At 47.5% G+C, this 144,179-nt stretch overlaps 6 protein-coding genes across 7 annotated transcripts in view; 1 reads left to right on the forward strand and 5 right to left on the reverse strand.

Annotated features, from left to right (window-relative positions):
• Nucleotides 1–9,872: 9,872 nt before the first annotated feature.
• On the reverse strand, nucleotides 9,873–15,577 carry LOC120944923. The gene is made up of 2 exons (XM_040358691.1): nucleotides 14,925–15,577; nucleotides 9,873–10,219 (listed from the first exon to the last, which is right to left on the reverse strand). Exons 1-2 carry the CDS (start codon nucleotides 15,345–15,347, stop codon nucleotides 9,887–9,889), a joined length of 756 nt encoding a protein of 251 aa, XP_040214625.1. The 5' UTR covers nucleotides 15,348–15,577; the 3' UTR covers nucleotides 9,873–9,886.
• Nucleotides 15,578–46,401: 30,824 nt separating this feature from the next.
• LOC120944924 lies at nucleotides 46,402–50,123 on the reverse strand. The gene is made up of 2 exons (XM_040358692.1): nucleotides 49,538–50,123; nucleotides 46,402–48,571 (listed from the first exon to the last, which is right to left on the reverse strand). The coding sequence occupies exons 1-2, from the start codon at nucleotides 49,952–49,954 to the stop codon at nucleotides 48,281–48,283; spliced, it is 708 nt and encodes a 235-aa protein (XP_040214626.1). The 5' UTR covers nucleotides 49,955–50,123; the 3' UTR covers nucleotides 46,402–48,280.
• Nucleotides 50,124–70,849: 20,726 nt separating this feature from the next.
• On the reverse strand, nucleotides 70,850–72,547 carry LOC120944786 (guanine nucleotide exchange factor subunit RIC1-like). Of its 2 annotated transcripts, none has more exons than XM_040358573.1 (2): nucleotides 71,923–72,547; nucleotides 70,850–71,754 (listed from the first exon to the last, which is right to left on the reverse strand). In XM_040358573.1, exons 1-2 carry the CDS (start codon nucleotides 72,118–72,120, stop codon nucleotides 70,891–70,893), a joined length of 1,062 nt encoding a protein of 353 aa, XP_040214507.1. In that variant the 5' UTR covers nucleotides 72,121–72,547; the 3' UTR covers nucleotides 70,850–70,890. The 2 variants fall into 2 exon arrangements, with proteins under 2 accessions (XP_040214507.1, XP_040214508.1); XM_040358574.1 differs by having other exon boundaries at nucleotides 70,850–71,518; nucleotides 71,911–72,547.
• A 1,838-nt stretch (nucleotides 72,548–74,385) lies between these two features.
• Nucleotides 74,386–77,815, reverse strand: LOC120944788. The gene is made up of 2 exons (XM_040358575.1): nucleotides 77,264–77,815; nucleotides 74,386–74,961 (listed from the first exon to the last, which is right to left on the reverse strand). The coding sequence occupies exons 1-2, from the start codon at nucleotides 77,681–77,683 to the stop codon at nucleotides 74,671–74,673; spliced, it is 711 nt and encodes a 236-aa protein (XP_040214509.1). The 5' UTR covers nucleotides 77,684–77,815; the 3' UTR covers nucleotides 74,386–74,670.
• A 40,267-nt stretch (nucleotides 77,816–118,082) lies between these two features.
• Nucleotides 118,083–125,366, forward strand: JOSD2 (Josephin domain containing 2). Its single transcript, XM_040358693.1, has 4 exons — nucleotides 118,083–118,281; nucleotides 120,923–121,048; nucleotides 122,355–122,549; nucleotides 124,923–125,366. The coding sequence occupies exons 1-4, from the start codon at nucleotides 118,163–118,165 to the stop codon at nucleotides 125,029–125,031; spliced, it is 549 nt and encodes a 182-aa protein (XP_040214627.1). The 5' UTR covers nucleotides 118,083–118,162; the 3' UTR covers nucleotides 125,032–125,366.
• Nucleotides 125,367–127,097: 1,731 nt separating this feature from the next.
• The window catches only part of LOC120944926 (WAP four-disulfide core domain protein 2-like), an 18,175-nt gene continuing 1,093 nt past the window's right edge, over nucleotides 127,098–144,179 (reverse strand). The window contains exons 2-4 of the mRNA XM_040358694.1: nucleotides 132,310–132,453; nucleotides 130,434–130,579; nucleotides 127,098–127,289 (exon numbers count right to left, since the gene is read on the reverse strand). Of these exons, the coding sequence (XP_040214628.1) occupies nucleotides 127,284–127,289; nucleotides 130,434–130,579; nucleotides 132,310–132,453 (296 nt within the window). The 3' untranslated portion in view covers nucleotides 127,098–127,283. The remainder of the gene's footprint in view (nucleotides 127,290–130,433; nucleotides 130,580–132,309; nucleotides 132,454–144,179) is intronic.

Consider the following 144,179-nt stretch of genomic DNA (forward strand, 5'->3'; position numbering starts at 1 on the left):
GAAGAATGTCCCTTACATTGGTGATCAGTGGGAAGAATGTCCCTTACATTGGTGATCAGTGAGAAGAATGTTCCTTACATTGGTGATCAGTGAGAAGAATGTCCCTTACATTGGTGATCAGTGAGAAGAATGTCCCTTACATTGGTGATCAGTGGGAAGAATGTCCCTTACATTGGTGATCAGTGGGAAGAATGTTCCTTACATTGGTGATCAGTGGGAAGAATGTCCCTTACATTGGTGATCAGTGGGAAGAATGTCCCTTACATTGGTGATCAGTGGGAAGAATGTCCCTTACATTGGTGATCAGTGAGAAGAATGTCCCTTACATTGGTGATCAGTGGGAAGAATGTCCCTTACATTGGTGATCAGTGAGAAGAATGTCCCTTACATTGGTGATCAGTGGGAAGAATGTCCCTTACATTGGTGATCAGTGGGAAGAATGTCCCTTACATTGGTGATCAGTGAGAAGAATGTCCCTTACATTGGTGATCAGTGGGAAGAATGTTCCTTACATTGGTGATCAGTGAGAAGAATGTTCCTTACATTGGTGATCAGTGGGAAGAATGTCCCTTACATTGGTGATCAGTAGGAAGAATGTCCCTTACATTGGTGATCAGTGAGAAGAATGTTCCTTACATTGGTGATCAGTGAGAAGAATGTCCCTTACATTGGTGATCAGTGGGAAGAATGTTCCTTACATTGGTGATCAGTGAGAAGAATGTTCCTTACATTGGTGATCAGTGAGAAGAATGTCCCTTACATTGGTGATCAGTGAGAAGAATGTCCCTTACATTGGTGATCAGTGAGAAGAATGTCCCTTACATTGGTGATCAGTGGGAAGAATGTTCCTTACATTGGTGATCAGTGAGAAGAATGTCCCTTACATTGGTGATCGGTGGGAAGAATGTCCCTTACATTGGTGATCAGTGGGAAGAATGTTCCTTACATTGGTGATCAGTGAGAAGAATGTTCCTTACATTGGTGATCAGTGAGAAGAATGTCCCTTACATTGGTGATCAGTGAGAAGAATGTCCTATCATTGGTGATCAGTGGGAAGAATGTCCCTTACATTGGTGATCAGTGAGAAGAATGTCCCTTACATTGGTGATCAGTGAGAAGAATGTCCCTTACATTGGTGATCAGTGAGAAGAATGTCCCTTACATTGGTGATCAGTGGGAAGAATGTTCCTTACATTGGTGATCAGTGAGAAGAATGTCCCTTACATTGGTGATCAGTGAGAAGAATGTTCCTTACATTGGTGATCAGTGAGAAGAATGTTCCTTACATTGGAAAGAACACCCTCTTCCAGTGGTGATCAGAACATCACCCTGACAAATGATTATTGGTGTCATGCCACATGCTCTGCTAAGTGGCAATAGACCTGGAACTATTAGGGCACCATTAAATGGGAGTTCTGTTAGCCACGGCTCACTGATGGTTCTTCTGCCTTTCCAAGGTTGCAATCTCTGCTACAAGTTTCCGGGTCTACACCTGCAGGAAAGGGTTGAAGAAACAAGAGGGGCCGACCTCGTCATTTCAGTCTCCCTTCAGGTACGTGACAAAGGGAATGGGATTTAGCACAATGCTATCCCTGGAAAGCATGCTACGCCTCCTTGTATGCCCCTGGGAGCGCTGAGGTACTCACACTGTCCTTTGCTCCCTGCCGCACTGGGCAAGACTTCTTTTTAGGCCTCCAACTGATCAGGTCTTCCCATGCCAGCTAGGATGTCTTCTGCACCAGACGCAAAGGTAATGTAGATCCTTCTCATAGGCTTCTTCTCCATCCTTTGCTCAGCTCCTTCCTGTAGGCAGAGCCCCCAGGCCCGGGGGTTCCCCTCCCAGGCCACACGACAGCAACCTCATCACTCCATCTTCCACCCAATTCCCCTGCTGACCAGGCTCCGTGATATTTAAGAGCTGACCCAGCCACCCTGCCAGGCCCTCTGGCTGTGGATTGGCCAGATTCCCTCAAGTATGCAGATCAGGACCTGGCCTCTGCCCACTAACTTCCAGAAGCTTCTCCAAGCTTCTAGATCTATGGAGAGGAACCAGAGACCTGCCCTGTAGTGCCCTCCAGCCTGATCTGCAGTAACCTAATTACAGACTCAGGCCTCGTACAGACGACCGGATCTATCCGCTGGGATTTATCCGCGGATCAGTTCCAGCAGATAGATCCGGTCGTCTGTATGTCCGAGCGGACATTTCCCGGCGTATAAAAATCCAGCGACAGATTCCCAGCGGATATAAATTTCTTAGCATGCTACAAAATCTATCCGCTGGAATCCAGTCCAGCGGGCTGATCCGGTCGTCTGTACAGACTCACCGGATCAGTCCGTCCGCTCCTCGCATGCGTCGTAATGATTCGACGCATGCGTGGAAGTATTTACCTTGCAGCGTCGCGCACGTTGCCTCGTCATCGTCGTGGCGACGGCGCGACACATCACCGCGGATGTATTCCGCGCGGATTTCGATCTGATGGTGTGTACAGCCATCAGATCCAAATCCGCCAGAGGATTTATCCGCTGGAAACGGTCCGGCGGATATCCTCTCGTGTGTACAGGGCCTCACACAACTTCCATGAGTCAACAAAATAAATTTACCTACACTATTCGATGATTTTATATCTCTCAGGAGATTACATGGCATCTGTCAATGGTCTTAGGTTCCTGTGGGTCAGTTCTTGCTTTGAGGGATCTACTGTTAAGGAAGGGGTCTGTTTTTGCTGCCTGCTAGAGGATCTATATCAATGCTGGCTGTCAAAAGAGCTATTGTTGCTGGTGGGTATCTATTGTTCCTGGGGTGGATCAATGGTTGCTGGTGGGTATCTATTGTTCCTGGGGTGGATCGATGGTTGCTGGTGGGTATCTATTGTTCTTGGGGTGTATCAATGGTTGCTGGTGGGTATCTATTGTTCCTGGGGTGGATCAATGGTTGCTGGTGGGTATCTATTGTTCCTGGGGTGGATCAATGGTTGCTGGTGGGTAACTATTGTTCCTGGGGTGGATCGATGGTTGCTGGTGGGTATCTATTGTTCCTGGGGTGGATCGATGGTTGCTGGTGGGTATCTATTGTTCCTGAGGTGGATCGATGGTTGCTGGCGGGAATTTTGTTGCAGTGGGTCTATTATTGCTGGGGGATTCTATTGTTGCTAGAGGGATTTATTGTTACGGGGGACGGGTCTGTCCTTGCTTGGTGTGGATCTATTGTTGCTGAGTAGGGATATTATTGCTGGTTGTAGTGGAACTATTTTACTGTTTTTTCTTGTTATCTTTAACAAATTCCATACAAACGACTTACTTGGCTCAGTTTCCTGTTCTCAGCTGACAGGAGTGGCACCCGGTGGGGATGGATTCATTTTTTTAATATGATATTTAAATGATTTACAGTTGAGATAATTAAATGTTTGCTGAATAGACAGGAGAAGAGCCGCCAGAGATCTCTGAGCATTAATTAGAATTACATTGTATCCATGGCTGTCACCTCAGCGCTTCTACCTGCAGCCAGGTGAGCGGCTCCTTCACCTTCCTTTATGTTAGAATTGTATCAGCCGGCCGAAAAAATCTCCAAATCACCGGCAACCTTCTGTGTGTCTCTGAATTCCCCAGAGGGGCGAAACTCACCTTCTCTTCAGTCATGGAACCCCTAGAAAGTACGAAATATGTGGAGACGCGCCAGTCAAAAGTTGGGACCCCATCACATCCGAATACCCCCTTTTCACGTTAAGGTCCTCAGCCCCCCTCTTCACATTGGAGTCCTCAGCCCCCTCCCTCTTCACATTAGAGTCCTCAGCCCCCTCCCTCTTCACATTAGAGTCCTCAGCCCCCTCCCTCTTCACATTAGAGTGCTCAGCCGGGCCCCCTCCCTCTTCACATTGGAGTCCTCAGCCCCCTCCCTCTTCACATTGGAGTCCTCAGCCCCCTCCCTCTTCACATTGGAGTCCTCAGTCCCCTCCCTCTTCACATTGGAGTCCTCAGCCCCCTCCCTCTTCACATTAGAGTCCTCAGCCCCCTCCCTCTTCACATTAGAGTTCTCAGCCCCCTCCCTCTTCACATTAGAGTCCTCAGCCCCCTCCCTCTTCACATTGGAGTCCTCAGCCCCCTCCCTCTTCACATTGGAGTCCTCAGCCCCCTCCCTCTTCACATTGGAGTCCTCAGTCCCCTCCCTCTTCACATTGGAGTCCTCAGCCCCCTCCCTCTTCACATTGGAGTCCTCAGCCCCCTCCCTCTTCACATTGGAGTTCTCAGCCCCCTCCCTCTTTACATTAGAGTCCCCAGCCCCCTCCCTCTTCACATTGGAGTCCCCAGCCCCCTTCCTCTTCACATTAGAGTTCTCAGTCCTGTCCCTCTTCACATTGGAGTCCTCAGCCCCTTCCCTCTTCACATTGGAGTCCTCAGCCCCCTCCCTCTTCACATTAGAGTCCTCAGCCCCCTCCCTCTTCACATTAGAGTCCTCAGCCCCCTCCCTCTTCACATTGGAGTTCTCAGCCCCCTCCCTCTTCACATTGGAGTTCTCAGCCCCCTCCCTCTTCACATTGGAGTCCTCAGCCCCCTCCCTCTTTACATTAGAGTTCTCAGCCCCCTCCCTCTTTACATTAGAGTCCTCAGCTCTCCCCCTCTTCCCATTAGATTCCTCAGCCCCCTCTTCCCATTAGAGTCCTCAGCCCCCTCTTCCCATTAGATTCCTCAGCCCCCTCTTCCCATTAGAGTCCTCAGCCCCCTCTTCCCATTAGAGTCCTCAGCCCCCTCTTCCCATTAGAGTCCTCAGCCCCCTCTTCCCATTAGAGTCCTCAGCCCCCTCTTCCCATTAGAGTCCTCAGCCCCCTCTTCCCATTAGAGTCCTCAGCCCCCTCTTTACATTGGATTCCTCAGCCCCCTCTTCCCATTAGACTCCTCAGCCCCCTCTTCCCATTAGATTCCTCAGCCCCCTCTTCCCATTAGAGTCCTCAGCCCCCTCTTCCCATTAGAGTCCTCAGCCCCCTCTTTACATTGGATTCCTCAGCCCCCTCTTCCCATTACAGTCCTCAGCCCCCTCTTCCCATTAGAATCCTCAGCCCCCTCTTCCCATTAGATTCCTCAGCCCCCTCTTCCCATTACAGTCCTCAGCCTCAATGAGATCCTTTGATCTAAAACGTTTTGACCATTTGGACCTTTACCGATGAGGCCAAGTCCACTATAAGACAGTGAGACTCGTTCTCTTTCTTTTTGTTACTTCTTTGAACCTTGACTGAATCCTGATAAAAGCCTATCGGTGAAACGCGTTGATGCACAAGGGACTCACTGTACAAATTGTATCATTTTAAATGATTTTTTTATCAATTTTGGAAATTTTCCGATTATATCATGTACTTTTTTTTTAAATAAGTTGTTATTTTTCTAAACGTCCAAATTGTTTTCTGTGCCTCTAAAGTCCGGCCCAATGGCGACTCTTTGCGCACCGTTCTTCTTATTTCTCCACCATTGTCAATTGGTGTAAAGAGATAGCTGTACTTCCCCAAAAGAGCCTACAGTGTTCTCTGTACAGCACTATGGTATATGTCAGAGCTATATAAATGTATAATAATAATAGTGTGTGACTGCGGGGAGGGGACATTAGAGTGTAAGCTCCTCTGTACAGAGACTGATGTGACTGTGGGGGGGGGGGGAGGGGACATTAGAGTGTAAGCTCCTGTGGTACAGAGACTGATGTGACTGTGGGGGAGGGGACATTAGAGTGTAAGCTCCTCTGTACAGAGACTGATGTGACTGTGGGGGAGGGGACATTAGAGTGTAAGCTCCTCTGCTCCAGAGACTGATGTGACTGGCTCAGTGTTCTCTGTACAGCGCTGCGGTATATGTCAGAGCTATATAAATGTATAATAATAATAGTGTGTGACTGCGGGGAGGGGACATTAGAGTGTAAGCTCCTCTGGTACAGAGACTGATGTGACTGTGGGGGGGGGGGGGAGGGGACATTAGAGTGTAAGCTCCTCTGGTACAGAGACTGATGTGACTGGCTCAGTGTTCTCTGTACAGCACTGTGGTATATGTCAGCGCCATATAAATGTATAATAATAATAGTGTGTGTACAGAGATATTTTAATAAGTAAACTATACGAGATCTTTAATTTGTAGGGAATGTTTTGATGAATTTTCTTATTAACTTTCTTATATAATTACATTTTTGTAATTGGTCCATTATAAGATCACACATTTCGGCGGGCGTTTTTTCACACTTCTATTATTAATATTTCGGCAAATCCTGAGCGGGGGAGGGACCGGGTGATGAAGGCACTTCTCCTCCTCGGATTGGACGGTGAATTGTGGGTGACGGCCGCTCAGGATTTATGGGGTGAGTAGGAACTCGCTGTTAATTGTATGATTGACGCAGAAGTGATCACACCGAAATGTCATCTTCATTAATATTGGAGCTTCAATTATCTCTCTAATTATAGGATGTTCCTTTCCTTTCTGGAATGGGACCCGCTGTCCCTGCCAACTCCTGAATTCCCCCGGGGCCATCAATCAGAGGAAGATCGACGCCTTCCTCACATATCCATCAACAGAAGAAACTGTTTACAAATCACCACCGCTGCTTCCATTCAGCATTGCCGAGTATCCAGCAGTGGTAACATCAACTGTCTCATCTCATAGCTCTATAGAGTTACTATGAGAAAAATTCTGATAGCCGTGCACAATTCTCCCTCCGGCCTCCTCTCCTGAACTGAAATGGCTTACTCTGATTTCACTGCACACTGTGAGCGTCTCACAATGTGCATTAGAAGCTTTTTATCTCTCCCTCTCCCCCTCTCTCCTCTTCCATCTCCCCCCTCTCTCCTCTCCCCCTCTCTCTTCTCTCTCTCCCCATCTCCCCTCTCCCCCTTTCTCTCTCTCCCCCTCTCTCTCCCCATCTCTCCTTCTCTCTCTCTCCTTCTCTCCCCTCTTACTTCCTCCCCCTCTCTCTCTTCCCCCTCTCCCCCTTTCTCTCTCTCGCCCTCTCTCCCCATCTCTCCTTCTCCTCTCTCTCTCTATCCTTCTCCCCCTCCCTCTCCCCTTCTCTCCCTCCCCTCTCTCCCCCTCTCTCCTTCTCCCCTCTCTCTCTCTCCCCCTCCCTCTCTCTTTCTCTCACTCCTTCTCCCCCTCTCGCTCCCTCTCCCCCTCCCGCTCCCTCCCCCCTGTTACTTCCCTCTCCCCCTTCTCTCTCTCTCTCTTCCCCCTTTCTCCTTCTCATCTCTCCTTCTCCCCCTCTCTCATTCTCTCTACCTTCTCTTCTTCTCCCCCCTCTCTCTCTCCCCATCTCTCCTTCTCTGCCTCTCTCTCTCTCCTTCTCCCCCTCCCTCTCCCCCTCTCTCCTTCTTCTCTCTCTCTCCCTCTCCCCCTCGCTCTCCCCTGTTACTTCCTCCCCTTTCTCTCTCTCTCTCTCTCTCTCTCTCTCTCTCTTTCCTCTCTCTCCTCACCTCTCCTTCTCTCTCCCCCTCTCTCTCCCTTCTCTTCTTCTCCCCCCTCTCTCCTTCCCCCCTCTCTCTTTCTTTCTCTCTCTCTCTCTCCCCCTCCCCTCTCTCTCTCCCCCTCCCCCCTCTCTCTCCCCCCCTCCCCTCTCTCTCCCCCTCTTTTTCTCTCCCCTCTCTGTTCTTCTCCCCTTCTCCCTCTCCCCTTCTCTCCTTCCCCTCCCTCCCCTCTCTTCCAATCTCTCCTTCTCCCCCTCTCTTTCTCTCTCTCTCTCCCCTTCTCCACCTCTCTCTCCCACTCTCTCCTTCTTTCTTTCTTTCTTTCTTTCTCTCTCTCTCTCTCTGGAGCCCACTTCTTAGTGTGTGTTTCACATGCACGTTTTTTTATACACTTGATGTTTTTTCACCACCGCGGATTAAAAAAAAAGTCAAGATTTGGGGCATATGTGCATGCGCACCCCCCGATTGTACACAGCAGGAGCCTGTCAGCAAGCTTCGGCCAATGACGGTTGGGACCTACTGATCGGCCGTGTCCAATCACAGCCAAAACGCCTGAAAAGCGATTCAAAAGCGGTTAAAAGCACCCCAAAAATCGACTCTTAACAGCGCTAAAGTGATGCTAAAATGAGCAGCACTGTAGCGCTAACGCGACCGCGGCACCGGTGTGGAAGGGGTCTTAAGGTTTGGCTGAAGTTGGACTTTCCCTATATCTGTGCAGGCTCTCGAAGTATCACCACATTTCTACTTTTTGCTGAAAAGATCACAAAATATTCTGCCAGAAATTGTGAAAATTTTAACATTTTATTATTTTTACTTTACATTGTTTAAATATTTAGAATTGTATATAATAAATATTAAGTTATACATGGTATGATATTCTATTTTATAAATATATTTCATTGTAACAATTCCTCTTCATTATTATAAATATTATCATTCAAAATGCTACATTGTATTTGTAAACTGAAAAGATCTCTCTGTGTTATAAAGGGTCTCTCCCCCCAAGATTCATATTGCAGACCCCCGAATCTCGCACTTCTTGGCTCCACCCACTAGCATTACGTGGAAGACGGAACTTTGTAGCCAGTCACAAGGTGATAAGAGACAATAATTGCGCAGACACACAGATGTAGGTATCATTTCTGAGCAGGTGTCTCAGCCCAGGAGGTAGACGGTGACCCTGGATGATGCTTGAAAAGAATTGGTGCCGTCTGTCATGGACCTGTCTGGCTATTGTGTACATTGATTGCCCCCCTGGGGCTTCTGTCTCATTACACATAACAGTCCCTCCATTCAAGCTATCGGACCAATCCCTGCTGACTCATTTTCAAGTCCTCATTTGCATGGCTAAGGAGGACCTGAAGGAGGACTACATGTACTTTACAATTGACCAATAGGAAAGAGATTGTTGGGGGGCGGGATGTTCCAAATTCTGTTAAAAAGTGTGTTGTGTACTTCCAATAAAGGTCTTTCTGTTTGAACTTACATACAGCCTGCCTGGTGTTTGTTCTAATGGATTCCGAACGGCACACAGCTGTAGTTCTGATCCCGGAGCCTTGGATGACCGAACCATCAGACGTTGCGATCTGCAAGCTGACTCCATAGTAGCAGAGGAGTGTCGGGAGAGCGGAAGCGAGCGAGCAAGGGTCTCGTTACATTGGTGGCAGCAGTGGGATTGGTCCGATAGCTTGAATGGAGGGACTGTTATGTGTAATGAGACAGAAGCCCCAGGGGGCAATCAATGTACACAATAGCCAGACACAGATTAATGGAGCCGTCTGGAGCTTTAAGACAGGGAAGAAGACCCCCCCCCCACTGTGTAACAGCTTTCAAGGAGGAACACTTCTGCATTCCAAGGTCCATGACACTGTCCTTCTGGAGAGGCAAACATTCGAAGGTATTATCAGGGGGGGGCTCTGTGAGAGGTAAGAAATACCCGGAAATGTTACACTGATGATAAGTCCACTTTAAGGGGGGTGTTCATTGAAAGATTGCATAGCTGTTTATCCAATCATCCTGGAGCAACCTCGAATGTTCTCAGATTATATTCTCTGCAGATTGAATGTTATTGAGCAAAATAATATATATTATGAACAGGGAAAATACCAATTTATGACCACTAGATGGAGCTGAGGATCATACTTAGTTCCTTTGACACTCAGCTCCATCTAGTGGCCATGCTGCAGTATTTTCCCCACTCAAATCCTAATTTTTCAACAGTTAACATTCGATCCGCAGAGAATATAACCAGAGAACATTCAATTTGCAGTGTTGATGGAAGAATAACTATGTCATTTCTTTTTTTTTTCTAAATACACCCGCCAAGTGTTGTATTCTGAGCCTATTGCACTCATCAAGGAAAGTATATTTGATGACAGGTCCTCTTTCATGGGATCGTCTATAAGATGAAATTCCAGTATGAGGTCGCGCTTTCTTTTTTTTTTTGTGTTTTTTTTTCCACCCTATAGAATTCCACTTTCATTCCCGCTGGTCTCACTGTTCCAGTTTCCGGCTTCTGGCCCCTCTGCCTTGAGCTTAGCGACGATCACCTCCTCCTTGTCCACCATGTACTTGGGAATCCTCCGATCCAAATACTCGCCATTGTGCTCCAGAGCGTTCAGGAACTTCTCCTTCTCTTCCTTTTTCTCTTTCTCCGCTTCGTCTTCCACTAGAATACTCTCCACGTCCGCCAGCATCTGATAGGCCCGCCGGCTCTCCTCCAGACACATACAGGTGCACTTTGATGCGCAGTACCAGAGGATGACCAGCAGGGTAATAGTCAGCATTCCAGTTGTCTGCAGATGAGATAAGGAAAGGGTTAAAGTTCTGCTCTGTATATATATATATATATATATATATATATATATATATATATATATATATATATGGACCAACAAATCTATAAAGTACTGAATTATAGGGCTGCATAAGGGTGGCAATGCTTAGAGGGTCAGTGTTGGGATTACAGGGAAGGTTAGTGTTGGGGTTACAGGGAAGGTTAGTGTTAGGGTTACATGGAAGGTTAGTGTTGGGATTACAGGGAAGGTTAGTGTTGGGGTTACAGGGAGGGTTAGTGTTGGGATTACAGGGAGGATTAGTGTTGGGATTACAGGGAGGGTTAGTGTTGGGATTTCAGGGAGGGTTAGTGTGGGGATTACAGGGAGGGTTAGTGTTGGGATTACAGGGAGGGTTAGTGTTGGGATTTCAGGGAGGGTTAGTGTTGGGATTACAGGGAGGGTTAGTGTTGGGATTACAGGGAGGGTTAGTGTTGGGATTACAGGGAAGGTTAGTGTTGGGGTTACAGGGAAGGTTAGTGTTGGGGTTACAGGGAGGGTTAGTGTTGGGATTACAGGGAGGGTTAGTGTTGGGGTGACAGGGAGAGTTAGTGTTGGGATTACAGGGAAGGTTAGTGTTGGGGTTACAGGGAAGGTTAGTGTTGGGGTTACAGGGAGGGTTAGTGTTGGGATTACAGGGAGGATTAGTGCTGGGATTACAGGGAGGGTTAGTGTTGGGATTACAGGGAGGGTTAGTGTTGGGATTTCAGGGAGGGTTAGTGTTGGGATTACAGGGAAGGGTTAGTGTTGGGATTACAGGGAGGGTTAGTGTTGGGATTACAGAGAGGGTTAGTGTTGGGATTACAGGGGGGGTTAGTGTTGGGATTACAGGGAGGGTTAGTGTTGGGATTACAGGGAGGGTTAGTGTTGGGATTACAGAGAAGGTTAGTGTTGGGATTACAGGGAAGGTTAGTGTTGGGATTACAGGGAAGGTTAGTGTTGGGATTACAGGGAAGGTTAGTGTTGGGATTACAGGGAAGGTTAGTGTTGGGGTTACAGGGAGGGTTAGTGTTGGGGTTACAGGGAAGGTTAGTGTTGGGATTACAGGGAGGGTTAGTGTTGGGGTTACAGGGAGGGTTAGTGTTGGGGTTACAGGGAAGGTTAGTGTTGGGATTACAGGGAGGGTCAGTGTTGGGATTACAGGGAGGGTTAGTGTTGGGGTTACAGGGAGGGTTAGTGTAAACTCCTGCTTCCCAGACTACAGGACACCGGACTGGGGATAGAGGGAGAGTTTAGTGTTAGGGTCACACAGAGAATTCGTGTAAGGAGGACACCTTCAGGGAAGGCGGCGGTCAGTCTCATGATTTATAGCTGCACACTGTGAGTTCTATCAATAGTTCTTTCTCTATGTCCGATGATTGGAGAAGGAATCTGCGCATGCATTTCCCATGTATAAAACTTGTAGGATCCATCACCAGTCTGCAGTCATATTTTATTGATCTGACTCCGGATTCCTTCTTTCCACCGCTCATCACATGATAATAACATTTTTAATATAAAACCTTTTCGTTTTTATTACAGAGCTTGTTTCACACGTCCCAGAAGATTTCCCGCCCAGTCAGAGCGCGCAGCGTGGTTTGTGCATGCGCGGAACGTGCCTGGCTGTGAAGCCACACCCGGGAGCCCACAGTGACAATGCCGGCGCCGCACAGAGGAGGAGAGGGGCGGATCTGGTTACCCTGTCACCTGATTGGCTGAAGCGACAGGCGCTGTGATTGGACACCTATCAGGCGTCCAATCATAGCAGAGATGACAGGAAGAGGACTGGAGAAGACACGGAGGACAGTGCCATGACAGGTATGTGCCGGGTGGGGGGCACACTGGCACCATTTTATGGGGCAAACTGGCGGCAATTGATGGGGCACACTGGTGGCATTTGATGGGCAAACTGGCAGCAATTGATGGGGCACACTGCTGGCATTTGATGGGGCAAATTGGTGGCAATTGATGGGGCACACTGGCGGCAAGTGATGGGGCAAACTGGCGGCAATTGATGGGGCACACTGGCGGCAAGTGATGGGGCAAACTGGCGGCAATTGATGGGGCACACTGGCGGCAAGTGATGGGGCAAACTGGCGGCAATTGATGAGGCAAACTGGCGGCAATTGATGGGGCACACTGGCGGCAAGTGATGGGGCAAACTGGCGGCAATTGATGAGGCAAACTGGCGGCAATTGATGGGGCACACTGGCGGCAAGTGATGGGGCAAAATGGCGGCAATTGATGGGGCACACTGGCGGCAAGTGATGGGGCAAACTGGCGGCAATTGATGGGGCACACTGGTGGTAATTGATGGGGCACACTGGTGGTAATTGATGGGGCACACTGGCAGCAATTGATGGTTACAGTGGCTGCGTTTGATGGCACAGTGGTGGCGATTTATGGGTCCCCCTATTCTACAATGGGGAAAGTTCCCAGCAGTAGATGTTTCTCTTATCCCTTTATAATCTGATTTTCCTTTATGTGTCTCCTTTCCCACAATGGCGAGATTTTCCCACAATGGCGAGATTTTCCCAGAGAAGACGTGTCTTCTCTCATACAATGATATTCTCCCTGCAGGAGATGCCTCTCCTCTCCTATAATAGTAAAATTTCCCCACAGTAGATGTGTCTCTTCTCTGGCATTGGTGAGATTTCCCCCACAGTAGATGTGTCTCCTCTCTGGTTTTAACATTTCCTTTCTCTCTCTCCTCTATGATGGTAAAATTTCCCCACAAAATTGACATCTCCTCTCTTAAAATGGTAAGATTCTCCCACAAAGAATGTGCCTCCTATTTCTCTTTAATGAGATTTTGCCCCCATACAGTAGATGTGTCTCCTCTCCTGCAATAGTAATATTCCCACCAGGATATGTGTGTCCTCTTCTATAATGGTAAGATTTCCCCACAATAGATGTGGCTCCACTACTCACCATTGTGTATCCTCTCGTATATAAGTAAGATTTCCCCACACATGTCTCTCCTCTTCCCTTGTGACAAGATTTCCCCATAGTAGTTGTGCCTCCCCTTCATTTATAATAGGATTTATCCGCAGTAGGAATGTCTCCCCTCCTACAAATATGAGGTTTCTCCACATTACATATCTCTCCTCTCGGATGGTGCAATTTCTCCTACAATGGTAGGATTGGTAGGATTTTCCCACAATAGACGTGTTCTATAGTAGTGAGATTTTCCCAAACTAGATGTACAGGAAACTCCTACAATGGCGAGTATTTCCTACAGAAGATGTGTCTCCTCTCAAACAAGATTGTGATTTAGCCAAAGTAGATCTTTCACAGAATCCATGTCAATACTTCTAATGTTACTTATAGAATCCCTACAAGAACTTCCAATGGTACTCAGAATCCCTACCAAGACTTCTAATGGTACCCACAGAATCCCTGCCAGGACTTCCAATGGTACCCACAGAATCCCTGCCAAGACTTCCAATGGTACCCACAGAATCCCTGCCAAGACTTCCAATGGTACCCACAGAATCCCTGCCAAGACTTCCAATGGTACCCACAGAATCCCTGCCATGACTTCCAATGGTACCCACAGAATCCTTACCAATACTTCTAATGTTACTCATAGAATCCCTGCCAAGACTTCCAATGGTACCCACAGAATCCCTGCCAAGACTTCCAATAGTACCCACAGAATCCCTGCCAAGACTTCCAATGGCACCCACAGAATCCCTGCCAAGACTTCCAATGGTACCCACAGAATCCCTGCCAAGACTTCCAATGGTACCCACAGAATCCCTGCCAAGACTTCCAATGGCACCCACAGAATCCCTGCCAAGACTTCCAATGGTACCCACAGAATCCCTGCCAAGACTTCCAATAGTACCCACAGAATCCCTGCCAAGACTTCCAATAGTACCCACAGAATCCCTGCCAAGACTTCCAATGGCACCCACAGAATCCCTGCCAAGACTTCCAATGGTACCCACAGAATCCCTGCCAAGACTTCCAATGGTACCCAGAGAATCCCTGCCAAGACTTCCAATGGTACCCAGAGAATCCCTGCCAAGACTTCCAATGGTACCCACAGAATCCCTGCCAGTGCCAGGACTTCCAATGGTACCCACAGAATCCCTGCCAGGACTTCCAATGGTACCCACAGAATCCCTGCCAGGACTTCCAATGGCACCCACAGAAACCCTGCCAATACTTCTAATGATACTCACAGGTTCCCTACCAGGACTTCCAAAGGTACCTGCCAATACTTCTATTGATACTCATAGAATCCCTACCAGGACTTTCAGTGGTACTCACAGAATCCCTACCAGGACTTCCAATGGTACCCACAGAATCCCTGCCGAGACTTCCAATGGTACCCACAGAATCCCTACCAGGACTTCCAATGGTACCCACAGAAACTTTGCCAATACTTCTAATGATACTCATAGAATCCCTACCAGGACTTACAGTGGTACTCACAGAATTCTTGCCAGGATTTCCAATGATATCCACATAAATCCTGCCAATACTTCTAATGATACTCATAGAATCCCTAGGCAGGACTTCTAATAAGGGTCGTTGCAGTTCAGATAGACAGACAATCCCATTGGGATGTTTTTATCACTGGAATGTTACATCACATAAGGCGCTGGGTTCTAAAATGTATTTTCTTATCAATATTTTTCACTATTGTATTTTATGGTGTATTGAATGAACCTCTTACCTGAAATACGAACAAGTAAAATGCGTGGTCTGCTTCGTAGTGAGAGACTGCTACAACAAAGCAGGACAGGTACCGCCCGTCTGTCATCGCAATCAGGAGCCAAATCAGTGCAGGTTTCCCAACCTTCAAGACAACATAGATACAAGCCCAATTACCAGACCAACATGGGCAACATTGCTTTTTGTTGAAGCCAGGAAAATAGTATAATCCTATGAAGATGAAGACGATGGCCGGACCGAAGAAGAACGAGAGGCTGTAGATGCCTATGAGGGCCACGCTGTATCCACTATCTGGACTTGTTGGACAATCAAAGTTGGAATCTAAAATTGCTTGTATTCCAATAAGAGAGAAGGTCACTAAGGCCGTATTCACAAATTTGCTACCGGAGGCAGTGTACGTTCCAAATGCGTCCGATATGGCCATTTTGCTCCGGGGGGGTTAGCTTGGATGAATATTCCCTCAGGAGCACTGTTCTTCTCTGTAGGTCTGGAGGCTTCAAGTCCCACCAAAGGAGCAGTATGGAAAAGTCCTTGCCTGAGGTGCAGAGGGTTCCGTTCCCATATAAATTAGATCTGGTTGGATTAGAGAGTTCTCCTTTTATAATGATCAAGAAAGATCCTTCATTGCGTACTGATTGCGCTGATTAAGCTCATATGATTTCTGGATGAACTGGATAGACCTGCCTGGAGAATGTACAATGGCATTACAAATTTCCTGGAATTAGAATAATCTGACACTGTGAACATGGCTATAAATCATTTTTTATATGGGTTCATTGGCTCCAGTTTGGAGGGGGAAGTCACACGGAGACCACATCCAAATTTTGCAATGAGGGAATTACCAGTGCTTGGAATCTGCTCTTTGAATAACTTCAATGGCTATATAGAAAGTAATGCAAACGTGGGCTTAGCCTTTTAAAAAAAAAAGAGAAGTATGGGCTTTTTCCTACTCACCTAGATGGATGCAGCATCGACCTGACCCTGCATTTGTCCCCTGCTGGCTCTAAGACTGAGAACTGAGCGATCAAAGACTGCCAATCAGTTGGGATATACTGGTGTAACTGAGTTTGCCCCCCTTTGGCATAATGAGAACCTAACAGAACTTAAAGATATAGAAATTCCTAAAATCTGGGAGAACCAAGGGATAACACGGTTATTACACATGTATGAGGGAAACTGTATTAAAATGTTTTCGGAACTGAGAGATGAATTTAACATACCAAATAAAACATTTTTTAATTATCTACAGATTAGACATGCCCTCCAGACCCAGTTTAAGATCCATCCGATGTTCAAGACTCATACCCCTGTGCTTCTTAAAATGATTCAGACTAATATCACAAAAGGTCAAATCGCTGTACTATATGATAAATTGGGGGCTAAAACTATAAGTCGAATCGGGGTCTCCAGGAGCCGAGAAAGGTGGGAAAGAGACATTGGGTTGTTAACCTCAGAGCAGTGGAACGAAATCTTATACAGAGGAACATTGGTGTCAATTGCCCCAGCACAGAGATTGTCCCATCTATTTCTACTGCACCGGGTCTATTATACACCTAAAAAAAATGTTTGAACTAGGCTGGAACCCAAGAGATGAATGCCCCAGGTGCAAGGCAACAGGGGGATCTTATCCACATGTTCTGGAGATGCCCCAAGCTTTTTAGATATTGGATAGAAGTGATAAACAGGGTCAATAAAATATTTAAGACTTCCTTAGAGCCGGAGGCCAGAACTTGCCTGCTAGGAGTTATCGAAGATCATAGAATCCCCGCAGGAGCTTTGGAAAGTGTGCTTAGGTGCCTATTCCAAGCTCGGAAGCTAATAGCACAGAGATGGCAAGCGCATGCTCCTCCATCAATTGAGAACTGGGTAGAAACCATCAATGCATTGATTTGGTGCGAGAGGGTGGCCTTTATTAAACAGGGAAACTATAATAGATTTAGAAGAGTGTGGGGGCCTTGGTTGGTAGAAATGGGAGTTCCCTTGGAGAGATAGCCTCTATATGGGGTGCGTAAATCTCCCCATCTCAGAAACTGTTAATGCTCTCTAACGACAAGGAGGAATCAAGCTCCCTTTGTCCTCTTTGGCTTCTGATCGGCTCGATTCCTTTTCTAGGTCTCATAGACTTGACTTTTTTCTTCTTCCTTTTTTTGTTTTTTTTTTGTTTTTTCTTTCTTCTCCTCTCTATTAACTAATTAAAAGACAAGCCCAGATGAAGATACCTGCTCCTATCTTTCTATAAGATTAGCAGAGGGGGGGTGGGAGGGGGGAGAAGAGAGGGAGGGATATGTTAAATCAATGAATTTAAACAATATATGCTTGTCTACATATATCAATAGAATTGAACTACAATATGTACATTACTGATATGTAAACGTATAAATCTGTTTTTATATTTATTCTTTGGAAAACAATAAAGAGAAATTAAGATAAAAAAAAGACTGCCAATCGCTTGGTTCCCATCCGTCATTAAACAGAGTCACCAGCTCCCTGCTCTGCCCCTCCAGTGCACACTGGATTGCTGGGCTATGGAGGGGTGGCGGGAGTGACTGGCTCAGTCTCCCAGGGGCTCGCTGAGAGGCTGAGCCAGTTCTTGGTCCAGGCATCTGGGTGGATCCCAACTGCAAAATCAGGATCTTTCCCAAGCCTGGTTAGGTTGAGTGACATCAGCCAACAGCAGACTTTTGCCCACGGTCGGCTGAAAACGGGTCACAGGAGTGTAGAATGAACTGCACTCCTGTGATCCCCAGAAGTATAGCCAAAATAGCTTTGTCAATAGTTCTCCTTTATAGTGGTTTTCCACCCAAAAATGGAACTTGCACTTTTTGGAATCCTTCCCCCTCCTCCGGTGTATCATTTGGCACCTTTCAGGGTGGAGGAGGCGGCAGATACATGTGTAATACAGGCATTTGCTCCCACTTCCGGGCATAGATATCTGGGGTGTAGAGGGATCAGAGTGCTGGGGGGGATATCTGGGGTGTAGAGGGGTCAGAGTGCTGGGGGGATATCTGGGGTGTAGAGGGATCAGAGTGCTGGGGGGGATATCTGGGGTGTAGAGGGGTCAGAGTGCTGGGGGGATATCTGGGGTATAGAGGGGTCAGAGTGCTGGGGGGATATCTGGGGTGTAGAGGGGTCAGAGTGCTGGGGGGATATCTGGGGTGTAGAGGGGTCAGAGTGCTGGGGGGATATCTGGGGTGTAGAGGGGTCAGAGTGCTGGGGGGATATCTGGGGTGTAGAGGGGTCAGAGTGCTGGGGGGATATCTGGGGTGTAGAGGGGTCAGAGTGCTGGGGGGATATCTGGGGTGTAGAGGGGTCAGAGTGCTGGGGGGATATCTGGGGTGTAGAGGTGTCAGAGTGCTAGGGGGATATCTGGGGTGTAGAGGGGTCAGAGTGCTGGGGGGACATCTGGGGTGTAGAGGGGTCAGAGTGCTGGGGGGATATCTGGAGTGTAGAGGGGTCAGAGTGCTGGGGGGATATCTGGGGTGTAGAGGGGTCAGAGTGCTGGGGGGATATCTGGGGTGTAGAGGGGTCAGAGTGCTGGGGGGATATCTGGGGTGTAGAGGGGTCAGAGTGCTGGGGGGATATCTGGGGTGTAGAGGGGTCAGAGTGCTGGGGGGATATCTGGGGTGTAGAGGGGTCAGAGTGCTGGGGGGATATCTGGGGTGTAGAGGGGTCAGAGTGCTGGGGGGATATCTGGGGTGTAGAGGGGTCAGAGTGCTGGGGGGATATCTGGTCTGTTTACCTGCGCTGTCTCCATTGTAGGGGCCCCAGAGCATTCATTTGCCCAGGGGCCCATGATGCTATTAAGACGGCCCTGGGCTTTCTGACATCCACACAGGGCTACAGAATGTTTGCAGAGATGACACCATAGACAAGACATTGCTCATCCACTGTGTCATCCCTGTAAATGTTCTGTAGCCTTCTGTGTACATCAGACAGCCTGCACCCCTCCTTCATCAAGAACTCAAGGATGGCGCATTGCTCCGGCTTGGAATCCATTCCTTTAGAAACCGGTCTGCATGGACATTTGAACCTCCAAGGGCTGGAGCACGCCTATAATTTATGATCCTTAATTAATTGTAAAGTTCCACACCCCTGTATTTAAAGTCCCAACCTTTAGTCCTCTTGTTTGTCACACCCCTGGATTGTAAATTGTTGGGATTTATTAAAAAATAAATGTTCTTTATTCAATTAAAGCAGATTTCCGCTGGAATTTTTTTATTATTAAGAGTCAGAAGCTACAAATCCTGCAGCTGCTGACTTTTAATATATGGACACTTACCTGTCCAGAGCGCCCGCGATGTCGGCAGCCGAAGCCGATCTGTCTGTCGGCTCTCAGATGCTGTTTCCCCCATCTTCGGTAAGGGAATCGGGAGGTGAAGCCTTGCGGTTATGAAGTACCATCTTGCCCTGAGGGCCCAGCTGTGTCTCTTCAGATCAATTTTAATACAACACTAGACTGGCGGCTCATGAAGATGTGGAGTATTCCATGAAGCAGCACCCCCGGTTGAAAAACTTTTGATCTACACCAAGGGGTCTCAAACTGGTGGCCCTCCAGCTGTTTCAAAACTACAAGTCCCATCATGCCTCTGCCTGTGGGAGTCATGCTTGTAACTGTCAGCCTTGCAATGCCCCCGGGGGCAGACTGATCACTCTGGCACTGCCCGAGGGCCCCATGCCACTAGGGGGCTCCATCAGGGTTGCCAGTCTTTTTGTTTAAATCCCAAGATTATAGCTGCCCCGCCTCTCTAGTACCTTTTCAGTGTGTGTATGTGTATTCTGTGTGTATGTATACTGTGTGTATATTGTGTGTGTATTCAGTGTATGTATACTGTGTATGTATACTGTATGTATGTGTGTGTATACTGTGTGTGTATACTGTGTATGTATACTGTATGTGTGTTTGTATACTGTGTGGCCGCATAAACTGTTGCCTGTGGGCCTCATAATCTCCTATTGCCTGGGGGCACCATAATATCCTATTGCCCTGTGGGCCCCATAATCTCCTATTGCCTGGGGGCCCCATAATCTCCTATTGCCCGGGGGCCCCATAATCTCCTATTGCCCGTTGGCCCCATAATTGCCCGAGGGCCCCATGAGTTGTCAGTCCGCCCCTGAATACCCCATGGGACTTGTAGTTTCACAACAGCTGGAGGGCCGCCAGTTTGAGATCCCTGATCTACACCATGCCGGGGCTAAGAGCTATTGCTGTTCTCAGCTTTTATTTATTCATTAGTAATTTTAAGAGTAATGTTTGGGACATGTGATGGAATGAGACATGTGAATACGTCCTGTCCTAAGATGGCCTTATGCCGCGTACAGACGGTCGTTTTTTTGTGATGAAAAAAAAACGACGTTTTAAAAAACGTCATTTAAAATGATTGTGTGTGGGGCAAAACGTCGTTTTATGTCTTCTAAAAAACGACCAAAAAAAAATTCGAACATGCTCGAATTTTTTGTGTCGTTTTTCAAAACGTCGTTTTTGTTTCACAGAAATTGACCGTGTGTAGCAAAAAACGACGTTTAAAACGACGTTTTTAAACCCGCGCATGCCCAGAAGCTAGTTATGAAGTGAGCTTCAATGGAAAAAAGTGGTGAAACGTAACCTCACTTTGCTAGAGCATTGTGAAAAAACGATGGTGTGTAGGCAACATCGTTTTTGAAAATGATGTTTCAAAAACGTCGTTTTATTTCATGATTTAAAACTTCGTTTTTTTTCATCACAAAAAACGACCGTCTGTATGCGGCATTACTGTTCTATGCACTAATTAGAATGAGGACTTGTTTGTTCTCTTTAGTCAATTCTCACAAATACCTGTATGGGTAATACCATCTCATTGGTAATTTTAGTAACATACTGAAAAAAGACAATGTTCTCAATTCACAAAATCAAGTTATTTCAAGATTTTATTATGCAGGTTCATCTTCACTATGTTACTGATGTGGAACTCTCAGAATCCCAGCCAGGACTTCCAATGGTACTCGAAAACCCCCCTACCTGAATCTCCAATGGTACTCGAAAACCCCCTACCTGAATCTCCAATGGTACTTGGAGAATCCCTGATAGGACTTCCAATGGTATTCTAAGAATCCAAGCTAAAATGTCTAATGCTACTCACAGAATTCTTGTCAGTACTCCCAATGGTACTCCCAGAATCCCTGCCAGAACATTCAATGGTACCAGGATTTTCAATGATACCCACAGAATCTCTGCCATGACTTCCAAAGGTACTCAGAATTAAAGCCAGGACTTCCAGTAGCACTCACAGAATTCCTGCCAGGGTATCCAATAGTACTTGCGGAATCCCTTCTACAACCTTCAATGGTACCCAAAGAATCCCTGCCAGGACTTCTAATGGTACTCACAGACAGGGATGGACTGGCCATTGGGACTACAGGGAGTTTCCCGGTGGGCCGGTGGCTCAGTGGGCCGGCTTCAGTGACAGCGGACCACCGCCCCCCTCTGCTCCTCTGTCCCTCCCTTCCCACAGCGCTGACCTCCTCTCCCTTCCCGCAGCGCTCACCTCCTCGCGATCACCTGGGGGAAACAAAGAAGCAGGGGGAGGAGCAGGGGGGATGACAGAGGAGCATGGGGGAGGGGACAGACAGCTGACTCGACAGCTATGGCCTGGGAGTTTCTGCCTAATCTTGTCCCATAAGGGGGGGCACCGAACTGATTCTTTGCCCCGGGTGAAATAATGTCTAGCTTCCCCACTGGTACTGCCTATAAGAGTACCAGTACCACCCATTCTACTCTAATAAAGTAGAACAGCTAGTGGCTAGTGAAGGGGGAGAGGGGTCTTGGGTGTCCGGGGGGGGGGGTGCAGGAGTTGTCCGGCCACCATGGGAGAGACCTGTCAAAGAGGGCCAGTCTGGATGAAGTCCAGGGCCAAAAGTTTGTCCCAGTCCAGCCCTGGTCACAGAATCCATGCCAAGACTTCCAATGGTAATTGCAGAATCCATGACAGGAATTACAATGTTATTCACAGAATCCCTGAAAGACCCTTCAATAGTACCCACAGAATCCCTGAAAGACCCTCCAATAATACCCACATAATCCCTGAAAGACCCTCCAATAATACCCACATAATCCCTGAAAGACCCTCCAATAATACCCACATAATCCCTGAAAGACCCTCCAATAATACCCACATAATCCTTGCCAGGACTCACAATGTCACTCTCAAAATCCTGCTAGGACTTCTAATGGTATTTACAGAATCCCTGCTAGGACTTCCAATGGCACTCACAGAATCCCTAAAAGACCCTCCAATGGCACTCACAGAATCCCTAAAAGACCCTCCAATGGCACTCACAGAATCCATGACAGGAATTCCAATGGTACTCATATAATCCCTGCAAGGTCTTGCAAAAGTTCTTGCAGTATATTGCATCTATACCATGGCTTCAAATGGTACCCACAGTATCCATGCCAGGACTCCAATTCAATCTTACAAAATCCTGCCTGGTCTTCCAATGGTATTTGCAAAATTACTGTGAGGACTTTCAATGGTAAACATAGAATCCCTTTTCAGGACTTTCAATGGTACCTGCAGAACCCCCACAAGACTTCCAATGGCATGCACAGAATCCCCTTCAGAACTTCCAATGCTACCCACAGAACCCCTGCAAGGACTTCCAAAGGTACTCACAGAATCAATGCCAGGACCTCCAACGGTACTGTACTCAAAAAATCTATTCCAAGGCTTACAATGATACTTGTAGAATCCCTGCCAGGACATCCAATGGTACCCATAGATTCTCTACCATTACTTCCAATGGTACTCATAGATTCTCTGCCAGTACTTCCAATGGTACTAGCAGAATCTCTGCCAGAACTTTCAATTGTATTTGCAGAAACACTTCCAGGACTTCCAATGATACTAACACAATCCCTGCCAGGACTTCCAATGGTACGTGCAAAATCCTTGCCAATATTTATAATCGTACTCGTAGAACCCCAGCCGGTACTTCAATGATACCCATACAGTCCCTACCAGGACCTCCAATGATACTTGCAGAGTCAACGTCAGAACGTCCAATGGTACTCACAGAATCAGCCTGTTCGACGTGGGGACAGTAAAAAATGTCAGGAGGGCAGAGGATGAAAGGTCATCAGGGAAATGCATAGGAGTCAGCAGGGCAGTGTACAGGATTCAGAAAGACAGAAGAAAAGGGGTCAGCAGAATGGAGGACAGGGGGCCAGTAGGGCAGTGTACAGGGGGTCAGTAGGACAGTGGATTTCGGTCAGTAGGTCAGAGGGCAGAGTCAGCAGGATGGAAGACAGGGCATCTGCAGGGCTGTGTACAGGGGTCAGCAGGTCAGGGTACAGGGGGTCAAATCCCCCCATTCCCCCTCTTAATCAAATTCCGCCCTCCCACCTAGTATAAATCCCCCTCCTAGCACATATCTTCCCATTCTTCCTCCAAAGGACAGTCAGCAGGGCAGGGAACAGAGGTCACAAGGGCAGAGAACAAGGATCAGCAGGACAGAGGAGAAGGGAGTCAGCAAGATGGAGGACAGGGGTCAGCAGAACAAAGGACAGGGGTCAGCAGTACAGAGGACATGGTCAGCAGGACAGAGGACAGGGTCAGCAGGACAGAGGGCAGGGTCAGCAGGACAGAGGAGAAGGGAGTCAGCAAGATGGAGGACAGGGGTGAGCATAACAAAGGACAGGGGTCAGCAGGACAGAGGACAGGGGTCAGCAGGACAGAGGACAGGGTCAGCAGGACAGAGCACAGGGTCAGCAGGACAGAGGACAGGGTCAGCAGGACAGAGGACATGGTCAGCAGGACAGAGCACAGGGTCAGCAGGACAGAGGACAGGGTCATCAGGACAGAGCACAGGGTCAGCAGGACAGAGGACAGGGTCAGCAGGACAGAGGACAGTGTCAGCAGGACAGAGGACAGGGTCAGCAGGACAGAGGACAGGGTCGGTCAGCAGGACAGAGGACAGAGTCAGCAGGACAGAGCACAGGGTCAGCAGGACAGAGGACAGGGTCAGCAAGACTGAGCACAGGGCTCACCAGGGCAGGGTACAGGTGGGCAAATCCCTCTCATTTCCCTAACCAAAATACCCCCCCCCAAAACCTACAGGCTACAGAGCCGGGAGGAGGTGTGCAATGCTGTGCTCTCCCCCTCCTGTCATAACCTGCAGCTGCCACCTGCAGTTTCCTATCATTACGCGTGAATCCGCTATTCTTTCTCCCTTCAACTTTATTTTCCTCACCACAAGTTTTATTGTTTTTACCCGGCTGGGTAATAAAGAGCACCTGTTGTGGACATTCCTTTACTTCTGTTTATGCACATACGCATCACTCACCCCTAGAGAATTCGGAGGAGCCACGAGGTAACACGCCGCCCCAAGAATCCAGCAGCACTACTGGGGGTAATGCTACACAGGTATAAACTAGAATTCCACAGAACTTCAATAACTACAAGAGACATTAATTTCTGTTTTCTTGGAACACCATATCTGTTTTCTTGGAACACCATATCAGCTTGACTGGACCCAGACTCCTAAATACCTCACAGTAGAACAATGACACTAATGGGTCAATTCACTAAGAGTTAAATAACGCTAAAACAATGCAGTAAAATAACGCATACAGAGACAACAGATGACTCATCATCAGCCTTCAACGGGTTCCCCCGCTGACAGCTAAATGTAAAGAAAACATGCCGGCAATTAAAATTATGAAGAAAAAAAACAGCGTGGGGTCCCCCCAAAGCAAATCAGGCCCCCCAGTCTGGTATGGATTTTAAGGAGAACCCCATGCCAAAAAAAATGGGATGGGCCCCCCAAAATTCATATTAGACCCTTATCCGAGCATGCAGCCTGGCAGGTCAGGAAAGGGAGGGGACAAGCAAGTGCCCCCTCCTGAACCATACCAGGCCACATGGGGGGGGTGCTTTGGGGCAGGGGGCTCCAAAGCACCTTGTGCCCATGTTGATGGGGACTCACTAGCCTGGGGCCCCATACAGAGGGACTGGTTCTACTCCCTTATCCAAGGCCCCATACGGGAGGACTGGTCATACCCCCTTATCCACGGCCCTGTACAGGAGGATTGGTGTTACCCCCTTATCCACAGCCCTGTACAGCAGGACTGGTGGTACCCCCTTATCCGTGCTCGGTACAGGATGACAGGTGGTACCCCCTTTTTCACGGCCCCCTATAGAAGGACTGGTGGTACCTCCTTAGCCACAGCCCTGTACAAGATGACTGGTGGTACCCCCTTATCCACGGCCTTGTACAGGAGGACTGGTGGTACCCCCTTATCCATGGCCCCCGTACAGGAGGACTCGTGGTACCCCTTAATCCACAGTCCTCTACACGGGGACTGGTGGTACCCCCTTATCCACAACCCTGTACAGGAGGACTGGTGGTACCCCCTTATCCACGGCCTTGTACAGGAGGACTGGTGGTACCCCCTTATTCATGGCCCCCGTACAGGAGGACTGGTGGTACCCCTTAATCCACAGTCCTCTACATGGGGACTGGTGGTACCCCCTTATCCACAACCCTGTACAGGAGGACTGGTGGTACCCCCTTATCCAAGGCCCGTACAGGAGAACTGGTGGTACCCCCTTATTCACGGCTCCGTACAGAAGGACTGGTGGTACCCCCTTATCCATGGCCCTGCCCAGATCCGAACACGAATATGATTTTATTCTTTACTTTTGGGGCAGGAAAGGTTTTGGAAGAGTTTATGTGCCCTTGAGAACCTTCGCTCCAATGTGTTCCCCTTCAATATATGTAATGCACTAATAAAAAAAAAACATGCATATAAAGTGTCTGTTGACGCGTGTGATGGCGCTCATCCAGGACATGGAAATGGGCCCATGGAGTGTTATTAGGGTGAGCAGGAATTTCCCCATGGAGGTTATTCATTACATTGCAATCACCGGCCATAATCCGGCTATAATCCAGATTGATGACAAGCTATCAATAGCACGAGAGCATGTGAGCGCTACTAGTGATTTACATTATCGGTGTAACACATTCATACATAATGTATTCCTACGAGTGACAATTAATTCATTCCGATATAAAGAGATGCAGGACCGGACCGGTTCACAGCAGAATGTACAAAGACTTCACATGGCCGGGGAGGTTACACCTGTGAAAAGACAAAATGATACCTTCTCAGAATCTTCAGTACATCGTGATCAGCGAATATTTACTATTCCGCATTTCGGAGGGATGAAATATGTCCCCGTGTGCGTCCGTGTCCATCCCTCCATGACTTTCTACATCTCAATGCTCTCCATGTATTTGCACTCAGCAGGGGTCATGTGTACCAATCTATAGCATTCAGAGTTACATAGTTCATAGTCAGGTTAAAAAAGACACAAGTCCATCAAGTTCAACCAAAACATAATAATAATAATGCAATCCCATATACAGGGCCGCCATCAGGGGGGTACAGGCATTACACCTGCAAGGGGCCTAATCATCCCCAGGGGCCCGGCTTTTTTTTTTATTTTTTCATTTGACCCTTTAGAAACTCGCGGCAGGGGCCCGTAAATGCTAACCCCCCCCCCCCCCCCCCCCCCGTTTTTTTTTATCTGACTCCCCACCTTTAACTCCCGGCAGGAGAGAGAAGAGGAGACGACTTGACTTGTTTTGTTCGTCAGCACCCCCCGAGAAGGGATGACACTTTCGTGCCCCCCCCCCCCCCCCCCCAATCATCTCACGGCAGGAGAGAGGAACCCTGCCCAAAGCTGTGTAAGGGGCCCCAAAATTAGTGATGGCTGCCCTGCCCATATATACAATCCTTCACCCACAGTTGATCCAGAGGAAGGCGTTCGTCCGTTTATTACAAGTCCGTTTACGGACTTGTAATGCATCCCTATGGGATTGCGTCCGTTAGCGGATGGAGCATCCGCTAACGTCCGCAACCATCCACGTCCGCAAATATCCGCTTTTGCGGACGGAAGAAAACCGTGCTAGAGGAGGTGATATGGAGGGAGGGGGGATTAGTACTAGAAGGAAAATCGTTTTTTTGGGGGGGGGATTTGTGCTAGAACAGGTGATAGGGAGGGGGGGATTAGTACTAGAAGGGAAATTGTTTTGGGGGGGGGGGGGATTTGTGCTAGAGGAGGTGATATGGAGGGAGGGGGGATTAGTACTAGAAGGAAGGGAAATTGTTTTTTTTGGGGGGGAGGATTTGTGCTAGTAGGGATGATTGGGGGGGTATATGGGCTACAAAAAGAATTTGGAAGGGGAGAAGATCTATGCTAGTAGGAGGGATTGGGGTGGGGATTTGTGATGACAGGGGGATTTGGAATGGGGGGGGTTATGCTAGAAGGGCAGATTGGGGATGCAGATTTGTGTCGGGAGGGGGATTTGGAAAGGGGTAAAATCTCTGGGGAATGTTTCCAACACATTGTTACATCTATGCCACGGAGAATGAAGGCAAAAGGGGGTCCAACCCGCTACTAGCAAGGGGGACCAAAAAAAAGTGTCCGGTGAGTATATGTATGTACAGGGCCGCTGATAGGGGGGACCACCAGCCCTCCTGTAGGGGGCCCAGGCACACAGAGGAGCCCGAACATCAGGAGGAATCGGTGTGGTCGGTCAGAAGGGGCAATTACAGAAAGATGCCCTGTGCTGCTCTCTGCAGCAGCTGAAAGCCGGTTGGTAACTTCCACCCATCGGATTCCTCCCCCCGCTCCGGTGCCACAATTTCCACCTTTCGGGGGGTAGGGGGGGACAGGTATGCTTTCCCACTTCCGGGAGTCCGGCCGCGGCCGTGACACGCCAGTGACGTCACCGCGGGGCTCCCTCCTCCTCCTCCCCTGGCCGCCCGGCTAATAGAAGAAAGGAGCGGGGCCTCCCAGTAGGGTTCCTGGCGTGAAGCCGAAAGTCTACACTGCCGAGTTCCCTTACCCGCAATGATGGTGGCAGCCTTTTGGCTTCACGCCGGAAACCCCACTGCCGACATTGAGGGACAGCAGGACAGGTAAGTGTCCATTTATTAAAAGCCAGCAGCTGCAGTATGTGTAGCTGCTGGCTTTTAATTTTTCATTTTTTTTTTCGGACCTCCTCCTTAACCACTAGCCGACCAGCCGCCGCAGTTATACGGCGAAAGGTCGGCTCGGCTGCGCGAAATCACGTAGCTATACGTCATTTCGCATTCCAGCTCGCCCCTGGTGCCGACACGCACAATCACCGCCAGGCACCCGCGATCGCTCGTTACAGAGCGAGAACCGGGAGCTGTGGGTGTACACCCGCACCTCCCGGTCCTGTCAGGGGGAGAAATGACCGATCGTCTGTTCATACAATGTAGGAACAGCGATCAGTCATTTCCCCTAGTCAGTCCCAGCCCCCCTTCAGTTAGAACACCCAGGGAACATACTTAACCCCTTCCCCGCCCCCTAGTGTTAACCCCTTCCCTGCCAGTGAAATTTTTACAGTAATCAGTGCATTTTTATAGCACCGATCGCTATAAAAATGACAATGGTCCCAAAAATGTGTCAAAAATGTCCGAAGTGTCCGCCGTAAAGTCGCAGTACCGATAAAAATCGCTGATCGCCGCCATTACTAGTAAAAAAAAAAAAATATTAATAAAAATGCCATAAAACTATCCCCTATTTTGTAGACGCTATAATTTTTGCGCAAACCAATCAATAAACGCTTATTGCGATTTTTTTTTTACGAAAAATATGTAGAAGAATACGTATCGGTCCGAACTGAGGAAAAAAAAAATTTTTTATATATTTTTTGGGGATATTTATTATAGCAAAAAGTAAAAAATATTCATTTTTTTTCAAAATTGTCGCTCTATTTTTGTTTATAGCGCAAAAAATTAAAAACCGCAGAGGTGATCAAATACCACCAAATGAAAAGCTCTATTTGTGGGGGAAAAAGGACGCCAATTTTGTTTGGGAGCCGCGTCGCACGACCGCGCAATTGTCAGTTAAAGCGACGCAGTGCCGAATCGCAAAAAGTGGCCCCCCGGTCGTTGACCAGCAAAATGGTCCGGGGGCTGAAGTGGTTAAAGCGGAGGTTCACCCTCAAAAAAAATTCTGACATCACACGGAGTCGAGACATCCTACCGACAGAATGCCGGTGGTTATTCTTTTTTCTCAGGACATACCTCGTTATGTGCGATTTTCACTTCACGGCAATCCTGCGGGAGTGGGCGTTCCCAAGCACTGCCTGTGATTGACAGGCTTCCGAACGGCGCATACTGCGCGTCACAGGTAGCCGAAAAAACCCGAACGTCGGTGCGGCTCTATACGGCGCCTGCGCACCGACGTTCGGGTTCTGTCGGCAACCTGTGACGCGCAGTATGCGCCGTTCGGAAGCCTGTCAATCACAGGCAGTGCTTGGGAACGCCCACTTCCGCGGGATCACCGTGAGGTGAAAATCGTGATAACGAGGTATGTGCTGAGAAAAAAAAAAAAACACCGGCATTGTGTCGGTGGGATGGCTCGACTCCGTGTGATGTCAAAAATTGTTTTAAAGGGTGAACCTCCACTTTAAGGACATAAAAATAGGAACAGTAAGACGCGTTGGCACCATTACACCACTAGATGTCACTAATGTACACATATGGGGATGAATGAAAAGCGATACAAGACAAAAAATATATACAAAGTAGTAATAGCACCAGGCGCTCTAATCAAATAATTACAATGAGGTACATTAGCTAAACAAGGCCACTAGATGTCACTCTACTTATTGTGACCCAACTGAAGAGTGGATGGAATTTAAATGGTAACTCCGTTCTCCTGGGGGAAAAAAATAACAAATAAAACACAAATATTATTCTAGCGTATACCAGCGTTGCTACACAAGCTGTGATGTAATTGAATGCTATTAAAAAAGACCTTCCTTTTCCATGTGCAGCCGCTGTCATTTTCTGTAAAATGCAATATGGCCACCAGGAGGCGTTCAGTATGCGGATGGTATATGAAATAACAAATCAAAATTTCGGGGCGTAATTCGTAATTCGATTTTTTTTTACCAAAGATAGGTAGAAGAATACGTATCGGCCTAAACTGAGGAAAAAAAATGTTTTTTTATATATGTTTGGGGGGATATTTATTATAGCAAAAAGTAAAAAATATTATTTTTTTTTTCAAAATTGTCGCTCTATTTTTGTTTATAGCGCAAAAAATAAAAACCGCAGAGGTGATCAAATACCACCAAAAGAAATCTCTATTTGTGGGGGAAAAAAAGGACGCCAAATTTTGTTTGGCAGCCACGTCGCACGACCGCACAATTGTCAGTTAAAGCGACGCAGTGCCGAATCGCAAAAAGGGGCCAGGTCCTTAACCTGCATAATGGTCCGGGTCTTAAGTGGTTAAGTGGCCCTCTCTCTTCAAAAGGTTGGGCACCCCTGGTCTACAGGAACTAACAAGAGCTGTGAAGGTTTTCGACAGGTCACAAATAACATTCTAATTGCAGACAAGGGGCCGGATTCAGATACTTTGGAGTATCTTTAGGTGGGGCGTAACGTATCTCAGATACGTTACGCCGCCGTAAATTAGGGCGCAAGTTCCGTATTCAGAAACCACTTGCGTCCTTATTTACGCGGCGTAACGTATGTGTGTCCGGCGTAAGCCCGCCTAATTAAAATGCGGATGATGTGGGCGTGTTTTATGTATATTAACTGTGACCTCGCGTATCTGACGTTTTTTTCGAACGGCGCATGCGCCGTTCGTGAACAAATCCCAGTGCGCATGCTCAAAATTACACCGCAAATCGTCAATGCTTTAGATGCGAACGACTTACGCAAACAACGTAAAATTTTAAAAACTCGACGCGGGAACGACATCCATACTTAACATTGGCTACGCCTCATATAGCAGGGGTAACTTTACGCCGGAAAAAGCCTAACGTAAACGACGTAAAAAAAATGCGCCAGCCGGACCTACGTTTCTGAATTGGCGTATCTACCTAATTAGCATATTCATCGTGTAACTATACGGAAGCGCCACCTAGCGGCCAGCGTAAATATGCAGCCTAAGATACGACGGCGTAAGAGACTTACGCCGGTCGGATCTTAGGGAAATCTATGCGTAACTGATTCTATGAATCAGGCGCATAGATACGACCCCGCAACTCAGAGATACGCCGTCATATCTCCTTTCTGAATCTGGCCCAAGGAGTTTTACGGATTTGCTTCCTGAAGAGACTGGGCTAGATTCAGATAGAATGCTCTATCTATGTGCCGGCGTAACGTATATCAGATACATTACGCCGCCGTAAATTTGGGCGCAACTTCCGTATTCAGAAAGAAATTGCGCCCTAAGTTACGGCGGCGTAACGTATGTGGGCCGGCGTAAGCCCGCCTAATTCAAATGGGGATGTTGTGGGCGTGTTTTATTTAAATTTCACTTGACCCCGCGTATTTTACGTTTTTGTGAACGACGCATGCGCCGTTCGTGAAAGAATCCCAGTGCGCATGCTTGAAATTACGCCGCAAAGCCTCATTGGTTTCGACGTGAACGAAACTTACGCAAAGCCCTATTCGCGAACGACTTAAGCAAACAACGTAAAATTTTCAAAACTCGGCGCGGGAACGACGTCCATACGTAACATTGGCTACGCCTCATATAGCAGGGGTAACTATACGCCGAAAAAAGCCTAACGTAAACAACGTAAAAAAATGCGCCGGGCAGACGTACGTTTCTGAATTGGCGTAACTACCTAATTTGCACATTCCTCGTGGAAATATACGGAAGCGCCACCTAGCGGCCAGCGTAAATATGCAGCCTAAGATACGGCGGTGTAAGACACTTACACCAGTCGGATCTTAGGGATATCTATGCGTAACTGATTCTCTGAATCAGGGGCATACAGGGGCGTCGTTAGGGCCTGGCTTGGGGGCTGGAGCCCGGAATGGGTCCCCGAAAAGCCCAGAGTCTATGCTGCATCCGATCACATTGTTACCCCCGAGCATCTGGGAGCCAGGACCTGATGCCGAAGGTGGCCCAGTGCGGCCGAGTGTCGCCGAGTGCAGTACTCGGCTTCACTCGGCCACCTTCGGCCACTTTCGGCATCAGATTGGTCCTGACTCCCAGACGCTCGGGGCTAACAATGTGATCGAATGCTGCCCCGCCTTCTGGAGCCTGCAGCGCCAATGGTGGGACGCAGGACGTGTGACGTCCATCATAGGCTCTGGGTCAGGTCAGGTCAGTGGGTCAGGTCAGTGAGTCAGGTCAGTGAGTCACCCCGCGCCACTCCACCAACCGCGCCCGAAGACCCCCCCCCCCCCCCCGGTGCCGGCTTGGCTTTGGGCTGAAGCCCCTGATCTTTTTGGCACCTAGCAACGCCCCTGGGCGCATAGATACGACGGCCGGACTCAGAGATACGACGGCATATCTCCTATCTGAATCCGGGCCAAGGTCTATAAAGGTTCCGCGATGCTCCTGGAAAACACGGCCGTGACTCTCCCGGTGAAGCAGACAGTGACGCAACTTCCAAAGATCGATATCTTTTTCTTGTTAGAAACAGAATTGACTTCTCCAGGGGAATTTTATTCCGGAGTGATATAAATCTAAACCAAGCTGTCATGTCATTAGCTAAACAAATAAATCATAATAACCGCACTAACCACAAAGACAAAAGAAATCCAATTAATCCGCTAACAATTCCACGAGAAACAAGCATACGGTAATTTTACTGATAATCTGTGGTAGATGCCTATGACAGATTTTGGCAAATTATTTAGTAATGAATTATGATACTCTGTGGGTTGACTTACTAAAGACAAATAGACTTTGTACTTTGTACGGGAATTTGCCCCGGAGCTATGAAGAGAATGCGATAAAGTTCTGCCGACTCCCATCATCCAATCACGTGCAAGCAAAAATTCAGGGATTTTTTTTCCTTGCGTGTGCTTGGGATTTTATTTGCGAAGTGAAACCTTGCCACTTTTTATAAGCTCTGGGCCAAATTTCCTTGTAAAAATCACCCCCATTGTGTTTGTTCTCACTCCATATGCCACAGAGCTATTGATTAGACATGTGCATTCGTTTTCGTCCCAATTTCTGGGACTAACGATAATGAACGCTCAGAATTCGATATCTGAATGATCCAAAATAAAAAAAAATGCTTTGTTTTCGTTTTGTTGCGACAGCAGTTCGATATAGATAGAAGATTCGACATGACGGTGACAATAGCGATCTGTGTCTATTAGGCCCCATACTCACGACCAAACATGTTTGCTGAAACTGGCCCGCGGACCAGTTTCAGCATACATGTTTGGTCGTGTGTAGTTACGAGCGTACAGAATTTCACCGTACATTTGCCCGCCGGGCCGTTTTTCAGCAGACATTTATTTCCAAACTTGTTTTAAAACCGTCCGCTCAAATCCTGTCCGAACGTACATGTTTGGTGGTGAGTACACAAAACCAACGTACAAAAACCCCGCGCATGCTCAGACTAAATGAGGCCACGGGAGCGCTCGTTCAGGTAAAACTCACGTTTCTTTGGGATATGGCACATTCGTCAATAGAAAGATTAATTCTAGCAATAGAACACTGAAGCAAAACACACAATAACCAATGCTTGATGCCGTCGTTTTATTCATTCTTCTCTTGCTATAACTAATCAGTTATTTAGCTCATGTTATTTCAACTGAGTTGTTCCATACTGAAAAGTGACATTTGTTAGCTGTGATGTAGTAAGATTTTTGCAAACTTTTATTGGCCCGACGTATCATATTTTTAGTGGTCCTCCACATTTCAAATTTTTTGCTTTTAATGTTTAATGGTTATCTTTCCCACTTTCTTTAGGTGTTTATAGTTATGTCACCATTTAGAATATTTTAATAGGAAATAGTTTTGATTTAGCTTTTGTTTGTATATTTAACAGGATTTTTTTGAAGGTTGTTTAAATTGTCTACCATGTTGGCACACCAAATGACCCCCCCCCCACATGAGTTAGTGAATAGTTTAGATTAAACATTTTATTTGTTTGTAATGTTTGATGCCTAAAATAATACCCACAGTATTACAAACAATAGGCACGTTTTTCAAATCAACAAAAAGGCTTTTATTTGAGCAAATTATAAAAAGGATCAAAAACAGAATGGCAGCACTTGAACAGCTAGCAACATACATGCAGACTTGCATTTCAAACATGGTGAAGGATAAACTAGCCAACCTCAGGAAAGCACACAAAATAAAATCTGAAGCAGCAGCACATAACCAAAGGAACCCAAGCTGTGGTAGTCCAAACAAGATGCCATTTGTGGGGGATCAAATGGAAGGCAGGGCATCAACGTCTCCTCTTCCTTGCAACCTTCCTTCCAGGCTGCCTTCCAGCGGGTCTTCCCTGGGCCCTTGCAGGTGGGGATGATGTGGCAGCAGGAGTATGATGTTCAGCAAGCCGGGCCGGGTCACATAGCCCAGTGTCTGGGGTCAGCAGCTCCCTCTGCATCCACCAAAGGGCCTGGTTGATGATGCCCTTGGCCAATTGCCTCTGCTCCTCCGTGCCTTTATTGAGGTCATGTGCCACGGAGGCACTGTAGGCCTCAGTGGGGTTGAGGGGGGCCCTCATGATGGCACTCGCCTCCTGAATCATTTTCAGGCTGGCTTCCTCCACTGCCCCCAATTTCTTCTTACGGCCTGGTGGCCTAATATAAAGGGGAGGAGCCTGGCTGGTGGTGCTTGTCCTGGGGAGCTGCTGAACGCCACTGGGCCCGGCCTCCTCCTGGCTGCCACTGACCCCTTCGTCCTGGCTGACAGTGAGGAGAGGATCTGCCACCTCCTGGCTGGTCTCTTCTTCCTGTGTAAAAAAAAGGGACATGTTGTAATATATTTAGGAATATACTCACTCACATTTTCATGCTTGAATCTTATTTTTTGCCTTGAATTTAAACTTGAAAACAGACTCACCCTCTGACCCCTGCAGTTGTCATCCCTGACACCTATTTGTTTGCCCACGATTTTAGATTTTTACTTCCCAGCTTGTATTTTATTAACCAATATCAAGTCAAGAATCAAACAATAATTAAGATTATTACATAACTAGTTATGAAACTACTATACCTCATCATCGTAGAGGCGCAGATCTGCCTCTCTGTCAGCCAGGCCCTCTTCATCCGACTCTGCAGGGCTGTGGTGATCTGGGGAAGTCCCGCTGGGAGGTAGCGTGGAGGAAAGGTTGGGATTCAGACTTGACATTGATGCCCTGCCTTCCAGTTGATCCCGCAAAAATGACATCTGGTTGTAATACCACAGCTTGGGTTCCTTTGGTGGTCTTGCTGCTGCTCCAGATCTTAGCTGCTTTTGGTGAGCTTTGTACGCTCTCCTATATGTGCCCCTGAGGTTGGCAAGTTTATCCTTCACCATGTTGGCACTGCATTCTGGCACCCATGTCCTCATGTATGCTGCTAGCTGTTCAAGTGCTGCCGCTCGTACGTCCTTGTTATGATAATGGTCCTGCTTTGAATCCCACAGGATGGGCATTTCCCTGAATTTATCCAGCAAATGCTGGATAATGTCTTGGCTCTGCAGGAGATCCATTGGGAAATTAGGATTTACTCTTTTTTTTTCTAGATTGAAAAAATAAAAAGAAACCAAAAACACAATTAAAAAAAGCCTCAGCATTTACATTGATAGAATATGTTGTTTAAAAAGTAGTACCTATATAGAAATACAAACACAGTGTCTCTTGTTTAGAAAATGCTGGCCAGCTCTGCCCCATTGGTTGGTTTTAGATAACATTTTTTTTATACATGCCGCCCCTTTGGTTACATTGCAGGAAATAATATAAATCTACAACCATACACAATTATTACAAATGACAGCATTCATCAAGGCACTATTGCATGTGTAGATATCCTGCCCCTCAGCATTGATTACATGAAAGAAACTTCCTAATGACCTCTGTCCAACCAACACAGAACAATACTTGGCCTGATCTGAATACACCCTACATAATTGATAATGAGTCACAGCATTTTTGATCTCTCTATTTTGTGATGTCTACAAAAGCATTTGGGTATGAAAATCACATTCTGGTATCCAAGAGACATAATAGCTTAATAAAACTGTGCAACCAACAGACCAAACCCCCATCCCATTGCTCTACATTTTAGAGCCCGCTGCTGATCCCATGTTTAAATTTCTTACCTGCCTCTCTCACAATCCTCGTTTCTTCCGCTCGCTGAATTAACACGTAACCTACGTAATCACGTCAAGCGCCTTTTATACACTCCGCGTATGTATGAAACGCCGCCCTCGTCACCTTTGCCATGCCCCTAATCAATTGAAAAAGTAAATATGGCGTGAACTGTGTAGGTTCTGGAATCGCGCGAATATTCTCTGCGTAACGTACGTCAATACGTTGTTGGCATTCGCGACACTCCGCATATGCAATAATCCCCGCCCTCATCTCCGCCCCTGACGGGACATTTCCTCGTTTCCACGCCCCTAATCTCTGTGGGAAGGAAAGATGGCGATGTCACACGAGCGGGCACGGAGCTCTCATGGCGCAAGTGAAGGGACAGAGGCTGGACCGTCCAGATCCAGGCCTAAAAGATATAAAGCCACTAATATGGCGTTCGAAGAAATGGTGGAGTTGGTTTACATCATGAGGAGGAAGGATTATGATGGTGAATGTGGGCCCTACAAAACACCGAACCGTAGGAAGTCACACATAATGGACAAGGTGGCAAGGAGAATGAGGAGAATGTTTGGTGTCACCAGGTCAAAGGAGCAACTACGGAAGCGTTGGTCCGATTTAAAATTGAGGGAGCCACATCACATGAAGAAGATACAAAAAATTCTGCGTAAAAGTAAGTCCATATTATTTAAGGGGGGGGGGGAAATGTCTGCAATAATGTGTTGACATGTATTTTTTCACATCTGCCTCCTTGGCCTGCTTGTACTTTTGAACATGTGTAGATACTGTATTGTGTTTATGTCAAATAACAACCTTAAACAAATTTTGTGAAATAGTAAACACGCGTAATATGACATTGTTTAGCAAAAATGTGACGTTACTCCAGGAACAACACACCTGGACATGGCTGACTGGCCCCAAACTTGGTTTTCCAACATTGTTGACTAGCAAAATCACAGAAATTAAATTGAGTGAATGTGACAGGCAAACAAGATTCATTCTCCAAAATGCAAATAAAGCTGATGTTTTAACATCTTGAAATGCAAAGCACCTGTGTCTCAAAAATCTAAGTATATTTATTTGGAGGGTCGACGAGAATTAATGTTTTGGGGTGACATCCATTTGTGTCACTTCTTTGCAAAAAAGGGGCAGGATCAGAGCTTGGCCTAGAACTACGCCAAAAATGGAGGATTGCTGAAAGAATAAACAACCAAAAATCATCATAAATGTATCGTCTATGCAATGTGTGCGATTTATGATATCCAATATCTGTGTGCTGATGAGTATACCTTTTGTTTTTTATTATTTCTTATAGGGGAAAGAAGACGCCAGCAATTGGAGGAGGCAGAGAGGGCCAGACACCCGGAAAATCAAACACCTCCACATGTTGAGCAGGAGGAGGCTGGGGAAGGAAGAGAGGAGGATGTGGAAGGAGAAGAGGATGTGGAAGGAGAAGAGGATGTGGAAGGAGAAGAGGATGTGGAAGGAGAAGAGGATGTGGAAGGAGAAGAGGAAGGAAGAAAGGAGGAAGGAAGAGAGGAGGAAGAAGTTATTTTGGACTTAGAATTTGTATCAGATGAAGGGCAAGTGGCGGAAGAACAATTTGGCGAATTGCAAGAAGGTGGATTGATGGATGAAGGAGGAGTCGAAGATGATGGGGAGGTGGTGGAAGAAGGAGGAGTGATAGAAGATGATGGGGAGGTGGTGGAAGAAGGAGGAGTGATAGAAGATGAAGAAATTGGGGATGTGGAAATTATCAGGCCATCAGGTCAGTGTCACCCCTATATTAATAGGGCCAAACATATGCAGATAGGCTGGAAATTATTTACATATTTTGAATGCCAATTTGTTTCTTTTTAGGGGATCAAGATGGAGTAGCACATTTTTCACGTGCAAGTGCTTCTATCATTATACAGCAACTAATGGAGTGCAGCACGGAAATGGACATTATGCAGGAAAGGATGCTAGTCATGGAGCAGAATGTGCGAAATGTCATTTCAGAGTGTAGCACGGAAATGGAGAACATGCGACAAAGGATGCTAGTCATCAACCAAAATTACAAAAATATCATGGACATGATGGGCCGTGTCAAAGACTGAACCACAGAAGCCCATCCCCCGCCCATCCCCCGCCCACAAAACCCTTTTTAATTTTTGTACTTTATAATACGCCAAAATTTCTAAATGCACACACAGTGTGCCAATATGTGCTAGCTGCCATCACAGACTATCTATTGTCTGTGCTTTGTGGGTACAAACCCCTCCTCGATCCTCAAGTAGTTGAGAGGAAGGGTTTGCTCCCACAAAACACAGACATTGATCACCCATGATGTCAGATAGCACATGTGGCCATTTGTCTGTTTAACCAATGACATTTGGCGAGTTTGCACTGAATGTGTGCATTTAGAAATTTTGGCGTGTTCCAGTGTGAAAGCACACCATCCATATGACTGACTGCTGTTATTTTTTTTAATTTTTGTTTGGTGTTGATCTTTTTTGGTTTGTAAATGTTTCCAGTTTCAGATCACAAAACGAACAATAAATCTCACCTAAAGAAAGAAGTTAACTAATTTTGGTTAAAAATTCAAAAAATTTTGTGTTGTGTTAAAATCTTGTTGAAAAAATTAGACACAAACAAATGACAAGCCCAAAAATTCTTGCGTATAGTTTCAGTGAAATTAGTCTTACATTGTGTTTCGATCATTATTATTGATAATCACTGTCAATAAAGACAAAAAAATAAATATTTAAAAGCCAATATTTTGTCTCAAGAATTTGCAGGAAATGTTTTCTGCCTAAAAATACACATTTCTTGTTAAAAAATGAATAAACTAAAAAAAAAAATATGAGACATCAAAAGCAGAAAAATGAGTGGCTTCTTATTTCTAGACTGAATACCCAGTTAGTAGATGAGTGAATAATGTGCAAATGTGGTTAGTTAATACATCTGAGTAAGTAAATTTGGCACTAGAAGTGCACGATTTTTGGAGATAACCTGGAAGACAGAAAAATAGAGAAAAAGCAGTAATGACAAACAACTGTATAAAGTCCAATGGTCTAATTATTTATTAGTTGTGAGAATATTCCTTTCTTTGGGGGCCGAATTAGAAAGAAATATGATCTGGCATAGCAATGGCCCCCCGACCCATGAAGTACTCAACATATTTGTCGCGTACCTCACGAGCAGATTGGGGGGCCAAGCCAGCGCGACCAGTGTCCAGGCCAGGAATGTTCTCTGAGGGTAGTCCTGCCTCAGAGCCCATGGAGGCTAGGTACGTCTGGGAGTGCCTGCGTAGAAAATTGTGCAAAATGCAGCAGGCAAATATAATGGTGTTCAATTTATATTCCGCCAAATGTATCGATGTCAGGAACAGGCGGAACCGGTTGCTGAGGATCCCAAAGGCATTCTCGACTACCCTCCGAGCCCTGGACAACCGAAAATTAAACACACTCCTCTCTAAGGTGAGGGTCCTCTGGGGAAAAGGCCGCATTAGGTGAGGTCCAAGGCCGAAAGCCTCGTCCGCTAGGAACACAAACGGAAGTCCTTCCACATTATCTTCATCTGGTGGCAATGCCAGACCACCAGTTTGGAGACGATCATAGAAATCAGTCCGTGCGAACACTCCCCCATCTGACATCCGGCCGTTCTTCCCCACGTCCACATATAGAAACTCATACTGTGCCGACACCACCGCCATCAACACGATACTATGATAACCCTTGTAATTATAATAGTAGGACCCCGAGTGGGGTGGGGGCACAATGCGGACGTGTTTCCCATCTATTGCTCCACCGCAGTTAGGAAAATCCCACCGCTCGGCAAATTGGGAAGCCACAGACTGCCATTCCTGTGGTGTGGAGGGTAGCTGTGGGGACAAACAAAAAAAGAGATTTAGTACTTTGGCACATAAACATTGCAAACATAATCCTACAAGCATCCTTGTGCAACTTTACATTTTTAAAATAGCATTTGCAAATTATGAAGGGAGAATTTCGGGGCACAAATATATAGGCCCACTTAATTAATAAGAGACTCCACAGCCCTCTGATGGGGACAAAAACACTTTGAAGGGGGGGTGGGGGGTGTTAAAACTGTTTTTAGAAAAAAAAAAAAAAAAGTGGCATGGTGGGGGTTGGCCCGAAGATAGCATGCTGGACAGGTTAATATTGGGTAAGATCAAAATATGCAGGTAGGCCAAAATAAAAAGAACATGTAAAAGCTGATATCAACATGCATAGTGAGAAAAGGGAACGTTAGTTAAACACACAGCATATCTGGGAAATAAAATAAAAAGTTAGTTTGCCACATTATTAAAGACACATTGTGAGGTTAAAATGAGGAAACTTACCTTAATATACTCCTCATGCATAACTTTGATGATGGCAGCACACGTGTCCGGTATGATGACCCCAAGCGCCTGCGGAGAGATGCCTGTCGAGAACTTGAGGTCCTGCAGGCTCCTCCCAGTCGCCAGGTACCGCAACGTGGCAATAAGCCTCTGCTCGGCCGTGATGGCTTGGCGCATCACAGTGTCCTGCCTCGTGATATAGGGGGACAGAAGATCCAGCAGACTGTTGAATACGGGGTCCGTCATGCGGAGAAAATTCCTATAGTCATTAGGATTATTCTCCTGGAGTTCCCTAAGCAGAGGCATATGTGAGAACTGGTCACGCTGGCGCAACCAATTCTTGGTCCAGAAACGCCTCCGCCCCCTGTTTCTGGCCAAAGTACTGGAATAATGAACATATCCAGCAGCCATCCCATAAACAGCACCAACTCGCGAAAATTGACGCTGCTGCTCCATCATGGCTTCAAACCGGCCGGCTGGTCAGTCAAGAACACACTCCAACAGAAAGCACAATCAAATCCAGCGGTACCTGCAAAGAACGCACGACACACAGATACGAACGCACAGTACGAATCTGCTAAGCAGAACGAACTGCACGCCTGTACCCGAATGCCAACTACGTACCCACAAGCACACGCACTGAACGAGAAAATACTACCTGCTAAAGCCTGGAGACCGAGAAGCGCGAATCAGCTCTAACCAAACCTTCACTAACACGAGCAAAGCCGTAACTAGCAAAAGCGGAACAGAGGGCGTCGCCATTGACTTTGGCCTTTCCCTTTATAGTGACGTCAAACGTGGATTACGTGCACGCGTTCAGGTCCGCAGGGAAATATCGTCCGCTGGTGTGTACAAGCCAGCGGGCCAAATGAAAAAACAGCCTTGTACGCCGGAAACAGCCCGTCGGACATTTCGAACGGACATGTTTGCTCGTGAGTACTCGGCCTTAGGGTTGTCCCGATACCAATACTAGTATCGGTATCGGTACCGAGCATTTGCCCGAGTACTTGTACAGTCAGGGTGATCAGTGCGGTGGTGGAGTTACAAGCACCGATCACTGCTGACTGTCCCGTATCCTCCTCCAGCCCCCTCTGTTCTGCTGCTGTCCCCCTCCGTGCTGCCGTCCCCCTCTGTGTCCCCCTCCATGCTGCCATCTCCCTCCGTGCTGCAGTGTCCCCCTCCATAATACCGTGTCCCCTCCATGCTGCCGTGTCCCCCTCCATGCTGCCGTGTCCCCCTCCGTGCTGCCGTGTCCCCCTCCGTGCTGCCGTGTCCCTCTCTCCGTGCTGCCGCGTCCCCCTCCCTGCTGTCCCGTCCCCCTCCCTGCTGTCCCGTCCCCCTCCCTGCTGTCGTGTCCCCCTCCGTGCTGCCGTGTCCCCCTCCGTGCTGCCGTGTCCCCCTCCGTGCTGCCGTGTCCCCCTCCGTGCAACCACGTCCCTCTTTGTGCTGCCGTGTCCCCTCCCTGCTGCCGTGTCCCCCCTCGTGCTGCCGTGTCCTCCTCCATACTACCGTGTCCCCCTCCGTGCTGCCGTGTCCCCCGCTGTGCTGCTGTGTCCCCCTCTATGCTGCCGTGTCCCTCTCCGTGCTGCCGTGTCCACCTTCGTGCTGCCGTGTCCCCCTCCGTGCTGCTGTGTCCCCCTCCGTACTGCTGTGTCCCTCTCCGTGCTGCCGTGTCCACCTTCGTGCTGCCGTGTCCCCCTCCGTGCTGCCGTATCCCTCTCTGTACTGCCGTGTCCTCCTCCGTGCTGCCATGTCCCCCTCCATGCTGCCGTGTCCCCTGCTGTGCTGCCGTATCCCCCTCCGTGCTGCCCTGTCCCCCTCCGTGCTGCTGCGTCCCCCTCTGTGCTGCCGTGTCCCTCTCCGTGCTGCCGTGTCCCCCTCCGTGCTGCCGCGTCCCCCTCCGTGCTGCCCTGTCCCCCTCCATGCTCCCGCGTCCCCCTCCGTGCTGCCATGTCCCCCTCCGTGCTGCCATGTCCCCCTCTGTGCTGCCATGTCCCCCTCCGTGCTGCCGCATCCCCCTCCGTGCTGCCATGTCCCCCTCCGTGCTGCCATGTCCCCCTCCGTGCTGCCATGTCCCCCTCCGTGCTGCCGTGTCCCCCTCCGTGCTGCCGTGTTCCCCTCTGTGCTGCCGTGTCCCCCTCAGTGCTGCGCCGCTAGAGGCCCCACAGAGGTCTCACAGAGGCCCCCCTCCAGGTCCCAATAAAGTACTCTGCTTCTCTTCCTATATTTTGTTTATTGTTAAGAGATCATGTAAGGATCCCAGGTAATGAAGACGTTGTGAGGGAGCATCTCTGTGGTTGAGTCGTTGCCATAGAAACATTTGTAAAGGGGAGGAGTTAGTAAAATGACCACGCCCATGTGGGGGGCACCAGAAATATTTCGGCACCCAGGCGCACCCTAGGATCAGCCCTGGGTGTAATGAATATCCCAGAACTATTAAAATGCCAAGTCTCAGGCTCGCTGCATTGCAGAACTGCTATGCTCTGGATATGACCGTAGAAGACGCAAGGAGAAGGGTTTCTGGAGATTCCTGCGATTCTTTTATGCCAGCCAATGATGGTGAGCACAAATAAACTCCGGTGAAAGGTTTGGAACCTCTCCATGCCCCGAGGGAACAGATGGTTGATGAATGAGGTATAACCTTCATCTGGGCAACATTACCATCTGGCAAACAAGATACATAATTCTGAGAATTTAGTCAGATTTAATTGGGCAAGAAGAAGGTTACAAAACCGAGGAGTGGCCCAATATGTCAAGAGAAACCAACTATATAGAGTTATGGTCTAGTTCCATGGAGGGGAAGCAGGAAACAGGGGTTCTAAAGGCTCAAAGTTTTTTTTTTATCTTCATGCATTAAGGTAAAAAACCTTCTGGGCACCCCCCTTTTTCCCCTTTTACATACTCTAGACATCCCGAGACCACCCTTTTTTTAAGCTAATTAGAGCCTCAGACTATAATCATGTGCTTAAGATAAAAAAACGTTGAAATCCATGCGTCCGGCGTCCTGTATGGAGATTAGGGGCCGGGCGCATGAATTAGGGGGGCGGCGCCCCTGCGTCCCTTATGAGCCTCTGCTGCTGGTACAGAATATAGAATGGAAAACTAATAACGGTCTAATGATCACAAAGAAGGACCGTATAAGGGTTGCGGGATAAATATGGCAGTACTGTGAATCGGATTGGAAACACTTCCTGTTCGACCGGGAGGAGAATGTCTCTGTGTTCTGCAACATCGCCGGGAGAATCGGTCAGAGCGGCCCCCGTCTCTTTCTTCTCCCTGCCTCCATAAGGTAAGGCAGGCACCTGATTGGCACATGTAAATTCCTGCAGGGGTCCAGAAAATCACTGCCATCTGTCTCCCGTAGGGGGTTGTGGGGTTTAATTACCTCCATCTGTCTCCAGCGGGGGGGTGGTGTCAGTGATTGCCACCGTCCGTCTCCCGGGGGGGGGGGTTAGGGGTTTGTGGGGTTTGATTACCGCCGTCCGTCTCCCGCGGGGGGGTGTGTCAGTGATTGCCACCGTCTGTCTCCCGTGGGGGGGGGGTTAGGGGTTTGTGGGGTTTGATTACCGCCGTCCGTCTCCCGCGGGGGTGTGTGTCAGTGATTGCCACTGTCTGTCTCCTGTGGGGGGGTGGTGTTAGTTTGCCACTCCCCCAAATGATTGAGCGCGGGCTGCCACTGTTAAATACGCTGTAAACTTTTGGCTCTGGAGTTTAACTGTAAGTTGTGGATTAAGTAAGAAAGAGGAATTTTTTTTCCAGGTATTTATTTCTAATTGTGGGGGGGGGGTGGTCACCGGGACAGAAAGACATGAACAGATAGCGATAAATACATTGACAGAGGCTCCAACCCTTCTTCCCTCTACTAAGAATGGGCTTTCCCATTGGTAGACGTCCCATCACTTCATGAGTGGAAATCTCCCCAAATAGATGAAAATTTTGTTCGTTTTCGTTTAATTGTTTTTTTATTTATTTTTTCGGGTCATTCGTTATGATCGCAATTCGTAAATCTGTAAAATTATAGTATCGAAAATAAGAAAGAATCACTAACTAACTAATAATAGCTAACTAATAATAACTAACTAATAATAACTAACTAATAATAAATAACTAATAATAACTAACTAATAATAAATAACTAATAATAACTAACTAATAAATTATAGGTATTGGAATTTCCTTCAAATTTGTCTGTTACTGAATGTAACGATAACAAATGTATCCAAAGTTGCCAATTATTCGAAATAATGGAACGGAATGAATTAATAATAAATAATAATAAAAAGTTTTTATTATTATTATTGTTATTTATTATTATTAATTTGTTACACAGTAGGTGAGGTTGAAAAAAAGACACAAGTCCATCAAGTCCAACCTCTGTGTGTGATTATATGTCAGTGTTACATTGTATATCCCTGTGTGTTGTGGTCATTCAGGTGATTATCTCATAGTTTCTTGAAACTATCGATGTTCCCCGCTGAGACCACCGCCTGTGGAAGGCGCTCTTACAGTAAAAAACCCTCTATGCAGTTTAAGGTTAAATCTCCTTTCTTCTAATATTGAGTGACCACGTGTCTTGTTAAACTTCCTTCCGCGAAAAAAAATTCAACCTTTTGTGGGGTCACCAGTACGGTCTTTGTACATTGAAATCATCTCCCCTCTCATCATCTCTTCTCTAGGGAGAATAAGTTCAGAGCTCACAACCTTTCCTCATATTGTTACGTTTCATTTGTTTAGATGCGGCATTCGTTATTTTCAGATATTTTGTAACTTCGGACACATTCGTTACGTTCACTAACAGCCAAATTTGAAAGGAAATTCCAATACCTATAATTTAATAGTTAGTAATAGTTAAGTTAGTTATTATTTCAGATTTACCAATTTTCTAAATTTACAAATTTTCTAATTTACGAATTCTCTCATTTACAAATTTTTGAATTTACAAATGTTCTAATTTACCAATTTACCAATATCCTAATTTCCGAATTCTCTAATTTACAAATTTTCTAATTTACAAATTTTCTAATTTACCAATATCCTAATTTTCTCATTTCCGAATTCTCTAATTTACAAATTTTCTAATTTTACAACTTTTCGAAATTTACAAATTTACCAATTTTCAAATTTACCAAATTTCTAATTCACTAATTCTCTAATTTACAAATTTTACAATTTACAAATTTTCTAATTTACCAATATCCTAATTTTCTCATTTCCGAATTCTCTAATTTACAAATTTTCTAATTTACAAGTTTTCGAATTTACCAATTTACCAATTTTCAAATTTACCAATTTTTTTATTCTCTAATTTACAAATTTTCTAATTTACCAATTCTCTAATTTACCAATTTACCAATTTTCAAATTTATGAAATTTTTGAAAAAATCGTAAATTCATAGATTAGAAAATTCGTAAATTAAAAAATTTGTAAATTCAGGTTTTGGATATTTCTGAATTAACGAATTTGTAAAAATTCGTTAGGAAACGAATTCAAAACAAAACAAATTGCACATGTCTACTCCCCAATGTGAACTTAAATAACTATAAAAATCCAACAAAAGACTCTTCTCAGCTCCATCCAAAGAAAAAAGTGTTTTTGGCTGCAGCTGAACTATCATCATGCCTGTAAAAGCCATTGAAGTTTACTTCTAGTTTTTACTTTTCATTGAATGGATCACAAAATATTCTTTCAAGAAAAAAAAAATGAAACGGTTTTATATTTACATATACATCATTTATTATAATAAATCTTACAATACATTATACAGTATGATTTGATATTATATTATATAAATATGTTCTATTCAATTTTTACAATTCCTAATTTTTATTATATTTTTAAGTTCAAATTTTTATTTTCTAAACTTGAAAAGGTTTGGGGACCTCCCTGTTAAAGGGTTTATCCACCCAAAATTGAGATATGGCCAAGACTGCAGCAGGAGGAGTAAGACTCTACGTCATATGAATCTAGGAGCACGTCTCCCGTAGAGTCAGTGTGAGGTTACTCCATACCGATATCCATCCATAATTATCAACCATTAACAGTTTGTTTTTTTCACAGCATTCTTTGCACATTTGATGCAGTTGTCGGTGACGAGCGAATCGTCTCACAGATCAGGTAAAGCAGCAAATTCTGAAAGGTGGATTCCTCCCGGGATCAAACAATTCATGAAGCATGATTGGCCGTGATTGGTTCTCAGAAAGATATTCAGGTGAATTAAAATGTACTAATCAATTCAGTCGTCACAAGTAATGATATTCGTTTTGGTTTCAGTCTGGTTTTGCTTCATTGACTCTTTGCAGAACCTGCTCATTCACGATCCATCCGGTCCATTTCCAAGATCTTTTCTTAGTGACATTGTGATTGTGAATACACATGCGCATATTCTATTGGTATGTTTGCATTTGTGTGTATGTAGGGTAAAGCAGGCGCTCTTAATTTTTTCTTCTTTTTTTTATATATTTTTAAATCTTTTTAACTTAATCACTAATATATGGAGGCTAAAAATGTAATGCAATGTGACAGTTACTCTTTAAGGAGAGATCAGGGGTCTATTAGACCCCTAATGTCTCTCCTGCTCTCTGCTCCAGCTGATTGGGCACAAACTGTATTCGGTCTGTTGTTTACTCCCCTGCACTGGGGGTTTAGACAACTCTGAACCAGTGGCGGCCCATTCATTAGGGGCACATGGGCACCACCCCCCTTAATCCATGCACCCTCCCCCTAATCTACATGCAGGGCCTTGGACGCATTTATGATTTTTATTGCGTTTTCTTTTTTTTAGAAGCACATGATTAGAGCTTGAGGCTCTAATTGACTTAAAAAAAGGGTGGGCTCAGGGCGCAGTGCTCTAATGTTTTGTGACATTAGGCAATTAATATTCGCTAATGTCTTCCTGCTTCTCTGCTCGGCCAATCAGGAAGTGGGTTCTGAGACCCCATTGGCCGGGAGTCCTGGGACCCCATTGGCCGGAAGTCCTGAGACCTTATTGGCCTGGGAGTCCAAAGACCCCATTGGCCAGGAGTCCAAAAACCCCATTGGCCAGGAGTCCAAAGACCCCATTGGATGGGAGTCCTAAGACTCCATTGACCAGGAGTCCTAAGAACCCATTGACCAGGAGTGCTGAGACCCCATTGGCCAGGAGTCCAAATACCATATTGGCCAGGAGTCGAAAGACCCCATTGGTTGGGTGTACTAAGACTCCATTGGAGAGGAGTCCTAAGATCCAATTGGCCGGGAGGAGAAGCGACGGCTGGGACACGGAGGAGACGGAGGGGGGACGACGCCGCAACAGCCATGACCTGCACTGAGTAAGTGCAGGGCTGACAGGGGCCTGGTTGGTAAGAGGGCGAGCTGGTGATGGGGGGGGTGGTCAGTGTTGTCAATAGTGTGCAGTGACGGACTGGAGCGAGGGGGGGTGTCTGTGGTCAGGTCTGTCTGCTGCCATCCCCCCTGACCGATGGAGCACCAGACGCCACTGCTCTGAACACAGAAGTGCTCAGAGCTGAGCACTGCTAGGTTCACACTCTGCAGAGGACACTGAAGAATAGATGTTCTTTGATATCCTCCTATTTACAATCCAAACAACATTTATTGAGGTTCTGGGCTCCCAGGAGTGGTGGGAAAGGCTGGGGGAATCTACAGAAACAGCTGCATTCGTGAGCTTGTTTTGACCCTTTTAAAACTAGGACATATGGGATGCGGCCAAGGTCATCAACTGTGTACCCAGGTTCACCTGGGTTGGGTGAATACCCTGAATTGTGGCTGAACAAAGATGGTGCCTTACATGAAAATCTGAGGACAGCATGAAAAATATATCTGATAACAGGTCCACTTTCGTTGGATCTTGTACAAACTAAAATGTGTACAAGACTAAGCTTTCTACAGTTTTGTGTGTTTTTGGTCACCCTCGTTGTTTTTTGCCATTCTATATGTGGCCAGCAGGTGGTGGGTTCAGCTTAGCAGCAATCACACTTTCCTTGTCCAGCATGTATGGCGGCAGTCTCCGGTCCATGTACTCTTCGTTATGCTCCAAAGCGTGCAGAAACTTCCGCTTCTCCTCAGCTTTTTCTTTCTCTGCTTTATCTGCTTGTAGAATATTCTCCACATCTGACAGCATTTCGTACGTACGCCGACTGTCCTCCAAACACTCGCAGGTACACTGCGATGTGTAAAAAAGTATGATGACCAAAAGGGTAATTGCCAACATTCCAGAGGTCTGCAGATGACATAAAAAAGATCAGAAAGGGTTAAAGGTCTGCTCTGTATATGGACCACAAATTCTGTACAGTACTGGGTAATATACTGGGCTATATGGCTGCATAGCTTAAGAAACATTTTTCATCGCCTGCCACGGTGTGTCTCTGCTCCGCCTCCTGTCTTTTCTCTGGACAAATAGTAAACAGCAGCGCACTGACGGGGCCCACCGCTAGCTGTCTGCCTCCCATGATCCCGCCACAACTCCTCCACCATTGGCTTACAGAGCTGATACAGTGTAACCTCGGATTGCGAGTAACACGGTTAACAAGCCTTTTTGCAATACGAGCAACTGTATTTTTAAAAATCGTAACTCGGTTTGCGAGTGTTGTCTCGCAAAACGAGCAGGATTCACTGGAGAGCACATTGAACACATTTTATAAGTCTCCTCTCCCAGGTTGTTGATATTTCCCAACAAGTGGTGTTTCTCTTCTTCTTTATATTGGGATTTCCCCAAAGTAGATGTGTCTCCTCTCCTAAAAATGTATATTTCCCCAAAATTTGTGCATCTCTTCTTCTACATTAGTGAGATTTCCCTAAAGTGGATGTGTCCACTCTTCTACAAAGATGAGATTTCCCCACCATAGGTAATGTCTTCACCCTGCCTAAAATTATGGGATCTCCTGGCTGTAGCAGTTTGTGTCTCTGCCCCTTTCCTACAAAGTCAGAATTAAACTGTAACTCCCTCACCACTTAACTCCACAAATACTTATTTATTATGGATAATTGAGTTTCCATTGGGTAGGGTGACACCATATTTTAGCTTTTGACCCCATCAATTCAGAAAAATGGGCCACCTCATTGGGAAGACGTGATCACTGAAGTGGTACAACCCATAAAGTGATCCACAATATTTGCGTTTTAAACTTTCTTCATCAGGTTTTTAAATATCCATTACATTTTACGGTGCATTGAAGGAACCCCTTACCTGAAATATGAATAAGTAAAGGTCGTGGTCTAGCTGATAGTTAGAGGCGGCAACGACAAAGCAGGACATGTACCGACCGTCTGCGAGCGCTATCAGGAGCCAAATCAGTGGAGCTTTTCCGATTTCCAGGACAACGTAGAGACAAGTCAAAGGGCCAGACCAACAGGGGCAACATTCCTTCTTCTTGTTGAAGCCAGGAAAATAGTAGAGTCCCAAGTAGATGAAGATGATGGCGGGACACAGGTAGAACGAGAGGCTGTAGAAGCAAACAAGGACTGGGCTGTAACCATTTTTCGGACATGTAAAGTTGGAGTCTAAAACTGCTTGTATTCCAATAAGAGACAAGGTCAGCAAGGCCGTAGTCACAAATTTGGAACCGAAGGTGATATATGCTCCGACCGTGTCCTTAAGGCCCATTTTGCCCCTCGGAGGTTAGCTTGGAAAGTCCCGACTTGGAAGGTGCCGCTGGTGTATATTTAATAAGGGAGCGCGCCGGGTCTCTCTGTAAGTCTGAAGCCTGGAAATGAAGTCCTGCCAGAAGAAATGGATGGAGAAGTCCTTGTCTGAGGTTCAGAAGGTTCAGTCCCTCTATATAAAGTAAATCAAGTTAGATCCGAAAGGCCTCCTTTTTTCTCAGTGTTTGGGCATCGTGCCAATTAGGCTCATTTACCTACTGAAAGAACTGGATAGACCTGCCACAAGAATGTGCAATGATGTGGGATCACAACCTCCAGGTTGTAGGAGGAAGTGACACACGTGGACCGTACAGTAATTTTTTTCGCAGAAATAGTGTCCATAGTGACATCAGGAATTCAGAAAGGAAAAATAAGGAGTTATCAACGCTTGCAGTCTGCTCTTAGAGCAACTTTTTTTGTTAACCACTTCAGCCCCGGGCCATTTGGCTGGCCAAAGACCAGGGCACTTTTTTGCGATTCAGCGCTGCCTCGCTTTAACTGACAATTGCGCGGTCGTGTGACGTGGCTCCCAAACAAAATTGAGGTAAAAATTTTTCCCACAAATAGAGCTTTCTTTTGGTGGTATTTGATCACCTCTGCATTTTTTTTTTTTTTGCACTATAAACAAAAATAGAGCGACAATTTTGAAAAAAAAATCTATATTTTTTACTTTTTGCTATAATAAATATCACCCAAAAAAATATATTAAAAAAAAACCTGTTTTTTTTCCTCAATTTTTGACGCCTAGGGTGTCAAAAATCCTTGCACCAGCCCTCTCTATAAGTGACGGTCAGTCACTGGACAGAAATCAGTCAGACTGGGGCCAATCATATGTCTTCTAATTACCCTCGCTCTGTGCAGACCCACCCAGGAGGAGCAGCAATGAAATGCCTGGGATGGATTTTTCAGTAAAATTGATATTCCTTATCCAAGGAATGTATACTTACCATATTTATCGGCGTATGCCGCGCACTTTTTTCCCCTTAAGATTAGGGGGGGGGGGGGAAATCGTGGGTTACATAGTTACATAGTTACATAGTTAGTCAGGTTGAAAAAAGACACAAGTCCATCCAGTTCAACCACAAAAAGTATGGGTGCGCGATATACGCCGATACCCCGCCAATCCCCACTGTCTCCGCATTTATGTGTACTGCGCTAGGCTCGGCTAGGCTCGGCCACGCTCGGCTCCGCCCGCAGCAACGCGAGAGGAGCCGAGACAAGCCGAGAGGAGCCGAACACACAGGAAATCCGGCTCCTCTCGGCTCGCGCCAAAATCGAAAAACGAACACCGGACACCAGAGACGCTCACCTGGATGGAGGCCGCAGACGGACACGCTGGACGAGACGAACACCTGGATGGAGCTGGACGAGACGGACACCTGGATGGAGGCCGCAGACGGACACGCTGGACGAGACGAACACCTGGATGGAGCTGGACGAGACGGACACCTGGATGGAGGCCGCAGACGGACACGCTGGACGAGACGGACACCTGGATGGAGCTGGACGAGACGGACACCTGGATGGAGGCCGCAGACGGGCACGCTGGACGAGACGGACACCTGGATGGAGCTGGACGAGACGGACACCTGGATGGAGGCCGCAGACGGGCACGCTGGACGAGACGGACACCTGGATGGAGCTGGACGAGACGGACACCTGGATGGAGGCCGCAGACGGACACGCTGGACGAGACGGACACCTGGATGGAGGCCGCAGACGGACACGCTGGACGAGACAGACACCTGGATGGAGGCCGCAGACGGACACGCTGGACGAGACGGACACCTGGATGGAGGCTGCAGACGGACATGCTGGACGAGACGGACACCTGGATGGAGGCCGCAGACGGACATGCTGGACGAGACGGACACCTGGATGGAGCTGGACGAGACGGACACCTGGATGGAGGCCGCAGACAGACACGCTGGACGAGACGGACACCTGGATGGAGGCCGCAGACGGACAAGCTGGACGAGACGGACACCAGGATGGAGCTGGACGAGACGGACACCTGGATGGAGGCCGCAGACGGACACGCTGGACGAGACGAACACCTGGGTGGAGGCCGCAAACGGACACGCTGGACGAGACAGACACCTGGATGGAGCTGGACGAGACGGACACCTGGATGGAGGCCGCAGACGGACACGCTGGACGAGATCGGACACCTGGATGGAGCTGGACGAGACGGACACCTGGATGGAGGCCGCAGACGGACACCGCCAAAGCCGCAGACGGACCCCGCGCAAGGAAGCCACAGCGGACACCCACAAGGCCGCAGACGGACGCTGGACAAGGCCGCCGATGGACGTAGGGCAAAAATGTAAGTTTTCTTTTTTTACCTTGCTGAGCTTGGGGTGCACGTTATACGCCGCGGCGCGGTATACCCCGATAAATACGGTATATCAAAAACCCTCTACAGAACAAGAGTACCGCAGATGTATCTTCCATCCACCACATTATTAATATTATTATAGTTTTTTGTTTTTTTTACCTTTAAAAAAAGAGGATATTCTTAATTCACAACATCAATTTATTTCGTAATTACATCGTTTTCCTAATTGATGGCACAAGACCAAAAGCTGGCTCGCGTGCGAGGGTTAATTTTTATTATGTAACATTCATAGATAATGTATAGTTAGGAGTGACAATTAATTAATTCCGACAGATTCTGGATCTGTGCGGTTCTCTGCAGAGTGACGGATAACGACTTCACGTGACCAGAGAGATATCACACCCATTATATGGAACAAAATACTCAGATCTCGGAATTTCTTGTACATAGTAATTAATGAATATTTACTATTTTGCATATCTAATGGAAGAAATAGATCCTCGTGTTTTGCCCTCTGCTATATCATTTTATACATCATCTCTTACAAGGCTTTGAAACTATTTGCAAATAATAGAAGTCATGTGTGCCGGTCTGAAGCTTTCCAGGTGTAGAATTTTTCCTTCTTAGGCCTCGTACAGACGAGCGGACATGTCCGATGAAAACGGTCCGCGGACCGTTTTCATCGGACATGTCCGCTAGCAGATTTTGGTCTGATGGTTGTACACACCATCAAACCAAAATCCCCGCGGACAGACAGCGCGGTGACGACGCAGTGACGTGGCGGCGACGATGACGCGGCGACGTGCGCGAACCCGGAAGTTCAATGCTTCCACGAATGCGTCGAATCACTTTGACGCCATGCGCGGGTTCTCGGGCCAGCGGACATGTCCGATGAGTCGTACTGACCGTCGGACATGTCCGACGGACAGGCTTCCAGCGGACATGTTTCTTAGCATGCTAAGAAACATTTGTCCGCTGGAAACTTGTCCGGTCGGCCGGAAAATTGTCCGGTCGGCCCTACACACGACCGAACATGTCCGCGAAAACTGGTCCGCGGACCAGTTTCAGCAGACATGTTCGGTCGTGTGTACGAGGCCTTAAAGCTGAACTCCCAACAGATGAAGTCAGTGGCGGCTGGTGCGCAACATTTTTTTTGGGGGGGTGCAAACAAACTAAAACATTCTGAAAAATAAACAGAAACAAAAACATCATATGCTGCTTCACTGTGCCCATAATATGAAGCCAACTGTGCCCATCATATGCAGCTTCACTGTGCCCATCATATGAAGCCAATTGTGCCCATTATATGAAGCTAACTGTGCCCATCATATGAAGAAAACTGTGCCCATCATATGAAGCCACTCTGCCCATCATATGCAGCCAACTGTGCCCATCATATGAAGCCAACTGTGCCCATAATATGAAGAAAACTGTGCCCATTATATGAAGCTAACTGTGCCCATCATATGAAGCCAACTGTGCCCATCATATGCAGCCAACTGTGCCCATCATATGAAGCCACTCTGCCCATCATATGCAGCCAACTGTGCCCATCATATGAAGCCAACTGTGCCCATCATATGAAGCCACTCTGCCCATCATATGCAGCCAACTGTGCCCATCATATGAAGCCAACTGTATCCATCATATGAAGCCAACTGTGCCTATCATATGCAGCCAACTGTGCATATCATGTGAAGCCAACTGTGCCCATCATATGAAGCCAACTTTGCCGATCATATGAAGCCACTTTGCCCATCATATGAAGCCAACTGTGCCCATCTTATGCAGCCAACTGTGCCCATCATATGCAGCCAACTGTGCCCATCATATGCAACCAACCGTATCCATCATATGAAGCCAAATGTGCCCATCATATGCAGCCAACTGTGTCCATCATATGAAGCCAACTGTGCCTATCATATGCAGCCAACTTTGCCCATCATATGAAGCCACTCTACCCATCATATGAAGCCAACTGTGCCCATCTTATGAAGCCAACTTTGCCCATCATATGAAGCCACTCTACCCATCATATGAAGCCAACTGTGCCCATCATATGCAGCCAACTGTGCCAATCATATGAAGCCAAATGTGCCCATCATATGAAGCCAACTGTGCCCATCATATTCAGCCAACTGTGTCCATCATATGCAGCCAACTGTGCCCATCATATGAAGCCACTCTACCCATCATATGAAGCCACTCTACCCATCATATGAAGCCACTCTGCCCATCATATGCAGCCAACTGTGCCCATCATATGAAGACAACTGTATCCATCATATGAAGCCAACTGTGTCTATCATATGCAGCCAACTGTGCCCATCATATGAAGCCAACTGTGCCCATCATATGAAGCCAACTGTGCCCATCATATTAAGCCAACTTTGCCCATCATATGAAGCCACTTTGCCAATCATATGAAGCAAACTGTGCCCATCATATGCAGCCAACTGTGCCCATCATATACAGCCAACTGTGCCCATCATATGCAGCCAACTGTATCCATCATATGAAGCCAAATGTGCCCATCATATGCAGCCAACTGTGTCCATAATATGCAGCCAACTGTGCCCATTATATGAAGCCACTCTTCCCATCACATGAAGGCACTCTGCCCATCATATGCAGCCAACTGTGCCCATCATATGAAGCCAACTGTGTCTATCATATGAAGCCAACTGTGCCCATTATATGAAGCCAACTGTGCTCATCATATGAAGCCAACTGTATCCATCATATGACGCCAACTGTGCCCATCATATGCAGCCAACTGTGCCCATCATATGCAGCCAACTGTGCCCATTATATGAAGCCACTCTACCCATCATATGAAGCCACTCTGCCCATCATATGCAGCCAACTGTGTCCATTATATGAAGCCACTCTTCCCATCACATGAAGGCACTCTGCCCATCATATGCAGCCAACTGTGCCCATCATATGAAGCCAACTGTGTCTATCATATGAAGCCAACTGTGCCCATTATATGAAGCCAACTGTGCTCATCATATGAAGCCAACTGTATCCATCATATGACGCCAACTGTGCCCATCATATGCAGCCAACTGTGCCCATCATATGAAGCCAACTGTGCTTATCATATGAAACCAACTGTGCCCATCATATGCAGCCAACTGTGTTCATCATATGCAGCCAACTGTGCCCATCATATGCAGCCAACTGTGCCTATCATATGAAACCAACTGTGCCCATCATATGAAACCAACTGTGCCTATCATATGCAGCCAACTGTGTCCATCATATGCAGCCAACTGTGTCCATCATATGAAGCCAACTGTGCCCATCATATGCAGCCAACTGTGCCCATCATATGCAGCCAACTGTGCCTATCATATGAAGCCAACTGTGCCCATCATATGCAGCCATCTGTGCCCATCATATGCAGCCAACTGTGCCCATCATATGCAGCCACTGTACCCATCATATCATATACAGCCACTGTACCCATCATATCATATGCAGCCTTTGTGCTCATCATATGCAGTTAAATGTGCCCATCATATGCAGCCTTTGTGCCCATCATATGCAGTTAAATGTGCCCATCATATGCAGCCTCTGTGCTTTTTGAGAAACATAATATATCAATAAATAATAATAATAATTTAATTTAACCATAAAATATTAACATACAAAATATAATAATATTAAAATATTTATTACAGATAATCAATGGGCATGACTGGTACAGGAAATTCAAAATAAATCAAACAGATCATCATAAAGACATAATTAACCAGATAAATTCATGACTTAATCATACAACAAATATAGAGACCAATATATAATAATGTTAAAAAATTGTAATTCATAGTTAGGAGAAATGGATCTTGGCAGCCTTCATTGGACACTCTACGCCAGGGGTCTCCAAACTTTTGACTTCGAGGGCCACATTGTATATTTTACAGATATTCGCGGGCCGAAAAAAAAAGAAGCCATTTATAAATTACTCCTCAGCTATGGAATAGAGCAGAATTTAAAAAAAAGCTGCCATTAGCAGGGCTGGATGGTGCACCTGTATCCTCTGCCCGCACCTAAATGCCAGAGCCTCGTGCACTAGGGCCAAATATTAAGTGTGCACGAGGCCTTACATCAGTGTTCCCCATCAGAGCCCCCTCCACATCTACATCCCCACCAGAGCCATCACCACATCCCCATCAGAGCCATCACTACATCCACATCCCCACCAGAGCCCCCACCACATCCCCACCAGAGCCATTACTACATCCACATCACTACATCCCCATCAGAGCCATCACTACATCCACATCCCCACCAGAGCCCCCACCACATCCCCACCAGAGCCATTACTACATCCCCATCAGAGCCATCACTACATCCACATCCCCACCAGAGCCCCCACCACATCCCCACCAGAGCCATTACTACATCCACATCACTACATCCCCATCAGAGCCATCACTACATCCACATCCCCACCAGAGCCATCACCACATCCCCACCAGAGCCATTACTACATCCCCATCAGAGCCATCAGAGCCATCACCACATCCCCACCAGAGCCATTACTACATCCCCACCAGAGCCATTACTACATCCCCATCAGAGCCATCACCACATCCCCATCAGAGCCATCACTACATCCCCATCAGAGCCATCACTACATCCACATCCCCACCAGAGCCATCACTACATCCCCACCAGAGCCATTACTACATCCCCATCAGAGCCATCACCACATCCCCATCAGAGCCATCACCACATCCCCATCAGAGCCTTCACTACATCCCCATCAGAGCCATCACTACATCCACATCCCCACCAGAGCCATCACCACATCCCCACCAGAGCCATTACTACATCCCCATCAGAGCCATCACCACATCCCCATCAGAGCCATCACCACATCCCCATCAGAGCCATAACTACATCCCCATCAGAGCCATCACTACATCCACATCCCCACCAGAGCCCCCACCACATCCCCACCAGAGCCATTACTACATCCCCATCAGAGCCATCACTACATCCACATCCCCACCAGAGCCCCCACCACAGCCATTACTACATCCCCATCAGAGCCATCACTACATCCCCATCAGAGCCCCCACCACATCCCCATCACTACATCCCCATCAGAGCCATCACTACATCCACATCCCCATCAGAGCCATCACCACATCCACATCCCCACCAGAGCCATCACTACATCCCCATCAGAGCCATCACTACATCCCCATCAGAGCCATCACTACATCCCCATCAGAGCCATCACTACATCCCCATCAGAGCCATCACTACATCCCCATCAGAGCCATCACTACATCCCCATCAGAGCCCCCACCACATCTACATCCCCATCAGAGCCATCACTACATCCCCATCAGAGCCATCACCACATCCACATCCCCACCAGAGCCCCCACCACATCCCCACCAGAGCCATTACTACATCCCCATCAGAGCCATCACTACATCCACATCCCCATCAGAGCCATCACTACATCCCCATCAGAGCCCCCACCACATCCCCATCAGAGCCATCACCACATCTACATCCCCATCAGAGCCATCACTACATCCCCATCAGAGCCCCCACCACATCCACATCCCCACCAGAGCCCCCACCACATCCCCATCAGAGCCATCACCACATCCCCATCAGAGCCATCACTACATCCCCATCAGAGCCATCACTACATCCCCATCAGAGCCCCCACCACATCCCCATCAGAGCCCCCACCACATCCCCATCAGAGCCATCACTACATCCCTATCAGAGCCCCCACCACATCCCCATCAGAGCCATCACTACATCCCCATCAGAGCCATCACTACATCCCCATCAGAGCCATCACTACATCCCCATCAGAGCCACCACTACATCCCCATCAGAGCCATAACTACATCCCCATCAGAGCCATCACTACATCCCTATCAGAGCCCCCACCACATCCCCATCAGAGCCATCACTACATCCCCATCAGAGCCATCACTACATCCCCATCAGAGCCATCACTACATCCCCATCAGAGCCATCACTACATCCCCATCAGAGCCACCACTACATCCCCATCAGAGCCACAACTACATCCCCATCAGAGCCATCACTACATCCCCATCAGAGCCATAACTACATCCCCATCAGAGCCATCACTACATCCCCATCAGAGCCATCACTACATCCCCATCAGAGCCACCACTACATCCCCATCACTACATCCCCATCAGAGCCATCACTACATCCCCATCACTACATCCCCATCAGAGCCATCACTACATCCCCATCAGAGCCATCACTACATCCCCATCAGAGCCATCACTACATCCCCATCAGAGCCACCACTACATCCCCATCAGAGCCATCACTACATCCCCATCAGAGCCACCACTACATCCCCATCAGAGCCACCACTACATCCCCATCAGAGCCATCACTACATCCCCATCAGAGCCACCACTACATCCCCATCAGAGCCACAACTACATCCCCATCAGAGCCATAATTACATCCCCATCAGAGCCACCACTACATCCCCATCAGAGCCATAATTACATCCCCATCAGAGCCACCACTACATCCCCATCAGAGCCACCACTACATCCCCATCAGAGCCATCACTACATCCCCATCAGAGCCACCACTACATCCCCATCAGAGCCACAACTACATCCCCATCAGAGCCATAATTACATCCCCATCAGAGCCACCACTACATCCCCATCAGAGCCATAATTACATCCCCATCAGAGCCATCACTACATCCCCCTCAGAGCCATAATTACATCCCCATCAGAGCCATCACTACACCCCCATCAGAGCCATAACTACATCCCCATCAGAGCCATCACTACATCCCCATCAGAGCCACCACTACATCCCCATCACTACATCCCCATCAGAGCCATCACTACATCCCCATCAGAGCCACCACTACATCCCCATCACTACATCCCCATCAGAGCCATCACTACATCCCCATCACTACATCCCCATCAGAGCCATCACTACATCCCCATCAGAGCCATCACTACATCCCCATCAGAGCCATCACTACATCCCCATCAGAGCCATCACTACACCCCCATCAGAGCCATCACCACATCCACATCCCCATCAGATCTCCCACCACACACAGTTTTGTCCCCCCTCTATACTTGTGTGCCCCCCCAGCACAGTATTTTCCTCATCACTGTCTGTCTGCAAGTTTCCCCGTATATCAGCGTGTTCTGTGCTGCTTGCCTGCTTCTGAAGAGCCAGCATTAGAGCAGACACGCTGTACTTCCCGGCTCCCGCCCCTTTTACACAGACAAGCTGTTACAGCTAAAATTAACTAACTCTGGTGGAGGAGCTGGGAAGTGCAGCAGGTCTGCGCTGAAATCCCTCAATGCATGTCAGAAGGCAAAGCAAGCCGTCCCTGCAGTGAGTCTGATCACTGAAGCTGCGGGCCGGACAAAACGTCCTAGCGGGCCGGATGTGGCCCGCGGGCCGTAGTTTGGAGACCCCTGCTCTACGCGTTTCATGGCTTACAGCCACTCACCCGGAGTGAGATGCAAGATTATATGAAAAAGATAAGTGAATAAAATGTCTATTAGTATTTAGTAAAAAAGAAAAACATTGTGCATAGAGAACAAAATAAGCAGCCAACACGTCACTAGACATGTGCCCCGTACACACGATCGGAATTTCCGACAATAAATGTACGACGGGAGCTTTTGGTCGGATATTCCCGACCGTGTGTAGGCTCCATCGGACATTTGCTGTCGGAACTTCCGACAACAAATGTTTGAGAGCCGGTTCTCAATTTCTTCTGACAACAAACGTTCTTGTTGGAAATTCCAAAAAATCTGACGCACAAAAATCCTACGCATGCTCGGAAACAATTTGACGCATGCTCGGAAACAATTTGACGCATTGCACTTCATTTTTCTTGGCTCGTCATAGTGTTTTACGTCACCGGCGTTCTTGACGTTCGGAATTTCCGCACAACATTTGTGCGACCGTGTGTGCGCAAGACAAGTTAGAGCCAACATCCGCCGGGAAAAAATCCAGGGTTTTGTCGCCGGAAATTCCGATCGCGTGTAAGCAATTTCCGACGCACAAAAACGCTTGCTCGGAATCAATTTGACGCATGCTCGGAATCATTGCACTTAATTTTTCTCGGCTCGTCATAGTGTTTTACGTCACCGGCGTTCTTGACGTTCGGAATTTCCGAGCAACATTTGTGCGACCGTGTGTGCGCAAGACAAGTTAAAGCCAACATCCGTCGGGAAAAAATCCACGGTTTTGTCGTCGGAAATTCCGATCACGTGTATGCGGCATTACAGTGCAAAATAGAAATAAAAAAACAAAAGTGTGGCGCTCAGTAGAGCTGCACAATTAATCGTCAAGAATCGTAATCACGATCTTTTTCCCATTGCGATCTTGACACAGGGTTTCATGATCTTTGGTATGCAAAGAATCTTCTCTCTGCTCTCTGCTCTAAGCCAAAAGTCTGAGGGCTCTTTCACACGGGCGGCCCGTTCAGGTCCGCCTGCCAGTTTTTTTGGCGGACCTGAACGGGCGCTCTGTGCTCCTCTATGGAGCCGCGGATGTCAACGGTGACATGCCCACTGACATCCGACCCGCTCCGGTCCGCCAAAGTGTGACGGAGGAAAAACCTACTTTTCCATCCATCTGGCGGATCAGAGCGGGTGAACACGGACAGACGGTCGGTGTTCATCCGATCCGCCCATAGGGGAGAGCGGAGTTCTCACAGGGCGGTCCTTGCACAGTGTGCGGGGACCGCCCTGTCATCCACCGGCTCAGCAAACGGGGGGGAACATCACTGATGCTCCCCATGTGAAAGGGGCCAAAGTCTGGGCAGTCTGCCAAGTTTTGAAAACATTCTATCAGTGGAATGTTAAGTCTAAACATTGTATCAATTTGACTTTTACATCAAAGGAATAGACTTTTGTATGTAAATTAATAACGTTTAACCACTTAAACACCAAACCATTTTCTGACTGTTCTTTTTAAAGTTAAAATAATTTTTTTTTTGCTAGAAAATTACTTGGAACCCCCAAACATTTATATATATTTATTTATATATTATTTATATATAAAATGGCGGTTGTTGCAATATTTTATGTCGCACTGTATTTGTGCAGCGGTCTTTCAAATGCAATTTTTTGGGGAAAAAAATACTTTAATGAATTTAAAAAAAATTAACCAGTAAAGTTAGCCCAAAGATTTTACGCCGTGAGAATCGTGAGAGAATCATGATCTTTATTCTAAGCAAAAAAATTGTGATTCTCATTTTGGCCAGAATCGTGCAGCTCTAGCAGAATAGCGTGTGAACCTGGAAGGGTAAAATAGGCAAAACTGACTGGCCCGGATTCAGGTAGCTCCGTAAATTGCGTGTGCGCTGTGTAAACTTGCCCTGCGTAAGGGCGCCTAATGTAAATGATCCCGTAGGGGGCGGGAATCATTTAAATTAGGCGCGCTCCCGCGCCGAGCGTAGAGCGCATGCTCCGTCGAGAAACTTTCCCGACGTGCATTGCGGCAAATGACGTCGCAAGGACGTCATTTGCCTCAAAGTGAACGTGAATGGCGTCCAGCGCCATTCACGAATCACTTACGCAAACGACGTCGATTTCAAATATCGCAACGCGGGAACGACGGGTATCCTTTTGCATTGGCTGCGCGTGCTATTAGGATGTGCAACCTTACGCGAAACCCGACGAACGCAAACTAGGTAAATTGCGTACGCAGGGCTCGCGCAACATTGTGAATCGGTGTTAATATGCAATTTGCATACTATACACTGAGCACAATGGGAGCGCCCCCTAGCGGTCATCGCTAGAAAGCAGCCTAAGATATTTAGATTTTAGGCTGCAGTCGGCGTTACGATGTTCCTGAATCAGGAGCATTCGCTACGCTGGAGCAAGTAAGCAATTGCGCTGTGTAACCTATGGTTACACAGGCGCAATTGCTTCTTGAATCTGGGCCAATGTGAACAAAACCAAAACATAAAAGTCCGAAGTGAATAATAAACATCTGTGAAAAGTCCATCATGCCGCGTACACACCACCATTTTTATTGGTCTAGAAAAAACAACGTTTTTTTTCAACCCGATTATTGTTATGCCTGCCTTGCCTACACACGATCGGGTAAAAAAATGCTCTAGCAAAGCGCGGTGACGTACAACACGTACGACGGCACTATAAAGGGGAGGTTCCATGCGGACGGCGCCACCCTTGGGGCTGCTCTTGCTGATTTTGTGTTAGTAACATTTTGGTGAGAGACGATTTGCGCTTTTCAGTCTTCGTGCTTTTCAGTCCGTTACAGCGTGACCAATGTGCTATCTCCATTACGAACACTCGTTTTATTAGAACGAGCGCTCCCGTCTCATAACGTGCTTCTGAGCATGCGCGTTATTTTCACGTCGTTAAAGCCCACACATGATCATTTATTTACGACGTGAAAAACGACGCAAATAAATAGAGCATGTTCTAAATTTTTAGGCCCAGATTCTCAAAGACTTACGACGGCGTATCTCCAGATACGCCGTCGTAAGTCTGAATGGCCGCCGTCGTATCTATGCGCCCGATTCATAGAATCAGTTACGCATAGATTTGGCCAAGATACGAGCGGCGTAAGTCTCCTACGCCGTCGTATATTGGGGTGCATATTTACGCTGGCCGCTAGGTGGCGCTTCCGTTGATTTCCGCGTTGAATATGTAAATGAGCCAGTTACGCCGGTTCACGAACGTACGTCACAGGCATTGAGCTGGCGTATCTTTGGGCGTAAAAACGATGTGATACTACGCATGCGCCGTTCGTTCGGCCATGCATCCACTTGGGGTCACGCTTAATTTAAATACAACACGCCCACGACCTGCCTACTTTGAATTACGCGCGCTTACGCCGGCTGATTTACGATACGCCGCCGTAACTTAGGACGCAAGTGCTTTGTGAATACAGCACTTGCCTCTCTAAGTAGCGGCGGCGTAGCGTAAATAAGATATGCTACGCCCGCACAACGTAAAGCCGCCCTACGTGAATCTAGGCCTTAATGCCCATTTTTCACGTCATAAAAAATGCTCTGGAGCCCACACGCGATCGTTTTTAACGATCGTTCACATCGTGAAAAACGGTCGTGTGTACGCGGCATTAGAGTTTAGAATAAAGTGAACGTGAAAACACAGTCAAAATGGTAAAGCGTTCACATTTACCCGATTCGACGGGCACACGTACCGTACAGCACGCGGGTCAAGCAGGAACTCTAGAGGGGAGGACCTCAAACAGGAACTCCCACCGCTGGGAAAACGGTAAGAAGGGTTCCATCCGAAGCTGAATGAGACTGAACTGTCAGATTTCCATGATGGACTCCAAAACATGCGACGAATCACATCAAATGGTGCGCATGAAAAACAAATGATCGGCACATAGACTTTTATACATTTAATGGTAAAAATAAAGGGGGTTTAAAACACTTACAGCAAATCCGATAAAACAAGCTGGTAATTAAAATGGAGTTTAGGCATTAGTCTCTCTATATTAGTATATGGCGCCCTCTAGGGGAAGGAAATAACAGGAATGAACAACTGATCAATTACTTACCAGACTAGAATACGATCTCCGCCGAACCTCGTTACATCTGCTGCCGTGGATCCCAAGACAATTTCGAGAACTTGTAAATACTTCATCTCCTCTAACTTACCGTATATACCCGAATATAAGCCGAGGGAACCTAATTTTACCACAAAAAAATGGGAAAACGTATTGACTCGAGTATAAGCCTAGGGTGAGAATGCAGCAGCTACTGTAAGTGGAAAAGAGGGTCAACAATGCCCATCTGCACGCCTCACTGTGCCCATTGCAACCTCACTGTGCCCAACCTCACTGTGCCCATTGACACCGGCGATGATCGGGTCCATGGGTCCCGTGGGCGCGGTCACAGAGGACAGGACCAGGTCGTGAGCGTGCCGGCGGCACGCTCGCGACCCACGGATGAGCATCTTAAAGGGGATGTACCAGTACGTCCTTGTGCCCAGCCGTGCCATCCTGCCGTCCCAAATAGTCGTGCGGCGGTCCGTAAAGTGGAGGTTCACCCGGAAATAACACTTTTTCCCCCTAGATTCATGCTCATTTTGTGAAGGGGAATCGGCTAGTTGTTTTAAAATCGAAGCAGTACTTACCGTTGTAGAGAGCGATCTTCTCCGCCGCTTCCGGGTATGGGCTGCGGGACTGGGCGTTCCTATTTTGATTGACAGGCTTCCGACGGTCGCATCCATCGCGTCACGATTTTCCGAAAGTAGCCGAACGTCGGTGCGCAGTCGCCGTATAGAGCCGCACCGACGTTCGGCTTCTTTCGGCTACTCGTGACGCGATGTATGCGACCGTCGGAAGCCTCTCGGAAGACTGTCAATCAAAATAGGAACGCCCAGTCCCGCAGCCCATACCCGGAAGCGGCAGAGAAGATCGCTCTCTACAACGGTAAGTACTGCTTCGATTTTAAAACAACTAGCCGATTCCCCTAGACAAAATGAGCAGGAATCTAAGGGTAAAAAAAAAATTATGGGTGAACTCCCGCTTTAAGCGGTGAATAATAAATTAAAAAAAATTAAAAAAAGTTATCAAATAAGTATAAATAAAAAATTTCATGAGTATATAAAAATAAAAAGTAAGGCGTGCTTCCACCATTACACCGCTAGATGTCACTCATGTACACGTACTCAGCTGTAGATTGATGAAAAATGATACAAGATAAAATAAAAATATACACAAAGTAGCAACAGTGTTACAACAACATAATTACAATGAGCTACATTAGCTAAACAAGGCCACTAGGTGTCACCAAGGTACATGTATTGTACACATCGGAGGAGATTTACTAAAACTGGAGCACACAGAATCTGGTGCAGCTCTGCCTGGTATCCAATCAGCTTCTAACTTTGTGGAGACACACCGGGCATAAACAAAGCAGAGCTCCGTCCTCTCCGTGGGGATGAGGACGATGCGCCGATATATGTGAATCCGGGCCACTGTTTTTATTGGTGTATAACACGCACATTTTAAATCAAGAACTGTGAAGCAAAATAAGTCAGGTCAGTGCTCATCAATGCAGCCAAATGAGTGCCCATCTGCAGCCTCGCCATTGCCATGAATGCAGCCTCGCCATTGCCATGAATGCAGCCTCGCCATTGCCATGAATGCAGCCTCCAAATGCGCGATGCTCAGGGATTCGTTGGGGGCTACAAAAGAGATACATGTCCAAATTACCAGTGGGGCCGCATTAAACCGGAACGCGGGCCACAATTGGCCCCCGGGCCGGACTTTGGACATGCCTGCTATAGACACCCCCTAGGTACAAAATTGAAAGGAATATTTCACTTTTATTGTTTAACTTTTAGCATTATTAAAATCACTGCTCTTGAAAAAAAACGTCCGTTTTTAAAACTTTTTTTTGCATTGATACATGTCCCCTGGGGCAGGACCCGGGTCCCCAAACACTTTTTATGACAATAACTTGCCTATTAGCCTTCAAAATTAGCACTTTAGATTTCTCCCATAGACTTTTACAGGGTGTTCCGCGGCTTTTCAAATTTTGCAGAGAACACCCCAAATTGTGTCGAACTCGAAGCTCATCCCTACTATTTACCAAGACATTTTTGTTACTGTGTTAAATCTTTCACTCGTGGTCAAAGAACTCTCATTAACCACTTGAGACTCGCGCTATTGACAAAAGACGTCAACAGCGCGGCTCTCAGGTGCCAACTGGACGTCTTTGCACGTCATTTGAAAGCATTACCCGCGCGCGCCACTGGGGGGCGCGCAGCGGGTAAACACTGTCCCGGCGCATCGCTGGGGATCCGATGCGTGTACCTGGCGGCCGTGATGTCCGCCGGGTACACGCGATCGTCGGTAACACAGCAGGGACGTGGAGCTCTGTGTGTAATGATGAGGTGTAAACAAAGAGCTCCACGTGCTGTCAGGGAGAGAGGAGAACGATCTGTGTCCCTTGTACATAGAGACACAGCATCGGTCACCTCCCCCAGTCACCCCCCTCCCCCCACACAGTTAGAACACACCCAGGATACACATTTAACCCCTTCCTCACCCCCTAGTGTTAACCCCTTCACTGCCAGTCACATTTATACAGTAATTAGTGCATTTTTATAGCACTGATCGCTGTATAAATGTGAATGGCGCCAAATTTGTGTCAAAAGTGTCCGATACGTCCGTCGCAATATCGCAGTCCCAATAAAAATCGCAGATCGCCGCCATTACTAGTAAAAAAATAATAATAAAAAAAAATCATAATTCTGTCCCCTATTTTGTAGGCGCTATAACTTTTGCGCAAACCAGTCGCTTATTTTTTTTTTTTACAAAAATATGACGAAAAATACGTATCGGCCTTAACTGAGAAATTTTTTTTTTTTTTTTTTTTTTTTAATTGGGATATTTATTATAGCAACAAGTAAAAAATATATATATTTTTTTTAATTGTCGCTCTTTTTTTGTTTATAGCGCAAAAAATAAAAACCGCAGAGGTGATCAAATACCACCAAAAGAAAGCACTATTTGTGGGGGAAAAAAGGACGTCAATTTTGTTTGGGAGCCACGTCGCACGACCGCGCAATTGTCAGTTAAAGCGACGCAGTGCCGTAAGCTGAAATTTCGCCTGGGAACTAAGGGGGTTTATGTGCCCAGTAAGCAAGTGGTTAACCCGAATCCTATCTGAGAGATATTAAACCTCATATATAATAAACGGGTAACAGAAGGTTTTCAGCGGGTCACAAATCCCATTCCAATGGCAGACAAGGAGGATCCGACTCCTGGAGAGAAGGTGAGTGTTGCAGCCGTGACTATCCCGGTGTACACAGGGTGATGCAACAGATATATACTGTATATCTTTTTAGGAACAGGAGTGACATCTCCAGGGGAATCTTAATCTGGACGGCTATAAATCTAAACCAAGCTGTCATGTCATTAGCTAAACCAACAAACCATAATAACCGCACTAAGCACAAAGATAAAAGAAATCCAATTAATCCGCTAACAACAAGCAAACCTAATCCTGTTACTGATAATCCGCGGTGTCTACCCATCCGTCACAGATCTCAGCCAATCATTTAGTAATAAATTATGATACTCTGTGGGATGACTTACTAAAGGCAAATAGACTTTGTAATTTTGTAGGGGAATTTGCCCCCCAGAGCTAAGGCAGCTTTATCACTGGAGCGGCGGGTCCTTTAGCGGTAAAGTGCCACTAGGTTTAGCAGCGCTTTACCGCTGTTTAAGCGGCGCGTTTAACCCCCCGCTAGCGGCCAAAAAAGGGGTTAAAAGCACCCCGTGTTGTGGCGCTTCAGAATCACTTTTCAGTGCTTTGTACCCCTGCTGACAGTTGAAGTGTAAACAAAACAGTTGCAGTAGGTACAGTTGAACCTCAGATTACGAGCATAATCCGTTCCAGGAGAAAGCTCGCAATCCAAAGTACTCGCATATCAAAGCGAGTTTTCCCATTGAAGTCAATGGAAACAAAAATAATTTGTTCCGCATTGACTTCAATGGGATGCAATACCAAATGCGGCCAGAGTAGGGGGGCGCCAGAGAGCACCAAAAAGCGCCCCCGTAGCTCAGGCCAAATGAGGTACTGCAGGCCAATGTTCGGCTTTTCTCTGCTCCTGCGCCCCCATACCTCTGGTCAAATGAGGTACTGCAGGCCAATGTTCAGCTTTTCTGGGCTCATGCCCTCCCATACCTCAGGCCAAATGAGGTACTGCAGGCCAATGTTCGGCTTTTCTCGGCATCTGCGCCCCTGTCCCTCAGGATGAATGAGGTACTGCAGGCCAATGTTCGGCTTTTCTCGGCTCCTGCGCCCCCGTCCCTCAGGCCAAAGGAGGTCCCGCAGGCCTATTTTCGGCTCTGCTCGACTCCTGCGCCCCCGTACCTCAGGCCAAATGAGGTACTGCAGGCCTATTTAGCTTGAAGTCAAAATTTATAAATGTAAACATTCCTTGAAATAGGAATCAGTGTGACAGGTCCTCTTTATGGAGAGATGTGGGGTCAATAAGACCCCACATCTCTCCTCCAGGCTTACAAGCATGAAATCGTTGAAAAAAAAATCACCGATCACATGCCGATAGCCGCGATTGAGGCTTTGTTTAGTTCCGGGTACCGGGCGTGACGTCATAACGTCGCGCCTGGGCCTCCGACGGTCATAGAGATGACTGGTGACCATCTGGTCACCAGTCATCTCTATGCTTTCCAGGCAGCACCGACCGATTCGCTCTCTGGGCCCCCCGATGGCACGGGAGAGCCCGGAGAAGCACCGGATGGCGGCGGGAGGGGGCCTATAAGAACGATCATCGTTCTTATCGTGCACAGAATCGGCGGCTGAAGACGGAGATATCTGAATGATGCCTCTAGCTGCTCCCATCATTCAGATATCACCGAAGTGGAGGACGTCATATGACATCCTCCCGTGGACAAGTGGTTAAACTTCCCTTCTATACTTGGGGTGTGTGTTATACGCCTATAAATACGGTACATTGACAGAGGCTCCAACCCTTCTTCACTCTACTAAATATGGGCTTTCCCATTGGTAGACATCCCATCACTTCCTGTCCTTTTAGGAAATGAGGGTAAATCTCCACCAATGTGGACATAAATACCAATAAAAACCCGACAGAGACTCTAAACCTTCTCAGCTCCATCCAAAGCAAAATACAAAGGGCCAGATTCTCGTAGAATCCGCGGCGGCGTAGCGTAAGCCATTTACACTACGCCGCCACAAATTACTGGAGCAAGGGCCGTATTCTCCAAGCACTTGCTCCGTAATTTGCGGCGGCGTAGTGTAAATGGCCCAGCGTAAGGCCACGTAATTCAAAGGGGGCGACTTGTATTTAAATTAAGCGCGCCCCCGCGCCGATCGAACTGCGCATGCCCAGTGCGCATGCTCCAGCTCACGACGGAAAACGTCAATGACGCAGACGTGAGCCTCATTGACGTAAAGTCCTATTCGCAAACGACTTAGGAAAACGACGGAAACGATGGAAAAAGACGACGCTGACCCGACGCCATATTTAACATGGCATACGACGGACCTTCGTAAACTTACCCCTCATATAGCAGGGGTAAGTTTACGCTTACGGAAACAACGTAAATTCACTGCGTCGACCACACATACGTTCGGGAATCTCGCGTAAATAGCTAATTTGCATAGACGACAGGGAAAACGACGAGGCGACACCTAGCGGCGGGAAGAAAAATTGCATTTAAGATCCGACAGCGTAAGAGACTTACGCCTGTCAGATCTAATGGATATCTATGCGTAACTGATTCTAAGAATCAGTCGCATAGATACGACGGCCCAGATTAGGACTTACGACGGCGCAAATGGCGTTGTGCCGTCGTAAGCCCTTTGAGAATCTGGGCCTTAGATTTGGCAGGAGCAGAACTAAACCCCCCCCCCACCTTGTCTATTCAGACCATTGAAGTTCCATTGAAGTTTTACTTTTCATTGAATGGATCACAAAATTACCCTTTTAAGGCAAAAAAAAAGGAAGATGTTTCATATTTACTGATACATAATTTATTATAATAAATATTACAATACATTATAGCGTATGATGTGATATATAGTATAAATAGGATCTATTACATTTTCACAATTCCTTATTATTATTATTATTATTATTATTATATTTTTAAGTGCTAATTTTTTATTTCCAAACTGAAAAGGTTTCAGGGCCTCGCTTTTTTATTACATTTTTTATTCCATTAAATTGTTATAAAGGTAACACACTAGGCTGGTGCGCCTTTTTCTTTTCTTCCCTCTCTCCTGGGGGCCTCCCTGTTAAAGGGTTGGTTCCACCCAAAATCTATATATGGCCAAGAATACAGCAGGGGGAGTTATGCTGCGTACGCACGGTCGGAATTTCCGACAAGAAAAGTTTGATGCTTCGATGTGAGCTTCTGGTCGGAAATTCAGACAATGCGTAGGCCCCATCGAACTTTTCCTGTCGGAATTTCCGACAGCGAAAATTTGAGAGCCGGTTTTCAATTTTTTTTTTTACGACAAGAAAATCGTACGCATGCTCAGAATCATTGAACTTCTTTGATCTCGGCTCGTCGTAGGGTTGTACATCACCGGCGTTCTTGGCGGTCGTAATTTCAGACAGCGTTTGTGTGACCCGTGTGCATGCAAGACAAGTTTGAGCCAAAATTCCGTCGGAGAAAAATCTTGTCGGAATTTCCGATCGCGCGCATAAGACTTTGCGTCATATAAATCTAGGAGCACGTCTCCCGTAGGAGTCTCTTAGTCCGCGTACACACGATCAGTCCATCCGATGAGAACGTTCTGAAGGACCGTTGTCATCAGTTAACCGATGAAGCTGACTGATGGTCTGATGTGCCTACACACCATAGGTTAAATAACCGATCGTGTCAGAACGCGGTGACGTAAAACACGAAGTGCTGAAAAAAACAAAGTTCAATGCTTCCAAGCATGCGTCGACTTGATTCTGAGCATGTGTGGGTTTTTAACCGATGCTTTTGCATACTAACGATCGTTTTTGACCTATTGGTTAGGCGTCCATCGGTTCAATTTTAAAGCAAGTTGATGACTTGAAGGAGAACATGGTGGATGGATGAGATAAAGAAGAACATGGTGGATGGATAACTTTAGGGAGAACATGGTGGAAGGATGACTTGAAGGAGAACATGGTGGATGGATGACTTGAAGGAGAACATGGTGGATGGATGACTTGAAGGAGAACATGGTGGATGGATGACTTGAAGGAGAACATGGTGAATGGATGACTTGAAGGAGAACATGGTGGATGGATGACTTGAAGGAGAACATGGTGGATGGATGACTTGAAGGAGAACATGGTGGATGGATGAGATAAAGGAGAACATGGTGGATGGATAACTTTAGGGAGAACATGGTGGAAGGATGACTTGAAGGAGAACATGGTGGATGGATGACTTGAAGGAGAATATGGTGGATGGATGACTTGATGGAGAACATGGTGGATGCATGACTTGAAGGAGAACATGGTGGATGGATGACTTGAAGGAGAACATGGTGGATGGATGACTTGAAGGAGAACATGGTGGATGGATGACTTGAAGGAGAACATGGTGAATGGATGACTTGAAGGAGAACATGGTGGATGGATGACTTGAAGGAGAACATGGTGGATGGATGACCTGAAGGAGAACATGGTGGATGGATGACTTGAAGGAGAACATGGTGGAAGGATGACTTGAAGGAGAACATGGTGGATGGATGACTTGAAGGAGAACATGGTGGATGGATGACTTGAAGGAGAACATGGTGGATGGATGACTTGAAGGAGAACATGGTGGATGGATGACTTGAAGGAGAACATGGTGGATGGATGACTTGAAGGAGAACATGGTGGAAGGATGACTTGAAGGAGAACATGGTGGATGGATGACTTGAAGGAGAACATGGTGGATGGATGACTTGAAGGAGAACATGTTGGATGGATGACTTGAAGGAGAACATGGTGGATGGACGACTTGAAGGAGAACATGGTGGATGGATAAACTGAAGGAGAACATGGTGGACGGATAACTTAAAGGAGAACATGGTGGAAGGATGACTTGAAGGAGAACATGGTGGATGGATGACTTGAAGGAGAACATGGTGGAAGGATGACTTGAAGGAGAACATGGTGGATGGATAACTTAAAGGAGAACATGGTGGAAGGATGACTTGAAGGAGAACATGGTGGAAGGTTGACTTGATGGAGAACATGGTGGATGGATGACTTGAAGGAGAACATGGTGGATGGATGACCTGAAGGAGAACGTGGTGGATGGATGACCTGAAGGAGAACATGGTGGATGTATGACCTTGAAGGAGAACATGGTGGATGGACAATGCCAAATAGAATGCGGTTGTGGAAGCAAGGAGGTGCTGGGTTTGTTCACCAAACATTCCAAGTGGTCATGGTAATTGTATCGGTAATATCTTTTTTTAATACTGCTTTTAGGCCTTGTACACAAAGTGTTCAGCTTGTATAAGAGAAGAGAGTACATCAAGTTTTTACAAAGCATTTGGAAAGTTTTCCGCAAGGTTCAAGCTGATTACTTGAAACCTTCAAAGCACCCAAAAAAAAATCCTAAAGTACCCAAAATTATTAATAGGTGATGCTTTTAAAGCCTTTGCAGCTCAATAACTTATGGTTAATCATCAATTAGAGAACTAGAATAATTGATAGCCAATATGTGTTGCACATACTGTACATGTTGTTTACATACATGTGCTAGTTCTATGTGCATTTGTGTGTGTGTGTGTGTGTGTGTGTGTGTGTGTGTGTGTGTGTGTGTGTGTGTGTGTGTGTGTGTGTGTGTGTATGTGTATGCAGGGCGGTGCTTTTAATTTTTTATATATTTTTTTATATATATTTTAAAATAATTTTTTTTTCATTTAACCTTATTACGAATATATGGAGACTAAAAATGTAATGCAATTAAAGCAAGGTGACAGGTACTCTTAATGGAGACATCAGGGGTCTGTAAGACCCCTAATGTCTCTCCTGCTCTCTGCTCCAGCTGATTGGGCAGAGACTGTATTCAATCTCTTGCTTACCTCCCTGCACTGGGGACTTAGACTGCTCTGAACCCAGAAGTGCTCAGAGCTGAGAACTTTTGGGTTCACACTCTGCAAAGGACACCGGGGAATAGACATTTCCTACTCACAATACTAACAACCTTTTTTGAGGTCCTGGGCTCCCAGGAAGAGTGGGAGAGGGGGCAAAATCACAAAGAGGATGCCTAATGTCTCTCCTGCTCTGTGCTTCAGCTGATTGGGCAGAGACTGTATTCAATCTCTTGCTTACCTTCCTGCACCTCTTAGATTTAGAGAGCTCTGAACCCAGAAGTGCTCAGAGCTGAGCACTTCTGGGTTCACACTCAGGCAAAGGACACCAGGGAATAGACATTCCTACTCACAATACTAACAACATTTATTGAGGTCCTAGGCTCCCAGCCAGAGTGGGAGAGGGGCAAAATCACAAAGAGGGAAGTGGAATCTATAGAAAGAGCTTGTTTTGACCATTTTATAACATATGGGATATACCTCAAGTGTTAAAGTGGAAAATATTTGGAAGAGAAGAAACCTATCTTGAGACTAATCCTGAAAGCCCTTCCCACATCCCAAATTGTTTGGAGAAAATGGAGGGAGTGCCCCAGGGATAGTGCGGGCAAGGGACCTAACGGTCCCTTGCCCACACTATCCCTGGGGCACGCCCTCCATTTTCTCTCAACTGTTAAAGTGGGCCCTTTTGGTAGGTTTAACAGTCTCCTGCATGAAGAATTCCTTACATTTTTCAAAGCACTGGTACAAAATAGATTTTTCAGAAAAGCTTTGTTAATAAAAAAGCCATCGATGAGCTCCAGTCCAGGTCGTCCTCCTGGGCTGGATGAAGACCCTGGATGGTGGCTGAACAAAGATGGTGCTTGTAACAGAAAGGCCCGTGGGACCCAGAAGCTCCCCGATGCCTCTTATGTGTAGATCACCATGTGTCTCTAATAGGGGCACAGGGTGAATGAGAACCCCACTCTGGTCTGGGCTAGTCAGATTTAATTGTATATATTGTATTTATATTGTGTGTTGGCTGTAGTGTACTATAAAGCTTGCTGTGGTAATTAAGTCTACTACTGTGATGTAAATGAATCTAGGATGGTCTAAGGATCTTTCATTGTGTTGTGCTAATTGACCCTGTATTGTGTGAAGGTCTATTGATGATAATTGTGTATTGCAAGTTAACAGACAGTCTAAAGGTCATGTGTCTGAGACATCAGCTGTAGTTAATTAGCTCATGTAAATTAGGTCAGAGCCGGAGTCATGATGTCTACCAAAAAGATGTGTATTGGGCTCGTTGTGTGATGATGTGGGTGGAGTTGAGTCATTGTTCATTTTGGTTACCAACTGTATATAAGAAGCCTGATTTTCTCATTAAAGAGTTTATTCGTTTGAACCTCAAACAGAGCTGTGTCTCGTTACTGGGGGAATTCGTATGGGTCGTGTTCGCCGGATTGTGGAGTGTCGATAAGCTGCCTTGGGTACGGGAATGGAATATCTTAAACGGCGTTAACCCCTGTCCCATTTGGGGTTTCCGTTACATTGCCCAACATGAAAACACATATCTCTGAGGACAGGTCCACTTTAGCGTGAAAAATATATCTGATAACAGGTCCACTTTCATTGGTTCTTGTACAAGCCGAAGCGTTTTGTGTACAAGGCTAAGCTTTCTACTTTTTTTGTATGTTTTTTTTTTTTTTTTTTGGTCATCCTATGGCTCTGTGTTATCCTTCTTGTTGCTGCCGTTTTAATTGCTGGCAGCAGGCGGTGGGTTGAGCTTGGAGATGATCACGCATTTATTGTCCAGCATGTGTCTCGGCAGTGTCCGGTCCATGTACTCTCCGTTGTGCTCCAGAGCGCACAGGAACCGTTGCCTATCTTCAGCTTTCTGTTTCGCCGCTTCATCGGTTATTAGAATATTCTCCACGTCCGACAGCATTTCGTACGCACGCCGACTGTTCTCCAAACACACGCAGGTGCACTTCGCTGCGTAAAAAAGTACGATGACCAAAAGGGTAATAGCCAACATTCCAGTGGTCTGCAGAAAAAAAAGAAGACCAGAAAAGGTTAAAGGTCTGCTTTGTATACGGAGCAAAAATTCTGTACAGTACTGGACTACAGAGGCGGCTCTTTAACCACTTAAGGACCGCCTCCTGCACATTTACGTCGGCAGAATGGCACGGTTGGGCACAGGCACGTACAGGTACGTCCTCTTTAAGTGCCCAGACACCGATGACCGTGACCGCGGGACCCGCGGACCTGGAGTCTCGCGATCGGTCCCCGGAGCTGAAGAACGGGGAGAAGTGAGTGTAAACACAGCTTCCCCGTTCTTCACTGTGGCGCCGTGATCGATCGTGTGTTCCCGTTTATAGGGAAACACAATCGATGACGTCACACCTACAGCCACACCCCCCTACTGTTAGAAACACAGATGAGGTCACACATAACCCCTTCAGCGCCCCCTTGTGGTTAACTCCCAAACTGCAATTGTCATTTTCACAGTATCAACTCCTCCATCATTGGCTTACAGAGCTGATACAGTGGAACCTCGGATTGCGAGTAACGCGGTTAACGAGCGTTTCGCAATACGAGTGCTGTGTATTTTGAAGACAAGTTATTTGGCATCACACATGTTAATGTTATGATAAAATTTGGGATAATTATTAAGAGTCGGATCCATTTCTGGGTCTTGTCGGCAAATATTATCGGAATTTGGACGCCAAGCAACAGCCAAGACCATCACTCTTCCTTTCAGGTCCTTAACTCTTCAGTGGACGTCGTTATGAAGTTTTGAAGATGATTATCAAACTCTTACCCGGGATAATGAGGTAATATGACAGAAGAACATGCGCAATATTATTATGACTAATTATAGTATTATGTGTTTGGGTCTTAAGAAACAGACGTGATCTGCAAATTGCATAATCATCTCACTCAATCAAAACAAGATATAAAATGTGTTCACTGTGACACATACTACCCCTAAATATTGCGCCCGGTGCCACGGCCCCCCCCCCCTGCACCCCCCACGCTACGCCACTGGGCACAGCGCATAAAGTGACCCTCGCTATTTGGGTTTTAACTACTTCCAGACCTTAGGTGTTTTTCAGATTTGGTGTTTGCAAGACTAAAACAGTTTTTTCTGCTAGAAAATTACTTAAAACCCCCAAACATTATATATTTTTTTTCTAACACCCTAGAGAATAAAATAGTGGTCATTGCAATACTTTTTGTCACACCGTATTTGCGCAGCGGTCTTACAAGCGCACTTTTTTTGGAAAAAATTCACTTTTTTTAATTCAAAAATAAGACAACAATAAATTTGGCCCAATTTTTTTATATATTGTGAAAGATAATGTTACGCCGAGTAAAATGATACCCAACATGTCACGCTTATAAAATTGCGCCCGCTCGTGGCATGGCGTCAAACTTTTACCCTTAAAAATCTCGATAGGCGATGTTTAAAAAATTCTAGAGATTGCATTTTTTGAGCTACAGAGTAGGCCTATGGCTAGAATTATTGCTCTCGCTCTAACGATTGCGGCGATACCTCACTTGTGTGATTTGAACACCGTTTTCATAGGCGGGCGCTACTCGCGTATGCGTTCGCTTCTGCGCGCGAGCTCGTCGGGACGGGGCGCTTTAAAAAAAATGTTTTTGTTTTCTTATTTATTTTTATTTATTTTATTACTTTTTACACTGAAAAAAATTTTTTATCACTTTTATTCCTATTACAAGGAATGTAAACATCCCTTGTAATAGAAAAAAGCATGACAGGTTCTCTTATATATGAGATCTGGGGTCAAAAATACCTCAGATCTCATATTTGGGCTTAAATGCAAAAAAAAATTAAAAAAAAATTGGAAATGTCATTTTTTCAAATGACAAAAAAAAAAAATTGTCTCTTTAAGAGGCTGGGCGGGACTGACGTTTTGACGTCACTTCCGCCCAGCGGAGCTATGGGGACGGGCGAAGGAGATTTTTCCTTCAGTCTCGTCCCCGCTCAGCTGCCGAACGGTCCCGATCGCCTCCGCCGCTACCGACGGCTCCGGTAAGCGTCGGAGGGCGCGGGAGAGCGGTGGGAGGGGGGGCCCTCTCCCGCCACCGATAACGGCGATCTCGCGGCGAATCCGCCGCGGAGACCGCCGTTATCGTTTACCAGACTGAGCACACTAAAGATTGATACCTCGGTTGTGGCAGCAGCTGCTGCCGTTACCGAGATATCCATCTATAAAAAATGGACGTACATCGTCGTGCGCAGGTCTGGAAGTGGTTAAACTTTCTTCATCAGGTTTTAGGTATGAATTACATCTCCTGGTGCATTGAATGACGCCCCTTACCTGAAATATGAATAAGTAGTAGTTATGGTCCAGGCGATAGTGAGAGGCCGCAAAGACGAAGCAGGACATGTACCGACCGTCTGCGAGCGCTATCAGGAGCCAAATCATTGGAGCTTTTCCGAGCTCCAGGAAAACGTAGAAAGAAGCCCAACTGCCAGACCAACACGGGCAACATTCCTTCTTCTTGTTGAATCCAGGAAAATAGTAGAGTCCCAGGTAGACGAAGATGATGGCGGGACACAGGTAGAACGAGAGGCTGTAGAAACATACGAGGACCGGGCTGTAAGTATTTGTTGCCGGACACACAAAGTTGGAGTCTAAAATGGCTTGTATTCCAATAAGAGAGAAAGTCAATAAGAACGTGCTCACAAATTTGGACCCGAAGGAGATGTATGATCCGAACGCGTCAGAGATGGCCATTTTGCCCCGGTGGTTGGTACCGACTCGGACTTGGAAAGGAGCGCCGGGTCTCTCTGCAACTCTGAAGACTGGAAATGAAGTCTCGCCCGAGGAGAAGGATGGAGAAGTCCTTGTCTGAGGTTCTGAAGGTTCAGTCCCTCTATATAAAGGAGATGAAGTCGGATCGGAAAGGCCTCCTTTTTCAGTCTTTGAGCATCGTGCCAATTAAGCTCATTTGCCTACTGGAAGAACCGGATAGACCTGTCACAAGAATGCGCAATGTACAACAACGGCATCGCAAATTTCCTTGGAATCAGAAAAATCTCACACTGCTAGCATGGATATAAATCATTTTCTGATACGGGGTCATGACCTCCAGGCTGGAGGAGGAAGCGACGCGCAGACCACATCCGCATCAATAGGGGCATCAATGGGGGCATCAGGAATTCAGTGAAGCAAACAGATGAAATTACCGGTGCTTGCCATCTGCTCTTTGAGTAACTGTTCAAAATCATCTTTGGGTGGGGGGCGTGGCCAAGACCGGCATGTGAGAAGACGTGTTTCTCACAGCTCCTCCGCAGCACCTGGCATTGATCCTCTCCCAGCAGCGATCCGACGGATTTAAACAGCTGTTCAGCTGGCTACTCACCCGGTCACCCTCCCGGTCCACCCGCCGGCTCTCTGCACCCGCGGAATGGCAAAAAAAAAAAAGGATGATTGGCCGGCGCTCGAGATCCAAGATGGCGCCGCCGCGGCCCAGGCTCTCCGCACTCCACGAGGCGCTGACAGGCCCAAGGGGGAGACCAGCAAAAAAACAGCAAAGGCACAGGGTAAGGACTACCCGAGAGACATGACTTTCTTTACACAAAAGCTGGGGGGTCCCTTGGAGCAGGAAGGAAGGGGGGAAGCTGATCGGGCCCAGGACTCGGGACAGGCCTTACAGGGGCAGGCAGATGGAGGGGCCTGGAGATGTGTAGAACGGGGGAATGCAGTGGAACAGCCACCCTCCATACCCGCAGATACGGAGGCTGAGATGGGGGATACAGAGCAACCGACCCTGGCTGAAATATTGAGAGCGGTACATGTGTGCACTGCTTCTGTAAATACACTCAAGGAACAGTTTGGGGGCCTCAGAGAAGATGTGTCTCTGTTGCGGCAGGACATGCAAAAGATACGGGAGCGAACGACGGCTGTGGAAAGCAGGGTGAGTGAAGTGGAAGACAGGCTGCCCCCAGTTGCTCGAGAGGCCCATACAGCTATACAGATGGCCAGAGACATTAATAACAGGGCTGACGACATTGAGAACCGTTTACGCCGCAACAATGTGCGCATAGTGGGGCTACCGGAGAAGACGGAAGGCCGGGACCCCACCACATTTGTCGAGGGCTGGCTGATAGAAGTATTTGGAAAGGAGGCCTTCTCTCCGTTTTTCACAGTTGAAAGAGCACACCGCACACCGGGTCGCCCACCACAGCCTGGGGCCCCCCCTAGGCCTATCCTGGCCAGAATGCTTCATTACAGGGACAGGGAAGCAGTGCTGAGACATGCTAGAGAGAAGGCCAACGTCCAGGTTAATGGGGTCCGGGTGTCATTCTACCCGGACTTCTCTGCTGAGGTGCAACGCCGCCGGGCAAAATTTTTGGATGTGAAGAGGCGCCTGAGGGCACTACAATTGCCATATGCTATGCTTTACCCCGCCAAGCTGAGAGTTACCGCTAACCGACAAGCCCAATTCTTTGAATCAGCCCAGGATGCGGCAATGTGGCTGGATCGCAACGAGCAGGCCCTGAGACACCGGGAGAGAGAGGAGGAAGGAGAATGACCCTACGGAAGCTGGAGCAGGTTATTATGTTTTAAGTTCTAGTTCTGCTTTTTGGTGCAATACGTGCACTCTTTGACACGGAGGGGTTGATTTTGGTCCCCTCTTCCCCCTTCCCTGGACTGTGGAAGATGATCTGCTGCTATTAATCATTGATCTTTGCACAGAGGACCCCTTTCAATTTCAATTTCAATTTTGCTTCACTTCCTTTACCTGAGTGACTAAAGTTTCTCTTTTTTACTATGTTCTGCTGGGAGACATTATATTAGGATGTGAACTCTGAGTCATCTTGTAAAGTTGCAAGGAAAATGCGGTTACTCCACAATCTACGTGGAGCAAAAGTGCCTTATTACAGTTTGCTCCCCGTTGGAGCCAAGGGGCCAGCTCTGTTGGCGGCCTGGACTTGTTTTCTTTCTTTTCTTACACTGCAGTGTTGTTTTTGGAGCACAGGCCATGAATACGGGCACGTTCTGTTGACGGCCCAGGCCTATTACTTTTATTTTTTGCACCTTTACCACCTACATCGAGAACTTTGCGAACGAACGGCCACATCGAGATACCAGGTCCGTTCTGTCCTGGCCGCACCCGGGACCCTAGGTACCAACTGGAGGCTGATGTTTTTATTTATATCGCATTTACCCTTTCATTTATGCATGCTATATCCCAATGGCTGAGCTGCCAGTGGTATCGTGGAATGTGAGGGGCCTAGGCTCCCCACTGAAGCGTATGATGGTATCCACCTGTCTGAAAAAATATCATCCAATGATTTTATGTATGCAAGAAACGCACCTAACCACTGAAACGCAATGCTGTCTTAAATATGCATGGGTGGGTAGGGCCTATCATTCCACTCACACGTCGTACTCTAGAGGTGTGAGCGTAATGATACACGCTGCTATTGATTTTCAGGAGATGGATGTGTGTATTGATACGGAGGGACGGTTTATTTTTCTACATTGCCGGGTGGGAAAACTGAACTGTATATTGGCATGTGTTTATATACCCCCGCCGTTTACGGTGGCAGTGCTCCGGTTACTGCTATCCTACTTGGAGGGTAGGCCGGACCTCCCGCTGCTGATAGTGGGGGACTTTAATTGTTGGTTGAGCCCCTCGATGGACCGACACCCCGCATCTGGGGTTTCGCCCCCTCTGAGGGACTCTCCATTGCTAAGATTGCTCACCGAGGTAGGGTGGATAGATGTATGGAGGTCTAGAAACCCAGTGGAGAGGCAGTTTTCCTGCTTTTCCAAGACCCACGGGACATTGTCTAGGATAGACCTGGTAGTGTGTAACCCCGCCATGCTCCCATCCATTTCAGATGTGACGTACAAACCCCGTAGCGTCTCAGATCATTCACATTTGGTAACCAACTTAATTACTTCCCCACCCTCTACACTTCCCAGATCCCCATGGAAATTTAATGCCTTTTGGTTGGAACTCTTTCTGTCGCACGAGGAGGTGGAGCGGAGCATGCGGGAGTTCTTGAATAGAGAGTGCTTTGTTGAATTCCCGGCTGAACAGTGGGACGCCTTTAAAGCCTATGTGAGGGGGTTACTTATCCGGGAAATTACCAGGGTGAAGAGGGATTCTTCGGGGCTCACTGAGGACCTTGAAAAACAGGTAACGGCCCTGGAGGAAGCCTTCGTGCAAACCCCAACGGAGGCTGCTAAGGAGGCATGGCAGTCGGCTCAATCAGCATATGAGCGGCTGCTGTCCTCTAAGGCAGAAAAAAAACTATTTTTCTCTAGGTTGGCTTTCTTTGAGGAGGGTGAAAGTACAGGGCGTATGCTTGCCAGGATCGCTAATTCCCAGCAGAGGTCTCCCAGTATTGGGGCAATCAGAAATAGAGAGGGCAAAATAGTGAATTCCCCGGACGTGGTCCTGGCAGAACTGGCTAGATTTTACGAGACATTGTACCTCCCGACGGAGCTATTCACCCGGACAGAACTGTTGACCTACATGCAGGACATTGACTTCCCCCGACTGAGTCAGGCGCAGCGGAGGACCTTGGACGCCCCCTTCACGTTAGAGGAGCTGCAAATAGCGCTAGCCGCGTTTCCAAACTGTAAGGCGCCGGGGGCAGACGGACTGCCCATTGAGGTGTATAAACAATACGCGGGTATACTCCTACCGAAACTCCTGGCGGTGTTTAATGCGGCCAGGGAACGACAGACTTTGCCCACTTCCATGACTACTGCTAATATTGTACTGATTCTAAAACCTGGTAAGGATCCGTTGGATCCGGGCTCCTATAGGCCGATATCGCTGCTACAGAGTGACATTAAGCTGCTGGCTAAAATGCTAGCGATCAGACTGAACGGGGTCATCACTAGCCTGGTCCATCCGGACCAGGCAGGATTTATGCCTGACAAGTCGACGGCTGTCAACTTGCGTAGGCTATACCTTAATATGCAATCCTCAGCAGACAATGTGGGACAAAGGGCCCTGCTCTCACTGGACGCTATGAAGGCGTTTGATAGCGTTGAGTGGGAGTATTTATGGGAGGTTCTAGAGAGGTTCGGCTTCGGGGAATCTTTTGTTTCCTGGGTCCGGCTATTATACTATGACCCAAAAGCGGCCATTCGGTCCTCAGGGGCGGTTTCACGCACCTTCACTTTGGGGAGAGGCACGCGACAGGGATGCCCACTGTCGCCTCTACTATTCGCCTTGGCGATAGAACCTCTTGCAATTAAAATCAGAGCCAGCTCAGAGGTAGTGGGATTCCGATACGGAGACAGACAGGAAAAAATAATGCTATATGCAGATGATACCATGATCTTGTTGGGGGATGTGGGGAGCTCACTGACGGGGGCCATGACTGTAATACAGGAGTTCGGCAAGTTCTCGGGACTACAGATAAACTGGACTAAGTCCTCATTAATGCTTATTGACGAAGGGGGGGCTCCCCCGACGTCATCTACGGTCCCCCTGACTACCTCATTTAGATATCTGGGAATCCAGGTGACACCCAAGATATGCGAGTATGGCAGACTGAATATATCCCCGCTGCTGCAGAAATTTCGTGACCGTATTAAAACATGGAATTCCCTGTCCTTGTCAGTGGCTGGTAGGGTGAACTTGATTAAAATGATTCTAATGCCCCAGTTGCTTTATGTACTTCATAATGCCCCCACAGTAGTGACCCTGAAGATATTTAGGATTGTTAACTCCCTGTTCCGCTCACTCATTTGGAAAAACCGTACCCCCAGGATAAAGTTAGAACATCTTCAGTGCCCGAAGGATGAGGGGGGGCTTGCCCTCCCTAATCCCTGGTTATACTACATAGCAGCTCAGCTGCAACAGCTGGTGGGGGTTGTTAACACAGGGGAGAGGAGGGAGGGGGAGGGAAGGGGCTCCTCGGAGATGGTGATGCTCCATACAGTTGGGAGGGAGTCGGTAGCACCTGCCCTTGAGGCACTCGCCTTCGGGAAGCCGAACAAGCAGTACCCCACTTATAACCTTATACAAAAAGTATGGAACAAAGCTAGGTACCTGCAGGGAGTGACAGGATACACGGACTATAGCCCCATCTGGTCAAATGACTCATACCCTGAATTGGCCAAGTTACAACATGGGGCACTCTGGAGGAGGTATGGGATAGTTCATCTGAAACAGATATTTCGCAACGGGAAACTTCTCCCGTTTGCAGATCTGCGGGATCTTTTTAAGTTACCACAATCCATGCAGTTCTATTATATGCAACTCAGTCATGCGGTGAAGGCCCAGGGGGAAGCCTTGGACTGGCTACCCTCTCCTACTCCTTTGTTTAATCTGATAGCGGGGGCAGTCTCTACCAAGGGGTTCATATCGCAGTGTTACAATATGCTGTTACACAGCTTCATGTCCAAGCATCCGCTGAGAGTGAAGACCAAGTGGGAGGGCGATGTGGGCCCAATGGATAGTGAGCAGTGGGATGAAGCCTTACAGGCAGTACCACTCTGCTCCTTGAATGTGTCCCAGAAGGTGTCGCAATTATACTTATTACTGAGGGTGTATTACACCCCCCATAGACTTTTTGCTATGGGGCTCAGGCCCACCCCGCTATGCACTAGGTGTAAGAGAGATCATGGCGACCTGATCCACCTACTATGGAGATGCCCGAAGCTCCACCCCTACTGGGTGGGAATAGTGGACACCATTAATAGGGTGTTCCAAGTCCTGCTCCCTACTGACCCTAAACGATGTTTGCTCCTTATATTAGATGAGCTGGAGTGGGAGGAAGGTACCAAGATAGCGGTTGCTCGATCCCTATTCCAAGCTCGCAAACTCATAATGTCGCACTGGATAGAGGAGGAACCTCCCAGCCTGAAAGAGTGGACCAACATTATGGGGGAGATGCTCCGAAAGGAAAAGGTGATATACCAACACAGAGGGTGCTCCCAGAAATTTGAGAAGCTGTGGGGCAGGTGGCTGGATGTACCGGGCTTGGCCCCGGTGGACCTGGTCACGGGTAGGATACTCGGCCTGAGCAATTCAACCTGATCTGTGAAATGTAAATGAGATGGGATGGAGGGGTGTGGAAATGCCATTGTTCTTGGTCTTTTTTCTTTTCATAATTTTTCTTTTCAATTTACTATGGGAGGGGGCCGGGAGGGGGTCAGGGACGGATCGGATTTTGACATATACGTGGATGGTGGAGTGATAAGATGTACCACTGTTGATAAATGTTATGGAATGTAGCCTATTGTTTTATACCTGAATGCATTCTCGATGTATGTAAATTTATATGTGTGCTTCAATAAACTTGTTTTCTGGATAAAAAAAAAAAATCATCTTTGGGTTGCTTTGGGTCATATAACCCACATTTTTTTTGGGGGGGGGCAAATTCTGAAAAAAAAACACCCATCAATTGCTGCCTCACTGTGCCCATCAGAGGCAGCAACTGTACCAAATGCAGCCACTGTGCCCATCAAATGCAGTCACTGTGCCCATCAAACGCAGCCACTGTGCTATCAAACGCAGCTACTGTGCCCATCAAACGCAGCTACTGTGCCCATCAAACGCAGCCACTGTGCCCATCAAACGCAGCCACTGTGCTATCAAACGCAGCCACTGTGCCCATCAAACGCAGCTACTGTGCCCATCAAACGCAGCCACTGTGCCCATCAAACACAGTCACTGTGCCCATCAAACACAGCCACTGTGCCCATCAAACGCAGTCACTGTGCCCATCAAACGCAACTACTGTGCCCATCAAACGCAACTACTGTGCCCATCAAATGCAGCCACTGTGCCCATCAAACGCACCCACTGTGCCCATCAAACGCAGCTACTGTGCTCATCAAACGCAGCCACTGTGCCCATCAAACGCAGCCACTGTGCCATCAAACGCAGCCACTGTGCCCATCAAATGCAGTCACTGTGCCCATCAAACGCAGCCACTGTGCCCATCAAACGCAGTCACTGTGCCCATCAAACGCAGCCACTGTGCCCATCAAACGCAACCACTGTGCCATCAAACAAGGCCACTGTGCCCATCAAACGCAGCCACTGTGCCATCAAACGCAGCCACTGTGCCCATCAAACGCAGCCACTGTGCCAACAAACGCAGCCACTGTGCCCATCAAACGCAGCCACTGTGCCATCAAACGCAGCCACTGTGCCCATCAAACGCACCCACTGTGCCCATCAAACGCACCCACTGTGCCCATCAAACGCAGCCACTGTGCCATCAAACGTTGCCACTGTGCCCCAAATTCTGCGACTGTGCCCCAAATGAGGGGTTTCCACCATCCCTTTGCTGAGTTTCCAGGTCTGTACACCCGCTGGGCCCATCATGAGGGGTTCCCACTATCACCAAGTTCAGTTCCCGGGTCTGTACACCTGCTGTGCCCATTATGAGGGGCTCCCACCATACTAACTGGGTGTTTATTTTATTTTTTATTGTTAAGATTACCCTATTAGGTGTTCGGCACCATGGATTGGGTGGGAACTCCTGAAATTCCAAGGGTAGGAAAACAGCTGGGAAACGGTATTGTTATTTTATTATACAAGGTATGCATGCTTATATCAAAAACCCTCCACAGTAAAGAGTACAACCAGGGCCGATCCTAGGGTCACAGGCACCTGGGTGCAGAAATATTTCTGGCGCCCTCACATGGGCGTGGTCATTTTACTAACTCCTCCCCTTTACAAATTTTTCTATGGCAAATGACTCAACCACAGAGATGCTCCCCCACAAAGTCTTCATTACCCTGGGATCCTTACATGATCTCTTAACAATAAACCAAATACGGAAAGAGAAGTAGAGTACTTTATTGGGATCTGGAGGGGGGGCCTCTGATGGACACAGAGAGGGCTTCTGTTAGAGAGTCTGTTAGAAAGAACCCCCCAGACATACTGAAGACATGATACAGGAGATGGTCAGAGACTGCAGACATGATACAGGAGATGGTCAGAGACTGCAGACATGATACAGGAGATGGTCAGAGACTGCAGACATGATACAGGAGACGGTCAGAGACTGCAGACGTAGTACAGGAGACGGTCAGAGACTGCAGACGTAGTACAGGAGATGGTCAGAGACTGCAGACATAGTAAAGGAGATGGTCAGAGACTGCAGACATAGTAAAGGAGATGGTCAGAGACTGCAGACATAGTACAGGAGACGGTCAGAGACTGCAGACATAGTACAGGAGACGGTCAGCGACTGCAGACATAGTAAAGGAGATGGTCAGAGACTGCAGACGTAGTACAGGAGATGATCAGAGACTGAAGACATAGTACAGGAGATGATCAGAGACTGAAGACATAGTACAGGAGATGATCAGAGACTGAAGACATAGTACAGGAGATGGTCAGAGACTGCAGACATAGTACAGGAAATGGTCAGAGACTGCAGACATAGTACAGGAGATGGTCAGAGACTGCAGACATAGTACAGGAGATGGTCAGAGACTGCAGACATAGTAAAGGAGATGGTCAGAGACTGCAGACATAGTACAGGAGATGGTCAGAGACTGCAGACATAGTACAGGAGATGATCAGAGACTGAAGACATAGTACAAGAGATGATCAGAGACTGCAGACATAGTACAGGAGATGATCAGAGACTGAAGACATAGTACAGGAGATGATCAGAGACTGCAGACATAGTACAGGAGATGGTCAGAGACTGTAGACATAGTACAGGAGATGGTGAGACTGCAGACACAGTACAGGAGATGGTCAGAGACTGAAGACACAGTACAGGAGATGGTCAGAGACACATCAGTTCTGGACGGACACACACCTATGCTCAGAACACTAGATCTGGATGGACACACACAAGGAGAGAAGGAGGGAGGGGAGAACTTTGCCACTTCAGTGCCCCCCCACCTCTGCAGGCGCCTGGGTGCAAAGCACCCCTTGCACCCTGCCTAGGATCGGCCCTGAGTACAACAAACGTATCTTCCATTCACCACGTCATATTAATATTTGGCTTTTTTTTAGACAATATCCTCAATTCATGAAATTCAATTATTTTATAATTACACGGCTTTCCTGACCGATGACACGAGTGAGGAGGGTGAGCGGTAATTTCTATCTATTGCGCAGTGTGTATCACATTCAGAGATAATGTATAGTTAAGAAGAGTGACAATTAATTCCAACACAAGAAGATTTAGGATCTGTTGGTTTGCCTGCAGAATGACGTATAATGAGAGATCTCACACCCATCATCATCTACAACAAAATACTCAGATCTCGGAATTTCCTGCACATAGTAATCAGCGAATATTTACTGTTCTGCATATCCGATCGATGAAATATATCCTCGTGTGTGGCCCATTCCGCTACTCTATCATTTCATACATCATCTCTTACAAGGCTGAGAAACTATTCACAAATAATAGTCATGTGTGCCGGTCTGTAGCTTTCCAGGTGTAGTCATTTTCCGTCCTTAACCACTTCAATACCGGCCCATCGTCATATGACGTCCACAGAGGGGATCTCCCATCCTGGGTGGACGTCATATGACGTCCTGGGCTTTGTGCGGTGATCTCTGAATGATGGGGGCAGCTAGAGGCATCATTCAGATATCCATGTCTTCAGCCGGCGATCCTGCGCACCATAAGAACGATCATAGCGGTGGTTCCGCCGCTTGATCGTTCTTATAGGCGGTGGGAGGGGACACCCCCCCCTCCCGCCGCCATCCGGTGGTTCTCCGGGGCTCTCCCGTGCCATCGCCTGGCACAGGCAGGAAGCATAGAGATGACTGGTGATCAGATGGTCACCAGTCATCTCTATGACCGTCGGTGGCCCGGGTGCGATGTGATGACGTCACGCCCGGGTACCCGTAAGTAAACAAAGCCGCGATTGCGGCTAGTGTCATAGAATAATTAATAACGCACGTACATAATTAATAATCAGAGAAATATTAATATCGCACGTAAATAATTTTTATATAGACAAAAAAGGTGTTTATAGCTTATTTTAATTATTTACGTGCGATATTAATATTTATGTAGGACACTAGTGAGCAACACTGATCATGAGATCGGTAAAAAAAAAATTCACCGATCTCATGCCTTCCAGCCTGGAGGAGAGATGTGGGGGGAGGGGAAGGTCTTATTGACCTTGCATTTCTCCATAAAGAGGACCTGTCACACACATTTCCTATTACAAGGGTTGTTTACATTCCTTGTAATAGGAATAAAAGTGATAAAAAAAAAAAGTGTAAAAAAAAAAAAAAAATAAGTAAAAAAACAAAAAAAATTAAAAAATTAAAACGCCCCTGTCCCCGGTAGAAGCGAACGCACACGTAAGTCCCGCTGACATATGTAAACGCTGTTTAAACCACATATGTGAGGTATATATTATTCAAATACGGCAGCTGCTGACTTTTAATATTAGGACACTTACCTGTCCTGGAGTCCAGCGCCGTCCGCACCATAGGACGAGCGAAAGCGATATAAACAAAAATAGAGCGACCGTTTTGAAAAAAATGCAATATGTTTTACTTTTTGCTATAATAAATATCCCCCAAAAATATATAAAAAAACTATTTTTTTCCTCAGTTTAGGACGATACGTATTCTTCTACCTATTTTTCGTAAAAAAAAAATCGCAATAAGCGTTTATTGATTGGTTTGCGCAAAAGTTATAGCGTTTACAAAATAGTTATATGGCATTTTTATTAATATTTTTTTTTTTACTAGTAATGGCCGCGATCATCTATTTTCTTCGGTACTGCGACATTATGGCGGACACTTCGGACACGTTTGACACATTTTTGGGACCATTGGCATTTTTTTAGCGATCAGTGCTATAAAAATGCATTGGATTACTATAAAAATGCCACTGGCAGGGAAGGGGTTGACACTAGGGGGCGGGGAAGGGGTTAAGTATGTTGCCTGGGTGTGTTCTAACTGTGGGGGGGTGGCCTCACTAGGGGAAATGACAGATCGCTGTTCATACATTGTATGAACAGAAGATCAGCATTTCTCCCCCTGACAGGACCGAGAGCTGTGTTTACACACACAGCTCCCGGTCCCCGCTCTGTAACGTGCGATCGCGTGTGCCCGGCGGCGATCGCGCCTGCCTGGCACGCGCACGGGAGTCAGGGACCCCTAGTGGCCGCTTCGAGAGCCCGATGTATAGCTACGGACTCTCGCGCAGGGGAGCCGACCTGCCGCCGTATAACTGTGGCGGCTGGTCGTCAAGTAGTTAAATAATAGGAAACAATCAGCCGTATACCGGCCCAGATTCACACCGGAGATACTCCGTCGTATCTCTCAGAGTATCTATGCGGCTGGTTCATAGAATCAGTTACGCATAGATAGCCCTAAGATCCGACAGGTGTAATTGTTTTACACTGTCGGATCTTAGGATGCAATACCGCGGCCGCCGCTGGGGGGAGTTTGCGTCGTAAACCAGCGTCGGGTATGCAAATTAGGAGTTACGGCGATCCACGACGGTTTTTCGCGTTCGATACGTCGCCGCTAGTCTAGTTTCCCGTCGCAAAGTTAGTCGTCGTTTTGAGTGCCTTAACTTTAGACAGCAAACGTATTGCTGTCTAAAGTATGGCCGTCGTTCCCGCGTCGAAATTTAAAATTTCACGTCGTTTGCGTAAACACGTCCGGGAAAACGGAAGTACGCTAGGCACGTCGCCGATCGCAAAAATGACGTCAGTTCGCGCAAAGCACGGCGGGAATTTCGAAACGGAGCATGCGCAGTAGGTCCGGCGCGGGAGCGCTCCTAATTTAAATGTTACCCGTCCATTCGATTTTGGACCACCTTGCGCCGGACGTATTTACGATACACCGCCACAAGTTTACAGGTAAGTGCTTTGTGGATCGGGCACTAAAACTGAAAACTTGCGGCGGTGTAACGTAAACGGCTTACGTTACACGGGCGCAATTGTACCTGAATCTGGCCCACCGTTCTCGTAGAAGAGATTATAAGAAATGAAAATAAACACAGCAGCCAATTAAAATCAGTCAAATAAGATAAATATACAGTAAGCAACTGAGTCTAAAGGAAAACTCCACTCTTGTTAAAAAAAAAAAAATGATTTAATTGCTACACAAGCCATTTTGTATTTAGATATAATAAGAAATATATATTGTTCTCTTTTAATCCGCAGCCGCTGTAATTGCCCAAAAACTGTCAAATCATTTGACGCAACATGGCGCCCTGGAAGCGTACGTTCTGTACACGGGCGGTATGTGGAATGTTCCCAGAAACATCTTTACCTGCTGTGTGATTAATCGTTGATTTTCTCATGGTATGCACCAATAAGTCACATTTTAGGCATCCCCTGCACTAGGAACGGTATTTTTGATGAAATACTCCCTAAGGCACAGAAGGGCTATTATTATTATTCTTATTATTATCATTATTGTAATAAGCGCTTCCACTATGACAGGTAACCAATCATTGGGGATACATTGCACACGGCGCTCACCTTCCTGTGAACCCGATCTGATGATTGTGGATGTCACAGATTCTCTCACTTTGACGGGGAAATCTCCATTGTGGATACATTGTATACTGTACCTTGTTCAGCTTCCCAACACTGTGCGGTTTCTTTTTGGTGAGTGCGGTCTCTCTTATTTGTTTTGGTTTGTAAGTTACTTCTGTTAATTAGAGCATCATTTTTGAGAGTACAGCAATATAATGTACAGTGTAATAATAATAAAATGTATATATAATATAATATAAAATATTATAATCAATACTTTAAGCCAGTGGTGGTCACTCCATTAGGGGCGCAGGACTCCATGCGCCCGGCCGCTAATCTACATTCAGGGCGGCGGGCGCATGGATTTTAATGTTTTTTTTTTTTTTTTTTTTAAGCACGTGATTAGAGCCTGTGGATCTAATTGGCTTATAAAAAAGGGTGGGCCCGGTGGGCAGAGCACTGCGTCCTGAGCCCACCCAGTTGTGTGACAATAGCGAATTTATATTTTCTATTGTCTTCCTGATTCTCCCCCCGGCCAATGGGTCTTAAGACCTGATTGGCCAAGAGAAGAAGCGATCTCTCACTCTCCCCCCTCTCTTTCTCTTTCTTTCTTTCTTTCTTTCTTTCTTTCTTTCTCTCTTTCTTTTTCTCTTTCTATCATTATTTCTCTCTCTCTCTTTCTTCCTTTCTTTCTCTCTCTCCCTCCCCCCTTTCTTTTTTCTCTCTCTCTTTCTCTTTCTTTCTCCCTCGCTCTCTCTCCCCTCTCTCTCCCCCCTCTCTCTCCCCCTCTCTTTCTTTTTCTCTCTTTCTTTCTCTCTCTCTCTCCCCCCTTTCTCCCCCTTCAATCTCTCTTTCTTTTTTTCTTTCCTTCTTTCTTTCTTTCTTTCTTTCTTTCTTTCTCTCTCTTTTGTTCTCTATTTCCCACTCTCTATTTTTCTCTCTCTCCCCTTTCTTTCTCGTTCTTTCTTTCTCTCTCCCCCTCTCTCTTTCTTTTTCTCTCTCTATCATTATTTCTCTCTCTCTCTCCCTCCCCCCCCTCTTTTTTTTTCTCTCTCTCTTTCTTTCTCCCTCGCTCTCTCTCCCCTCTCTCTCCCCTCTCTCTCCACCCTCTCTCCCCCTCTCTTTCTTTTTTCTCTCTCTCTTTTTTTTTCTCTCTTTCTTTCTCTCTCTCTCTCCCCCCGTTCTCCCCCTTCAATCTCTCATTCTTTTTTCTCTCTTTCTTTCTTTCTTTCTCTCTCTTTTGTTTTCTATTTCCCACTCTCTATTTTTCTCTCTCTCTTTATTTTTCGCTCTCTTTCCTTCTCCTTCTCTCTCTCTTTCTTTTTCTCTCAATTTCCTTCTCTCTCTTTCTCTCTCTCTCTCTCTTTCTATCTATCTATCTATCTATCTATCTATCTATCTATCTATCTATCTATCTATCTCTCTCTCGCTCTCTATTTTTTTCTCTCTCTTTCTTTTTTCTCTCTTTCCTTCTCTCTCTCTCCCTCTTTCTTTCTTTCTTTCTTTCTTTCTTTCTTTCTTTCTTTCTTTCTCTTTCATTCTCTCTCTATCTCTATCTCAATTTCTTTCTCTCTCTCTCTCTCTTTCTTCTCTCTCTCTCTCTTTCTTTCTCTCTCTCTCTCTTTCTTTCTCTCTCTTTCCTTCTCTCTCTCTCGCTCTTTCTTTCTCTCTCTCTCTCTCTCTCTCTTTCCTTCTCTCTCTATCTCTATTTCTTTCTCTCTCTCTCTCTTTCCTTCTCTCTCTTTCTTTCTTTCTCTCTCTCTTTGTATATATATATATATCACCTAACACTAGGCCACGAGTATGGAAACCAATTCAGAAATTGCTAACCTATGGGAGCCAATAGGATTATAAGGATAGAGCATTTTTTTATGCATAATATTCCACAAGACGTAAGCGGCACAATGTTTTCTGTTCCCCCAAACTGTATATTATCTATAATGTTTTTAGTGTAAGGTTGGTCTTCATGTGTTTTTGCATGTTCAGCTCAACCTCTTCTATTGCTAATATTAATGAACGTATATTGATTCATTTTAGAACTCTCCTGACGAAGCGATTCAAACGCGAAACTAGTTGAGAAACTCCCCTCCTCTACGTGACCCCGATTTTCACTGTGATCTTCCCCCTCCTGGGATAATCTACTACCGGTGATCTCTACGGTTGACTCGCGTTGCTCTTTGTATTGTGGTTTATTGGTTTTGTTTTTGTTGTCTTCTATTTTCTTAATATCATGTTAATAAATTTATATTTTTTATGTGAATTGCTCTTTTGAGTTTACCTGCTTATCCTGTACCGATATAGCCCTACTGCCCTCCTTTTTCTTTAGCTTTTTTCTTCTGGTCTTTCGGGTCTTTGGGGTCCCTTAAAGCCCTATCTCTGTTCAAACTGATTTTTAGGATGATGGTACTACACAATTTATATGTTGTGTATTATGTAAGAGGCTAACAATTCATCTATATTCCACAAGACGTGATGAAATAAAGATAAACTTTAGGAAACAACTTATTAATACAAGAAGCAAAGAATTTAAGAAAAATCACAACATTAGATAAATATAATCCTAATCCTAATCCGCCACCTCATGCATTAACCTTTATAGAGAATCCTGTTGGGACCCACCTTGAAATGACCCTTGATTCCACCTAAGGGTCTGCGCACCCCACTTAAGTGTCGATTTCTGCCGGTGCTTGTAGGTAAGCATATCTTTGCTGTTTCTTTTTTGAACATCCGAACCACCTGCTATTGTTTCTTCTGTTTTTGTAATATTGTACCCATATGGTGTGAACGTGTTACTCTATATGGCTAATGTATATATGTTTTCTATTTAGTTATAAATTTAAAAATGGATGTCGTTTTCCCCTGAGGAAGCGGAACATGTAGGGAAATGCGATCTTCCTGTTTTCTCAAGTTAACTACAATCCCGCTTATCGATGACCATTGGTATCCATGGAATCAAACGATTCATAGGTTTTAATATGTTTTTTTTTGTATTTTTCTATATATTGAATAAAATCATTTTTGTAATTTTTTATATAAGACATTGTTCTTTCTCATCATTACCACCCACATATATGCACCGTAATTTATCCCCTTAATTCCCATTTCTGCACAATTAGATAAATATAGAAAATGTAATAGAATCCTCAAATGGTTAATCACCTCTGTATCCCGTCTTTCCATGTAACTAATGATCAATTTCAAGAGAAATGGGATTTTACTTTCTGTGGGTTTTCCATGTTATTGAATTTATTACAGACACCAGATGGATAGAATTTGTTAGACATTAGTGAGAACAGAGAGCTTTCGTTTGGAAAATAATATACATCAAAAGCTCAACAAAAATGAGAAATCATTAAAAAAAAAACAGAAGAAATTAATTTTAGAGAGATGGGATTCTCATAACATAAACACAATGGCCCGGATTCACAAAGCACTTACGCCGACGTATAACAAGATACGCCGACGTAAGTGCAAATGTGCGCCATGGTATCTGTGCGCCAGACCCACAAACTAAGATGCGCCTAAAAATAGGCTTCATCCCGCCGACGTAACTTGCCTACGCCAGCGTAGGGTGGGTGCACATTTAAGCTGGACGCATGGTGGAGCTCCCATTGATTACCCATTCAAATATGCAAATGAGTGAAATACGGCGATTCACGAACATACGTGCGCCCAACGCAGTACGCGTATGTTGCACTTCCGGGGTAAAGTTATTCCACACAGGTGTAACCCGGCAGCAGACATACAAAGGTCTGCACCAGGGAACACAAGCCAGCGTATTTTACGTTGGACGTGTCTGGCTGGGCGTAGTTTACGTTCACGCCGTACGCAGTGATCCGGCGTATTTTAGGCAGTTGTTCCGACATGGTTGTAAACATGCGCAGGGGGATGCGTCCACGTCTCGGCCCATGCGCAGTTCGTTATACGTATCTGTCTGGCGCTCGGCCCATCATTTGCATGGGGTCACGCCTCATTTGCATGGCTCACGCCCACTTCCACCTACACCGGCGTACGCCTTCGAAAGGGTTGGGAGCACTGGCTTGGTGAATTCCATGCTTGCCTCTCTGCGCTGCGTTGGCGTAGCGTATATTGTTTGCGCTACGGCGGCGTAATGTGCGCCCGCTCTCTGTGAATCCGGGCCGAAATAGACAATATGCATAATGTCAAACAAGAATCCATCAACACAGTGACAGAAAATAATAGAGCAGAGGTCTCCTAAATTGCAAACTTCATTGATAATAAATAAAAAACAATTTATTTTTTTCATTTATTGTCAACGAGTGTGAGTACCGATACCAATTACCGATACCCACCGCAACTGTTTTGTTTACACTTCAGCTGACAGCAATGGTACAAATCATTGAAAAGTTATTTACAAGTTAAAGCGGGGGTTCACCCCAAAAAAAAATTTAACATTACATTCAGCCGAGTTGTCAGAATGACAATCGGCTGTTTTTTTTTTATTTCATTGCCGTACATACCGTATTTTCACCGCCGCTTCCGGGTATGTAATCTGTGGGACTGGGCGTTCCCAATTGATTGACATGACATCCTTCCGACCGGCGCATACAGCGCGTCACGAGTTGCCGAAAGAAGCCGGACTGCGAGTCGGCTCCATACGGCGCCTGCGCACCGACGTTCGGCTTCTTTCGGCAACTCGTGACGCGCTGTATGCGCCGGTCGGAAGGATGTCAATCAATTAGGAACGCCCAGTCCTGCAGATTACGTACCCGGAAGCGGCGGTGAAAATACGGTATGTACGGCAGTGGAATTAAAAAAAACAGCCGATTGTCATTCTGACAACTCGGCTTAATGTCATGTTAAAAAAAAAATTTTTGGGTAAACCCCCGCTTTAAATAAAAAAAATGTTTTACATTTTGCACTTTTTTTCAATGTGAGACATGTAAATATATGTTGAAGGTATAAAAATCTCAATAAATAAAGCAAACAAAAAAAAAGTTTTAATTATCATTCGTTTATAAAATAAAAGTGAACAAAAAAAAATAATCATCAGGAAAATAATAATTCAATGGAGGAGAATAAGGAGTTAGGGCTGAATAGTGTAAATTAAGGGCTCATAAGGGGTTAAATAGTGGAACATTTAATAATAATAATAAAAATAAGTTTCTACTTGACAGGTTTCTTTAAACTGACTTCATCTGCAGATCAAAATTCATCCCTTTGATCTGTAGATGAAGAAAAACAGTAAGATACAAAAAGAACCAATGTTTCAGCTGTCAGTGGGGAAATCCCACTGACAGCTGAAAGAACTGAACCTGAAAGTGTCAGTTTCAGGTATCAGAGCATTTGCGTGAGTACCGATACAGTATACCGACAGGATCCGAATAACCTACTGGCATGCAGGGCCGCCATCAGGGGGGTACAGGCAGTACACCTGTAAGGGGCCCGGAGGTCCCCAGGGGCCCGGATGGCAACCCCCTTTAAAACATTTTTTTTATTGTTTTAGGGATCCGGAGGTTCCCAGGGGCCCCCCTATTTTTATTTTATCTTTTTTAAAAATATGTATTTTTTTAATATATTTTTATTTTATTTTTTATTAAAGGGCCATTTTTTTTGGGGGGGGGGGTCCGGAGATCCCCAGGGCCCTGGATGACAACTTCCCTTTTTTATAAAAAAATATATTTTTTTTATATATATTTTTATTTCTTTTATTTTTTATATATATATTATATTATGATTATTAAACCCCCCTTTTTTTAATTTATTTTTTATATTATTTTATTTCATATATATATATATATATATATATATATATATATATATATATATATATATATATATATATATATATATATTTTATTAAAGGGCCCAGAGGTCCCCAGGGCCCTGGATGGCAACCCCCCCTTTTTTTCTTATAAATGTTTATTTATTTATTTTTTATATTTTTTTTATTTTTTATTTTTTTTATTAAAGTGCCCGGAGGTTTCTTTTTTTTATTAAAGGGCCCAGAGGTCCCGGATGGCAACCCCCCATTTAAATACATTTTAATATATATTTTTTATATATATATTTTTTTTCTTTTTATTAAAGGGCCCAGCCAGAGGTCCCCAGGGCCCCAGATGGCTACCCCCTACCCCCCCCACTTCTCAATTCGCGGCAGCCTCCCCGCTTCTCAATTTCAGGCGGCCGCACCCCCCCCCCCCGGTTCTCTTCTTCAGGGGGCCCATGCCTGATGCTGTGTAAGGGGCCCCATAATTCCTGATGGCGGCCCTGCCGGCATGTACAGTTGCTGTGTGGTCTCCTTTTATATTGCAAAGCGCTGTGCAAAATATTGGTGCCAAATAACTTGTATTATAATAATAATAATAATAATAATAAATGTGATAATAAAGATTTTTATTATTCCTTTGAACTATAAATCACAGGCCTATAAAATACAACATATTATTAGAAGGCACGGGAATATTTTGTAAGAGAATTGAATATTAGGACCTGTTCTCCCAGAAAGACTTCATTTGTTCTATAAAGAGGGCGTCCCGTCTATCCAGCCTTCAAAATTCCCTCCGAGGCTCAAAACAAGAATAATAAAGTAAAGGCACCCCCTGAGTATCATGTGGGGGGGGGGGTTATGAAATGTTTGGAAAATGTAGCAAAATGAAACATTCATTAGGAGGGAAGAAAAAAAAAGAAACATTTGTGGCCGGTGGGCAGGCATGAAAAAAAAAAAGAAACATTGGGCCAGATCCACAAAAGGGATACAACGGCGTTTCTCCTGATACGCCGTCGTATCTCTGTTTCTATCTATGCGGCTGATCCATAGAATCAGTTACGCATAGATAGCCCTTAGATCCGACAGGTGTAATTGTTTTACACTGTCGGATCTTAGGATGCAGTACCGCGGCCGCCGCTGGGGGGATTTTGCGTCGTAAACCAGCGTCGGGTATGCAAATTAGGAGTTACGGCGATCCACGACGGTTTTTCGCGTTCGCTACGTCGCCGCTAGTATAGTTTCCCGTCGCAAATTTACACTTTTTTTTTCCAGCCCTAACTTTAGTCAGCAAGTGTATTGCTGTCTAAAGTATGGCCGTCGTTCCCGTGTCGAAATTTAAAAATCAACGTCGTTTGCGTAAGCCGTCCGGGAATACGGAATTACGCTACGCGCGTCGCCGTTCGAAAAAATGACGTCACGGCGCGCAAAGCACGGCGGGAGTTCGGAAACGGAGCATGCGCAGTACGTTCCGGCGCGGGAGCGCGCCTAATTTAAATGGGACTCGCCCCATTTGAATTGGCCCGCCCTGCGCCGGCCGGATTTAGGATACACCGCCGCAAATTTCCAGGTAAGTGCTTTGTGGATCGGGCACTAACTTGGAAAAATTGCGGCGGTGTAACTTAAATCCGGAAAGTTAAGTTGCGCCCACGATTTGTGGATCTGGCCCATTGTTTCTACGTAAGAAAGTTAATATGTGAAACGTAGGGTAGTGGATGGTGTCAGTAGTTTTTATTTTTATTATTGTATTTTGTATTATTTTTTTCCACAATTTATTTTTTTTACAAATTTTTTAGGAGCCCCATTAAGGGACTTTGGTGAAATATCAGGGGTCAAAACAGGAGGAATGGGGTGATTTGGTTGTGCCCAGGTACACCTGGCACACCCTGTGCGCACGTCTATGCTGCAGGAGGAAGACAAAGGTGATCAGTACTTCTTTATGAAGCCCTGCTGCCCTTCCTATCCACCTCCTGCTGTGGTCAGGCTTCTGTGCTCTCTGCTGCCCCCCCTCATCCACCGCAGCACTGCCGGGTTCCCCCCTCTCTCGCTTGTTGCTACGGGGGATGCTTTCAGGGTGGAGAGCGGGGAAGGGGCTGGTAAATGTTTTATGAATAGACTCAGTGATCCATACCGATCATACTCTGACCATTCATAACGGAAGCATAGAAAACTGTGGGGTGGATTCAGAAAGCAATTGCGTCTGCGTATCCATAGATACGCAGCGTAATTGCTTAGTTGCGCCGGCGTAACGACTTTTCTTTATTCAGAAAGCTTGTTACGCCGACTGCAGCCTAAGATATGACTGGCATAAGGCTCTTATGCCGTCGTATCGTAGGCTGCATTCTTACGATGGCCGCTAGGTGGCGTTCCCGTAGTGGTCAGCGTAGAGTATGCAAATTGCATACTCACGCCGATTCACAACCCTACTCGCGCCCGGCGTTCGCATTTTACGTCGTTTGCGTTCGCCGGGTTCCGCGTAAGGCTGCTCCTGCTATTAGCAGTGGCAGCCAATGCTAAGTATACCCGTCGTTCCCGCGTCGCGATGTTTGAAAATTACGTTGTTTGCGTAAGTGAATCGTGAATGGCGCTGGACGCCATTTACGTTCACGTTAAAGCAAATGACGTCCTTGCGACGTCATTTGCCGCAATGCACGTCGAGAAAGTTTCCAGACGAACCATGCGCACTACGTTCGGCGCGGGAACGCGCCTAATTTAAATGATCCACGCCCCCTACGGGATCATTTAAATTACGCGCGTTTATGCCGGGCAGTTTTAGGGAGCGCACACGCAAATTACGGAGCTACTGCTTCGTGAATGAAGCGTAGCGTAAGTAATTTATGGAGGCGTAGCGTAAAAACGGTACGCTGCGCCTCCGTAGTAGTGCGCGTCCCTACCTGAATCCACCCCTGTGTTTACTATGCTTCAACTTGTGAATGAACAGGAAGTCTCTGTACTTCTCTGTACTGAACAGGAAGTCTCTGTGAAGAGCTATTCCTGCCCATTCATTCTGAGGCTACAGGCATGGGCGTAGGAACCGGGGGGGACGGGGGGGACGCATCCCCCCCAGGAAATAATGCGGGGGGGACAGGTATTGTAAAATCCCCCCCAGGTTAGGAGGACTTGGAGGCTCCCAAGTTGGAGCACTGCTGGGCCGGCGCTAGCTAGTTGTCAGAATATGACAACACACCGTGTGTTGTCATATCGCCGTGCGGGGTGCAGTTCACCCAGGTGCCACAGAGGTGGCACTCAAGCGTCAGAGTGCGCCTCTCCTTCCTCCTCTCCATCCTCCTCTCCTTGTCTGAGGCCACCGCCGCGGTGCTTCCTTGTCCTCCCTCCTGTTCCAACCACGATCTTCATCTTCTCCACCCCGGCGGCGCAGCTGCACACTGTCCTCTCCAGCTGCCGCCCGGGTGGGGTTTGGGGGGGCTCTGTACTAATTGTGGGGGGGGAGTGGCTTGTGGGGGGGCTCTGTAGTAATTGTGGGGGGGGGCTCTGTACTAATTATGGGGGGGGGGCTCTGTACTAATTGTGGGGGGGCTCTGTACTAATTGTGGGGGGGGCTCTGTACTAATTATGGGGGGGGGCTCTGTACTAATTGTGGGGGGGCTCTGTACTAATTGTGGGGGGGAGTGGCTTGTAGGGGTCTGTACTAATTGTGGGGGATGGCTTGGGGGGGGGTTCTGTACTAATTGTGGGGGGCTCTGTACTAATTGTGGGGAATGGCTTGTGGTGAGGGGGTCTGTAAAAATGGAGGGGGTGGTTTGTCCGGGGGTCTGTACTAATGGATGGGGGGGTCTCTACTAATGGGGGGTGGTTTATGGGAGAGTCTGTAATAATTGAAGTGGGAGGTTTGTCCTGAGGGGGGGTCTGTACTAATGGAGGGGGGGGGGTTTGTCCTGGGGGGCAGCAGTGTGTGTGGGCTGCCGCTGCGGGTGGCATCTGAAGGACGAGTTTACGCCGCACTCACCACACAGGCCGGACACACGCCCCCCGCAGAGCCGCCGCCGTGATTTGCAAGGCTTCAGAAACAGGTAAGGGGGATCTGTTTTAAAGTTTCCTGTTTAAAAAAAAACACCAAATCCCTGCAATAATATATTAAACAGCCTGTATAATGTATTATTGCTGGGATTTGTAGTCCTCTGTAACTGCTGGTATTATGCATTGTGTTTTATATAATGTATTGCTGGGATTTGTTGTTCCTCTGTAGCTGCTGGTGTTCTCCATTGCGCTGTATAATGTATTATTGCTGGGATTTGTAGTTCCTCTATAACTGGTCAGTGGTAATCTGCATTGCGCAGTATAATCATTATACAACGCAATGGAGAATACCAGCAGTTACAGAGGAACAACAAATGGAGCACAGATATAATGTATGGCGTGTGCGTGCCGGGGGGGGGGGGGGGGTCGGTAAAAATGCTGTCCCCCCCAGATTTGTAAGGGTTCCTACACCCATGGCTACAGGGATGGAGATTTGAGGCTGTGTCCTCCATCTTTATTTCTCTGTCTCAAAGGTGAAATGTCAGAGGTCTGTTGAGACCCCCGGTGTCTCACCAAAGTCCCCCCAATGGGGCTCTTAAAATTTTTTAAAAATTTTAAAAAAAACATTGTAAAAAAAAATTATGAATAAAATGCAAAAAAAAATAATAAATAAAAAACTACTGACACCAGTGGTGGAACCACCAAGGATGCAAGGGTGTTCTGTCACCATGGGGAGGGCCCAGGCAGGGGGACAGGGGCCCCTTATGATCTCTGGCACTCTGAAGATTCTAGTCACGCCTCTGGTGACAACCCAAAATTTGGTCTCTTCTTTCTGTTTCACTTTTGATGTCAACGGTAAACAGGACAAGTAATATTGGGGTAGATTCAGGTACATTTGCGCTTTTTTTGCGGAGGCGCAGGGCAACGTTTTTGCCCTGCGCCCCCGCAAATTTACTGCGCTGCCCTTGATTCACGGAGCAGTAGCTCCGTAAATTGCGTGGGCGCGCCGGCAAAATGCCCGGCTTAAGCGCGCGCAATTTAAATGATCCCGTAGGGGGCGGGAATCATTTAAATTAGGCGCGTTCCCGCGCCGATCGTAGAGCGCATGCTCCGTCGGGAAACTTTCCCGTTGTGCATTGCGGCAAATGACGTCGCAAGGACGTCATTTGCTTCAAAGTGAACGTGAATGGCGTCCAGCGCCATTCACGAATCACTTACGCAAACTACGTAAATTTGAAATGTCGCGACGCGGGAACGACGGGTATACGTAACATTGGCTGCTGTAACAGGGGCAGCCTTACGCGAAAAACGCTGTACGTAAACGACGTAAACTGCGTACGCAGGACTCTCGTAACGTTGGGAATCGGCGTTAGTATGCAATTTGCATACTATACGCTGAGCACAACGGGAACGCCACCTAGCGGCCATCGCAAGAATGCAGCCTAAGATATGCGGGCATAAGAGCCTTATGCCACGCATATCTTAGGCTGCAGTCGGCGTAACGAGGTTCCTGAATCAGGAGCATTTGTTACGCCGGGGCAAGTAAGCAATTGCGCCTGTGTAACTATGGTTACACAGGCGCAATTGCTTCTTGAATCCAGGCCACTGACTTGATGCATTTTGTACACACGTGTACTTCCGTTACCTTCCTAGAACTTGAAAACTTTAATAAACATTTAAAAGAAAAACCTGACCGGAGTTCTAACCCCTCTCTACTCTGTAAAAAAAAAAAGAAAAGCGTTGCCTTTAGGTACAGTATACATTAGGAAATGTCTGTGACACTCGCTGCCACACCCAGACAGGAATGTAATAGAGGTATGAAGTACGGGAGTCGATCACATAGGCCAAAGATTCTTTCATTTCTGGTTGAATCATTCAGAGATCCAGTTTAACGATTTTTGTTATTCAAACAATTTTTTATTGGGTTATATAACCTTACAAAAAAAATGACATCTCACGGTCAGTTTTCACATATATGACTGTTCAGAAATGTTATGGGATGAGAACTCAGCATAAGTCACGTGTACTTAGCAGAGGGACAGTCATGTTAGCATGTGAACCAGTGGCGGCTGGTAGAATTTTTTTTGGGGGGGGTGTCGAATAGTATGCCACCCCACCAACCCCCCTCCCCCGTCGATCGGTCGGTAGCACTTACCCCATTACTGGCAGCTTCCCCCTGCTCAGTGGTAGCGGCCTCCCATTCTCCTGCTCTCCATCACTGGAGGTAACCCGTTCTCCTTCTCTCCATCACTGGCGGCTTCCCCTGCTCGGCATCCTCCCGTTCTCTCGTGCTCTCCATCACTGGCGGCTTCCCCTGCTCGGCATCCTCCCGTTCTCCTGCTCTCCATCACTGGCGGCTTCCCCTGCTCGGCATCCTCCCGTTCTCTCGTGCTCTCCATCACTGGCGGCTTCCCCTGCTCGGCATCCTCCCGTTCTCCTGCTCTCCATCACTGGCGGCTTCCCCTGCTCGGCAGCCTCCCGTTCTCCTGCTCTCCGTCACTGGCGGCTTCCCCTGCTCGGCATCCTCCCGTTCTCTTGCTCTCCACCACTGGCGGTATCCCGTTCTCCTGCTCTCCATCACTGGCGGCTTCCCCTGCTCGGCATCCTCCCGTTCTCCTGCTCTCCATCACTGGCGGCTTCCCCTGCTCGGCATCCTCCCGTTCTCCTGCTCTCCATCACTGGTGGCTTCCCCTGCTCGGCATCCTCCCGTTCTCCTTCTCTCCATCACTGGCGGCTTTCCCCGGCTCGGCATCCTCCCGTTCTCCTGCTCTCTGTCACTGGCGGCATCCCCTGCTCAGCATCCTCCCGTTCTCCTTCTCCCCATCACTGGCGGCTTCCCCTGCTCGGCATCCTCCCGTTCTCCATCTCTCCATCACTGGCGGCTTTCCCTGCTCGGCATCCTCCCGTTCTCCATCTCTCCATCACTGGCGGCTTCCCCTGCTCGGCATCCTCCCGTTCTCCTGCTCTCCATCACTGGCGGCTTCCCCTGCTCAGCGGCCTCCCGTTCTCCAGCTCTCCATCACTGGCGGCTTCCCCTGCTCAGCGGCCTCCCGTTCTCCAGCTCTCCATCACTGGCGGCTTCCCCTGCTCGGCAGCCTCCCATTCTCCTGCTCTCCATCACTGGAGGTAACCCGTTCTCCTTCTCTCCATCACTGGCGGCTTCCCCTGCTCCGCATCCTCCCGTTCTCTCCTGCTCTCCATCACTGGTGGCTTCCCCTGCTCGGCATCCTCCCGTTCTCCTGCTCTCCATCACTGGTGGCTTCCCCTGCTCGGCATCCTCCCGTTCTCCTGCTCTCCATCACTGGCAGCTTTCCCTGCTCGGCATCCTCCCGTTCTCCTTCTCTCCATCACTGGCGGCATCCCCTGCTCGGAATCCTCCCGTTCTCCTGCTCTCCATCACTGGCAGCTTTCCCTGCTCGGCATCCTCCCGTTCTCCTTCTCTCCATCACTGGCGGCATCCCCTGCTCGGCATCCTCCCGTTCTCCTGCTCTCCATCACTGGCGGCTTCCCCTGCTCGGCATCCTCCCGTTCTCTCGTGCTCTCCATCACTGGCGGCTTCCCCTGCTCGGCATCCTCCCGTTCTCCTGCTCTCCATCACTGGCGGCTTCCCCTGCTCGGCATCCTCCCGTTCTCCTGCTCTCCATCACTGGCAGCTTCCCCTGCTCGGCATCCTCCCGTTCTCCTGCTCTCCATCACTGGCGGCTTCCCCTGCTCGGCATCCTCCCGTTCTCTCGTGCTCTCCATCACTGGCGGCTTCCCCTGCTCGGCATCCTCCCGTTCTCCTGCTCTCCATCACTGGCGGCTTCCCCTGCTCGGCATCCTCCCGTTCTCTTGCTCTCCACCACTGGCGGTATCCCGTTCTCCTGCTCTCCATCACTGGCGGCTTCCCCTGCTCGGCATCCTCCCGTTCTCCTTCTCTCCATCACTGGCAGCTTTCCCTGCTCGGCATCCTCCCGTTCTCCTGCTCTCCATCACTGGCGGCTTCCCCTGCTGGGCGGCAGTGGCCACCCTTTCTCTTGCGCTCCACCACTGGCGGCTTCCCCCAGGGCCGATCCTAGGGTCACAGGTGCCTGGGTGCAGAAATATTTCTGGCGCCCCCACATGGGCGTGGTCATTTTACTAACCCCTCCCCTTTACAAATGTTTCTATGGCAATGACTCAACCACAGAGATGCTCCTCCATGAAGTCTTCATTACCCTGGGATCCTTACATGATCTCTTAACAATAAACAAAATACAGTCTGTTAGAAAGACCCCCAGACATACTACAGACATGATACAGGAGATGGTCAGAGACTGCAGACATGATACAGGAGATGGTCAGAGGCCACAGACATAGTACAGGAGACGGTCAGAGACTGCAGACATGATACAGGAGATGGTCAGAGACTGCAGACATGGTACAGGAGATGGTCAGAGGCCACAGACATAGTACAGGAGACGGTCAGAGACTGCAGACGTAGTACAGGAGACGGTCAGAGACTGCAGATGTAGTACAGGAGACGGTCAGAGACTGCAGACATGGTAAAGGAGATGGTCAGAGACATATCAATTCTGGAGGGACACACACCTATGCTCAGAACACTAATTCTGGACGGACACAGACAAGGAGAGAAGGAGGGAGGGGACAACTCTGCCAATTCGGCGCCCCCACCTCTGCAGGCGCCTGGGTGCAAAGCACCCTGTGCACCCTGCCTAAGATCGGCCCTGGCTTCCCCTGCTCGGCGGCCTCCTGTTCCATGGGGGGGGGAGAAGACATCACCGGAGGATGGAGAAGAGCCAGAGAGGGGAGAAGAAATTGGAAGAGACTCCGGAGCTGCCTTTATAAAATACTTTAAAAACACGTGTACTGTGTTTATTCTTGACACTTTTTTTTTAGGTGAATGGTTAGGGGTTTCCAATACTCATTCCCATAGGGTGGGGGGGCGGGATCTGGGGGCACCTTGTTAAAGGAGGAATCCAGATTCCGATAAGCCTCCACACGCAGACCCCGACAAACACCAGACAGGGTTGTCGGGAAGAGGCCCTTGTCCTCATCAACATGGGGACAAGGTGCCCCCACCACATCAGGACCATACCAGGGCATGTGGCCTAGTATGGTCCAGGAGGGGGGCCGTTCGCTTGTCTCCCCCCCCCCCCCATCCTGACCTGCCAGGCTGCGGGCTTGGATAAGGGAGGGCGTGGTTAAAATCCATACCAAACCGAAGGGTCTGGTATCGTCCTGGGGTGAACCCAATCCAATTTTTTTTCCATTTTGGCGAGGGTTCCCCTTTAACATCCTCAGCACACAAGTCGCACCGCAAGTCAGATCATCATGATAGGACTTCTGGTGTGACTTCTATTCAAATCAATGGGCTCCCATAGGGAACCATTGAATTTGAATAGAAGCAGAGACGCGCCTGATGAGGCTTAATGCCCTACATACAGCGCTAAACTGCGTTTAACAGCTTTTACCAGCATCTGGCGTTTTTAGGACAGCCCATAAACCCCCCCCCCCTGCTGATAAACTTCAAAAGACGTCAATGTGTGCATGGACACATAGGATAACGTAGAGGGCTGTTAAAAAAGAAATCGCCCAAAAACTTCAGTTTATGAGCTTCAGTGTGCATGGAGCCTTAAAATGGAAAATACCACATTTGACCACTAGATGGCGGTAGGTGCCATAATTATTACGGCAGTTAGTGCCACCTAGTGGCCAAATGCAGCATTTCAGTTTTAAAGCACTAAAGGCAATTTTTCTTTTCATTTTGGGTGCGTAAGGGAGGGTTATAGCTCGTGTCAGTTTTGTTTTTCCATGTATCCCATTGGTGGAGATCTTCCATTACTTCCCATCCAATAGCCAAAACAGGGTGTGAGAGGAAATTCCTTTAAAGTGAGGGAATCCCTGGGTGTCACCCAGCGGCGGTGCGCCCATAAAGGGTGCAGGAGTGCCACCCCCCCCCCCCCCCTCTCCTGCAATGCATGAATCTCTCTTTGGTCGCTGCTGACACCCCCTATTCAGGTGTCCGGACTCTTTTCGGGCACCTGAATTACAGCGGCGGGTTTTTTTTTTTTAGAAGCACCTGATTAGAGCCGTCGGCTCTAATAGGCGTCCAAAAATATGAGAAGCGGGCGCAACGCTGTGCGTTCTCTTCTCACTCAGCTCAATGTTATCAAAACCAAGGAATTTGCTTTGCCAACGTTGAACCCCCCTTTCAGCCAATCAGGTGCGTCGGGTCTGTGTTACCTGTCACCTGATTGGCTGAAACGACAGGCGCTGTGATTGGACACCTATCAGGCGTCCAATCATAGCAGAGGACGAGAGGAGGAGCGGAGGAGCGGGCGGGAGAAGACATCGGGTGCGGGGAAGAAATGGAGGACACCAGACACCGATCGCCGCCTGCTGCCCACCCGAGACAAGGTAAGTGCCGGCAGATGGGGGACAGTGGCAACGTTTGATGGGCACAGTGGCTGCGTTTGATGGCACAGTAGCTGCGTTTGGTACAGTGGCTGCGTTTGATGGGCAAAGTGGCTGCGTTTGATGGCACAGTAGCTGCGTATGATGGGCACAGTGGCTGCGTTTGGTACAGTGGCTGCATTCAATGGGCAAAGTGGCTGCGTTTGATCAGCACAGTGGCTGCGTTTTATGGGCACACAGTGGCTGTGTTGATAGGCAAAGTGGCTGCGTTTGATGGCACAGTAGCTGCGTTTGGTACAGTGGCTGCATTTAATGGGCAAAGAGGCTGCGTTTGATCAGCACAGTGGCTGCGTTTTATGGGCACACAGTGGCTGCGTTGATAGGCAAAGTGGCTGTATTTGATGGCACAGTGGGTGCGTTTGATGGCAGAGTGGGTGCGCTTGATGGGCACAGTTGGCTGCGCTTGATGGACACAGTGGCTGCGTTTGATGGGCACAGTTGGCTGCCTTTGATGATACAGTGGCTACATTTGGTACAGTGGCTGCATTTGATGGGCAGAGTGGCTGTGTTTGCTACAGTGGCTGCATTTGATGGGCAAAGTGGCTGTGTTTGATGGGCACAGTGGCTGCGTTTGATGGGCACAGTGGCTGCGTTTGGTACAGTGCTGCGTTTGATGGGCACAGTGGCTGCGTTTGATGGGCACAGTGGCTGCGTTTGATGGGCACAGTGGCTGCCTTTGATGATACATTGGCTACATTTGGTACAGTGCCTGCATTTGATGGGCACAGTGGCTGTGTTTGGTTCAGTGGCTGTGTTTAATGGGCAAAGTGGTTGCATTTGATGACACAGTGGCTGCATTTGATGGGCACAGTGGCTGTGTTTGATGACACAGTGGCTGCATTTGATGGGCACAGTGGCTGTGTTTGGTACAGTGGCTGCATTTGATGGGCACAGTGGCAGCGTTTGATGGGCACAGTGGCTGCGCTTGATGGGTACAGTGGCTGCGTTTGATGGGCACAGTGGCTGCGCTTGATGGGTACAGTGGCTGCGTTTGATGGGCACAGTGGCTGCGTTTGATGGGCACAGTGGCTGCGTTTGGTACAGTGGCTGCGTTTGATGGGCACAGAGGCTGCAATTGATGTTTTTTTTTTTTTTTAGATTTTTTCAGTTTGTTTGCCCCCCCCCCCCCCCCCCCAAAAAAAATGTTGTCCACCAGCCACCATTGGTGTCACCAGAACTAGTGGGCACCTGGTGAAGTTAGAGCCATGTGTCAGTTTGTCCCTGATGCATTCTGTATTTTAGCCACTAGATGGCATGAGAAGACATCTAGAAACAGCACAGCCGGCAGGCAGAAGGCTATGAACAGGAAAAAGGAGGTTCATTAAAATAAAAAAATAAAATAAAACAGCCTGCGGGAGGTAAATAGGAGCCAACATTGCGTGGGAACTTCCATTATTACCCGTCTCCTCATATAAAATATGTCGTCATACACAGGGCCGATCCGCCCTATAGGCTCACTATGCAATATTTCATGGATTAAATGTGAACCCGACCACTAATCTCTTATCATTTTAAAAAGATGTTTTTAATCTTTTATTTTAATCAGTAGATTTCATCGGCGCACATCAGTAAAGGAGAAAAATTTGCCAAATTTTATAACAGAAACAAAGAAAAATTTTCTTTCAAAACTCTTTTGAGATACGCCGGCGTAAAGATAAAGCTGGTCTCTAGGTGGCGCATCCCATGCAAGGTATGGACGTCGGAACAAGCGTATCTTTTTACGTTGTTTGCGTAAGTCGGACGCGAATAGGGCTGTGCGTAAATTACGTTCACGTCACAGGCATTGAGCCGACGTATATCTTTGGGCGTAAATAGGACGTGATACTGAGCATGCGCGCGCATGCGCCGTTCGTTCGGCCATGCATCTACATGGGGTCAAGCCTCATTTAAATACAACATGCCCCCTACAGCCTACTTTGAATTACGCACGCTTACGCCGGCCCATTTACAATACGCCACCGTAACTTAGGAGGCAAGTGCTTTGTGAATACAGCACTTGCCTCTCTAAGTTGCGGCGGCATAGCGAAAATACGGTACGCTACGCCGGCGCAACGTAGATCGGCCGTACGTGAATCTAGGCCACAGAATGCAGGACTCGGCCCCGCCCCCGGCGCCCGCGTCATTGGATTTGATTGCCAGCAGTGGGAGCCAATACATAGCTCCCAGCTGTCCCTGATTTGGAGAAATGTCCCTCTGTCCCTCTTTCCTCCTCATTTGTCCCTCTTGTTGGTCTGATCTCTATAGATGTGTATAAAATGCACTTTTTATCTATCAAAAAGTGTTTCCCAGACCTAAACCTTTCATCTGGTTTCTAAATTGCTGCGTTTTTTTATTTCGTAAGGCCGATACAAATGGTAAAAAAAGTACTTGTGGGTTTAACAAATCATATTTTTTTTTGTACAATTCTCCTTTAAAGGGGCGTGGCCCCCCTGTGCCCCTAATGGATGGGTCCTATGTGGTGCCTTGTGCTTATAGAACTGAGGATGTTTATATGCAAGTCATGAAATGTAATGCCTGCCGTCTTTTATACTGTCTGCTGATGATTGGTGAATTGCTGATGTGCGGACAGAGACCTGATACAATTCTAGCATTAGAAGATGAGGAGGAGAAGGTAGGGATGAAGATGAAGATGAGAAGATGAGGATAGGAAGATGAGGATGAGAATGAGAAGAGGAGGATGAGTAGGTGGGATGAGAAGATAAAGATGAAGATGAGAAGATGAAGATGAGAAGATGAGGATACGTAGGCGGGATGAGAAGATGATAAAATGAGGATGAAGATGAGAATAAGAAGGTGGAACGAGAAGATGAGGATGAGAAGGTGGGGGTGAAGATGAAGATGTGAATATGAGAAGATGAGGATGAAGATGAGAAGGTGGGGGTGAAGATGTGAATATGAGAAGATGAGGATGAAAATGAGAAGGTGGGGGTGAAGATGAAGATGTGAATATGAGAAGATGAGGATGAAAATGAGATGGTGGGGGTGAAGATGAAGATGTGAATATGAAAAGATGAGGATGAAAATGAGAAGGTGGGGATGAAGATGAGGAGGTGGGGATGATGATGATGAAGGTATGAAGATGAGTAGGTGAAGATGAAGATGAGGATGAGAAGGTGGCGTTGAAATTAAGATGAGGATGAGAAGGTGAGGATGAAGATGGAGATATGATGAGTAGATGAGAAGGTGAGGATGAAGATATGAGAATGAGTATATGAGGATAATAAGGTGAGGATGAAGATGAGGATGAGAAGGTGAGGCTGAAGATATGAAGATGAGAAGGTGGGGATGAGAATGAAGATGAGTAGATGAGGATGAGAAGGTGAGGATGAAGATGAGGATGAGAAGGTGAGGATGAAGATGAGGATGAGAAGGTGAGGATGAAGATATGAAGATGAGAAGATGGGGATGAAGAGGAAGATATGATGAGTAGATAGGAAGGTGAGGCTGAAGATATGAAGATGAGTATATGAGGATGAGGAGGTGAGGATGAAGATATTAAGATGAGAAGGTGAGGATGAGAAGGTGGGGGTGAAGATGAAGATGTGAATATGAGAAGATGAGGATGAAGATGAGAAGGTGGGGATGAAGATGAAGGTGGGAATGAAGATAAACATGAGGATGAAGATGAGAAGGTGGGGATGAAGATGAAGGTGGGAATGAAGATAAACATGAGGATGAAGATGAGAAGGTGGGGATGAAGATGAAGGTGGGAATGAAGATAAACATGAGGATGAGAAGATGGGATTGAAGATGAGGAGGTGGGGATGATGATGAAGATATGAAGATGAGGATGAGAAGGTGGTGTTGAAATTAAGATGAGGATGAGAAGTTGAGGATGAAGATGGAGATATGATGAGTAGATGAGAAGGTGAGGCTGAAGATATGAGAATGAGTATATGAGGATAATAAGGTGAGGATGAAGATGAGGATGAGAAAGTGAGGATGAAGATGAAGATATGATGAGTAGATGAGAAGGTGGGGATGAAGAGGAAGATATGTAGATGAGGATGAGAAGGTGGAATGAAGATGAGGATGAGGAGGGGGATTATTTTGGCGAGACCCGAGGTTGACACACAGCAGATACCATTCTAATTGTAAAAGATGAGGATGAGAAGGTGGGGATGAAGATGAGGATAGGAAAATTAGAATGAGAAGGTAAGGATGAAGATGAACATGAGAAGACGAGGATAGGAAGATGAGGATGAGTAGGTGGGATGAGAAGAAGAGGAGGAGAAGATGAAGATGAGGATGAGGAATTATTTGGGTCCAGAGGAAAGGTAGCATGAAGGTGACAGAGGACAGAGATGTGAGGGTGACAGAGGACAGAGATGTGAAGGTGACAGAGGACAGAGACGTGAGGGTGACAGAGGACAGAGACGTGAGGGTGACAGAGGACAGAGATGTGAGGGTGACAGAGGACAGAGATGTGAGGGTGACAGAGGACAGAGACGTGAGGGTGACAGAGGACAGAGATGTGAGGGTGACAGAGGACAGAGATGTGAAGGTGACAGAGGACGGAGACGTGAGGGTGACAGAGACGTGAGGGTGACAGAGGACAGAGATGTGAGGGTGACAGAGGACAGAGATGTGAGGGTGACAGAGGACAGAGACGTGAGGGTGACAGAGGACAGAGACGTGAGGGTGACAGAGGACAGAGACGTGAGGGTGACAGAGGACAGAGACGTGAGGGTGACAGAGGACAGAGATGTGAGGGTGACAGAGGACAGAGATGTGAGGGTGACAGAGGACGGAGACGTGAGGGTGACAGAGACGTGAGGGTGACAGAGGACAGAGATGTGAGGGTGACAGAGGACAGAGATGTGAGGGTGACAGAGGACAGAGACGTGAGGGTGACAGAGGACAGAGATGTGAGGGTGACAGAGGACAGAGATGTGAAGGTGACAGAGGACAGAGACGTGAGGGTGACAGAGGACAGAGATGTGAGGGTGACAGAGGACAGAGATGTGAGGGTGACAGAGGACAGAGATGTGAGGGTGACAGAGGACAGAGTGTGGCAGGCGCAACACTATAAAGTGCCTCATGCATGCGCTGTGGCATTAGAAGAATTGTGTTATCTCTGTCCAACAAGACTGTCTTTTACTCTGAAATTCCTCTATTGCCGTTCTATGGAAGCAGTAAGGTTTAACGAGCACAAATGCTTAAAATAACTTCTTTATTAACTTCACTTTTCTTCATATATAACACTGCAGCTTTGCAGCAGACAGTCCATGTACAAAACACGTGTTGAATAAGTATAACAAAAAATGGCGGTTCAAATATTCAATCTTGTTATTCAACATAAAATGGTGGATATATTTCTTTCTTCAGTATTTATACTCTCTCTCTCTCTCTCTCTGTAAGTTATCAAAGCATTCTCGGATTTCTCTGAAAGGTATAACTGTGGTTTGCAGGGTTGCTTTAGTTCGGTTAGCTTGTTAGGCCTCGTACACACGACAGAGTTTCTCGGCAGAATTCGGCGAGAAACTCGGTCAAAGCCAGATTCTACCGAGAAACTCTGTCGTCTGTACACTTTTGGCCCGATGGAGCCGCCGAGGAACTCGTCGAGAAAATAGAGAACATGTTCTCTATTTTCTCGTTGTTCTATGGGAGAAGGCGGCCCGCCGAGCTCCTCGGCGGCTTCATCCCTGAACTCGACGAGGAACTCGACGTGTTTGGCACGTCGAGTTCCTCGGCCGTGTGTACGGGGCCTTAGAGTGGATGGATGGAAGTGACTTAGTTCGGTGGAACTACAAGTGAACACACAACTAGATCAGTATACAGTTCTGATCACACTATTTTCAATAAGAACATATATATAACTTGTGTAACATACCTATTTAGGCCCTTGCTTCCATAAAACTGAACTCTGTGGGGCAGATCCACAAAGCGAGTAGGCCGGCGTATCTACTGATATGCCGGCGTACTTTCAAATTTCCCGCGTTGTATCTTTGTTTTGAATCCTCAAAACAAGATACAACGGCATCTGTGTTAGATCCGACAGGCGTACGCCTTAGTACGCCGTCGGATCTAAGATGCAATTTTCCGGCGTCCGCTAGGTGGCGTTCCCGTCGTAATCCACGTCGAGCGGCCGTTGCATTCTTTTACGTCGATTCCGTTCGGCTTTTTCCGGCGTATAGTTAAAGCTGCTATCTGGTGGCGTACTCAATGTTAAGTATGGCCGTCGTTCCCGTGTCTAATTTTGAAAATTTTATGTCGTTTGCGTAAGTTGGAGCAATGCACTCTGGGAGTTTTGATGGACGGGGCATGCGCAGTTCGTTCGGCGCGGAGACGCGCTCCATTTAAATGAAACACGCCCCCTTCTCGCCGCATTTGAATTCCGCGCCCTTACGCATCGAGAAATACACTACGCCGCCGTAACTTACGGCGAAAATTCTTTCTGGATTCAAACTAAAGCCAGGTAAATTACGGCGACGTAGCGTATCTCAGATACTCTGCCCCGGTGCAGATCTTTGAGAATCTGCCCCTGTATGCCTGCTCTGCTCTCTGTCTTCACGTGGAATGAATGCAGCACATGTACAGTATTAGGAACCTCCCAGACAGAATGGATGCAAAGGTAGCTGTGATAGGTCAAGACTCTGTTCAATGTGAGATTAGCTGTGATTGGCCAAGGCTACTGAGGAGTCACAAAAGCTTAACTCTATGCTTTCTGGTATGAATTCTACTGTGTAATTTGAGCTTACCTTCACTGTCATATAAATAAACGACTCTTAAAGGCATATTTTTTTCTTTTGCCTCTGTGAACACAACATACAACTGTTATATGACATCCAAGCATAAAATCACAGTGAACAACTTTGCTTTTGTCTCTCACATATAAACATGTGCATTACATTTAGGTTCTTAGCAGGTTTAGCTGTATATACATGTAGGTTATATTAGCGACCTAGGACAGGTTCTAGCTGGCCAGCTACACAGAGACGGGAGGGTGACAGAGGACAGAGACGTGAGGGTGACAGAGGACAGAGATGTGAGGGTGACAGAGGACAGAGATGTGAGGGTGACAGAGGACAGAGATGTGAAGGTGACAGAGGACAGAGATGTGAGGGTGACAGAGGACAGAGACGTGAGGGTGACAGAGGACAGAGACGTGAGGGTGACAGAGGACAGAGACGTGAGGGTGACAGAGGACAGAGATGTGAGGGTGACAGAGGACAGAGATGTGAGGGTGACAGAGGACAGAGATGTGAAGGTGACAGAGGACAGAGACGTGAGGGTGACAGAGGACAGAGACGTGAGGGTGACAGAGGACAGAGATGTGAGGGTGACAGAGGACAGAGATGTGAGGGTGACAGAGGACAGAGAGGTAAGGGGGACAGAGGACAGAGATGTCAGGGTGATAGAGGACAGAGATGTGAGGGTGACAGAGGACAGAGACGTAAGGGTGACAGAGGACAGAGACGTGAGGGTGACAGAGGACAGAGATGTGAGGGTGACAGAGGACAGAGAGGTAAGGGGGACAGAGGAGAGAGACGTGAGGGTGACAGAGGACAGAGATGTGAAGGTGACAGAGATGTGAAGGTGACAGAGGACAGAGATGTGAGGGTGACAGAGGACAGAGATGTGAGGGTGACAGAGGACAGAGACGTGAGGGTGACAGAGGACAGAGATGTGAGGGTGACAGAGGACAGAGACGTGAGGGTGACAGAGGACAGAGACGTGAGGGTGACAGAGGACAGAGATGTGAGGGTGACAGAGGACAGAGACGTGAGGGTGACAGAGGACAGAGATGTGAGGGTGACAGAGGACAGAGACGTGAGGGTGACAGAGGACAGAGATGTGAGGGGGACAGAGGACAGAGACGTGAGGGTGACAGAGGACGGAGACGTGAGGGTGACAGAGGACAGAGACGTGAGGGTGACAGAGGACAGAGACGTGAGGGGGACAGAGGACAGAGATGTGAGGGTGACAGAGGACAGAGATGTGAGGGTGACAGAGGACAGAGATGTGAAGGTGACAGAGGACAGAGATGTGAGGGTGACAGAGGACAGAGACATGAGGGTGACAGAGGACAGAGACGTGAGGGTGACAGAGGACAGAGATGTGAGGGTGACAGAGGACAGAGATGTGAGGGTGACAGAGGACAGAGAGGTAAGGGGGACAGAGGAGAGAGACGTGAGGGTGACAGAGGACAGAGATGTGAGGGTGACAGAGATGTGAAGGTGACAGAGGACAGAGATGTGAGGGTGACAGAGGACAGAGATGTGAGGGTGACAGAGGACAGAGAGGTAAGGGAGACAGAGGACAGAGATGTCAGGGTGATAGAGGACAGAGATGTGAGGGTGACAGAGGACAGACATGTGAGGGTGACAGAGGACAGAGAGGTAAGGGGGACAGAGGACAGAGATGTAAGGGTGACGCACAGCAGAGACAATTCTAATTGCAGGCAGTAAAATAGACACTGAACACGTGAGAAGGAATGATAATTATAGGAGAAGATGACGACGGAGGGTTCTGGGAGGAGGACACATGGCGGGTGACACATGGGGGATGACAATAATGTGACACACATCACAACAATAACAGAGGAGATCATGTGACTTCCATAGAGATGATGGATAATAATAAGAGGAGAAATCACCTCGGCGGCCGGTAATATTAATAATTATAGGAGGAGGGGGGATAATGATATACATAGTAACACGGAGGAGATGATTTGGGGTGATGCAGCGGCACGGATGACAATAAGTGACGTTCAGATAACGGAATAATAATAATTATAGATGGCGGCGGGATTCCGCTGGCCGGTGATGATAATAATTAGGATCGTGGCACACCGGTGACCCCCCCCCGGCCCCATCTCTGGAAGATCACAATAAATTCTCACCTCGCTTCACGTGTCGCCCCCCACTGGCTGGATGAGTGAATGTCGCCTGTCAGTCATAGAATCTCTCATCGACCAATCAGGGAGAGACGTAGGGGAGAATCCGGTGTCACCGGTCCATGACTCCAATTACAGAATGTTACATGAAAGAAGGACCGATTCACAAAGATACATCGGGATTATTTATATAAAGTCCCCCCCTATTAATGTCCTCAGTCCCCCCTATTAATGTCCTCAGTCCCCCCTATTAATGTCCTCAGTCCTCCCTATTAATGTCCTCAGTCCCCCCTATTAATGTCCTCAGTCCTCCCTATTAATGTCCTCAGTCCTCCCTATTAATGTCCTCAGTCCCCCCCTATTAATGTCCTCAGTCCCCCCCTATTAATGTCCTCAGTCCCCCCTATTAATGTCCTCAGTCCCCCCTATTAATGTCCTCAGTCCTCCCTATTAATGTCCTCAGTCCCCCCTATTAATGTCCTCAGTCCCCCCTATTAATGTCCTCAGTCCCCCCCCTATTAATGTCCTCAGTCCCCCCTATTAATGTCCTCAGTCCCCCCTATTAATGTCCTCAGTCCCCCCCCCCTATTAATGTCCTCAGTCCCCCCCCTATTAATGTCCTCAGTCCCCCCTATTAATGTCCTCAGTCCCCCCCCCCCTATTAATGTCCTCAGTCCCCCCCCCCTATTAATGTCCTCAGTCCCCCCCCCTATTAATATCCTCAGTCCCCCCTATTAATGTCCTCAGTCCCCCCTATTAATGTCCTCAGTCCCCCCTATTAATGTCCTCAGTCCCCCCTATTAATGTCCTCAGTCCCCCCTATTAATGTCCTCAGTCCCCCCCCCTATTAATGTCCTCAGTCCCCCCCCCTATTAATGTCCTCAGTCCCCCCCCTATTAATGTCCTCAGTCCCCCCCTATTAATGTCCTCAGTCCCCCCTATTAATGTCCTCAGTCCTCCCTATTAATGTCCTCAGTCCTCCCTATTAATGTCATCAGTCCCCCCTATTAATGTCCTCAGTCCCCCCTATTAATGTCCTCAGTCCCCCCCTATTAATGTCCTCAGTCCCCCCTATTAATGTCCTTAGTCCTCCCCTATTAATGTCCTCAGTCCCCCCTATTAATGTCCTTAGTCCTCCCCTATTAATGTCCTCAGTCCCCCCTATTAATGTCCTTAGTCCTCCCCTATTAATGTCATCAGTCCCCCCTCCATCCTGATTTATCCTGTCTCCCCCAGACAACTCCTGCCATAGAAATGACAGCAGCGCTGAGGCTTGGGTGCTATAATAATAGGAGGGAGAGGGGGGTAAATAATAATAATAAGAGGGGAGGGGTAAATAATAATAATAATAATAATAGGAGGGGAGGGGGTAAATAATAATAGGAGGGGGAGGGGTAAATAATAATAAAAAGAGGGGAGGGGAAAATAATAATAATAATAATAATAATAAGGGGTAAATAATAACAATAATAATAGGGGGGGGGGGTAAATAATATAATAACAGGAGGGGGTAAATAATAATAATAATAGGAGGGGGGTAGATAATAATAATAGGAGGAAATAATAATAATAATAATAATAATAACAATAATAATAATAATAATAGGAGGAGGGGGATAATAATAATAATAATAATAATAATAATAATAATAATAATAATAATAATAATAATAATAGGAGGAAATAATAATAATAATAATAATTGGGGGATAATAACAATAATAATAATAATATTAATAATAATAATAATAATAATAGGAGGAGGGGGATAACAACAATAATAATAATAATAATAATAATAATAATAATAATAATAATAATTAGGGGGATAATAATAATAATAATTGGGGGATAATAATAATAACAATAATAATAATAATTGGGGGATAATAACAATAATAATAATAATATTAATAATAATAATAATAATAATAATAATTGGGGGATACATAACAATAATAATAATAATAATAATTGGGGGATAATAACAATAATAATAAAAATATTAATAATAATAATAATAGGAGGAGGAGGATACATAATAATAATAATAATAATAATAATAATAATAATAATAATAATAATTGGGGGATAATAATAATAATAATAATAATAATAATAATAATAATAATAATAATAATAATAGGAGGAGGGGGATACGTAATAATAATAATAATTGGGGGGATAATAATAATAATAATAATAATAATAATAATAATAATATTAATAATAACAATAATAATAATAATAATATTAATAAGAGTGGGGATAATAACAATAATAATAATAATAATAATAATAACAATAATAATAATAATAATTGGGGGGATAATAATAATCGGAGGGGGGTAGATAATAACAATAATAATAATAATAATAATAATTGGGGGATAATAATAATAACAATAATAATAACAATAATAATAATTGGGGGATAATAATAATAATAATAGGAGGGGGGTAAATAATAATAATAATAATAATAATAATAATAATAATAATAATAATAGGAGGAGGGTAAATAACAATAATAATAACAATAATAAAAGGGATGATGAACAATAGTAAACAATAACAATAGTAGGGGGAGGGGGGAAGCCAGGAAGTGGGACGGAGGGGGCGGGGTCGGAGGTGACAAGCCCCTCCAATCACAGCTCGCCCCTGTCGCTCCGGATACAATTCTCCGGGTCACGTGTCTGGGGAGATGACAGCCGCTGTCACGTGTCCCGCCCCGGTCCCCGCCCCCTGTGGCCGTGTATTGATATGCCTGGCTCCTCCCCCGGCCGGGTGTTGAAGGATGGGGGAAGGGATGTATCACGAGCGGCAGCGGCTGGAGCTGTGTGCGGTGCACGCCATCAATAATCTCCTCCAGAGGGAAGAATTCTGCCAGAGCCGGGCCGAGGAGATCTGCCGGGGGTGAGAGAGAGGGGAGGGGGAGTACCGGGTGATGTACCGGGAGGGGGAGTACCGGGTGATGTACCGGGAGGGGGAGTACCGGGTGATGTACCGGGAGGGGGGAGTACCGGGTGAGAGAGAGAGGGGAGGGGGGGGGGAGTACCGGGAGGGGGAGTACCGGGTGATGTACCGGGAGGGGGGAGTACCGGGTGAGAGAGAGGGGAGGGGGGGGGAGTACCGGGAGGGGGAGTACCGGGTGATGAGGGTATGGAGGGGAGAGTCCCATCACCAGGGGGAATGTGGGGGGGGGGGGGGTAGATAAGTGAAGATCAGGGACCTACCTGGGGGGTAATGCCTTCCTTATGGGGGGGGGGGGTTGGGCAGGAATGACCCTTTTATGGGGTAACCTGGATGAATGGGTGAGAGATCTGCCCGGAGGGGGAGGGGGGGGGGGATTTGGAGATGTCCGGGGTGAAGGATGGGATTGGTGGATGTTGAGATTTGGGGGGGTGGAGATCAGGGACTTGCCTGGGGGTGATATCTCTGTCATGGGGGTAGATTGGGGTGTCTGGGGGAGGGGCAGGTGGAGTACCCTCTATGGAGTACCCTAGGGGAGTGGGGTGAAACATCTTTGTGTTGGGGGGAAGGGGGCACTTGGAGGGGGTAGGTGGAGATCAGGGATTGATTGTTGGGATATCAGAGGGGGTGATTGGGGAATGTCGTGGGGGATGTTAAGGGGTGGTAGGTGTAGATTGGGGTATCTGGGGGGGGTCAAGGATCTACCCAGCAATTGGAAATCAAACGGGTGTGTCCCGGGGGATGAGAGATCTGCCCCTAAGAGACATTGGGGTGGATCATAGAAATATTGGTGGGGGGGGGCAGCTTTGGGCAGGTGACCACATAGATGAGAGGATTTGGTGGGGTGAGATGAAGGGGAGGGGGCAGTAGATGGTGGGGGTGAGAGAGAAGAGCGGGTCACCACATGGATGGGAGGTTTGGTGGGGTGAGATGAAGGGGAGGGGGCAGTAGATGGTGGGGGTGTCTGGGGGAGGGGGCAGTAGATGGTGGGGGTGAGAGAGAAGAGCGGGTCACCACATGGATGGGAGAAGGTTTGGTGGGGTGAGATGAGGGGGAGGGGGCAGTAGATGGTGGGGATGAGATAGAAGAGCGGGTCACCATGGATGGGAGAAGGTTTGGTGGGGTGAGATGAGGGGGCAGTAGATGGTGGGGATGAGAGAGAAGAGCGGGTCACCACATGGATGGGAGGTTTGGTGGGGTGAGATGAGGGGGCAGTAGATGGTGGGGATGAGAGAGAAGAGCGGGTCACCACATGGATGGGAGGTTTGGTGGGGTGAGATGAGGGGGCAGTAGATGGTGGGGATGAGAGAGAAGAGCGGGTCACCATGGATGGGGAGCTTTGGTGGGGTGAGATGAGGGGGTGGGGATGAGATAGAAGAGCGGGTCACCATGGATGGGAGAAGGTTTGGTGGGGTGAGATGAGGGGGAGGGGGCAGTAGATGGTGGGGGTGAGATGGAAGAGCGGGTCACCATGGATAGGGAGCTTTGGTGGGGTGAGATGAGGGGGCAGTAGATGGTGGGGATGAGATGGAAGAGCGGGTCACCATGGATGGGAGAAGGTTTGGTGGGGTGAGATGAGGGGGAGGGGGCAGTAGATGGTGGGGATGAGATGGAAGAGCGGGTCACCATGGATGGGAGAAGGTTTGGTGGGGTGAGATGAAGGGGAAGTAGATGGTGGGATGAGGTAGAAGAGCGGGTCACCACCTGTATGGGGAAGGTTTGGTGAGGTGAGGGGGGAAGTAGATGGTGGGATGAGGTAGAAGATGAGGGGGCAGTAGATGGTGGGGATGAGAGAGAAGAGCGGGTCACCATGGATGGGGAGCTTTGGTGGGGTGAGATGAGGGGGTGGGGATGAGATAGAAGAGCGGGTCACCATGGATGGGAGAAGGTTTGGTGGGGTGAGGGGGAGGGGGCAGTAGATGGTGGGGATGAGATGGAAGAGCGGGTCACCATGGATGGGAGAAGGTTTGGTGGGGTGAGATGAGGGGGCAGTAGATGGTGGGGATGAGATGGAAGAGCGGGTCACCATGGATAGGAGAAGGTTTGGTGGGGTGGGGATGAGATGGAAGAGGGGGTCACCACATGGATAGGAGGTTTGGTGGGGTGAGATGAGGGGGGTGGGGATGAGATAGAAGAGCGGGTCACCATGGATGGGAGAAGGTTTGGTGGGGGTGGGGTGAGGGGGAGGGGGCAGTAGATGGTGGGGATGAGATGGAAGAGGGGGTCACCATGGATGGGAGAAGGTTTGGTGGGGTGAGGGGGAGGGGGCAGTAGATGGTGGGGATGAGATGGAAGAGCGGGTCACCATGGATGGGAGAAGGTTTGGTGGGGTGAGATGAGGGGAGGGGGCAGTAGATGGTGCGGATGAGATGGAAGAGGGGGTCACCATGGATGGGAGAAGGTTTGGTGGGGTGAGGGGGAGGGGGCAGTAGATGGTGGGGATGAGATGGAAGAGCGGGTCACCATGGATGGGAGAAGGTTTGGTGGGGTGAGATGAGGGGAGGGGGCAGTAGATGGTGGGGATGAGATGGATGGGGAGCTTTGCTGTGGGGTTTATGTTGATGTGTAATTGTTGTTCTTTCAGGTTGTCCCCGAACTCCGTGATCAACCCGCACCGCAGTCTGCTGGGCCTCGGCAACTATGACGTCAACGTCATCATGGCGGCCCTGCAGTTGGTGGACTACGCCGCCGTGTGGTGGGACAAACGCAGGTGAGAAGAAAAGGGGCAGCTTGGGATCATCGTGGTCCAAGCTGGGGATGGTGGCGGGAATTATTACCACTTGAGCTTTTTTGGGGGAGATGATCGGGGGGGGGGGCCATCAATGACTCATCCCCACCAATGCGGAACATATTCATCCAGCCTAAGGGGCCCCCAGACTCAGCAGGGGTCCTGTGGGAACCTGAAGACCACTCAGATGATAACGCCGAGGGTTAATGTAGAGAAGAGAAAAAGTATAAGAAAGATGCGACAACCCACCGTCACTGTGTGTTGTGGGAGGGGCTGTGGGCTGGCCTCCTACCCGAGACTATGGCCCAGCAGAGGAGGGACTCGGGGGACAAAATGACATTGAGATTATGTAATGCTACATCCCTTCTCCTTCACCCCCCCCCCCTCTTGTGTTGGGTCATGGCGCATAGGCAAAGGTCTGGAGACCAGCGGGGGATGTGTAAGGGGCTGCCTGCTTATCATAATCCCTTTGTGTTTCAACTGTAGTTTGAATATACGAGTGTTGAGGAGATGTCTATGGGGTTGGAGGGGGAGATGTCTATGGGGTTGGAGGGGGAGATGTCTATGGGGTTGGGGGAGGAGATGTCTCTAGGGTTGGAGGGGGAGATGTCTATGGGGTTGGAGGGGGAGATGTCTATGGGGTTGGAGGGGGAGATGTCTCTAGGGTTGGAGGAGGGGGAGATGTCTCTAGGGTTGGAGGAGGGGGAGATGTCTCTAGGGTTGGAGGAGGGGGAGATGTCTATGGGGTTGGAGGGGGAGATGTCTCTAGTGTTGGAGGAGGGGGAGATGTCTATGGGGTTGGAGGGGGAGATGTCTCTAGTGTTGGAGGAGGGGGAGATGTCTCTGGGGTTGGAGGGGGAGATGTCTATGGGGTTGGAGGAGGAGGAGATGTCTCTAGTGTTGGAGGAGGGGGAGATGTCTCTAGTGTTGGAGGAGGGGGAGATGTCTCTAGGGTTGGAGGAGGGGGAGATGTCTCTAGGGTTGGAGGAGGGGGAGATGTCTCTAGGGTTGGAGGAGGGGGAGATGTCTCTAGGGTTGGAGGAGATGAGGATGGAAGGATGATTTGATAGAGTGGTGCAGGAGGTGGGATGGAGAGCTTGGGTGGCATTACATACGGTATGAGATTGGGTGATTTGGATGAATTGGGGGCTTGGAGGGAGATGCCTAGGGCTCGGAAGGAGATGGTTGGGGGGCTTGGAAGGAGATGGAATGGTTGATGAGGGGTGGTCCCGGGGGGGGTGTTGTTGGTGCCGTCACACAACTGCAATGACGTTGGTGTCCCCCGCAGGTCTCTGGAGAGTTTGGCGCCGAGTGAAATCTTCGGCTTCATCCTGAACATCCCGTCACCCATCTCGCTGGGCTTCCTCTCTCTGCCGATCACCCGCAAGCACTGGATCGCCGTACGGCAGATCAACGGCATCTACTACAACCTGGATTCAAAGCTGAAATCGCCCGCCAAGCTTGGGGGCCCCAGAGAACTGAAGTAAGGACCGCGTGCGAATGAAATGAATGGTTGGGTTGGCCCAATTCCAGCCAAGACTCTTTATGGTGTTTTGGCATTCGCAGAGTATTCTTAGTCATGTTATTACTGTCGGTGTCCCCATTGAGGTGACTTCCTGTCGGGACAGGAAGTGATGGGAAATTTCTCTAATGGAGACACCAACCAAAGAAAAAAAAAGTATGTTTAGTAAAGTGAGGAAGGATTGGAACACGTGGGATCCGTTCTCTTGAGGTGAAGAGGAATCTCCATGTCAGGTGGTATTGATCTCGCCTCTTCAGGTGTTGTGAGGGATTCTGGGGAAAGTCGATCTCGCCCCCCAGGGGGCGCTCACGTGCGATCACAACGTTCCTGCGAGTTTCCGGCATTGCTGAGATGCTCGGCGTGTGAGCTCACAGCTGTCACACGAGGTCGGTGGAACGCGGTGAGCGTGTGGCGGGGGTTTATTATTGGGTGTGTGACGAGGAGGAATGACTCGTATGGGAGGAATGAGGAACACGTGCGAAGGATTGTGCCCGAGACATTCCGCTGATGTCATCCGAGCTTCTCAGCTGCTTATTAAACGTTTTATTTTCACATTTATTTTTTATTACATTTTATTTATTTTTTTTACTATTTATTATTATTATAATATTATTTTTTTATTTATTTATTTATTTATTTTTTACACAAACAAAGGGGTTTTCTTTTCAATTATTTTTAGTGTTACCATACTAACAAAGAAAACCCCTTTTGTTTGTGTTATAAAAAAAAAAAAATTATAATAATAATAATCGTAAAAAAATAAATAAAATGTAATAAAAAAAAAAAAGTGAAAAATAATAATAATAATAATAATTTTTTTTTAAAACACACTCCAGAGCAATAGTGTTGCCGTACTCGCATTGTAACACTCTGGCCAAGTGATCAGGATTATAATTTTTTCCACACACTGGGGCAGATTCATATAGATCTGCGGATCTTTAGATCCGCTAGATCTACCTGGTTTACGATCCGCCGGTGCAATTTAGCGAGGCAAGTGCATGATTCATAAAGCACTTACCTCGCAAACTGCACCGTCGGATCCTAACTCCCCCCGGCGGAATGCAAATTCCGCGGCTAGGGGGAGTGTACAATTTAAATCAGGCGCGTTCCCGCGCCGATTTAACTGCGCATGCGCCGGGGCGAAAAAGGCCAGTGCGCATGCTCCAAATGATGTCGCTACGACGTCATTGTTTGCGGCGGGTACGTCGTTTGCGGCCATCGGTATTCCCGATCGCGGTACGCAAACGACGTAGAAAATTTAAAAATCGGCGCGGGAACGTCGGCCATACTTAACATTAGCTACCCCTCATAGAAGCAGGGGTAGCTATCCGCCGGAAAAACCCGAACGCAAACGACGTAGAAAACGAGCGACGGGCGGGCGTACAGACGTGAATCGGCGGTTTTCCTCATTTGCATATGCGACGGGTAAAAAATCACGGATCCAAGGGAGATCTATGCGGAACTGATTCTTATGAATCAGTCGCATAGCTCCGACGGTGGGATCTCACAGATCCGACCGTCGGGTCTCACAGATACGACGGCGGATCAGGAGATCCGCCGGCGTATCTATTGATGAATCTGCCCCCATGTCACCAGTCTGATCACCGCCACACCCAATTTATATGATGGCGCTGTACTGCACTGGTGAGACCGTGTGTAAAAAAAAAAAAAAAAATTAAGAATAATAAAAAGAAACAAAAATAAATACTTCTTTTTTTTTTTTTTTTTTTTTGTAAATTTTATATTTTTTATTTTCTAAACACGCACGCAAAAAACTGCTTCTGGCTGTGAAAGGGTTAAAGGAGAAGTTCACCTTCAGGAACATGTTACATTGTTTCACCCGTAAGATTTGTTTTAAAAAAAATAAAATAAAAAAATGGCTCCTAACTTTTTTTTTTTTTTTTTGTGTGTGGCTCCAAGTGTGAAAGCAGATTTGTTTCGGGCCGCCGCCTGTAATGACCGGTCCTCTTCGGTGACGTTCAGTGCTGTACGGGCCGCCGTCTGTAATGACCGGTCCTCTTCGGTGACGTTCAGTGCTGTACGGGCCGCCGTCTGTAATGACCGGTCCTCTTCGGTGTCGCTCAGTGCTGTACGGGCCGCCGTCTGTAATGACCGGTCCTCTTCGGTGACGCTCAGTGCTGTACGGGCCGCCGTCTGTAATGACCGGTCCTCTTCGGTGACGTTCAGTGCTGTACGGGCCCGCCGTCTGTAATGACCGGTCCTCTTCGGTGACGTTCAGTGCTGTACGGGCCGCCGTCTGTAATGACCGGTCCTCTTCGGTGTCGCTCAGTGCTGTAATGGTAATCAATCCTCCTGTTTTTTCTTCTCTTGCAGGGACTTCCTCCAGGGCTGCATCGCCCGCGGCTCCTGCGAGGTCCTGCTGGTGGTGACGAAGGAGGTGGAGGAGAGCCGGCTGTGGATGACGGAGGAGGGCGCCACGTGAGAGCAAAGTCTTCCCAGAACCCTCAGCTGGGCTGAGCCAATAACCCAAAGACTTTTTAAGTTATAACATTGAGTATTTTTATTTATTGGGAGGAGGGGGGGGTACCCATCCCCCGCCCTCCTCCCCTCTCCTTTCAGGGTAACCCCTCCCCCCAGATGCAGACCGCCGGAATCAGAAGATGCGCAGCCCTGACCCGGCGGTCCTTCCCGTCTTCTGATATATGCACTTCTATACTATGACTGCCTTAACGATCGCCTGTCTTTTCTACCCGCATTAATGATCGACATCCAATGGTTTTCTGCTAATTCTATTAAAGTGATTTTATACGAGCGAAACTCTGTGATTGGTGGAGTTCTATGTGGGCGGGGGGTCAATGTACCTAATATGGGGGGGGCGGGTTCATCGCTCTTAAGGGTGACGTCACTTCCCATTCATTTCACAGCGGCTGTTGGCCGTTGTCCTCTGCAGAGCTGCCTCCGCTGTAGCTCGGGTCGATCGGCTTCAAAAAAAAGGTTTGTGTACTGATTTATTCCTTACAGGGTTAGTGTTCGATCGCGGAGGTCTGTAGATGTAGCAATTTAAGTGTTGGGGTGGACTTATCCTTTAACCACTTCACCCCCGAAGGATTTGGCTGCCCAAAGACCACAGCACTTTGTGGTGGGGGGGGTCATGTGTTGGGATCTAGAGTGGTATGGAGGAGGGGGGGGGGTTATGTGTTGGGATCTAGAGTGGTATGGAGGGGGGGGGGGGGGGGTCATGTGTTGGGATCTAGAGTGGTATAGAGGGGGGGGGGGGGGTCATGTGTTGGGATCTAGAGTGGTATGGAGGAGGGGGGGGTGTCATGTGTTGGGATCTAGAGTGGTATGGGGGGGGGTCATGTGTTGGGATCTAGAGTGGTATAGAGGGGGGGGGGGGTCATGTGTTGGGATCTAGAGTGGTATGGAGGGGGGGGGGGGGGGGGTCATGTGTTGGGATCTAGAGTGGTATGGAGGGGGGGTGTCATGTGTTGGGATCTAGAGTGGTATGGAGAGGGGGGTGTCATGTGTTGGGATCTAGAGTGGTATGGAGGGGGGGGGTGTCATGTGTTGGGATCTAGAGTGGTATGGAGGGGGGGGTGTCATGTGTTGGGATCTAGAGTGGTATGGAGGGGGGGTGTCATGTGTTGGGATCTAGAGTGGTATGGGGGGGGGGGGGGGGGGTGTCATGTGTTGGGATCTAGAGTGGTATGGAGGGGGGGTGTCATGTGTTGGGATCTAGAGTGGTATGGAGGGGGGGGGGTGTCATGTGTTGGGATCTAGAGTGGTATGGAGAGGGGGGTGTCATGTGTTGGGATCTAGAGTGGTATGGAGGGGGGGGTGTCATGTGTTGGGATCTAGAGTGGTATGGAGGGGGGGTGTCATGTGTTGGGATCTAGAGTGGTATGGGGGGGTGTCATTTGTTGGGAATGAAAATGATCCACCTACAGAGGGCTGAATTCAAACACACCCAAAAATCAAAGTGGAGAAATAATGTGTCGGGCTCGTCCATTTCCAAGTAATTGCAGCAACTCGGAATGGTCCTCAGTAGTTTGTGGCCCCCCACGTATTTGTATGCATGCCGGACAACATTGGGGCCCGCTCCTAATGAGACGAAGGATGGTTTCCTGGGGTATTTCCTCCCAGATCTGCACCAGAGCATCACTGAGGTGTTCTTTTGGATTTAGGTCGGGGGGGGGGGGGGTCATTCATTTCTTCATCCTCCAGGAACTGGCTGCGCATGCTCACCACATGAGGCCGGGCATTGACATGCACCAGGAGGAACCCGGGACCCGCTGCACCAGCGCAGGGTCCAAGAATTTCATCCCGATACCTAATGGCAGTGGGCACACTGGTGGACCTCAGGCCACCCCCACGAAGGACTACACAACGGAACTGGCTGCTAAAGCCCCTCCCCCACTCTGCAAGGGGGCGGGACATAAAAAAAACCTGGGCTCATGTACATGAAAGCAAAGCACAGAGAAGAGTCAAAGATCCTTTATAAATATTATCACACAAGTCAATAAATACAACGGATTTTTTCATACAGGATGTGGCTACATCGCCCCCTACTGGAGGGGGGGGGGGGGTCGTCTGATTATTCTTTAATTTCTGCAAATATATTACAATATAGAAAATGCCGGTATGGACCGGAAAACAAAATATATTTATATAAAGGGGGTCGTTGTCGTCTTTTCTCCTTCATTCAGAAACTGCAAAGTCTTCCTTGTCCAAGAATTATTCCTACAAGAGAAAAGGAGGTGAGAATTGTATCACACAATATTCTGGATCATTGCCCCCCCCCCCCCCCCCCCCCCCCCCCCCCCCCCCCCCCCCCCCCCCCCCCCCCCCCCCCCCCCCCCCCCCCCCCCCCCCCCCCCCCCCCCATCCTTCCCTCAATAACCACAAAGGATCTGTGAAAATGGGTAAAAAAAAAAATAAATGAATGGTATGTGTCGGTTACAGTAAATGTCTTTCATTCATTCAAAATGTACAATGTTGCATTTGGCCACTAGATGGCAGCCAAGTATCAGAGGAATCACCTATAATACTTAGCACCATCTAGTGGCCAAATTCCTCATCATAGAACATTATTACTGGAAAGGAAACCTACAAAGTCTCTCCTGCCAGAACACACAGAGGGGTCCCCCCCCCATCACATCAGAGGTCCCCCCCCATCACATCAGAGGTCCCCCCCCCATCACATCAGAGGTCCCCCCCCATCACATCAGAGGTCCCCCCATCACATCAGAGGTCCTCCCATCACATCAGAGGTCCTCCCATCACATCAGAGGTCCCCCCCCCCCATCACATCAGACGTCCGTCCCCCCCCATCACATCAGAGGTCCCCCCCCCATCACATCAGAGGTCCCCCCCCCCATCACATCAGAGGTCCCCCATCACATCACATCAGAGGTCCCCCATCACATCAGAGGTCCCCCCCCATCACATCAGAGGTCCCCCCCCCCATCACATCAGAGGTCCCCCCCCCATCACATCAGAGGTCCCCCCCCCCCATCACATCAGAGGTCCCCCCCCCATCACATCAGAGGTCCCCCCCCCCCCATCACATCAGAGGTCCCCCCCCCCCATCACATCAGAGGTCCCCCCCATCACATCAGAGGTCCCCCCCATCACATCAGAGGTCCCCCCCCCATCACATCAGAGGTCCTCCCCATCACATCAGAGGTCCCCCCCATCACATCAGAGGTCCCCCCCATCACATCAGAGGTCCCCCCATCACATCAGAGGTCCCCCCCATCACATCAGAGGTCCCCCCCCCCATCACATCAGAGGTCCTCCCATCACATCAGAGGTCCTCCCATCACATCAGAGGCCCCCCCCCCATCACATCAGAGGTCCCCCATCACATCAGAGGTCCCCCCATTACATCAGAGGTCCTCCATCACATCAGAGATCCTCCATCACATCAGAGATCCTCCATCACATCAGAGGTCCTCCCCCCATCACATCAGAGGTCCTCCCATCACATCAGAGGTCCCCCCCCCATCACATCAGAGGTCCCCCATCACATCAGAGGTCCCCCCATTACATCAGAGGTCCTCCATCACATCAGAGATCCTCCATCACATCAGAGATCCTCCATCACATCAGAGGTCCTCCCCCCATCACATCAGAGGTCCCCCCATCACATCAGAGGTCCTCCCCCCATCACATCAGAGGTCCCCCCCCCCATTACATCAGAGGTCCTCCCCCCATCACATCAGAGGTCCTCCCCCCATCACATCAGAGGCCCCCCCCATCACATCAGAGGTCCTCCCCCCATCACATCAGACTTGTGGTCTTCATTATAGGAAATGCTTCACCACACACGCCGATCAGCCATAACATTATGACCACCCTGACAGGTAACATGAATGACATCGATCATCTTGTGACAACGTGGGTGGGGTATATAAGGCAGCAAGTGAACATGTTGTCCCTGAAGTTAAAGTGTTGAAGGCAGAAAATATCGCCACCACTGTGTAGCCGCAGTCCGGTCAGGGTGCCCATGCTGACCACAGCCAGAAGAACCTACAATGGGCACGTGGGCATCAGAACTGGAGAACGGAGCAATAGAAGAAGGCGGCCTGGTCTGATGAATTCAAGAATGGATTGAGGAACATAAGTTTGAGGTGTTGACTTGGCCTCCAAATTCTCTAGATCTCAATCCAAATCGTGCATTTGTGGGATGTGCAAGTGCAGTCCATGGAGGCCCCACCTCATAACTTGCAGGACTTAAAGGATCTGCCACTGAAGGCTTGGTGCCACATACCCCAGAGTACCTTCAGTCCATGCTGGGAGGGGTCAGGGCTGTTTAGGGGGACCTCATTGATATTAGGTGAGTGGTCATAATGTTCTGATGATCGGTGCATGCCCCGGTTTGTGACGGTGACAGGTACACTTTGAGGACTTGGAAATCCCTCCAGATTTACGTCTGGACCGAAGAAAACTGCGGGGGACAGAAATGGCCTCCTCCTCGCCGTCACGTGACCGCCCACACAGAGCTGTGTTTGTGTGCCCAGGGATCGCTTGTTTCCAAGACACCTCCCCCCCCCCCCCCCCCCGCCGGCCCCCGGGACTTGAAGGACGGTCAACTTTTCCCAAACACTATAATCTCCCGCACAACAGAATGATCGAAACTAGAGGGCGGTCCCTGGACACCGGCCAATCACTCCAAATAAAGGAAAGGCTCAGGAAAGATAGAAATGTTGGTTTAAAGGAGCTTACACATATATATTACTTTCTCCTTTCCTCTTTTTCCCCCTCTAGTAGAGGGGGAAGCTCCTCTGTACAGAGACTGATGTGATGTGGGGGGAGGGGACATTAGAGTGTAAGCTCCTCTGTACAGAGACTGATGTGATGTGGGGAGGGGACATTAGAGTGTAAGCTCCTCTGTACAGAGACTGATGTGACTGTGGGGGAGGGGACATTAGAGTGTAAGCTCCTCTGTACAGAGACTGATGTGATGTGGGGGGAGGGGACATTAGAGTGTAAGCTCCTCTGTACAGAGACTGATGTGACTGTGGGGGAGGGGACATTAGAGTGTAAGCTCCTCTGTACAGAGACTGATGTGACTGTGGGGGGAGGGGACATTAGAGTGTAAGCTCCTCTGTACAGAGACTGATGTGACTGTAGGGGGGGAGGGGACATTAGAGTGTAAGCTCCTCTGTGCAGAGACTGATGTGACTGTGGGGGGGGAGGGGACATTAGAGTGTAAGCTCCTCTGTACAGAGACTGATGTGACTGTGGGGGGGGGGAGGGGACATTAGAGTGTAAGCTCCTCTGTACAGAGACTGATGTGACTGGCTCAGTGATCTCTGTACAGCGCTGCGGTATATGTCAGAGACATATCAGTACTTATAGATGGTACTTCTGGGTACGTACCGGTATCTGGCAGGACGTGCTGTCACAGGCCGCTGGACAACATTTCTGGTTGTCGTTACAGTTGGTGTCGGATATGCACTGGGTGGTCTTGACGCAGGTGGTCCCATTCTGAGGTTCTATAACAGGGGGACACGATCCCGGCTTATCTGGAAGGAGACAGAGAGACGAATCATTCATCAGTTACTAGAACGGCTTCACCTCTTCTGGGAAGGCGGGTCACAAGGTTTAGGAGTGTGTCTATGGGAATGTTTGACCGTTCTTCCAGAAGAGTATTTGTGAGGTCAGGTACTGATGTTGGACGAGAAGGCCTGGCTCACAGTCTCCACTTTAAGGTGTTGTATCGGGGTGAGGTCAGGACTCTGTGCAGGCCAGTCAAGTTCCTCCACCCCCAAACTCGCTCCTCCATGTCTTTATGGACCTTGCTTTGGGCACTGGTCCAAACCATTTGGTGGGGGGGGGGTGGATTATGGTGTGTGGAGGGGGAGGGATTATGGTGTGGGGGGAGGGAGGATTATGGGGTGCGGGGTTGTTTTTTCTGGGGTTGGGTTTGGCCCCTTAGTTCCAGTGAAGGAAACTCTTAAGGCGTCAGCATACAAAGTCATTTTGGACAATTTCATACTCCCAACTTTGTGGGAGGAGTTTGGAGCTGGCCCCTCCCTGTTCCAACATGACTGCCCACCAGTGCACAAAGCAAGGTCCATAAAGACATGGATGAGCGAGTTTTGGTTGAGTGTTACCTATAGGGTTAGGATTAGTTCTAGGGGTAAGGTTTACCTATAGGGTTAGCAGTAGAGTAAAGGGTACCTATAGGATTAGGAGTAGGGTTATGGGTTATCTATAGGGTTATCTATGGGGTTAGCACTTGGGTAAGGATTATATATACGGTTAGGATTAGTGCTAGGGTTTTCCTATAGGGTTAGCAGTAGAGTTAAAGTTACCTATAGGATTAGAGTTAACATTAGGGTAGGGTTACCTATAGGGTTAGGGTTAATTCTAAATTGAGTGTTATCTATAAGGTTAGAATTAGGGTAAATGTTACCTATAGGGTTATAACTAGTGCTAGGGTAAGGTTAACCTATAAGGTTAGCAATTGGTTACCTATAGTGTTGGAGTTACCCTTATAGTAGGGTTACCTATAGGGTTAGAACAAGTTGAAGGTTTAACCTATAGGCTAATCAGTTGGATCAGGGTTACCTACAGAGGTAGAGTTAACATTAGGGTAGGGTTGACTATAAGGGTAGGGTTAATTCTAAGTTGGTTGTTACATATAAGGTTAGGATTAGGGTAAGGTTTACCTATAGGGTTTGCAGTAGGGTAAAAGTTACCTATAGGGTTAGAACTAGTGCTAGGGTAAGGTTAACCCTGAGGTTAGCAGTTGGTTCAGGGTTACCTATAGTGTTGGAGTTAACCTTACGGTAGGGTTACCTATAGGGTTAGAATACGTTGAAGGGTAAGGTTAACCTATAGGCTTATCAGTTGGATCAGGGTTACTTATAGAGAGTTAACATTAGGGTAGGGTTACCTATAGGGTTAGGGTTAATTCTTGGTTGAGTGTTACCTATACGGTTAGGGTTAGTGCTAGGGTAATGTTTACCTATAGGGCTAGCAGTAGGATGTGGGTTACCTAAGGCAACCCTTACTCTACCGCTAACCCTCCCCCTATAGGTAACACCCAACCTAGAATCAACCCTAACCCTAGAAGTAACCCGACCCTAATGTTAACTCTATCTCTATAGGTAACCCCTAACCTAGTATTAATTGCTACTCTATTGGATACAATTTACCAATTAGGTTTACATGTACTTCAACCTTAAGAGGGTATTTCTTTTATTGGGAGACATTTCATTTCCGGGCGGAGTACCTCTGCAATGCTCACCTACTGGCATCAGGCACTGGTAGCCATCACAGCCGGTCTTGCAGCATTTCTGGCTTCCCACGCATTCAGTGTCATTGTGGCACAGTTTGGCAAAGCACACCCCTAGAGACAGCTCCTCCGGAGGGGGGCATTTTCCAGGTTTGTCTGAAAGAAATGAAACATCATGAGTGAGATAGCATGAGTTTTATAGAGACGTCATTGGCTGCCAGTGTGATAGGATGACTTCAGCACCGAATTGCTCAAGGGCTTCAAGATATTAGTGGGCAACTCTTACCCTAGTATTAACCCTAAACCTATAGGTAACCCTCAACCTACTAGGATTACTCATAACCCCTATCCTAGTATGAACTCCAACTCTATAGGTAACCCTGAACCAACCACTAACCTTACCCAACCACTAGTTCTAATCCTATAGGAAACCCATAACCCCACTGCTAATCCTATAGGTAATGTTTACCCTACTTCTAACCCCATAGGTAACCCTTACCCTAGCACTAATTCTAAACCTATAGGTAACCTGCCCACTCTACTGCCCACCCCATAGGTAAGCCTTACTTCTAGCACTAATAATAACCTTATAGATAACACTAAATATGGGGCAATTCCTCATGGGGAGGATGGGACAACTCCAAATTAATGGCCATGGGAGGATGGGGCAATTCCATAATAATGGCCATGGAAGCATGGGGCAGTTCCATATTAATGGCCATGGGGAAGAAGGGACAACTCTATAATAATGGCCATGGGGAGGATGGGACGACTCCAAATTAATGGCCATGGGAGGATGGGACGACTTCTTATTAAGGGCCATTTTGGACCTTAATAAGAAGTCGTCACAAACCTAACCTCACAAATGGGCACAAATTGCCAAAGACACCCTCCAAGATCTTGTGGTAAGTCATCCTGGAAGATCGGTGGCTGTTATAGCCACAAAGAGGAGACAGACAACTTCATATTAATAGCCATGGGAGGGTGGGGAAATTCCATATTAATGGCCATGGGAGGATGGGGCAACTTCGTATTAAGGGCCATGGTTTTGGAATGGGATGCCCAACCTAACCTCACAAATGGGCACCAATTCCTAAAGACACCCTCCACAATCTTGTGGAAAGTCATCCTGGAAGATTGGTGGCTGTTATAGCCACAAAGAGGGGACAACTCTTTATTAATGGCCATTGAAGGATGGGATGATTCCATATTAATGGCCATGGCTGAGGATGGGACAACTCCATATTAAAAGCCATGGGAGGATGGAGCAACTCCATATTAATGGCCATGGGGAGAATGGGGCGTCTCCATATTAATGGTCATGGGGAGAATGGGGCGACTCCATATTAATGGTCATGGGGAGCATGGGGCCACTCTATATTAATGGTCATGGGGAGAATGGGGCGACTCCATATTAATGGTCATGGGGAGAATGGAGCAACTCCATATTAATGGTCATGGGGAGAATGGGGCGACTCCATATTAATGGCCATGGGAGGATGGGACAACTCTATATAAATGGCCATAGGGAGGATGGGGAAACTCCATATTAATGGCTGTGGGAGGATGGGGCGACTCCTTAATGGCTATGGTTTTAGAATGGGATGCCCAACTTGACCTCACAAATGTGCCCAAATTCCCCCGAAACAGACAGTAATGGCAATCCAATCCTGGAGGTGTTGCCTGTGTACAGTAAAGTCTCTCTTACACAATTGGCAAAGGACGTCGTCTGTAAATATTAATTGGTGATATATTACTTCATGAGCCTGAATCAGACACAAATTACCAAAATAATGACATCGATCTGACATTGTCAGGATTAATCACTCTGCCTACAATGGATTGTAAGAATTTGGGATGTTCTGCATCAGAAATATTTGGACGATGGACAGATGCCAAGAGACCGATCCTCGTCTGTCACAATTGAACGTTATGATTGCCGGCGGTATAATGGAAATGATTCACCTAGAAACAATTGCCACCAACTGCTGATGGTGTAACTGGCAACGCACATAAATAAGTGCGGCGCTCCTAAAACCTCACATAACCTCAAACGATAATAAAAGAAGTACAATAATAATTGTTAAACACAAAAACACACGTAAATGTTGTGTAAGTAATAAATTATAACATACAATATAAAATGTGATCAATAAAAGTGTAACAAGTTCCATGTGATATTGGGCATTTTCCTTCCACCTCAACGCTTGGGTGTCCGTTTCACTCAACTTTTACCCAAGGTTCACCCAGCTTTCATCCTAGATTCACTCAACTTTCACCCAACTATTACCCAAAGTTCATCCAACTTTTACCCAAGGTTCACCCAGCTTTCATCCTAGATTCACTCAACTTGCACCCAACTTTTACTCAAGGTTCACCCAATGTTTTGTAGCACCTCGTTACTTTACAGTACCGGTGCTAGTTAAATTTAGAGGGAGATCAGAGTGTAGTTAAACTCTGATCCAAATTGTTATGTGTTAAATGGTGTCTCTGTCTCAGCTTGGCTGTGCTGTGGGCTCATTCTGCTATGCTGGGGTGTTCTTCCAACCCCGGTGCTTCAGGTGGCAGCAGTGGAGTCATGGTTTGGGTGCTCTTTCCCAGCAGCCAATCAGGAGGGTTTGACCTGGCTGTGCATTCTGAGGAGGGTATTTATGGGGCAGACGCCATTGGTTCTGGGTCTTCTTCTTCAAGTGTGGCACCCACCTTTAGGGTTACCACATCACGGCGCCCCAGCGTTATGGCCTACCTGGATGGGGCGTGCGTGCCACACGGTGTTCCTGGTTCCGGGACCACAATGGCCCAGAGCATCTGAACAGCGGCGGGGACCCAGTGAGTGACTGGGTTCCCACCTTTGAGGATCCCAAGCTGTACTGCTGTTCGGTGGGGTGTCCGTCTGAGGAGCGCCATTGAGAGGCTGGTGGTCCAAAAGGGCCTGGACAAACCACCGGGGATCAAAGTAACCGGACACTGAAGGATTGATCACCTGTCGGTCGGTACCTGGGCGACAAGTTGAAGGAGATCCAGGCGCAATTTACCTAAGGAGGATTGCCTCCGTAACTACAAATCAAAGAGGGGTCTGTGGCAGAGGTGTCTCCCTGACGTTCACTAAGGAGGGTCTGTGGCAGAGACTTTTCCTCAAGTTCAAGTTCACCAAGGAGGGTCTGTGGCAGAGGCTTTATCCTACAAATGTCCGAGTGATACTCCGACTGCCAGGTCAGTGAGAGAGGCCTGTCCGGGTCAGTGAGAGAGGCCTGTCCGGGTACACTAAACCCACTCAGGCAAGAGTGGCGCAGAGAAGTGTTACGCTTGAGAGCAGGACTGTTTCCTATCATCACGCCTGAATTTGCTGTTCTCCTTTCTTCTTCAACTTTACTTTCCTCACCACAAGTTTTATTGTTTTTACCCGGCTGGGTAATAAAGAGCACCTGTTGTGGACATTCCTTTACTTCTACCAAATGCAATACGAATTATTCACCCCTAGGAATTCGGGGGAGTCACGAGGTAAATGTCCCACCCAAAACAACCAGCAGCTCCTCCAGGGGTAGTGCTACAGTTTACTCAAGATTCACCCAGCTTTTACTCAAGGTTCACCCAGCTTTTACTCAAGGTTCACCCAATGTTTACTCAAGGTTCACCCAGCTTTTACTCAAGGTTCACCCAATGTTTACTCAAGGTTCACCCAGCTTTTACTCAAGGTTCACCCAGCTTTTACTCAAGGTTCACCCAATGTTTACTCAAGGTTCACCCAGCTTTTACTCAAGGTTCACCCAGCTTTCATCCTAGATTCACTCAACTTTCACCCAACTATTACCCAAAGTTCACCCAATGTTTACTCAAGGTTCACCCAATGTTTACTCAAGGTTCATCCAATGTTTACGCAAGGTTCACCCAATGTTTATGCAAGGTTCACCCAATGTTTACGCAAGGTTCACCCAATGTTTACGCAAGGTTCACCCAGCTTTTACTCAAGGTTCACCCAATGTTTACTCAAGGTTCACCCAATGTTTACGCAAGGTTCACCCAATGTTTACGCAAGGTTCACCCAATGTTTACGCAAGGTTCACCCAATGTTTACGCAAGGTTCACCCATCTTTTACTCAACATTCACCCAGCTTTTACTCAAGGTTCACCCAATGTTTACGCAAGGTTCACCCAGCTTTTACTCAACATTCACCCAGCTTTTACTCGAGGTTCATCCAGCTTTTACTCAAGGTTCACCCAATGTTTACGCAAGGTTCACCCAGCTTTTACTCAAGGTTCATCCAGCTTTTACTCAAGGTTCACCCAATGTTCACTCAAGGTTCACCCAATGTTCACTCAACGTTCACCCAGCTTTTACTCAACATTCACCCAGCTTTTACTCAACATTCACCCAGCTTTTACTCCAGGTCCATCCAGCTTTTAATCAAGGTTCATCCAAATTTTATTCAATGTTAACCCAATGTTTACTCAAGGTTCACCCAATGTTTACTCAACATTCACCCAGCTTTTACTCAAGGTTCATCCAGCTTTTACTCAAGGTTCATCCAGCTTTTACTCAAGGTTCACCCAGCTTTTATTCAAAGTTCACCCAATGTTTACTCAAGGTTCACCCAATGTTTACTCAACATTCACCCAGCTTTTACTCAACATTCACCCAGCTTTTACTCCAGGTCCATCCAGCTTTTACTCAAGGTTCATCCAAATTTTATTCAATGTTAACCCAATGTTTACTCAAGGTTCACCCAATGTTTACTCAACATTCACCCAGCTTTTACTCAAGGTTCATCCAGCTTTTACTCAAGGTTCACCCAGCTTTTATTCAAAGTTCACATAGGAGTCTTGAACCCATCCACCTCATTTCCTCAGCACAAGTCCCTCTAAAACCCTAAAAAGCATTCCCATAGAGGAAATAGTGATGTGAGAATTATTTTCCATGGTTATTCTTTTCAATGTTCCGGAAATATGCTAAAGGGGAGATACTGCTCCGTTTGACCTGCCTGCCCCCGAATAGGCAACAAAACCTAAAACATAAACAAGGGGCTCAGATGCGGTGCGTGACGGTGACTTGTCGTTAAGGTTCCCCTATCCAGATGGTTCCTGTAAGGTCTGCGCAGGCGCAATCCTTGCCGACGGAAGTCTCCGAACCTCGGCCAGCATCCAGGCTCATTCCTAAACATCCCCGTGGATTGGAGGATGTTAAAAAAAGAGCCAGGAGGCCGAGCGAGCGGGGACGTGACACCGACTGGCCACTTTCCTCAAATTCCACGTCGCCCTGGATGCCGGCCGAGGTTCGGAGATTTCCGTCGGCAAGGATTGCGGCTGTGCAGTCCTTACAGGAACCATCTTGATACCAGGAACCATATCGTCAGATCAACGGCATGAACACCCAAACGTGATATTTATAGTTTCCATATTAGGAGATCCGATGCTGAAGAAGAAAAAAAGGAAATCTCTTTCACAATAACATTATTTTCTTCTTTATAATCTTGATTAAGTCATTATGAAACAGTTATTTGCTTTAGATCTGACAGGAGATTGGAAAACCGGATCGACTCTTACCCAACAAAGTCAAAATATTTAAGTAGGGATCAAATCTGAACTTCAAACTCAACCCAACCTCTTGGCTGTTTGCCAAACCGTTGAGTAAACTGCCCATTATTTAAACAAGTTTGCCCGTTCTAATCCTCGGTTGCTACAATGAAAACAGCCCGGGGTCCCCGCGAGGTCATTGGCCAAATATAGTCATGACCACGTCTGGTCCAATGACATCATCCAGAATCCCCGGCTGATTGGTTTACATTTCCAGCAAGAACTAGCAAGTTCCTAAACTTGGGCTGAGCTTTTGTCCCATCAACTTCGATTGAGAAATAATAAACTATTAAAGATATTTACGAGGAATCTAACCTTTAAGTCTACAGTACCGTATTTTCCGCCGTATAAGACGACGTTTCACCCCGAAAATACACGGCCAATAATTGGGGGTCGAGCTACTTTGAAGACGACTTCCTTTATGCGTTACGTAATTTGTAAGTTGGTTTATGTGTTTGTATATCAGGCTTGGCCTCATTCCCATGTTTACTTTATGGTTGTATCATATATTTTTTGAACGCCAAGAATAACAATTTCCAACCACGTAGATTTCATTCTATGCAAACTTAACCTTTTATTTATATATTGAGCAAGCAGTGTCCGCTTTCATGTTTATGTGCGTCCCGTCCCCATAGTTATGGCAGGATTCATGGCAAGTTCAAATGCGCGGTGGTGTAGGAGTGGTCCACCTCCATTAATGAGCCTCCCCTCCCCACCTCCATCAATGAGCCTCCCCTCCGTGCCTCCATCAATGAGCCTTCCCTCCCCCACCTCCATCAATGAGACTTCCCTCCCCACCTCCATCAATGAGCCTTCACTCCCCCTCCTCCATCAATGAGCCTCCCCTCTACACCTCCATCAATGAGCCTCCCCTCCCCACCTCCATCAATGAGCCTTCACTCCCCACCGCCATCAATGAGCCTCCCCTCTACACCTCCATCAATGAGCCTCCCCTCCCCACCTCCATCAATGAGCCTCCCCGCTACACCTCCATCAATGAGCCTTTCCTCCCCACCTCCATCAATAAGCCTTTCCTCCCCACCTCCATCAATGAGCCTTCCCTCCCCACCTCCATCAATGAGCCTTCCCTCCCCACCTCTATCAATGAACCTTCCCTCCCCACCTCCATCAATGAGCATTCCCTCCCCACCTCCATCAATGAGCCTTCCCTTTCCAACCTCCATCAATGAGCTTCCCTCCCCACATCCATCAATGAGCCTTCCCTCCACACCTCCATCAATGAGCCTCCCCTCCCCACCTCCATCAATCAGCCTTCCCTCCCCACCTCTATCAATGAGCCTCCCCTCCCCACCTCCATCAATGAGCCTTCCCTCCCCCACCTCCATCAATGAGACTTCCCTCCCCACCTCCATCAATGAGCCTCCCCACCTCCATCAATGAGCCTTCACTCCCCCTCCTCCATCAATGAGCCTCCCCTCTACACCTCCATCAATGAGCCTTCCCTCCCCACCTCCATCAATGAGCTGTCCCTCCCCACCTCCATCAATGAGCCGTCCCTCCCCACCTCCATCAATGAGCCTTCCCTCCCCACCTCCATCAATGAGCCTTTCCTCCTCACCTCCATCAATGAGCCTTCCCTCCCCACTTCCATCAATGAGCCTTCCCTCCCCACCTCCATCAATGAGCCTTCCCTCCCCACCTCCATCAATGAGCCTTCCCTCCCCACCTCCATCAATCAGCCTGCCCCCCTCCATCAATGAGCCTCCCCTCCCAGCCTCCATCAATGAGCCTTCCCTCCCCACTTCCATCAATGAGCCTTCCCTCCCCACCTCCATCAATGAGCCTTCCCTCCCCACCTCCATCAATGAGCCTTCCCTCCCCACCTCCATCAATGAGCTCCCCCGGCCCTTTGTTTAGAAAGTTTGGAGCCCTCTGGTCTAGACATTACAATTTGGCCCTTGTCAAAGTCCCTCGAATGCTTAGGCTTGTCCATTTTTTTCTGCTTTCAACACATCAACTTCAGGGACAACATGTTCGCTTGCTGCCTGATATCCCACCCACTTTCAAATGCCATTGTAATGTGATAATCAATGTTATTCACTTCACCTGACAGTGGTCAGAATGTTATGGCTGATCGGTGAAGATGCGGACAGCCATTCATTCACCTTTATCGCCTTATAAAATGTAATAAAAGGGTACGATGTATTTTAACTGCACAGCGCTAAAACCATCTCATTCTTCTAGATGAAGTTCCAATATTAAATTTTAATAATCCCCAATAATTTGTAAATGCGTAAGGGAAAAAAAAAAGGAAATCTTGTAAAACAGACATGAATCGCAATGAAAAAAAGAGAAAGAATTACTGACGTTGTAACACGGAATGTTGGCATAACAGTGATAAAAATGACCCGGGGATTATAACCGATCGGTGATTTATAGTACGATTGTTTAGCGAGTACCTCCTGGTGAGGATCTGGAGTCGCCGTGCCTTTTTGTCTTTTACAATCCCTGATGTTTATGAATAATCCATTACCTTGTATAGAATCTTCTAATACCAGAAATTCTCATTTTGAAAGAAAATGTTTAACCACTTACCGCAAACCACCGTAGCCATCTATAGGTCGGCAGGGCTGTCTCAATGAGAGGGCACACCTAGGCACTGCCCAGGGGCCCCAGCTGCATGGAGGGCCCCTGCACTTTACCCAAAGCAGCTAGTCCTTGAGCTCACGCTGCCCTGAAATTGGGGGCCCCATGATAGCACTGAGAGCGATAGATACACAGGGGAGGCAGTCTGCCGCCTACCTACTTGATGTCTGTTTACCCGCACTGTCATCATTGTAGGGGCCCCAGAGCATTACTTTGCCCAGGGGCCCGTGATGCTATTAAGAAGGCCCTGTACGTCGGTACTTTGACGTAGAAACCCGGGGTTATGACCGCAGATAGCGGCCATAACCCCGGTATTTTCTGCAACAGCGGGCGGTCCTCTTTAGGATAAAAGTGGTGTCCAACGGTGGATTCACTTTGAGGTGCCCACCCCCCTCCCGCTGCGTTCTGGTCATCTCTGATTCTTACTGGAGCCGCAGGCTTCAGCCCGCTGTCAGCTCAAAATGGGTCACAGTAGTGCAGAACGATCTGCACTCTTGTGATCCACAAAAGAAGTACAACCAAATGAGCTTTGGCTGTACTTCTTCTTTAATTGAAGTAGATGAAGTTATAAGCCGATTGGCTCCTATGCACAGCTGCACCAGATTTCCTCTCTCCAGTTTTAGGCCGGGTTCACACTTAGGCGAATTGGATGTGTTTTTCCCGCATCCGATTCGCATGACAGGAGAGTGTGTCCGGCTCTCAATGGAGCCGGTTCATATATCTCCTGGGTAGCCGCGGAGCGCACTGCAGAAGGGTCCTGTGTGTCTTTGGCTCCATTTCAGGTCCGAATTCAGGCAAAACTTCGGACCTAATTTGGACCTGAAATGATGAATTGGAACACACCGGACACCCTGCTGTAAACTGCGCCGCAGATCGTGTGGACCCAGCCTTAGGCTAGGTTCACACTTATGCATATTGAGATTAATGCATTTTTCTGGCACTGTCGGGTGCTTTTTGGGTTTTTGAACGCACGTTTTTAATTATTATTATACACTTTGGCCCAGATTCACAGAGTGGGCGCACATTACGCCGCCGTAGCACAAACGCCGTACGCCACGCCAGCGTAGCGCAGAGAGGCAAGCATTGAATTCAGCAAGCCAGTGCTCCCAACGCTGCGCCAGCGTGGCGTGGGATTCGAAGGCGAACGCCAGCGTAGGTGGAAGTGGACGTGACCCATGCAAATGATGGGCCGAGCGCCAGACAGATACGTATCACGAACTGCACATGCGCCGTTACGTGGACGCATCCCCCTGCGCACAACCACGTCGGAACCACTGCCTAAACTACTCCGGATCACTGTGTACGCCATGAACGTAACCTACGCCCAGCCAGACACACGTCCAACGTAAAATACGCCGGCTTGTGTTCCCTGGTGCAGACCTTTGCATGTCTGCTGCTGGGTTGCACCTCCTTTATGGGGCATAACTTTACGCCGGACGTACAACTTACGCGCACCTCTCGTAGCCTGCGTCGGGCGCACGCAGGTTTGTGAATCGCCGTATTTCCCTCATTTGCATGTTTGAATGGCTAATCAATGGGAGCGGCACTATGCGCCCAGCCTAAATGTGCGCCCACCCTACGCCGGCGTAAGCAAGTTACGTCGGCGGGGTGTAGCCTGGTTTTAGGCGCATATCTGTTCGTGGGTCTGGCGCACAGATACGACGGCGCACATTTGCACTTACGTCGGCGTAACTTGTTATACGTCGGCGTAAGTGCTTTGTGAATCTGGGCCTTTATGTGTTTTGTGTGTGTGTATGGGGGGGGGGGGGTTGGCTAATAGGAAAGTATGACAGTTTTGTTAATGAAATGTGACTTTGCTGCAACTTTGATGAGACTTGAGCGCCAGAAAAGTGGGAAAGTCATATCAAAGTCGCACTCCAGGAGCAGGACTGTCAAACTTTCCTTGTAAAAATGCAAAACGCATCGAAAATGCAACCCTTGCGTTTTTGGTGCAAGCCGATTGAAGCCTATTACATGCAAAACGCAATTTGCTATGGAAAACAATTCCCTGACCCCCCCCAAAAAAAAAAATCAGCGGCTCGAAATGCACAGATGTGAACTAAATCCATAGGAAACCATGTTAAATTGACAGTATTGGGTTTCTGAAAAATGCTAAATATAGTAAAAAAAAACGCAAAGGTGTGAACCAAAGGTTAATAAATCAAACCCAAAGTGTCATAAGATCTCCTAGTTGATTTGTCACCTCTGTGAGGTTTTGCAAAGGTCTTTCCTAAATGAATTCCTATTTGGCCAAAGGTGATAATTCCACCTATTGACAATCATTATTAGCAAGTTACAAAGTATCGGAATAAAAATGTAACAAAAAAGTTCGAACATCCTCAGCAAAAGGCAAAATATTTTACCAACTGATGTAGCTAAGAGCCGGTTCACACTGGGGCGACTCAGCCGCCTGACAAGCCGCGTCCCATTCTATTCAATAGAACCGTTCTAATAGGAGCGACGCAAGTCGCGCCGACTTAGAAAAAGGTTCTTGTACAACTTTAGTGGCGACTCGGGGCGACTTGCATTGACTTCTATACAAAAGTCATTTTGCAAGTCGCCTCTAAAGTCGTCTTCAGGACGCCTTGCCGAGTCGCCCCCGAAGTCGTGCCGCCCCAGTGTGAACCGGTGTATTGTCACATTCTGCTGCCTATCGTAGAATGCTGCGGAAGTCACGTGGTGGCCAATTGCGCAAGTGCGATGCGTTCCAATGGATTCACGACAGTACACACCAGTGAAACCTCGGTCGGCATCCAGGCTCTTTCCTTAACATCCCCGTGGATTGGAGGATGTTAAAAAAAGAGCCAGGAGGCCGAGCAAGTGGAGCGAGCCGTCCGAGTGAAACGAGGACGTGAGGCTGACTGGCCACTTTCCTCTAAATCCACGTCGCCCTGAATGCCGGGTTCGCTGGTGTGTACCGTCGTAAATCTATTGGAACGCATCGCACTTGCGTTTGGAACGCATTGCGCATGCGCAGTTGGCCGCCACGTGACTTCCGCAGCATTCTACGATAGGCAGCAGACTGTGACACTACACCGGCTCTAAAAGTTGACCTCCAAATCATTATTGGTAGATTATAAAAGTATCAACTTCTAACTTTGTAACAAAAGCGATAACATCCTCAGCAAAGTTCTAAACTTCAGGATTTTACAGTTGACCTAAAAATCATTATTGACAAACAAGCTACAAAGTAATAAAAAAATATTATATAAATCCACATACAAGACATGAATTTATACATAAATAAATAAAATGCAACAAAAAATATATAACATTCTGAACAAAGGCTAAATATTAGATCAAAAGTGTAGCTTTTGTCCTAAAAAGTTGACCTCAAAATAACTTTTTGTACATTACAAAACATCAACTTCTAACTTTGTAACAAAAGCGATCGCATCCTCAGAAAAGGCAAAGTTCCAAACTTTAGGATTTTACCCATTACCTGTTCAAGCTCCTGAAGAAGCTCATTTTGGAGCGAAACATGTAGAGCGATTCAATACTGCAACAGGTCTTCTCTTATCTTTGAATTTCAACAACTCAATATTTATCGGATGTTTTTTTATTTTTACCATATCTGGTTATCTGTGACTGTCTATGGCATGGGTCTTCAAACTATGGCCCTCCAGTTGTTCAGGAACTACAATTCCCATCATGCCCAGTCATGTCTGTGAATGTCAGTGTGTTACAATGGCTCATGGGATGTG

The sequence above is a fragment of the Rana temporaria genome, chromosome 7, assembly GCF_905171775.1.
Source record: "Rana temporaria chromosome 7, aRanTem1.1, whole genome shotgun sequence".
NCBI lineage: Eukaryota > Metazoa > Chordata > Amphibia > Anura > Ranidae > Rana > Rana temporaria.

What these genes read in the sequence shown, in the direction of transcription:
- LOC120944923 (XM_040358691.1), bottom strand. Translation starts at nt 15,347, where the DNA reads ATGGCCATATCGGACGCATTTGGAACGTACACTGCCTCCGGTAGCAAA. An exon ending in TTTACTTGTTCGTATTTCAG is followed by an intron (nt 10,220 to 14,924) that starts GTAAGAGGTTCA and finishes TCTCATCTGCAG; the next exon opens with ACAACTGGAATGCTGACTAT.
- LOC120944924 (XM_040358692.1), bottom strand. Translation starts at nt 49,954, where the DNA reads ATGGGCCTTAAGGACACGGTCGGAGCATATATCACCTTCGGTTCCAAA. An exon ending in TTTACTTATTCATATTTCAG is followed by an intron (nt 48,572 to 49,537) that starts GTAAGGGGTTCC and finishes TGTCATCTGCAG; the next exon opens with ACCTCTGGAATGTTGGCAAT.
- LOC120944788 (XM_040358575.1), bottom strand. Translation starts at nt 77,683, where the DNA reads ATGGCCATCTCTGACGCGTTCGGATCATACATCTCCTTCGGGTCCAAA. An exon ending in ACTACTTATTCATATTTCAG is followed by an intron (nt 74,962 to 77,263) that starts GTAAGGGGCGTC and finishes TTTTTTCTGCAG; the next exon opens with ACCACTGGAATGTTGGCTAT.
- LOC120944786 (XM_040358573.1), bottom strand. Translation starts at nt 72,120, where the DNA reads ATGTTCTCCTTCAAGTCATCCATCCACCATGTTCTCCATCAAGTCAAC. An exon ending in TCAAGTCATCCTTCCACCAT is followed by an intron (nt 71,755 to 71,922) that starts GTTCTCCTTTAA and finishes TCCATCCACCAT; the next exon opens with GTTCTCCTTCAAGTCATCCT.
- JOSD2 (XM_040358693.1), top strand. Translation starts at nt 118,163, where the DNA reads ATGGGGGAAGGGATGTATCACGAGCGGCAGCGGCTGGAGCTGTGTGCG. An exon ending in GTGTGGTGGGACAAACGCAG is followed by an intron (nt 121,049 to 122,354) that starts GTGAGAAGAAAA and finishes TGTCCCCCGCAG; the next exon opens with GTCTCTGGAGAGTTTGGCGC. An exon ending in GGGGGCCCCAGAGAACTGAA is followed by an intron (nt 122,550 to 124,922) that starts GTAAGGACCGCG and finishes CTTCTCTTGCAG; the next exon opens with GGACTTCCTCCAGGGCTGCA.